This window comes from Alligator mississippiensis, chromosome 9 (genome assembly GCF_030867095.1).
Source record: "Alligator mississippiensis isolate rAllMis1 chromosome 9, rAllMis1, whole genome shotgun sequence".
In the NCBI taxonomy this organism is placed as follows: domain Eukaryota; kingdom Metazoa; phylum Chordata; order Crocodylia; family Alligatoridae; genus Alligator; species Alligator mississippiensis.
Window position 1 is genome coordinate 19,734,543 of NC_081832.1, and position 115,115 is coordinate 19,849,657.

The window sequence follows — 115,115 nt, forward strand, 5'->3', positions numbered from 1 at the left end:
TTAAGCTGGGAATTGATTCAATGTTTGTGTTTACTATGGCTACAAATTTAAATGACCAAAATACTCAACCTTTGCCAGAAAAGGGAAATAGAGCTCATTCAGAAATCTGGAAAGACATCATGGCGATAGTTGCCAAATTAAGGAGTCCAATACATATCAAACATGTATCTGCTCATCAGAAAGATACACCTGAAGGACATCAACGAGCAGATCAACAAGCTAGCGTTTCGGGAGCAGAAATAGACCCAGATGATTCAAAAGAAGAGGTAGAGATAATGCAGTGGCATACTGCTCTTGGCCATGTCAGTAGCAAAGCACTATACCAAATAGCTGTAGACAATAATATCTTAGTTACTAGACAACAGATAGAAAAATTAGTATTGAAATGTGAGAAGTGCAGCTAATACAAGTTTATCCCTAGTCATAAACAGCAGCAGTTGGGAGTTTATGACCCACAAAATTTTCAAGCTAACGAAGATGGCAAATAATTCATATTGGGCCTTTAGAAGGTTGCAAAAGATATTGTTATGCCCTTACCGTGGTAGATTTAGGAACAAGGAAAATTGCAATAGTTCTCCAGAATAAGTTGACTACAGCCGCTCCAAAGATGGCTATCCAAACAGTATGTGGATATTGGGGAAACCCTAAAGAAATCCAGTCAGACAATGGTTCAGCATTCACTTCCAATAAAATGCAAACTTGGGTAATAGAGCAACGCCCAAAAGTACAATGGAAATTTCATATCCCCTATCATCGTCAATCAGCTGGAGTAACTGAACGAACCAATGGAATAATTAAAGCTCAAATTAAATTACTAAATCAAGGAAAATTTACTAATTGGCAAATTTGAGTACCCCAAATAATGCAGTCAATAAATAACCGAGGGGGCATGCCAAAACAAAACTTAAAGCAATCAAATGGCCAGAATGGAAAACAGGTGACCTTGTCCTAGTTAAATGCTCTAATAATCCAGAACCTAAACCTGCTACAGTTCAGGTCCTATTGAATCCAAGTATGGTTATTGCTTATTGACAGCAAGCAGCTTCACGCATCAGCAGGAATTCAAGTTTTCACATTAAAACCAGCTCATATTACTAAACAAGAAAGACATTTGTTCTTAATACCAAACAGCAGTTGGCTTGATCCAATAGACAACTGTAATATTACGTTTCAACGAATTAAACGCCTCTATTCGTAATAATTATACTCAATTGCACACATTACCTCTATTTGCGGTATTACCAATCGGACCCACGCAACCTATATACCAAATTACCAAATGTTATCCAGCTACTATTGATCCACCATGGAAAATTACTTTAACCATTCATTGTTATAAAACTCATAACAAACGTTCTCTAGAGCAAGAATTCCAGTCACAGCAAGATATACTAAATACAAAATTATTACGTGCCATTGTAACTCATACAGATAATTTAGGAAATTTAGTGTCTCGACACGTGAAAGTTTCTTTACATCATTTAAATCTAACTCATGCTACTACAAAAGCCTTATCTGATTTTCTTTTAACTCATAAATGTACAGAAGTCCTTATAAATTCTACCATTAGGGAGCGTTTGTTAGCTCATGTATTTAGTGAAACAAAACTACCAGAGTTAGAATTCTGCAGTCCGCCATTAGGGCAGATAGAAGAATCAAAATCTGTAATCACCACACGATGCGCACTTCCTACAACGATAATGTGTAAAAAGCTTGTACCTACCTTAATGACTAACCCAGTATCTGTAGTATGCTTAAATAAAACTAGCGAGCAGTGTGAAAACGATGATAGATTAAATTTTCAGAGCTGTGTAAGGAAGTCAGTATGGTTCTTAAATAAGGCATTAGTAATTCAGGAAGTTATTCCATGTCAAATAGAATTTACAAACAAAACTACCTATGGTATTTGTCAGTTTCATGATCAGACAATTGTTTGTGAACAAAATAAGTGTGTACGGATCAATGGCGGACATTTGTTAAATTCTTCAGGAACATATTTATATGTTTCAGGACGTGAAACACATTATACAATCCACCTCAATGATTATGAAAATTTTCCTTTACAAATGGTGTTACAGCAATTAGATTGCTTATTAACTCAAATGGGCCATACTATGAGACAAATGAAAATGATTCACAATCAGCTTTAAATTTGGATTGATGATGGCCGTATTTTGAAATGTTAGATCAATTCTGTGCGAATCCATCAAAAAATCGTTATACTCCTGCATGGCAACAAGCTGTCGTAGACATTGCCGACTGGTTTTATCCATTATTTAATGCTACTCATAATGCTATTGTTACTAACTTAGATAATTCTGCAAAGATCACCGGAGGAGTTGCACATCTTCTGTGGATGGCAGGAGATTGGCTTTGGATTTTGTTGATCGGAGGAGCTTGCATTGGACTTGGAATTGGACTTTATCTTTTTCTGAGAGGAATTTATCCCTATTGTCAAGGATATCATTGAGTCTCTGTAAAGTCAACCACCGTTATCAAGCTACGATGAATATTCACGATCAGTCTCATCTCTGTAGAACCATTTACAAAGTATTAAGCAACTCCACCATGTGCCTTTTGTTATTATTGCTAGTTATTTTAACTTTTCTTATTATTCAGCTTCAAGGCCTATTGCATCAATATTTGATTCCTAAATGGACTTCAATTATTCATCAATGATTTTATGGAACTAGTGTATTATTAGTTTGGGCTTCTTGTTGTTGTTTTAAACCAGTGTTATGGAAGTATTATTATTGCATATTTTTTATGTGGTATTGCCTAGAATTTATATTTTATTGTAGTTGCATATGTAAAACTACTAATCTTTCTCATTTGATTTTTCATCATATCTTAGTTATAGGATTTATGTTAATCTATGAAATAGATGGTGCTTGGAAACAGTCGCTATGCCTAATGCTACCAGAATTAGCAACACCATTGCATCTGTGCCAACAGCAGTTATGGGCTCTAAAGTGTAAATTCACCTTAGTCATCCTGACCATTTTAGGAATATTATTCCTAATCGGATGGAATTTTCCTCCGAACCCCCTCATATTCATAATGTGGAGGTTTAAACTTGTTTGGTGTCTGTGGGACGTTCAAAAGTTATTTTGGCAAATTTATTCGCAAAAAGAAAAGGATGTGATACCCATATCTACAGTTTTGCTGACAGTACAGAAACAAAGTACAAAGTTGACAAAAGAGAAGCCCAAGTGTTCTGACTGCACGGCTGCTACTGAGCCGCCAAAACAGGGAAACATGTGGTTTCACAACATTGTCAAAGCAATGAAACACCTGTGCTGGCAAACCACGAAAAAACAACTCAGCAACGTTGAGGCCTCAGAGTCAGGCTGCACTCTGGGAGTTTTTTCTCCAAATCAGCTCCTTGAGAGGGTCAGAGGTGAAAAGGGCATCTCACCACAATGCGGTACAAAAGAAAGTTGGGAGCACACCACACTAACCACAAAATGTTCTAGCGTTTAGCCAATCACAGTAAAGGTTAATCCAAATTTGGTCCTAAATTCCGCTTAGATGCGAATAAATTTGAGCCAAAATTTGAGCAAGGTGTGCAGATCTTCGGGTTCTCATAGAAGCGTACTGCTGGGGGAACAGCTCATTTAGAAGCTTTGCGGGTAGTGCATGACCAACAGCTTAGCTCATCTGCTCCAGGCATCATCTTTAAGGGTGTCTTTAGAAATTGCGCATAAGAAGTAACAAGGCTTGAGCATGCTGTATTGGATTTTGTGAGTATACTCTGTTTATTCCTTTCCTGTTAAATAAACAAAAGCTTGCTTCAAAGATCTGCGTGTCTATCTTAAAATAAGTTATACCACTCGACCCATTATGGGTACGACAAAGGACCACATTCTTAAGAGGAGGACACCTGTAATGTGTTTGCTGAAGTGTTGGGGCACCTGCTGTGCCCAGAAGCTGCTGCATGTATATTTACAAAACGGGTAACTACAGGCAAGTCAAGTACCCATTTCACACTCTAAATTATTCATTCTGTGCACACCACCATTTTGCACACGATTCTAAGTTGTTCATTCCAGACCTGCACTTCCCTGCTGGTATCCGATTCCTACAGCCAGATGGGTATTCCAGCCAGAACATCCCTGACACCCTTGGAAACTTACACCAGTTTCACAGTTTGTAGCACATCTTTAAAAAGACACGGAGCAATTGCTATTTCTTCTCCCGTCTGAATAGAGATAAATTACCCTACATTAGACACCATCAGAAAGCTCAGGAGCAAGTTACCTCCGAGATCATCTTTTCAGTGGCAGACTTAGAAAAGCCACATAAAGCATTAAGGCCAGCTTTCTCATTAAAACAGTCCAATTAAGAACATGTTTTTACTACCCAAGGCATCCAACAATAGTAAATCTATTGTTTCTTCATTAGACATTCCAATATTAGCTAGAAAAAAAATGAATCCTGGGGTTTTACATATAAATAGAATGACATATTGGTGCACTAAGAGCTAACTGTCTAAATTAGACTAGCTTCATGCTGCTTTAGCGTATTAACCACTGACACTGAAGGCAAACCTCAAACGATGTCATTCCATTGCATCCAAGTAGTTGCATTCCATTTGCCAAAAGATAAATATGAGTACAAGTCTCCTCTTAATGTTTGCAACTGTTAGCAACCTTCATAGTCACTCCTTGTTTAAAACTGACAAAAAAAACTCACGTGGCTGTGGCTTGACATTAACTAACTGTTTATGGGAGAACAGGCCTAACTCTGCTGCAGGGGTTACTGGGGTCTCATCGAAGTAGGACGGAGGGAATTTTTCCCCAAGCAAAATGGAAGAAAATAAATGTGTACAGCCTAATAAAAGGATGAAACATTCCTGCTCTGTGATATCTAAGCTACAGTTGCCAACACTGTCCCAGGAAATTTGATATGTCCCTTTCCCTGGAACTTGGGATGATTATGCACCCCTTTCCCCATAAAAGTCAAAGGCCTTGCAGGCAGGTCACATGGTATGGGCAGTTGTGTCAGAAAGGATACCAGGAAATGTGGCTGGAAGGGACTAGGCTAATGGGGAGGAGTGACAGGGTACAGGAATGATTAAATATGCTAAAAAGAGCTGCCTTCACCTGAACAAAACTGACTGACTTGTCCTTCATTACACCAACATCCTCTATCTTATCAGTGTTGCAAAGGAGATAATTGTACGGGCAGAGTCCAGAGTGCCAAGGAATCCGTCTGAGAATAACCTCAAAGACCCAAGATTATTCCCTGATCATTTTCCTTCTTGTAGTAATAATATATGCTCATCTCTATTGCCTGAAAGGATATCTTATAATACTCTGTCCCAACTTCTCCAAAGGACACAGTGATCAGCTAGGGCCCTGTGACATGGGACATGCAATTTCAGGTATAGGCTCCATTTCACAAAATGTTATCTTGAATTTAGTTTAAAGCAGAGAACACAACCTCTCATAGGCAAGCCTGGTTTGCTTCTTGTGTACAACAGAGGCCTCCACTCCAGGTTCTCTGCTCCTTTTTCCTGATAAAATCATGGTACCTGCCAAAAAACCTACTCATGACAATATACACACACCTTACCACCACAGTTCATCTTACTGAAGTAGAAGAGAAATATTTCTGGTTTGGGGTGAGCAGAGCAGTACAATTCTTTATCTTTATGCCGATATCTCCAATATAGTCTTTTAGGCCATAAGGAGTTCGAGCGATGGAGAAATTAGAGAGGAGGAAAGAAAGGAAACAATATTGTTCTCAAATAGCTACCAGCCAAAGAGGAAGATGAATAAGAATTATATGTTCCATTGCAGATGGTTAGCTGAATTTCAGACTAATGCAAATAAAATGCTACGCAGAGCTCAATACAGTCAGGAACTTAGACAATCCTATTTTTGCAGATTTTGAGGCCTAAACTGGACCCATCGGACACACACAAGCAAACAGGTAATTGAGTGTAGAGGCTTCTTGGTGCAGCAAATGTGCTTTCAGGGTTGTATGCAAATATTAAGTAGATGCAGCTTAAAACATTTTTTAATATTTTGCCTGTTTATTCTTGACTTCTGTGTTCAGTTCCCCAGAGATAACGCTCTCCTGATAGGTACTCTTCTTCCAGCTCCTTTCATCTAGGTGAGAGTTTACTTCTCAAGCCCCACTGATCTAGACTATTTCCCAAGCCACAGATTTCTCAGAGCCTGGTGCCCAGTTAACACATACAACTCTGAAAAAGTGTCAGCATCTCATCCCATCAGCAAATTTCAAACTTAAGTGCTGCATCTCGCTGTGTGATGGCTTTTGCTTAAGGAAGGGAGTGAACTCCCTCTTGTTCAACAACAATAGGTATTTGAGCCCTGTGCTGACAGCTACCATATTGCCACCAGTTATCTCCACACAGAGGGCTGGGGAAAAAAAACAAAAAACAGTCTCCATCCTGTTCTGATGCGCAACAGTTAAAAGAATGATTTAGGATTCCTGTATTTGGAGATAAGTAGTTTAGGCCCACAAATTGAGCTTACTACATTGTCTCACATAGGTGTAAAGTGTCATAATACCTAGAGAGACTAGAACTATTCTGTTTCCTCTTCCAAAGCCTGGCAGTTCTGGAAACCCAAATACAACAGAATTTTAGTAATGCAGAAGACTGGGAAAACAAACAAATAGCATCAATAGAGAAGGTGAGAATAATAAGATCTGTTCACTTTTAACAAACTGTCTCAGTAATGCAAGTGATTTTTATCCCAGTATTGCTTCTTTTAGTATTTTACTGCAGGACTAAAATTATGCTGTCAGGGACTACCAGCAGAATGTTAATGGGTTTCCATCAGCAAATCTGCTCAAAAACTAATGGCACCATGCTGCACCTGATTTAAGTTACCAGAGCAGGATAGAGATGGCTTTACAGCTTTTGACTGCAGGTGAACATACTGGAGGCACCACTCAGTGAGCACCAGCTGTGTGCTCAACTCCACATTTGTACAAACAAATCCACACTTACGACAATGGCCCATTTTCCATTTGCAAAACTCTATTCATCTGCACAAATGCAAAGGACCAATTGCACTTTTTGTTTTGTTTTGTTTTGTTTTGGGGGGGGGGGGGGGGGGGGGGGGAGGTGGTACATTTATCACATCCAGAGGTAAAAGTCGGGACCAATCTGCCACATTCAGGAAGCTTACTGGCTCTCAGCAGGAGACTTGTAAATAGGATTTGAAAATCATATAATTTCTTCCATCAAAAGTATTGTCCCTCTCAATAAGCAAGAGCAGGGTAGTTCTTTTTACTTGCACATGGTAAACTATTCCATTTATCCCCTGTGGGCCTCATTCCACCTGCCTTCCCCCTTTGACTGTAAAGGAAGTTACTGGCAGGGTAAAGTACTGTTCAAAAGGCTGGCAGAGTCAGGTCTTCTGTAACTACACTGAGTTCTCCCCGTGCCAGGGTGGAAAGTAATAGATTCAGCCAGCCTACCCACTTTTTGTCTCCACTGGTTTGAGAAGTGGATGAGATTAAGAAATCCTACAGCATCCATGGACTTTCTCTTCCATTTCCTCCATGGGAGCTTTGAATTTCAAGAGGGGTGGATCACCACTGGACACTGTGTAATAAACAGAAGTCCCACTGGAGCTGTAGGGAGAAGTCCTGGATCCGATCAGGTGTGATTTGGTCTCACCCCCATTCTCTACTATCCCTCCTGCACTACTGCCAAAGTGGGTGCTGATGAAGGGGTGGTTGAGCAAGTTAGCTGCAGCCCGCTGCCGCTTCAGTTCAGAGAGCGTTTGATGGCTGTGCTCCTTGTAGGCATCCCAGATCTGCTGAGAGTCAGGGAGGCCTGGACTGCCATAGGACAGTACTTGGCTTGTGTTACTGTCTGGAGATGTGTGCATTTTCCAAATGTCCCCATTGGAGAAGTACTGGTAAGTGCTGGCAGATGCCCTGAGTCCGTTCTGAAGAGGGCTTTCAGAGTCACATTGTGTGCTTTTGTTTGCTAACTCAGGAAGGAGGGTGGACTTCTCTAGCGCCAAATTCTGTAATGAGAAAACATTCATTAAAAACAGGAGCAGCTCTCTCTCCAGGATAGCAGAGTCGGCATCTTGTGCAACCTCCTCAGGCAGGATGATCCCCTTTAACCAAATCCTGAAGGCAAACAGCAACTCTGGTAAAAGGTTGACATCACTCCCCACCCCACCCAACATCCCCTTTGATTTCATCTAACATGTGAACTTCAAAGTCCACTTGAGTCAGTTAAATCTTAACATGGAAGAAAAGTCAGACACTTGTTTTCCTTTAAAACCCAAGTCATTATATGCAAAGATTCCATTATTGCAACATGCCCACAGCCAAATTAAATAAATACATACAACGAGGGAAGGTATGATAAAGGTTCTCCTAGAAACACAAAGTCTGCTCTTCTCCACCCACTGTATAATACCAATGATTATTACCCATTGAAAGTAGACAAAACATACATTTAGTAGTAGAAAATTAATTATTGCGATTGCCTGACCCTCTAGTCCTTCAACTTCACTGGCAGCACTCCTAATTTATACCAGTATAACTGCAATCAGAATCTTGCCCTTTGAGACTAGGTTCTTATACAATGTCCTATACATCACCATAGTGCTGAAGATCACCCATTAACATGCCACATCTACACAGCCAGGGCTCGAATTATGGGGGAGCTCGGGGGGTCTGAGCTCCCCCCATAAGAGACAAGAGCTCACCCGGCCCACCCCATGTCTCAGGTGGCAGCAGCAGCTCCTTCTGGCTGCCACCACCACAACCCCCTCCGCCCAACAAGAGTCGGGATGTAATTCAAACCCTGCACATAGCTCCTTTGACAACTCTGCTGGGAGACTTTTGCTATGACTTCTTTGAAGCAACTTCATGTAATGAAGCTTGGGGTCCCTTACTGGATCCGTGTTCTCTTGGTCAGATCGAGTCTCCCCAATTTCTCCATAGTGGCCTGAACTCCTCTGCTCTTCTGCTGCCCCCATTTGCTGCCAGACAATGGCTTCTTTCTCACATTCCTTCCTGTAAAGGTTTGTTCGGTCTGAAAGACTTGCTCTCCTCACCACCTTCCTGAAAGACAGGTATAAGAAAGAGCAGAAGTGTTAGCAAGATGGGCAGCTGAATCTTCCACTATAGTTTCTCTTACGTGGTCTTTGCACTTTTACATTTTCCAACAGAGCATCAAAAAGTGCAAGACAAATGTGCAGTAAGCTTTTCAAAGTCCACATGAAATAAGAAGCCACTACCCTTGCATTACTGATCAGCAACAAGAACAAATAAAAGGTAGTGGAAGTTTTCAAAGTAGGAACTGCCACTGAGTCTGCATCTGTAGCAATGAAAAGACAAGGTTAGGTTGAAAAAAGATTGCATATAGGCTATTTCCTCTAGCTTTCTCTACTTGTTTGGATTTCAGAAAAGGCTCTATCTTACCACAGGTTTGGGATAGCAAGAGGTTCATTCAAGTCTGGAGTGTGGTAAGATTGGTCAATGGGGAAGGGGAGAGTTGTATACAATGGCTTGCGAGCTGCTGCTTTAATTTTTTCAAGCAGGAAAACATATTCTTAGTAGACTTTGTGTTCAGTTATAAGCAGCACAAGAGTGTCTTGGCTCTGCTTTGTGCTACTCGTTACTACAAATCCACCTCTTCCCACACCTTCACTAAAGCTGAAGTGAGTGCATATCATGAAGCACCAATTGATAATGGCAAAAATATATATTAAAGGGTGGTGAACCTCCATCACTTGATACCTCAATTCCCCATGTTATGGTCCAGACTAATATAGTCTGTTTTTCCAGACACTACGCTGCCTGGTGGTGAAAGAAGCTCCATTTCAACAAAGAAAAAGCTTCCTGACTTCTGCCACTCAAAGAACCCACTAAAAGTTAGAGCTGAAAACCTGGTCTCATGTGTACTAAGTTTAAAGCATTCTGTTTTCAGCAACAGTACTTTTAAATCTGGACTGTGGTAAGCTTTGTGAAGAAAAAAGTTTCATACGCACCCACGGCTTCCAGTGCTGGAGGTCCTCCTACTCAAGGAGGACTTGTGCCTCAGCTGGGATTTCATGATCACATCATGCTTGTGTTTCAGCTCCAGCAGCAAGACTTTAAATTCCTCTTCTTCACACAGGTCTAAGACACACACAAACCAAGCTGTGAACTGGGCTGTTCTATAGTAGTACACTCAGCTACAATGGCATGAGCAAACTAGAGGGAGCATATATGATAACCTGAGACCTTTGAAATGTCAGGTCAGGTTCACTTGATACCATAATTTATAGTAGATGGTACTACCTGTGACTCACAGATTTCATAGACATTAGGGCTGGAAGGGACCTCGGAAGATCATCGAGTCCAGCCCCCTGCCCCAGGGGCAGGCAGTCAGCTGGGGTCACAAGATCCCAGCAAGATAAACATCCAATTTTCTCTTGAAGGCATTCAGAGTAGGTGCCTGAATCACCTCCAATGGCAGGCTATTCCAAACCTTCGGGGCTCAGACAGTAAAGAAATTATTCCTTATGTCCAGCCTGAAACGGTCTTGCAGGAGTTTAGGACCATTTGACCTTGTCATCCCTTGGGGCGCTCTGGTGAACAAAGGTTCCCCCAGATCGTGGTGAGCACCCCTGATAAACTTATAGGTGGCCATCAGATAGCCCCTGAGCCTGTGCTTTTCCAGGCTGAAGAGTCCCATAGCTCTCAGCCTTTCATCGTAAGGTCTGTTTTTCTGACCTCTGATCATGCACATGGCTCTCCTCCCGACTGTCTCAAGCTTCTCCATATCCTTTTTGAATTGTGGGGCCCAAAACTGGACACAGTACTCCAGCTGTGGCCTCACCAAGGCCGAGTACAAGGGGAGAATGACATCCCGGGATTTGCTTGAGAAGCATCTATGGATGCAAGCCAGCATTTTGCTCGCTTTACTAGGCGCAGCATCACATTGAAGGCTCATGTTCATGTTTTGGTCAATCATGACCCCCAAGTCCCTTTCATCTGTAGTGCTAGCCAGCGTAGCACTGCCAAGCCTATAGGGATGCTGCAGGTTTTTCTTCCCAAGGTGGAGAAACTTGCATTTTTCGGTGTTAAACACCATCAGGTTCTCATCCGCTCAACTCAATGCAGGGCAGCGGTTAAATAACCTGACAAACTGTACAGTGCCAATGGCTTCAGGCAGAAGAGTGCCTTAGAGGGGGAGGAAATGCTGCCAAAAGGTTGCGGAACTGAGGTCCATCCCATGATAGGGTAGACTGGGCTCTTTAACCCTGGTTATCAACCAGTCTAGGAGTGAAGCCTCAATAAATGGACAAATGGATAATCTCTGTTCCTGGAGCTCCCACAGCCAAGTTGTTCCAAACATAGTGGCACCTGCCTTTGCTTTGGATTAAGCAAGCATGTCTGAGAGGAGGACACTGTTGTATGTCCAGCTCAGTGTCTCCATATATATTGCCCAGGCTTTTGCATGCTGGAGAGATCATTCAAGCTTCACTTTATCTGTCAAGCAAGGATTCAATATGGGATGCAGCAGTTGTGAGTTATAAGTCCAGTACGTTTGATGAAGAGAGGGATGCTATGTGTTGCTTAGAGATATGAAGGCAATTAACATCAAGCCAAATGACTGAGAGAAGATTTATAAGAACTGCACACCACATTTAGGAGTGTTTGATATGAACTTCATGTGTGATAAGTGCAGAAGGGACTGTCACTCAAGAAAAAATTGAGCTCTACAGCCACACTTGCAGATGTTCAGCAAGCTGATGCCCCACTTGGCACAATTCTATTGTCTCGCAAGACAGACATGCCTACTATTACTAGACCTTTGGAAAGCCACATCTTCTTGGTATTTAGATCCATTGCATTCTGGGATAAAATGAGGAACAATGTAAGCAAAACAGAGTGAGGTCTCAATCTCTGAAGTAGTTAGGTGTAGCAGCAAGGTTTAAGACATCTAAAAAAAGGACTGGTATGTTGAAGCCTGGTGTGAATCACAGGGACAGTCTTTATGCCAGGGAAGAAGCCTTTAAGAAGTTCTGTATTTAACTGATTACAGTTCCTGGGGATAAAGTTCTTAAAACCCAAAAAAGGAAAAAGAATGGACAGAACCTAGACAGGTCCTGGGAGAAAGAAAATCAAGGATGCTTTTCTTTCTCTATAGAGAGACTCTGCAGAGGTTATCTAAGCCACATACCTCTCCTGCCTTTATCTACACAATGTCATAACAATGAGCAAGTCAACCACACAGATACAGGCAGAAAACTGTTATCTTGAGCTCCACTATGCTTGTCATTAGACTTCTCTACTTCATCTTTTTCTGCTAAACACCAATCTAGCTTCACAACTAAGCACAGAACATGAAGGTTAAAAAAAAAAAGACAGACTCCATTAGAGCTTTTTTAGAGCTGCACCCAGATGGTGTGAACGTGTGCTGTCCCATCTTTGGGTATCTGAACTCAAATAAAGAGAGACTAGACTGTCAGTGGGCAGAGCTATAGGGAGGACTGGATATGGCAATGTGAACAGGTGGGTATGAGAGATAAGTCGGTACTTGAGAAGCTCCTTTTCTCTTGAAGAACAAAGGTAACATTTCTGAAAGCATTGAAGTGAAACAGATACTTAAATGCTCTAAGAACCATTTAAAGACAACATAACTGTGACTCTTAAGTTACTTGAAAAAAGTAAGACCTCCATGCTTTTGAAAATTCTACCCCAAAACTGCAACTGGCTAAGAGGGAAAAGGGTTCATGGTTTTCCTGTGCTGTCTGGAGGTGTCTCACTGATTCTTCTGTAATTAGAAATATCAAAGCAACGGGGGAAATCAAGAGACAGAGTTCCAACTCACCAATTGGCATCTCATCCAAGGATGTCCTGGCACTCAGACTAGCTCCATGGGATACTAGCAATTCCGCCATCTGCATCTAGGGCAAGGGAAATGAAGGAATATTAATGGTACTGGTTTAGAGTATTGCCATTTGCCAGTGATCTAAACGGCAAAGCAAGTTTGGAAGCAGCTAGGTCTACTGTCTATTGAAACTAGGGTCTCAGTTGTGGCCCTCTTGGGGCAGGGATGAAAAGCAGAAGCTAGAGAAGGAAGGGGGAGTGATGTGGAGAGCAGCAGCAGGACTGGAGCCCAAGGGTTGCAACTTAATCCCTTGTGGACTGTATGCAGCTTGTGGGCCACCAGGTGCACCGCCCTGATCCCAGTCCAGGGATAGCAAACCCAAATGGAGTAATGCTCCATTGTGTGTGCTCACTGTGCCCATAACACATACAAGCTTTGTAGACAAAGAGAGCAGGTATTCTCCAACTGAAGCACTTAAGCTGACGTTCGAGAAGGTCAGCATCTGACCTGACAGATTGACCTGATCTAGTCACACAAGATAGACTTGCACCAAAATGTTTACCTGTCCCCAGAAAGCAGCAGCATGGAGGGGTTCCCAGCCATCCCAGTCTTTGACGTCCAGCCTTGCTCCCTGGTCAAGAAGGACTTCAGCGGCATGCAGGTAACCATTGGCTGCTGCTATATGCAGCTAGGAAACAGGGAACAGAAAGTATGAGCCTGTGTCTAAGGACTGTGAACATCCTTCTACACCAAGTGACTCAAGAGATTCCACTTCAGTGCCTGAGTTTAGACTGAGAACGAAAACAGAAGCACTGGTTTCATCGACCACTGAGGTCTACGATAAGGCACTGTAGTTGACTCTGAGAGGAGTTGGGATGGATGCTGGATAATCAAGTTGTTGGTCAGTTTCTGCCCCTGGGTTTTTTGGATGATCTACATTCACAACCTCAAACCAGGAAATCGTGTGCATGCATTTCATTTTGGAGGTGTTGGTTGTAGCTGTGTTGGTCTAAGAATATAGGCAGACAAGGTTATTTGGGTAAATGTGATATCTTTTATTAGATCAACTGCATTTTCAGACCTGCATTTTGCATATTGGATTAAGCTTCTATTTGATCCCAGAGAGTAGACAAAGACTAGCAGACTCTCCCTATGCCTGAAAAAGGGTGTTTTTGCCCCAAAGCTTGTAAAGAACAATTTGTCCAATTATTCGGTTGGTTTAATAAAATATATTTCTTTTTTATGGAGACATAAATGTAAATCTGCTCTTACTAGTACACTAGGTACCAAAACTGTATGTGCAGAGGAGTAAAAAGATAGTATTTTGTTCTTTCACTTTGAAAGGTTCAAGATTTCACTATTCACAAGCAGGCAGCATCACCAAAATGCAGCCAAGTCTGGAGTATCACAGCCAGGGGATGTTATACACTTTACAGTAGGACTTTGAAATAAGTACTATGGAATTGATCTTAGACCAAACCAAGTTTTCAGCCTCACCTTAGTTGGGCCCTTCATATCTACGGGTAATTTTGCATATGTTACTTGCTATCACAATTTAAGTCACACGAAACATTACAAATCCTTGACTTTTTTTTCTCTTTTTTTAAATAAAAGGACCTGAATTACCTCCAGCTTTTGACATCTGAGGGCACCAGCTGTATCTGCGTGTCCTTGGAATGGGACGTTAGTGACTGAATCCTTCCTACTCTCTAGGGGATCTTTTCTCAATACTGTTTGTTGCTACATCCTTGATCAAAAGCCCACTTTCTGATCCAGGAACCGTCCTGCAGTTTTGTCATGAAAGTTGGTAACAATTCCTTTTCTGCAGAGCCAGTTCCATTTCAGTGGTGTTTTAAAGGGAAGAGAACATTTTTTTGGACACTTCATATTGGAGAAGGAATATGGACCATAACACACACACTAAATATATGAGCTGTCTCCTCGTAAGAATTCTTGGTGTTCTCTTGTAATCCAAACACTGTCAGACTAGGGAGGCTTCACGTGTGACTTACTTTTTTGATATCTTTTCACCACATGAGTTATTTTCATCCTTAAAACTCACTGCTTTTCTAGAAGAAATAAGAGCAGGCCGGCAACTCTGAACTCTCACAAAAACAACTCATTTTTCTCTTGTAGTTAGAGACTAGAACCTTGTGGTTGGTATGTAATAAAATGTAGTAGTATTTCAAAGTGTCTGGCCGTTAATACCTTTTCTATCCAGAAGTCTCACTCAGGAGCAGGCCCCATTCGCTTAAGTGCTGTTTTAATACACAGAAAGACCATACAGGGAGCTCACAGTCTAAAAGAATAGTAACAGACCAAAGGGAGAGTGAAATGGATATTTTCTAGGCCTGTGCGAAGTGGCTAGTATTCGCTTTGGATTCAGATTCAGCCGATTCAGGGGAGAGTGATTCAATTTGGTGATTCGAATCACTGTCCCGAATCGATTAAAAAGTGCTGACTCACCGGGTGCTGCCAGGTGGGGGGGCGATCCCCGCTGCCCCACACTGTGTGGGGGGCTCTGCCATGAAGCGCCCCTCCCCCCCCATGCTTGCCCCACCCACCCCAGCTCTGGCCCTTTAAGGAGAAAAAAACCCCTGGCCTCACTAGTTCCTGTCCAGCGAGGGGTGATCCCCGCTGTCCCCCACGGCCCTGCACCATGTGGGGGGCTCTGCCACGAGCCCCCTAAAGCCGCTGCAGGAGCTGGTGAGTGCCAGGGTTTAGTGCTGGTTTTTTCCTTAAAGGGCCGGAGTGAGGGCCGGTGGGGCAGTCGTGGGGTGGGGTGGAGGAGTAAGGGGGCTCGTGCAAAGTTCCCCATGCAGCGTGGGGCAGTGGGGCACAGCGGGGACGGCCCCCCCCCGCCCAGCAGCACTGGTGAGTGGGGCTTTTTTTTAAAGCACCAGGAGCTGGGATGGGTGGGGCAGCCATGGGGGGGCAGGCAGGGGATGGGGCCTGGCAGGGGTCACCCCATGGTCCCCTCCCCCTCCTTCAGCCACCTCTCCCCTGCCCCCTACTTACCAGCTCCGAGTCCGGCTCCAGCTCCCTTTTGCAGCCAGCGGGGACTGCCCGAATCAAAGCTCTCCAAATCTTTTCTGAAGATTCAGAGAGCTTCGAATTGATTCGGACCTTTTTATTGGTCCCCTGATTCCATTTGCATTTGGAGATCTGGCCCCCGAATCAAGCCAAATCTCCTCCAAATTGAATCAGCACTCAAAGCTTCACACAGCCCTATTATCTTCCATGTTTCAGTAGTGTACCTGTGATGGTCCAGGAATTATATGAGAGATTAAGGATTTCTTTGGGTGATATCTGATTATATTTGATGACTAGGTGGTCACCTGATGAAGGATAGCTAGCATTCAAAAGTTGTCCAACTTTAAGCCAGCCATGCAGTTGGTCCAATAAAATACCATCCCAAAAATCCTTGCCTCTCATAAAAGGGATACACATTAATAGCTTTTTCTACACACATACATACACAAACTAAATAACAGCAGTCCTATCCTATCTCCTCCTCACAGCATCAACTGTTCTTTTCTCATATTTTGCAGCAGTGAGTCATACTTTCATGAGGCCAGCAGGGGGTTGCACATCAATAGGAAATGGCTAGACTGTCATTCCTTACTTTTAGGAACAACAGCTTAAAAGGTTAACACACACTTGATCCCCATTCAAGAAGCTGTCAGAATCAAATAATTCTAATCGAGCTGACTTGTCACCCCAATACTTATATCTCTATAAGCAAGAGCTGGGTACTAAAGGAAAAGTCCAAGGAAATGTTCAAAGAATCGACCATTAAGAAGGGAAATCTAGGAATGACCTGAAAATGTAAGCTGTGAGAAAGACTGCAGTCTCCTAAATTTTACTTGGGAATCCTGCCTGCTCAAACACTAACTAGGGTTTTGGGAAGTGTTCTGGACTTTCATGTAGGCAATGCTTTAGAGTGAGACTTCACTGCACTGGTAGGGTTTGGTCACTTGTACAACAACACTGGGTAGCCTGGATATAAAAACTTTCTAGATATCTGTAGGCTCAAATATTGAGCTTCTAAGATCACACTCAAAGATCATATAAACTAAAGATGTTATATGTATTGCTAATACTAGTAAAATCCAGCTGTGAAGAAAGTTTAAGTGATAAAAACCTGAAAAGCTCACTTTGGACAACAAAAAAAAGAAGGGGGTCAGATCATTCAACCTTTTAAAAGCCTCTACCTCTCAAAACAAGGCTTGGCCTTGTGCCATCCCTCCATTCAGAGGTGAATTTTACCCCGTGTAAATAATTTTGAGACCACAGTGGAAATGTCTCAATTTTCTCAGTGTATCAAAAAAGATTATGATGCAAGGGTAGCAAGAGATCTTAAGATGGAAACTCTCCAGAATGCCTATCAAAATATTGAACAGCCTAAGGGTATGATCATCTTCTCATGAAACACATAAGGGATTTTATGCTCTCTTCCAATGGAAGCCAGATCTGAACTCCAGGATAAGTAGACTTAGAAGTATTAAATTGTTTTTTTCAGCCTACCAACATATTTTTTCCAAGTTCCTTCTCCTGCAGAAGGCTAGAAGAGTTCCATCATTCTATAACTGTCCATTATGAGATTTCTTGCATTTCTTGCACCTGGTATCAGCTGCTCTCAGACAGTATGCTGTCTGAACTACGCATGCAAATGATCTGATAGGAATTTCCATAATTAATGTTCCCATATACTTTATCATTAACTACAAAAAGACACAAAAGCAAGCTATGAGTCAAGACACATGAAATGGGCTTGTTAGTTGAAGAGGATAAGCCAGGAAACCAGAAACACGAATCTTGTACCTCCTCACACAGCACTTGCCTTTGAGATTTTAAAAGGCCATACACCACAGGCAACCTCAACACCAGTTGGGCCAAAGGGACAGCTTAGAGTGGATAGTGTAGCAATTCTGCTCACCAATGTAGCACCTTGATCATCTGTCCTGTTCAGGTCATCTCCATCTGCAATCATATCATGAATGTCGCAGATCATGACCTGCTCTGGAGCAGCCCGCATCTCATTGATTTTTTCCTGTGTGATGCCTGCAGTTAATAGGGGAAAGGGAAATGTTAATTTTCCTTGACTGACTTGGAAATAACCGCAATAATTGTATTAGGATTTCTGGTGCTGATCCGATCAATGTGCTGGATGGACACTGGATGGACCACATAAGCATTATGTGTACCTTCCCCACCCAGTACTGATGTGCTATCACTTCTAGGATACTGAAAGGCAACCGGGTTGGCAGTACACTAGTGTAGACATGAGGCATTTTGGCCAAGGTCACAAGAATGACAGCACAGACAGACATTACCAGTTTGGAGCAGAAGTGGAAATGCAGAGAGAGGGGAGGGAATGTCAGGGCTGGGCCACCACAACATAGACATGTCTCTCAGAGTATGTCTATTTGACACAATGAGGCACAATGCACAGTAAAGCTTAATACCGCTAGGGGATAGGTAGGTGGATATCAAGTCTTTTACCCTGGACACTACTGAAGATTAAGCAAAACAATCTTTTTTCTCCAGAGACATACCAAGAGCTGAAGAACAAGACAGGAGTCAATACTTTACTAGCATACTTTCACTACATTAAGTGTACCCATTCTTCCTTACCCTGGTAGGCCATGCAGGTCTCAATGACATCAAGGGTTGGCTCATCTTCACAAAGGTCATATGGCATGTTTCCATCTGCATTTACTGCCAGGAAGTCTGCCCCACTGCAAGGGCAAAGTCAACAATAAGGAAGTGACACAAAAATACACAGAGACAGGAAGGGAAACTCAGATGCTCCCATACGTCAGGCAATATCCAACAGGATATGGAAGCTGGGACAAATCCCCTGAGGACCCCACTGGGGTTTTAATACTAACTTATGATGTTTGAATGACACCAAGGTTTTTGTGGGACTAGACAGAGATGAAGATACATAAGGCTATACACCTGAGACTTATGGAAGATTGGTATTTGAACATCTCAGTCTAGAAGCCAATGTATTCATAGGACACCACACCTCCTACATGGGATATGGGGCAAGTTATCTGGGTTGTGCAGGGACCCAGCAGCCTCTCCTGCTATGTTCACATTTCTTCCTCTCAGGATTTCTAAAGGTAAACAGGTTGACTGCTCAGTGGTGTCCAAAACTACACATACAAGAAGCTGCTGCAATATAAATGCCAAACAACTAAAGAATGCTTATTAGCTAGGTGCTCTGGATAGCACTCACTGAAAACATTTTGAATGCTGGAAGGGTTATGGGGGATGTCTGTAGTATGAGGGAAAAGACTCCTAGTTCAATAAGGAACACATGCTTGCTATCAAATTCGTGTCTGAGGAAATTTTACCTATTGTCCATTAGTTTGTTCATTTGTTTTGACTACTGTCTGCTACTGTTTCCTAGTACGACAGATTTCCCAGTACTTTCTGAATTGAGTACAGTCTAGTTATATAATTGATATTCTACCACCGCTAAGCTTGGATCTCCCTCGGCAGTTAGTCTTCAAGGAGGGCAGACAACTTTCACATTCCACGTATATTCACTCTAGGTTTTTTTCCGCTCAGATCAAACAGAGCAAATAGTATTTTTAAAGTATTATAGACTCAGTTTAACGTCTAAGAAAGCAGGGAACGCAACATCCTTTATAAGCTAGTGTCCACATGTTCCATGTTCTGTTAATGAAACTCTTGGATGGCATTGTTTAAAACAAGCCCTTTGACCTGCAAGACTTCTTGTAGAAGACTATAATGGTCAGAGCAACTCCACAAAACCTACAGTTAGCAGCTTGTTTTCTTAACCTGACACATGGTATGATGCTACTGTAAGGCTGGTTTACTGGGCTGGTCAGCACAGGCCAACCTGAACCCATTTGAAGAGCAGATGCACTCTCAGCTCTCCAGTTTGATTGTTTGCTTTTTATCCCTCAAGCTATATCCTCTTCTATATCCAGCTCCGAGCCAGGAGTGTAGCACATCCCTACATTTAGTTCCTCCATTTTCATTCCCCTTCCCTAAACTTTCAGATTCATACCAATTTGCTGCTCTCTCCTAGCCCTTGAGACTACTCATAGCTGAAAGGGAACATTATAGCCAAAGGGAACTGCCAAAAGCTCAAAACAAGGGATGAGCTTGTAAGGGGCTGTTTTTCAAGGACATAGACACACTATCTTAATTATCGGCAGAATTCACTGCCTAAGAAACAAGAGTCAGAATTTCCCAGTCTCCCACTGATAGCGCAGTATTCCAGGATGTAGAGAAAAAGAAGCAGCTAGAGGGAATATATTGATATGCAGGGATTCTCTTCAGTCTGCTAGAGAGTCTCTTCTGACACAACAAGCTTATAGCTTCATATTGCAGACATGGCCATGCAGGCTACAGGCTCATTTTCAAACTGAGAACATGAGCGACTTAAGCTTTTGGGCCATGGTTGAAGCAACTGGGACGTCAAGCATGAGCATATCGTGTAGCACAGCTGGGATCAAGCATGCTATGCTCTTACCTGCGCTTGCTAGGAAGTAGCAATCAGTTAGACAAGGAGTGTTAAAAACTTACCCATATGCCAACCCCCATGTTCTTAGTAGTATTTGTGCAACACAAATACCTTGCATGGTTTCTATTAGTGTGTGCCCAACTTAAGCTAGAGGACTGAAGCAGTGCTTAGGGCCTTTTAAGAGAGTTCCATGCTCAGGTCATGCTTTTCCTGGCCACTTCTTTTCCTGCATCTCTGCTGCTTAGAAAAGAGGGGCTTGAAGGGGAGCATTTACAAAATATTTACAAAATATCAAATGGCACAGAGAAAGTGAACAGGGATTTCTTATTTATTCTCAAAATATTGGCCGCAGAGGACATAAAATGAAAATAGCATGAAGAAATGTTTTTCACAGCATGTTATCAACTTGTAGAACTCCTTGCTACAACATTTTGTGGCAGCTGATAGTGTAACCCAGTTCAAAAGGAGATTGCATAATTTCTTGGAGGAAAAGGTCCATCAGCAGATTGTAAATACGGTAGGTGGGAATTTCTGAAGCAGAAATTAATACACCTCTGATGCTGGAAGCTCCAACAGTAGAGAAGCAGGGAGCACAAAATTCTGGCCATGCCCTGTTTACCCTCACCTCATGATGCAATTTATGTTCTGTGTGAAACAAGATACAGGTTTCCCTCGATTTATGCTGTACGTGCATTCCTGGAAAACGGTGCATAAACTGAATTTGCATAAAGCAAACTCACTTTACAATGTAACAAATAGGTTCCCATGACCCTGAGGGACAGAGGAAGGGAGTGTGCTGGGACTAGGGAAGGGGTAGGGGGAGGATGCTGCTCCTGGGGCTGCGCAAGACAGCAAAGCGGAGGGAAAAGAGCAACACTCACCCCAGCCCCAGCTGCAGTGGCCCCAGGAGCAGCCAGTGCCAGCTGCCTGCAGCTGCTGGGCTGCACCGTGCTCCGCCTGTCCCCATTCACCTCTGCTCCCAGGCTGCGCCATGCCCTGGTGCAGGCAGCTGGTGTCAGCTGCTCCTGGGGCTGCTACAGCTGGGGCTGGGGTGAGTGCTGCACCCTGCGCTGCCCAGGGCTGCCCATGCTGGAGTGGCCCTGGGAGCAACCGACACCAGCTGCCTGCACCGTGGCATGGCGCAGCCCAGAAGCTGGGGTTTGCCAAAGTGCAGGGGGACAGGCAGAGCATGGTACAGCCCAGCAACTGCAGGCAGGTGGTGCCAGCCTCTCCTGGGGCCACTGCAGCCAGGGCTAGGGTGAATGGGGCCAAGGCCCTTTCTCCTCCCCCTGCAGACTTACCTGCTTGGGCAGGGTTGGCATCTAGGCTGATCGCATAACAGCAAATTTACCTTACATATAACAAATTATGGGTCTAAATATGCTCATCGCATAGGAGTGAATTCGCATAGAAAGAACCTGCATAAATTGAGGGAAATCTGTACTGGGATAGATGGGCCTATGGTCTAATCTACTAAATGGCATGCTTGCATGTCTATAGTAAGCAGAAGCCTGGAAGAATAGAGGTGAACTACATCTCCTGCCAGAGAAAAGTCACAAGTGACAGATATATAAATCCACAGAGACTTAAACCAAATTGGTACCTGCCCTCTTCCAAGCTAACTCAAGTAAGTCATCCGGTATTTTAATGTTTTCTCTCTTATGTCTCTTTTTTTTTTGTCCTCTTTTCAACCGCAACATCATTTCTTAGCAAATGAATCATCCACGTGTGGCACTGGCCTGGGAAACAGACACTACTAGTCAGATGCTGCAAGGCACTCAGGGTCTCAATTCCTACTGACATCAGTAGAAGTTGTGGGCATTAAGTACCTCTGAGAAAGCAATCAGCACCTGGCAGATTCTGGCCCACAGAGAGAGAGATATAAAGGAAGCAGGGGCACCTACTGCTGAATTAGAATCTTCACCAAGTTGATGTGACCACACGTAGATGCCGCGTGCAATGGTGTCCACAGCTCATTGTCCTTTGCGTTGACGTTGGCCCCGTGATTGAGAAGAATCTTAACTACATCTTCATAGTTGTCTATGCAGCACTAATAGGGAATATAAGCAGATAGATATATTTTTACTTAGAGCCTGTTGGTCTTTAGTTATTTCCACTGCACCAAGAATTGTGCATGGGAAATATACCTGGCTTCACTTTCCTCGATTCCCTCACCTGCAGGAGCCAATACATGAGTGTTACTCACTTTCCTCCTCGGAGAAAATTCCCTTTAACTCAGATAGCACACAATCCACTCACTCCTTGGAGCCTAGAATGGGAAAACTCTTGAAAGTGTATGGGATCCAGAAGACTAAGGGAACCAAGATCCATTTCTACAGCAGAAAAGTCTCTGTGGATATCAAGCTGCTGGCCACAATTTTCTGCACCAACTAGAGGTTTGATTTTTCAATATTTTCACTTTTTGAAAATCTGTTCCCTTTAAAGTGTTTCAAAGTGGGCACCGCAAAAAAAAAATCACCTGTCCTTTTAGAAAAGTCTTGGTCACAATATTTTAGATTTTCCTCCTCACTTCTGGTGGTCCAATTGCTGCAGAAGACTGTTTTAGTCTTTTTAAAGATTTGTGGCAATTTACTGCAGTACTTAGAACTTTATTATTATTATTATTATTATTATTCCTGTTTCTTAATTTTCAACATTGTCTACAGAAGCCTGTATTTATCTTCTAAAGAACAATGGATTTTTCTCCTCAACAAGCTTTGGTCACTTGTCGAAAGAAAGGAGTAGGGAGAGGGTGCTTTTCAATTCTTGCCTTCCTCTCCATTGTGACCTTAATCTCAAGTATGTGACTCTCCCATATGCACCTGGTTCAGTGTCCTGAGCTGATGCCAGAAAGACCCAAGATGACCTTATTTGGAGAACAGCGCATTTTCTCTTTCAACTGCCCCATGCTTACAAGCTCATGCTCCCATAAGAAAGATGTGCTAACACCATAGTCATATATACATATAGCATCTGGGAATCAATTGCAGTGAAGCCCTTGTTCTTGCCTTGGCTCCCAAATGCATCTTTACACTATCTCAGGGGTCGGCAACATTTTTGGCCGGAGTGCCAAAATCACCCCAACCTCCACCCATGCCTCTATGTGGTGTGTCAGAGATGGAGGAGCCGCATGGGGCTGGATCTTCATTAGTGGCGGTAGCTGTATACATGCCTCTGGGTGGACAGCAGGGGAGGGGCCAGGGGTTGCGTTGTCCCAGCCCCTTCCCTGTCACGTGCTGTGAGCTGCGCATGCAGCTGCTGCTACCACAGAGCTAGTGCCAGGGCTCCAGAGCCCAGCACAGCTGTTTGCAGCCTCCTGGCTGCCTTCCAAAGTCGACCCAGGCTCTGGGCAGCTGTAGCAGGCAGCTAGAAGACTGCAAACAGTTGTGCCAGGCTCTGCAGCCCAAAGCACCGGCTCTGTGGTAGTGGCAGCTGCACACATGCCTTTGAGCAGACAGTGGGGGAAAAGCCAGGGTTGAGCTGCCCCAGGCCCCTTCCTGGCCATGCACCCAGAGGTGCGTGCACAGATGCTGCAGCCACAGAACTGGTGCTGGGGCTGCGGAGCCCCATGCAGTTGTTTGCAGCCTCTCAGCTGCAGCCTGCCTGGGCTCTGGGCAGCTGCTGGCAAAAGCTGCCCAGAGAATAGGTCATCTATGGCCTGCCAAGGAAAATGGCCTCATGTGTCATGCTCTGGCACATGTGCTGGGGGTTGCCGATCCCTGCACTGTCTGATGGTTTTGTGGGCTAAGTAGATTTTTTTGCCATGGCTTGAAAATAATGAAACCACCACTGTCAGGGACTGAAAATCTTTCCTTTTCTCTGCTGAACAATGTCCCTCTGGAGAGAAAAAAAGCTTTTCTTGTTTTTGGAGCTGATTTGTACTTTAAAGCAAAAATCCACCCAGCACCAAAAGAGAGAGAGCCACTTACAGAAAAATCCAAGTTCCAGAGACTATGGGAGCATTTGCAACATGGACTAGGGAGAAACAAGTTAGGCAATCCTATCTGCCCTCAGAATGAACTCAACAACCCCAAGACAGTTTGTCATCCACTCTATCTATGACAAAGAAGCCTGCCAGCTGACACATCTAGTCACTGCAATTCCTGTGAACTGGTAGCAGCTTAGCTCTTCTTGCATTTTTGCACTGGAGGACCTAAATTTAACAGCTGAGAAGGGAATTAGGACCTATAAAAGATGGATTTAAGCCCTCAAGAGTCTTTGGTCCAAGGTGCCACAGGAAAGGACCCTGCTCCGTTATTATTGCTAATAAATCACAGCCACAAAAGAGCTGAGTAGCCCTAAATGCCCATAAAACCTACCACATTTGTACTGAATTTTAGCGAAAATCAGTTTGAAATCACTTTTTAAACCGCTTTAGTTCTGTAACTGCAGTTCTCTTGTATGGGCACCTGTAGATTACTATGAGTACTATAAATCAGTTTGCAAGCACCCACAATTGGGAGTTGCAGCAGTTTGCCTAATAGTTAATGCACTGACTTAACTAAAACCCTTTTAAAACTGATGTGCAAGTCTGTCTTCTGGGGAAAGTCAAATCAACCAATCCTGCGCTTGTGGAGAATTGGTGGGTAGAAGAAATCCTGCTTTTTCTTGTTTAAAATTTGGGACTAATTGCTAAGTCTTGAGTGGGTCCTACCATAGCTGAAGGTAGCTTGATGTATAGGGAGAAGGGTTCCAATCTTAGGTGAGTCCCTAAAGATGAGAGGTTCCTGCTATACAGAAGATTCCGTGTGTTTTTATTAAAAAAACAGAAAAAAAGCAAAATACAAGTAGAAAAAACATTTCTTGCCTCTAAGAAGTGCCCTCCCAGATACCTCTATACAGACATGCTAACACCCTGGTGATCAAGCATCATGGAGGTGGCTAAACATTTTATAAGCAGCTGAGAACAGTGAGGGTTTCCCAAGGCCTCACCTGATGCAGTGCAGTTAATCCATCTTCATTGCACAGGTCTGGGTTGATATCATTCTTCAGTAAGTAACATACTGCAAGCAAAAAAGACAGGAAAAAAGGAGTGTTCAATCAACTGTCCTAAACATACTGTAGTAGGACTGGAGTGATCGATAATGTCCACTGAAAATATTGCCCACTCTCAAAAAGAGCCAACAGAATCTTGGTCGCAATAAAGGAGTTCATTGGTACTGACAACCTAGCGGTGCAAGTTGTCACTACATTGCTCACTGGCAGCTTGAATCTTCATGACAACTGTGGGGTTAGAACACTGAGCCACCTCCTCCAAAAGCTCCTGGCACTTGAGCTAACAGATGGTCCATCCAGTATTTATGATAATGTGTCATCTTTATTTTATCCAACAGAGGGCAGCGATACATTATTTTTCACAGATATGCCAAAAGAAGGCCCCGCCCTACGTGCAACTGCGATTTGCATGTGTCTGCATTGTAGCAGTCTGCATTCTATTTTGATTCCAGCATATCTGAGCACAGCCTCCAAACAGATTTCTCTGTGTGCGTCATACACCTGAACCAATTTTTTCCAAAAGAACCAAATGATTTTAAGTGCCAACTTAACACTGCAAAAGGGCCTAATTTTTCTCAGTAAATCTGAGCATCCACCCTGTGAGAAACAGGCCTTCTTAATGTGTCGCTGACTCAAACAAGACCAGAGGCCCCAACATTCATAATCATTTTGGTCATTCATATACAGTAGTTTGGTTATTTCACCTGAACTACTTTGTCTCAAGGGCATCCCAAGTCTTAAGAGGACTGGGGAATTTATTAGGATCCCTCCCCCCTGTGCCGGTTTCATCAGTTTTTTGTTTGAGGAAAGCTTCTGACAGGTTTGCAAAACACCTATGCTGTGTTAAGGACAAGAACTAGGAATCAAATCCAGACATGGTATAAGGTAACAGCTAGAGACATATGCCATGGTATACAAGGGTGCCTTTAAATACTCACTAACCAAAAAGCAAGGACTGGGATTGCTTCACAAATCCATCACTTACATGAAGACTTCTGTCTTAGGCCTGCTCAATGTGGTTTATTTTTGATCCCCTCATCTTCCAGAGTTTCTGCAGGCTAATGTTCTTCCCATCTCAGATGTCACTGAGCTAGAAAAGGCACAAGCCACAGGTTCTATAATCACTTCCTCCCTGGGGATAATGTAGTGCCTGCTACTTGAATCCCATCTCATTTGCAGTCAGGGGATGTAACCATTAAGAGAAATCAGAGCTATAAACTGAAGAACATTAATGAGGCTAAGGGGGTGGAAAAAAATCTTTAGAGCCTACGCTACTGGCTATTCCCAAAGCTTCAGCACAAGCAGGAGGATGCCAGATTTTCCACAAGTCACTTTCCCCCCCTTTATTATAGAGAAACAGACCTTGTAATGTACACAGAGAAAGAACAGAACTCCTGTGGTCTGCCCCCAGAGAACACAGTAAGGCTCAGGATTAGCATGTAGAACTGAGCTGGATGAAAACATTTTATATGAAAACCCTCTAGTCACTGGAAAAAAAATGTTATTTTATCCAAATTTCAAAAGATGGCACAGACTGAGGTACAAAATACAGGCATTTTGTTAAAAAATAGTAGAAAACTATTCCAAAAAAACCCTTAAATGAGAAGTTTCAGTAATGTGTTTTGAAATGAATTAAAAAATTTCTATTACAAATTCATATGAAAGTGACTGAAACAAAAAAAAAGTATTTTTCATTTAAACAAAACAAGATGTTTCAATTGAAACAAACCTGGTTTTGCAAAGAAATTCAACATGTTGGCTTTTTGTCCTGATTTAGGTAAAAAAAAAAAAAAAATTATCCTCGGTATCAAAAAATTTTGCAAGACAAAAAACCCATTTCGGACCAGCTCTAGTTCAGACGCTGCTATACAGTTAATATAACTGTTCAGATGGCCATGAAACTGCAAGAAGTTCCAATCCTCATTTGTGAAATGGAAAATAAGTGTGAGAGCTGAAGGTTTCTACTAAAGTCACCGAGCCTGGGAACACCAGCACAATATGCTTCGAGCCTGCAAAACGTATTGAACATTAACAATGTCCTGTGATCTGTCAAAGCCTTTGTTATATGCAGGACCTTAGCTCAGGTACCCAGGAGAACAAACCCAGAAGGGTCATGGAGTCCAGTCCTCTGTGACTGCAGGCCACCACAAAACATGGATTTGTTGAGAAGTGTCCCCCAAAACTCCATTCTGGCTCCTCACCCATCACAGCCACAAAGCAGCTCATAACAAACTTTGTATCTTCATTACAAAAATCCAGATGCCTCAGAAATTACAGTATATCTTGCAACCCAGTTATGTTTTACCAACCCAACAAGTCTAAACTGCATGCCGACTAGGACTTCCTATTCTGGTGGCAGTCTAGAGTTTTTGTAGGGCTGGCCACTTCCCCAAGCAGGAATAGTACTCACTGCACTCTTGACTCAGCTGTTTTCGTAGCCAGCAGTTTGACAGGCAGACAGTTAAGTGATTTGCTCACAACCTCAGCAGGAGATGGTTTAAGAGGAGACTTTGGAGCTCATTCTAATGCCTGTGCTGTAGACGTGAGGCTACCCTATTTTCCAATACAAGCAATCATTATGTAACTCATCCACTGCAACAACCCCGCAAGGAAACATGAATGAGATTTTTGCTGATTCCTCTTTGTGTTTAAACAATGCAAGACTTCTTTACTTTGCTACAAACACTTTTTGGCAACTCACTGGGACAAAGTGCCATCTGGTCTGGCAGTCAGAGCAGCTAGTAGACTGATTTTGTTCTCTCCTCAGTTTTCCTATTTGCTCCAATCTTGGCTGTCTCTCTAACCCAGCGCCTCTGTTTCCCAGTTTGAACGAGGGACAATGATCCTTCCTGACCTCACAGGCCTGCTGGGAGATTAATTAATATTTGTAAAGTGCTTTGAGAGCCTGACACCATTGAATTCTCAATGTAGAAAACTGCCGAGAGGAAAACATTTGCAGTATACAGTTTCTAGGTGCTACAAAGTCCAGGAACCATGTTACATATTTTGGAGCACCAGCATCTTGCCTGTTAATTATTTACACAAGCAAAAATAAATGTTCTTCTCAGATACAGTTCTTGAAATGAAAACAACAATAACAAACCCATACAGCATTAAAAATCCACCACCCATTAGATTAAGTTTAGATTTTTTCAGCTTCAATATTGAATCCAGGCAGCTTCTGCTTGCACTCAGTGTGCGTACTTCCCCCAAGCCCTCCTGCAACACTGAGGGACCCATAATAAAACCTGCTGAACCCCAGCCAATGTCTGATTTAATGACTATGCCACTGCTACTATTGTTGGCTAACCCCATCTTCCTGCTCTTCTAATAGAATCTGACAGATAGCTGTGTCACTCACCAGTGGATCTGGTTTTTTTGTTATTTACTTTGGATGCAATGCCATTAGGAGGCTTAATTCAATCTGGTTCGTTTAAGAGCCATTGTGTACTAATGACATGTAGCGCCATAATTATGTTTTCCCTGCATAAAGTGATTCGGGCAAATAGTCACTGGCAGATTAACCTTACAAGTTCTGTCCCTCTGTGGGGGGAGGAGCAGGAGCATTGATCTCAGCTTGTTAAGGAATACCAGGATCTATGCTGAAGAGTCCATATGGCCACTGTTTGCTTGGGCAGAGTTCCTAAGGTACTTAAAGGGTTCAGGATTATTAGCACTGAACTGACACAACGCTCCGCTAATGCAATGTGAGATGAACTTTACAACCAGGCACATATTCTTTCTCTTCCCTTCACAGGCCCAATGAAGTTTTTGTCACTCATGCTCATGAACACGAAACAGATGGTACCAGCTTTTGCGTCATGTTCCTTACCGGCACAGCCCTGCCATTCACCTCATCCCTAATAGGAAATGCACTTTATGAGGGTGACAAGAGTTGTCATAAAAATGCAGGAACCATTCTGCTCACTCAGCAGGACAGCCCTAAACTACTACCCTTCAATTAGTGAGTTGTCACACCTGGGGTTAGTCTTGGAAATACCCTTCCGTGTTTTGTCATTCCATAGTTAACTTAGATAAGGTCAGTATGGGGGGATGAGTTTCAGAAGAAGCCTTCAATCCCCAGGTGTACCATGGACTATGATTTTTAGAAGTGCTTAGTGCTCACAAACTGCCTCTAGCCAATTTGAGGTTTGTAAACCAGGCTGTCTTTGAACCCCATTTTAAAGCAGCCATCTTGCTGAAATTTGAACTGTTCAACCCCTTCAATTAAAATTAGGCCTTTAATCTAAGCTTCAGTCTCTCAGTTGTAAAACAGGGATGGTATTTCCCTTCCTCACAAAAGAAAAGCTATATTCATTGTTTTCAAGGTGCTCAGATACTAGAACACTATAAACTATAGGAATGCCTGGAAAGAGCCCTGAAAAACAGACTGGTATAAATGCCTTTAGAGTGTAGATGCAACTATCTATTTAGGGCATAACTGAAAATGAGCTTGGTGATGTGTGCCCTGGTTCCCTGGGATAGCTGCGGGTTCTGAAATCCCATCAGCTGTCCCAGGGAACCAGGGCACACATCACCAAGCTCATTTTCAGTTATGCCCTGACTAGATAGCTATATCTAGACTCTAAAGACATTTATACACATACATTTGTCTGTTCCAGCACACAAGAGATCCAGCACATTGGAGCAAACTCAATTAAATCGAGCAGCTCTTTTGAGTCTGCTCTGCACGTGAACTGACGTGCCTGGCACTGTGTTGCATGCATTTGTATAAATGGCAAAATGTGCATCAGCGTGCAGAAAATGGCAGCGGCGTGCTTTTGAATTAAAACACCTTCAATGTCTTTTAGTTCAAAAGCACACCACTGCCATTTTCTCAGCACTGATGTGCATTTCGCCATTTATATAAATACATGCACCACAGCATTGGGTGCTTTTAAAAGCGCCTGACACTGTGGCACAAGCATGTGTACAAATGCCCCAAGGCTAGGGACACAAGTTACACATAAACCCAGAAACTGGTTTAAACCTGTGACAGAACAGAAGTTCATTGTACATAAACCAGTTTCAAAATGGTTGAAATAGGTTTAAGATGAACCTGGTTGAATGCAGTATCAGACTTAACTGATTTGGGTAAAACCAGTTTATGGAATTTCTGTCCCAGATCCCTTCCTGGTTCAAGTTAAATCACAGTCCGCCAGCATGCTTTCCAGGTCTGGGCTGGGCTGTCTGCTCTAGTACAGAAAGGTTGGGGGTGGAGAGGCACAGACTGCCCCCCCCACCCCCAGCAAAGCTTAGCTGGGGTCTGGATCCAGGGAGGGGGGTTAAACTTCCCTTTCCCTGAGTACAGAGCTGCCCTGCCCTGCCAAAAACTTACTGCTGGCTGTGATTGTAGACTACAAATCCCAGAAGCACCTGGAAGCAGGAAAAGGAAGTGATGAGCAACCCTGCAGAATCCTCCTGCTCTGATTCTGGACTGAAAATCCCAGAGACTTTGGGGGCAGCAGGAAGAGGAAGTGAACACAAACAGCCCATGCTGGCTACGTTCCAGAGTTGTGCTCTAGCACCCCCCCCCCTTGTACCCTGAGCCACTCCAGACATGCGGCTGCATTTCCTGAATCAAAAGTGAATGTCTGTCTAGTTGTTTCTCAGTTTAATCTCTGCATTTTAGATTAACCTGCAAAGACTGAATTGATTCAGCCTCGGGCTTTTTGACCGTCTGTACTTAGCCTAAGAGTTGAAGGCTAAGGTTCACTTTCATTCAACTCCCTGCTCCCTTCTTTCTGTGCTGCTTTGCCCCCAGGGAGTTCCCCATAGCCCTGAAGATCCTCTCAGCCTCAGGATCCTGTAACAGAGTCTGTCAAGGAGGACTCATTCAGCCTCCCTCACCAACTGTCATGATTTTGAGCTTTGAAGTCTATATGCAAAGGAGTATTTTGCAGATGGGGAAATGGAGGTAATGAAAGAAATGATTTGTAGCATCACAAGAGATCTACGGTGGGGCTGGGAATACAAACCTGACTCCCAGTACCCTTCCTAAGCACAGAACTATCCTTCCTCACTGAAGAAAGCAAGGCATGCCTTCCCCAGGGACTTCACAGCACTTGGCCAGTGGTTTTCAGATGACATGTGTGCTGCCCACCCATTCAGTAACTGTCTTCTTGGACAAAAAAGGGACCAACCAAGATGTAGACACCTGTCAGCCAGGAACTGAGCTGAGACCACCCAACTCATTTCACTTAGGCCACAGAACAGCAATCTGACAGTCATAGCTTTCATTTACTCTTTGCTGGCTGCTTATCGTTCATTGCTTGTTCTGCCCATTGAAGTTTTTCTCTTTTTCTCCTTGTCGCAGAGCACTGAGGTGCCCTGCTCCTAGAGGGCAGAAACTGCTAGAGAAAAAGCCCTAGCAGTGTCTAAGGAGCACAGCTGCGGATTGCCAGGGCAACGGGAGGGAGCAAATGACCCACACCTGCCAGCGGTCAGCTGCCTGTAGGAGGCAGAGCCTGGCTTTTATAAAGCCCAGAAGCAGAGGCCTGAGGCAGTTCCCTGCCAGCAACCAGAGGGGCAGGGGCAGGGGCAGGGGCAGGGGCAGGGGCAGGGGCTCGGGCTCGGGCTCGGGCTCGGGCTCGGGCTCGGGCTCCTGGAGTTAGGATGCAAGGAGAAGCCTAAAAGCAAGTACAGCTTGACCAGAGTTGAGCAATGTTGTTATGGCCAGAGGGCATGTGTTTGAGTTATAGCCAGGAGGCTCGAGTTTGTGTTGTTATGTATTACACCGGTGGTTTGGGTGAGGCTATAAGGGGTTTAGCAAGCCCCAGAGAAGGGGGCACTCTTGGGAAGCCCTAGTACGGGCGCAGCGAGCCCCAGAAGGGGGGTCGCCCTACTGAGAAGCCCAAGTTGGGCATGGCGAGCCCCAGAAGGGGGGGGTTGCACTTCTGAGAAGCCCCAGGGTGGGCATGATGAGCCCCAGAAAGGGGGCAACATTATTAGAAAAGCCCAAGTTGGGCACAGCGAGCCCCGGAAAGGGGAGCGCCTTATTGAGAAGCCCAGTGCGGGCGTGACGAGCCCCAGGAAGGGGGCAACTTTGAGAAGCCCAGGTGTGGGCACGACAAGCCCCAGAGAGGGGGCACTATTGAGAAGGCCCCGAGAGAGGGCGACAGCGCAGAGAAGGCCCGGAGTGGGCGAGGAGAGCCCCAGGAGGGGGCGGCAGTGTACGTAGAAAGAGAGAGGTAGAGACAGACCAACGTCGATTCCATCTGTGAGGCTTGGGGTGTGGTATCAGGGGTGGTTGGAGCCATGCATAGCCCATAAGGCTAGGGTGCCTCAAAGCACCCATTTGCAGGACAAGACCCACGAGGAGTCCAGGAAATCATGGGGTCTGAATAAACATAGAGACGTGTCAGAGGGCGTAAGGCAGCCTCCCAACCAATTCAAACCATCAAAGACGTGGCAGGTGAGAAATAGAGGGTGCCCTTGGGCCAACTTGACATGGAGAGGGGGCCTTAAGGAGATCACGGCCCTCCTACAGGACCCCGCCGTGACATTCCTCTAGAGCAAAATGATCTTATTTCTACTGTATGCAGGGCCCATGTCTTGCCTCTGACCCCATTCAGCCAGTAGCAAAGAAAGCAGGTTACTGCATGCTCTGTTGCCTGCCTACGGAGCAGCTGTTTTGCAGGAGGTACACTAGGGATTTCTGCTTTTCTGCCGAATACAGAGACAGCCTGAAATAGTATCATGCGGTAACATGCTGGCCACTAACAGTGATCAGAGCTGCAGGGAGCCCAATTAAAGGTGAACCAGAAAACATTAATAATGGGAGCCTGAACTAGTAAATCCCAGCTGGGGTCACAGAAGAAGGGCCAATAGCTTTGAGACACATTATCACTATGCTGTGGGACCTCTTTCACTAGTGGGAAAGTGAGTAGGACCACCCTTGCCAGTTCCCCAAGACCTTTGAGCCTCCTAAGCCTTGCTACTTCCACGAGGTGAGTGGGAGCATGTCCTGTCGTCTGATGAAAGAATTAGGATGTGTACAAAAAAAGTGTATTTCCAATGCTCTGAGCAGGTTATTCTCCATGTTACGAAACATTGAGCCTCTTAATTGGAATGTATTACAGGGAATCAGCAAATCCTAGAGTACCAAAAGACAGTGGTTTGCTGCGGTGCTACTAAAAAGTGGATCTTCACTTAGTTCCAAAGGGGTCAGGGTACAGTGTAGGATATTTGTGCAGAAGGGACATGGGCCTGACCCAATACATAATATTTAATAATTGGAACAAAAAAAAATGATTATATCAAAACAAAATGTTTCAAATCAACTTAAAATTATTTCTTTTCTCCCCAGTTGTGGTTAAGGGGAAACATTTTGGTTTGTTTCATAAAGGAAGAAATACTGAAATCTGAAAACTCCCCCTAAACAAAAATAGCAATGACAAAATCTGGTTCCTTGAACAGCTCAAACTAGCTGGTATTTCCCTCCAGTGTCTGCAAGCCAGATGCTGGAGCACCGTACTTGCAGAGGTTTCTCAAGCAGAAACTACATCTTCATAGATAGAAAGTCTTATTTCCAATTCTATAGTATCTGTCAACTACAGAATTAACTGATACTGAAAATAATATTAAAAATAATAAACTACCAAAAGAGCGTAGCAGAAGGAACCACTATTTCATGACCAACCAGCACTGACAAATTTAAAAAAGACTACAACTTGGTAACTATTGTGTGTGCCACTAAACAATGTATAATATCCATGCATCTTCCCAGGTTTTCATATAACTGTTTTTTAATAAGTTAATTCATAATAAAATTTCCAGCTAGCTGCTTTGTCTCAAGGGAACAGAACATTGTCCTGCACAGTATAATGGAAAGGACACAGATACTACTGTGATGAAGGCTATAAGTACATGGAGAAAGAGAAACTGAATTCATCACTGACTTAAGAGCACACACATCAACTGCTGAAACTTCCCTAGCCTGACGAAGGGTTTTTGAACCTGAAAGCTTGCTTAATAACTATTCTCCAACTATTTGGGTTGGTCTAATAAAAGATAGATATCAAATTCACCCAAGGAACCTTGTCTGTCACTGACTTAAACGGAGTTGAAGCATCAAAGAACTGACCTCTATGGCTTGGGACAGACATTACACATAAACCGGTTTAAGTGATCAGAAGCTGATTTAAACCTATAACAGAACAGATGTTCAGTGCACATAAACTAGTTTGAGAATGGCTGAACCAGTTTCAAATAAACCTGGTTGAATGTAGTATCAAACTTAACAGATTTGGCTCAAACCGGTTTATGCAATGTCTGCCCCAGACCCCTTGCTGGTTTAAATTAGATCAGACTCCCCCAGCATCCCAGCATGCTCTCTGGGCTGGGCGGGGCTCTCTGCTCCACAGCAGGGCTGGCCCTCCCCTCTGCTCCCTGGCTGGACCTCTACAGCATTCCCAGGGGTCTGCCTGGCTTCTGCTCTCCCCCCCCCCACTACGCTCTGCTAAGCAGGCATTCCCCCCTAACCGACACCTCTCAGTATTAGCTAGCAGACCACATGCTGGCACATGGGACAAAGTAAAAATCAACAGATAGTTGGTAATGTTCCTCTGTTTTCTTAATGGGATGATAAACACTGAATTAGAGATGATAAACATTCCCTGCTGGTCTGTTGAGGAGTGGGGCAGGGTCACGCCCCACCTCAGCTCAGCTTTGTACAAGGGAAGGGAGGGCTGCTCTAGCATCCCCTGGCTTCTAGCCTGAGCCACTGGAGGAATGTGCCTGCACATCTGGGATGTCTGTACAGTTTAGCCTAGCCAGGTTAGATTAGCCTGCAAAGACTGAATCAGTTCAGGCTCAGGCTTTTTGAATGTCTGTCCCTAGCCTATGGGCAAGTTTTGAGAGTGTTCACTTGCCAGCAACTCACTTCCTGCACTTATGTTTAGGTTCTTAAGAGTTCAGTGCCCAGCATGCTACACTCTTTTAAAAATATCTGGCCCTACTTATTTGTAAGGATAGGGCTCAGATCCACTGATAGCCTTCATGTATCAAGCAAAAATGTAAGAAATAAAAGCACACTTTCAAAATGAACACTAACTGATGCAATATCATTATAACAATAAGAGCTGGGTGAACACACTGTTGTGAGTAATTCACTGTGAGTTATGTTCACTGAATCATAATTCAAATGTACTATTTCTATTATTCTACCTGTTCTAGCTATAATTAAACTTCTCCCACACTGAGAAGGCTTTATACATTGCATTCTCTCTGTATATTTAATCATTCAAATCTACACCATGCAGAATAAAAGAGCTCTCTTGACAGCCATGACAATACCTCTCTTAAAGTGAGCAAGTTCTAAACAGTCGTCATCTCCATATCATTCAATCTTGGCAGCTACATAAAATACAAGCTTACTGAACACCATCAACAACCCACCTCTTGATGTATCCAACTTCCTCCAGACACATCCCAGCCTTACCCATTTCCCCAACTCCTATGAGACAGAGAGAAGAGGTAGAAAAGCAACATGTACACCACTAAACAATGGCAAAGAATATGTTTTTTTCTGCAAAACATTCACTCACACTTCAAGAGGCTTTGTCAAGATTACAGAGTAGTTCCATGACTGTCATCATCTCAAGCCAGATCTACTGTAGAAAAAGTTTGTCTCTAGTTATTCTGTCCAGCCCTCCAAGTACAGTTGCAAGTTGATACCAACAAACAAGTGCTTTTGTTCGCATAGCTTTTATCAGTTCCTTAGACTGTGCTGACAAACACACTTGCCTGTATTGTTCTCATTATAAAGGTCGATCCTGCATTTGCATTCAGTCTACGGTCCAGGGTCAGTTTTAAGAAAATTGACCCCCAAATATTTTGAGATTCTATGCTAATATGTATCATATTTCTGCAAGGTTCAACTGAAAATCAATGTTATAGTTTCTTTTATAGGTCAACCCTACATGTAAACTGAATGCAATTTTTATGACAGCTTTTGAAGAAAAAGTTTGACTTATAATTAGGACACTACAACATATACTGGTAGTAACTCGGATTATACAAAAACTTCAACCATGAGAAAAATAAGAGTGTCACCAAAAATAAATAGCTAAATAAATAAATACATAAATAAAAATCATAGCCCTACCTGACATTGATATATTGACAAAAATTTCAAGGACAGGCCTAGTGCCAGACCTGGATCCTACAGAAACATATGCGCCAAGTTAACTTTAAACAGATGAAGTGTCAGTTTAAGGAGGCATATTTTAGCATATGTCTGAAAACATGGAGTAAGGAGTTGCAGAATCTGCATTGTTAAAATATAAGTTTTAAAAATCAGATTTGTTTTATACCCTTTGCAATTGATTCTCTAATTTGGACAATGAAATTTAGACTAGTCAGTTTTTTTCTCTCCCTGGCTTTCTTGCCTTTTCAAAAAGCTGTCCTTGTGTTTAGGTTTCCAGCAATGCAGGGGAAGGGTTTTATTTTTATAACTGGTTTCACTGAATAAATACAACAGAAATGTATCCATAGTTTGCCAAGATAAAGCTGAATCCACATATGGAGCATTTTGCTGCTTTAGCATCTTATATTCCAATAGTGTTATTGTTCTTAAATAAATAAAGCCCTCCTAGTGTTAACATGAGTCAAGAGTGCATTGATTGTGTTCTCCCTACCCACCTATTACCACTGATCTCCTCTCCCCTCCCCTCCCCAGCTGTTGATAATTTTGCCACACAAAGCCTTTTGCAAGAAAAGGAAACAGACAACTTCAAACATTCAGTGTAATAAACTGACTTTAAAGAAGAAGTCGCCCAGCATATCTGCTGAACTAGGACCTAAAATACTCCACCAAAAGATTTGTTGCCTTGTCCTCTCACAAAAGTTTAAGGCCTGAGACTCCTTCCAACTAAGCTTATATATATATATATATATATATATATATATATATATTCATGCTGTTTCTCTGCTAATATACCATACCTTATGGGAAGTCTGGACAAGGATCAATCCAACAGAGACCCATCTGTTTTAAGCTCTACCCACCTGGAGAATATTTCATGCTGTGGAATGAAACCACAATTTTTATGATTTTGAAATACAATGCCACCCCATTTCCACATCTGCTCTTGCCCTAGAGAATCACCAACCTGGCAGTCTCACTGCTGAATGATCTGGGAAATACTGGGTCAAATCTGGCTAATCAGCCTGAAACAGATAATGCGTGCGTTTTTTAAAACTGTCATTAGGTTCCAGAGTCAACGGCACATGGCTATACTTACAGGGCAGTTCACTTCTCTCATACCTACTGTTTAGGTCAGTGGTTTTCAAGCTTTTATGACTCGAGGTATCCCTTGGAAAATGTCAGCTCTTGGTTTCCACTCATTTTTTTTACTACAGAAAAAAATAGAGCCATTCTTGTGTTGCAAAGAACACATAAAGACCACAATGGGTCGGAATATTTTTGCCACTGTGGATACCTCTTTGTACTCTCTGTGCACATCCAGACAAGCACGATCAGGTGGTATGTTGCGCTGCGTACACATTTGCAACACCACTGACCACACGTGTTCTCTGCACTGCAAGTGCATGCTGCCCGTGCACGTGCTGCTCTGTATTTTTGTTCCTGTGGGTTTTTCTGACCCCTGGATATCCACGGGTAAGAAAAGAATAGAAAAGAATTTTTGAATCTAGAAAGCGCAAGGGAAAAATGAACCTGCTTGCTAAGCTGTCATGAGCCAAACTATATTGACCCCAGCAGAAATAGTTACGTGAACTGGCAGTCAAAAAAGATTGTGAAATAATCTATCCCCTATCTTCAGCAATTCATTTTAAGTTATTTCTTAATTTCTTTCCCTGTCCTAGGATTGTTAGAGACCCTCGTTCCTAGGTTTGCCTCCATTCCTGTCTTCTCTAGAGCCCCAAGAGATGCTTGAGTTGCTCTGAGCTACAGTCTATGCCAGGGGTCAGCAACCCCCGGCACGCGTGCCGAGCATGGTATGCGAGGCCATTTTCCTCAGCACACACTGGGGTAGAGGAAAATGGCTACCCAAAGCCGGGGCCAGCTGCAGCCGGGAGGCTACAAACAGCTGCTGCCTCCCCACCCCGGGCCCCAACGGGCATACTGCCAGCACCTACTGCCTTCCTGCACCCTAAGGCTGGGAGACAGCTGGGGCCGGGGTGGAAGGGCGGCAGCTGTTTGTAGCCTCCCGGCTGCAGCCAGCCCCGGCCCTGGGTTGCTGCTGATAGTCACGGAGCCCAGGCTGCTCCCAAGGAAGCCCTGCTGCAAGCAGCCCAGGCTCCATGGCTATCAGCAGCTACCCAGAACCTGGCCCAACTGCAAATATCTGCTGCTTCTCCGCCCTGGCCCCGGCCCCAACTGCCTCCCAGACCCGGCTCCCCGCTGTGCTGCCCTTGCCACTTCTGCAGAGCAGCCTCTGGAACCCGGTGCGGCAGGACACAGCGGGGGGCGCAGAAAGCTGCCTGCTCCGAGCTCCCCACTGCCCCGCCACACTTACCCTGCAGGCGGGGCAGCAGCGAGGGGCACAACCCTGCGCTGCTGCCCATGCTGCTCCCGTACATACAGGGGAAGTGTGGCAGGGCAGCTGCTGACAGCCACAGAGCCCAGGCTGGGGGGCAGGGGCTTTGGGTGGTGGGCAAGGGGCACAAGCAGGGTATCCTGCCATGTACCCCCTGCCCTCATATTTTTTTTCTGGCATGCCAGCACTCTGGCACCTTCCAAGGTAGGCATTGTGGGGGGTATTATGAACCTTGTTCTAGGCAATGCACAGAAATAACAATGAGTGAGAATATGGAAGCCCTGGCTCCCACCTAAACCGCTACTAGGAGGTTTGGCTTTACCTTTGGTTTGTATTCTCATTCCTTCCTTCTCATGTCCTTGTTGTGACAAGGTATTTAGCAGAATTCACAGGATTCGTTGGAATATGACAGGCACACTCCAGTGGCACTTCTGTTATGGCCTCAAATTTGGGATCTCTGGGCTGTCAACCATGCACCTTAGCACCTGTGCCACCATAGCCCCTTTCCATGAAAAAAATAGAGTCATACTTAAGCAGTTATCTCATTTTTAGGCAGCCATATGTAGTACAGCCTATTTATAACCTTCACTATTTGTATTTGGAAGGTTTCCTCACTTTCAATATGGACTTGAAATGAACCCAAGTTCCAGGCATTTAAGGGTGCAACTGTAACCCTGCAAACTCGGGCTCATATGAAAGGACCCTACATCCTTCCCAGCATGTTTCATTATTCTCCCAATACAGCCTTAATGTAGGCAAAGGGATGAAATGATCCAGAAATATCCAGCCAGGTTGTGTCTCAGGTCCACAATGGAAACCAGAATGTTTTTTTCATGAAAAGCGCACATACAGACCTTGAAAATCCAGGCCAGGCTATTAATATAGCCAGGCAACTAGGGAATATGTCAAGAGGCATCTGTATTATTGGATGTATATGAAACACCCATCATTCAAAGAGAACTTCAATGTGCAGGCTGTATGACAGCAGGGGACATTCAAACAGTTAAGAAACCACCACCAAAAGGAACAATAACATCACCTGTTCAGTGGGTTTGGTTTCTACCTTGCTTAAGATGCTGAAAAGGAAATGTCTGTGAAATAGGAAGTCTGTTCAAGAGTCTGTGTTTTAATTTCCTTTCAAAAACAAATATTGGTAAAAAGAAAACTTTCATGTGAGTTTATAAGAAGCCTGAAACTTAGCAGATGAATAGCATTCTAAATTTGGCAACCATTCTGTTTCCATGATATGCAATTATTCAGTAGTGAATTTTAAGTGATTCAGAGGTTTGAATAAGCATCCAGAATACTCTGAATTTCAAAAGCATCTTTCATTCAAGGAAAAGTTCCATTGCCATCAGCAAAGTAAGCCTCAGAACATCTCCTGGGATGTTAATCAGTATTATCCTCATTTCAAAATGTGGAATCTCAGCTGAGTTAGACTGAAGCTCCAGTTTCTTTTTCCAAGGTTATAAAGCCTGTGGCAGAGTTGGAAAGGGAAACCAGGGTCCCAAATCTATCTTGGATTCTAGGTACTAAGTGACACTTCACCCCAGAAGTTTAGGCACTTAGACCAGCTCCTTTAGTCTGAAAAGCACAGAGGCCAGATCCTGTGATCTCTCCAATGTCTTGGTTCTATCCAAGCTAGGAAGATCACAGGATCAGCCTCTCCTTGTGATTTGACTTCTGGGCTGACCAAATCAGGCAGTACAGTGTGCATGTAGGAACCCTTTAAGGAAGCACACAGATCTTGTTGAACAGTACTGGCTACCCCCATAAGCAAGGGTCAACCTAGTGGACACAGTGCTGGGAGATGGGTTCGAATTCAGGTCTTGGGAGGATTCCATCCTGAACCATCTTTTCCATTCCCAGGGATGCCTTCCCTTTTCTACCCAGTTTTCTACAGCATCCAGTTGCATGTTGCACATTAATAGGGAAGTGGGTGAGGGGAGCTTGGGGAGGAGAGACGTTGGACACCAGGTCAAGGACAGAAAATAACTGGCAGAATGCCAGAGTAGAGATGTGGAGTCCCAAGGCAGAAGTGTGGGGCCACATTCAGGTTTAGGTACAGAAACCAGGTTTCATTTTGTAGATCATGGGTTGGCAACCTACAGCCCATGGACCATATCCTGCCTGTGGACTTGAGGCTTTGGTGGCATTCAGCAGCAGGGCAGGGCTTTGGCTGCAGGAACCCTCTCCATGCTGCCACAGGGATAAGCAGCAGCAGCAGGGTCCTGGCACCCGCCCACCACTCACCTCTGGCTTGGCGTGGGTGATTCCAGCCTGCAGCTTGAAAAGGTTGCTTTTGCCTGTAGTAGACAGGAAGGAGCAAATGTTTTGTCAGGATGGGGCAGGCAGTGTTGTCTCTATTCGAGTCCGAAGAGTTACCCTGTTACTGAATCCAGAAGGTCTGGGACAGAGGTAAGTCCCTGAAACTCCACTCTGAAAGCTGCACACACAGGCTTTCCTGGACTAGGTCAGCAAGGCAGCATAGAATTAGTCTTTTCTACTTGGTCTTTGTCACAAGGCCAAACCTCAGTGCAAGCAAATTTTTGCAGGTTATAGTCCCATGTTTCCCCAAAGCTGCAAATGAGTTTTCCTTTGATTAGAACTTGCTAAGTCAGAAATGTGAATTTGTCTTCTCCTTATCTCCAGAGGACTTGACAGAAAGTCTGCTTTCCAGACCGAACACTTTCCATACGCCTGGAATTCAAAGAAAAACTCTGTGAATCTGAGAAAGAAACTGGAACTGGAATCATTTCCAGTCTTGCTGCCCGCAACATGACTTTTCCACACCGACTGACTCCAATAAACAACACAGTGGTAAAGATAGCTGCTAAGGACCTACCAGACAACTGTGCAAAGTTAAACAGTTGAAGGGAAACGGTCAATTAGTGTAACTTTGCTTACAGGTCAGGTTTTCTGACCTCTTTTTGCTGAGTGCGCAGTAACCAGTAACACAGTTAAACGGACAAGCACACCACCAAAACAAGAAAACTATTCTTCCAAAACTATTGTTTCACCAACCTACACACTCCTTAACTGAAGTCACAGAGTGTTTCACCTGCAGGCTCAGGGCCACTAATGTTGGTGAAAAGTAAAAGAATAAGCTAGAGGAATGTTTGCTTCTATTCCAAAGCCAAAAGGAAAGGCACTCTTTTGTGAAACAAAAAGAGTCAATGCAAAGTCAGGGAAATTAATGCAAATTTGCCAGTTTTCTAAGGGGTGTTAAATGCTGCATGAAGAATAAGCTCATGCATTAAAAATAGGATTCTGGCAGAAGCCAGCTCTCACACAAACCCAGTAATTCTGCAGCAGCTCAGACTCTTCAGAAGTGCAAGAAAAAAAGACAGGCCTGATGACACGTTAGGAAAAGATCCTTAATGAAGGTTTCTAGATGAAAATCAAACACCCCCTAGTTCTTCCCATCGTAAAAGAAAAACTAGACAACTTCAACTGCCTGTGGGCTGAGTCAGGCCCAAAGACCTTGTTTACGTAGTCAACAGAATGGACAAGTAACCCAACCACAGCTCTTCTCTCTCTGGGACAAGCCATCTCTAATTAGTTGATCTTGTCCTTGAAATTAAAGCCCACTTATACTGGCATGCAAGGAAAAACCCAAGATCTCAGAAACTGAGGACACATGCTTAATTTACTTCAGGTTTTTCTAATTTAATCCTCCATACTGAATACGTTTCTGAAATCCCCAGTCTTGTTTCCCCAGAGGCTGCATAAAAAGGAAAGACTTTCCAAATGAGGTCACATCATTAAAAGAAAAAAACAACAGGAATGTGGACAGATGTCACATTTCTACTGCCCCACATCCTGATCATTAAAGTGCTCTGGATACAGGGTAATTTAGTTTAATGCTTGTTTCACCTGACTAAAAGTACTGAAAGTCTGACAGCTCCCTGAAAATGAGGCTCTCACAATGTGTATGTACATGCCCCACTACCTGCAAACTCAACTAGCAGGAAGTAAGGGTCCCAAATTAATTAGGATGTCACAGTTATTTATCTATTCATTCATATGTAATACAGCAACCAAATGACAGAACAAGCTATAAACAACGGCACTAAGAAACAAGGCTAGCATGACAGTTTTAGATTTGATATTCATTGCAAGGTATTGTCAGTAGTCTGGTGAAGATCTTCAATGCAACCATTAAAAAGATAAATAGGACATTCTCCTATCATGTGTACTATAGTTTGGATTTTGCCACACTCACACTTGGGGGTCTTTAATAAAATTCTATTTATGTAGTAGCTACATCATTAGCAGGGATCCGTGGGGTTTTCTTGCCTTTCCTGGAAGCATGGAACATAGTCCCCTCTCTAGGATCATCCAAGTACATTTTAACTTGTATTCTACCTTGATGGTACCCTTGTCTCTCTTGCTTTCTCCCTGTGCCACACCATTGGGGTTTTTTTAGTGAATGTTTTGTGATACTGTTGTGCATTAAAGGACTGCATCCTTTTGTGGATGTCTTTGGACAAGTGATAAACTTTCAAGCAGAAGGGACGGTATATGATAAGCCAGTCCAGTTATATTTACTTCGTTTAGCACGAACCCTGTTTAGTGTTCTCCAGCTCCACCTTGGTAAAGCAAAGCAAAGAGGTTTAGATGTGGGGTCCATGAGAAGAAGTGTATTAATTATGTCAGTTGTGTTCCATTGCTGGATTTATTTTTCCTTGATGTCAAAGTTTTTGTCATTCGGCTCTTTTCCCACACTCCAAAATGGCCTTCTTGACTTAAGCCTTGACTTCGGGGGGGTCATTGAGTTCCTCAAAAATTGGTAGTGAATTAAATGTAAGCAGTTTTTTGTAGACTCTAAAAGTAGCTTGTTTACGCTGAAGATCAGGATGAGGGATATGAGATAGAACTGACATCCAAAGGACAGGAGTGGCTCTGCAAGTACCTATTATGAGTCTCATTGTTTTATTCAGCTGAGAGTCAATCAGGCTGGTATGGGGAGGGATGATGGCAACCTTCTTGTAGCCCCCCTGTTAAGTGTATTATAAATTAATACATGAAAAAATGCCATCAACACGGAGTCTAAAAATCTGTTTAGACCTCCCGGACACTTGTAGTTACTGAATGATGAGAAGGATGAAGAAAATCGTTAACTTCAGCAGCACTATAGAGAATAACCATGCCACATCTGCTAAGGTGGGGGGCATAGGCAATATAAGTGAAAAGTGACTCTGTGGCCCCAGCATCCACAGAACACCTCATCTGGCAAACTCATCTTTACGATTCCACAGTGTTCAGGCTGTCACAGTTCATGCTTGTGATGCAACTATGAAGCTTGTGATGCAGTGTTCGTGAGTTCACGTTTATCATCACATGATGAAATGTGTATCAGTTTGACACATCTTTGGGGCTTTTTGCCCCACAAAAATATGAAAACACAACATCCCTTCCACAAACAATATCATGTGCTGAGGCAACATCCTCATACATCAATATAAAAACAGACAGACATCTCTCACCAATGTGCGCCATGCAATAAAAATGAAATTGCATCTCAGGCTGGTCTCCGACCACTCCAGGTGGTATCCTAACTGGCAGAATAAAGAATTATTCTTATTCTCGCTAGCCCAATGAGTATTTACTGCAAAGAGCAACAGCTTCAACAGGACAGACTGGATAAAGCCTTTCCAAAATACCCTAGCCAGTGGTTTAGGACATGCTCCTAAGAGGTGGCCAATTTCTGTGCAGCTCCCAGCTCAGAGAGGATCTGAACCCAGTTTTCCCCATATCCCTTTGGCTTATAGGCGTAAGAGGAGTGGCACAACCACTTCCTCCATTTTTTGAACCTTGTCCTTTGTTTTCCTTTCTGAAATAGTGGAAAAAAAGTTCCCATTTATCAAAGCACTGGCCTTTCCCAAGTACTGAGCATAGAAATGAAGCTTGCTTCCAAATAATTAAATAAAAAGCCATTCAAGTTCTATACAAGCTTAAGGATGGGCCAACTCTCTTACCACAGTGGGCTGTTTGGAAGGACTCCACTGATTTCCCTAGTAAAAACACTACTGCTAATTAGAACACTTGGTTCTGTCCCATATGTTTATTTGAAAGTTACTTTGTATACTACAGGCAAGGACCTTTTTGCATGCATTTGTACAAGGTGCAGAACACCCGTGCCATGGTCTGTGACTGGCTATGCTTAGGTTTGAGGCAATACAAAGAAAATGTAACATCTTTTACATTTTAGTTGCCGGTTCTTGTGTGTTCATTGTGCTCCTAATATCTGAATGTCAACAAATAAGAGCGAAGATTGAATAACCGACCTTTTTGACAGCCTGACAGTCAGCTCCAGATGGAAAGAATTGGACAATAAAGTTACCACAAGATGGACATGGAGATACAGGAACAGCCAGGCCTGTGTTTTGCATTGCTTCTAAGCAATCCCACGGTGCAATATTTTGCTTTCAAAATTTATAGTAGCGACAACAAAACACTTTAGTAGCTAAGCCCATCTTAATAAGTTCATTAAAGTAATTAATGCTTAAGTAGCTGCTTATACTGCTCTACTGACAGGAGAGCTAATTACATGCAACAGAGGTGGATCCCACCGCCGTTCCAGAGGAAACATGAGTCAGTTTTAATTAGGAAGTCAGGGCTCAAGGATTTGTATTCAGCACTGAAACAATTTCAGTGCTACCACACTGCCCATACTCCAGTGGTGCTCTGTTCCTGCTCTCTGAGGGGGCAAAGTGTGTGGTACTGATCAAGCCTGCTAGTAGCTAGATCCATTCAAGATTAATAGTAATAACATGCCCCACACAGGGCCCAATTAACAGCCAACATAAATCTTCCAAATGATTTCTGGGGAGTGTAACTGAGTGCTTTATTCAAAACTCCTTGAACAGGCAAAGTCATCAAAGTCAATGAGTTTTGCCAAGTAAGTAACATTCAGAGGAATTCTACTTCCCACATTCAAAATTGAAGTATTCATTTATCTTCATAGGGTCCTAGAGTTAGCTAAGGATCACCCCTCATGGTGCTGATTAAGAAACTGATACACAGGGGCCAAAGTCCTAGTTTTGCATACTCAAGCAGGTGCATATCTTTCCCCAGACACTCAGTCCTAAAAAAGAGATTTAGAGGAGGTGGCTTTTTAAACTAAGCAGCATGAAAAAGGACAGTGGAAATCATCTGCAGCTTGGTGGGCTATATCTGTTTGGAGGGCCTTAACCCCTGTGTAAATTGTTTGCAGATGGGAGGTGCCCAGTAAGCCCATGCTTCAGCGCTTTGCTAGTCAAGTGCTGAAGAAAGGAGGGGGGAAGTTTTCCTATCTCCCCTACTGTCCTCCCATGATGCAACATTATTTAACTTCTTGGTTTTCTTATCCCTTCTTTTGAAGTATTGGTTATTGGATATTAGTTTAATTGTGCTGGTGGCTATAAGTGGTACTGTAAAGTGTCCCAGGTATATGCTGGTGGGCCTTGCCCTCACACTCAGGGACAAATGAACTGCCAGATTTGGGATCAGGAAAGAATTCTCCCCACAGCTCAGATTAAGAGGGATCAGTGAGGTTTTCTTGCCTTTCCTGGCAGCGTGGACCATAGTCCCCTCTCTAGGATCATCCAAGTACATTTTTATTTTTACTTATATTCTACTTTGGTGGTACTCTTGTCTCTCCTGCTTTCTTGCTGTGCCACACCACTGGGGATTTTTTAGTGACTGTTTTGTGGCACTGTTGTGTGTTAAAGGACTGTATACTTTTGTGGATGTATTTGGACAAGCAATAACTTTCAAGCAGAAGGGACGGTATATGATAAGCCAGGGAGTCCCTGACAGGCTTTTTACATTTACTGAACCATCCACACGGATTAAAAATATGTACATGCTTAGTGCTGGTAGGATTAGGGTCCATATGAAACTTATTCCAGACAGTGGCCAGAATCAACACTGGGTAAGAATATGGATGCCCTGGCTCCCACCCCTGGGCTCAAACTGCTTCTAGGTGGTTTGGCTTCTCCTTTGGTTTGCATGAAAAAACCAGGAGTCAGACTTCTTAAACAGATGTCTCATTTCTAGGCAGCCATGTGTAGCAGATCCTTGTAGTGGCTTGTTCCTCCTTTAGCTTGGCCCAGGAGCTACCCTTCTCCCTTTCCTACTTCAAACTAAGCAAAGTAACAAAGTATCAACACAATTCCCCCCACCTCCCACAGGGGCTTCATGCAGTGCTGTACTGTTGCTTTTCTTCTCAGCTTGCCTCCTCCCCAGTGTCATCTCTCTGGAAGCTTTTAAATTCCTCCAGGACCAGCCAATCGTCCCCGTCAGCTGGCCCAGCGCTCCTAGGCAGGCAGGCTGTTACCCTCCAACTCCTTGCCACTGGGCTCCAGCCCCTGAGCCATGCACCTCGTTACAAGCCTCTTTATGACCTTCAGTACTTGCATTTGGAAGAATGCTTCCTCTCTTTCACATTGCCTTGGAAATTAACTCGAGTTCCAGGTACTTAAGTGACATACAAAAAACTAGAACGCTTGGTTCCAAAATGATACCTTTTATTAGACCAACTGGGAAATGGCAAAAAAATTGTCCTTTTCTGTACTTAAGGTAAACCCTGCACTTAGCCCGATGTGAAGGGACCCTACATCCTGTGCATCTCATTATTCCCCTAACAGCCTTAACATGGGGAATGGGATGAAGTAATCCAGAAATATCCAGTCATGTTGCATCTCAGGTCCACAGCTGAAACCAGAATCTTTTTTTCATGAAAACCCCACATACAAACCATGAAAATCCAGGCCAGGCTATTTATATAGGGTTCTGCATTCTCCAAACCTCCCCCTCTCCCTGTCCCCAGATGACTTAACTGGGCATTCTTATAGCAATCTGCTTGACTTCACATGCCTATCTGGACCAGACTCATTTTTCTGGCCTAGCAGAGGTAAGCATGAAGTTATTACCACAATAAAGGGTGAAGTTATGCACAAGAACCACACATAATTCCAGTGAAGTCAATGGTATCATAAGAGGCTTGTGTGACAGCCTCTAAGCCTCATCATCACATCATCCTCTATTAAATTCAAGGGTACATGATACTAAACCCACCTCCTGCCTTGCCTCTTCTACCTATATGCAGTCTGCTGCAGCCCCATGTATCAGAAGGCCTGTTCCCAAATATTAAAAAAAGAGGACATCCCTTTGACATCCTTAATCTACAAAGGTCAGTTCAGAACAACATCCAGGGCTGTTGACAAACTTTACCTTTGTCTCACTATATATACCACTTCAGTGCAATAAAAATTGTGTCCAGATTTTTACACCGTTATTCCATTACAAAAGGTGATCTGCCCAAAAGCTGTAGTTTCAAGCAGCAATTTCTTTGTCATGTGAACATTTTCAGCATCAAATTTAATGTGTTTACAAGTCTTTCAAGCCCCCAGTATCACACCGTGCTCTACTCTCCCTCTCTCCCATCCAAGTGCAACTGATTTCCTGATAGCCTACAGTGGCACTCTTAAAAAAAAGTGCTAGTGATACAGCAAAAAGTCCCATTACTACTGCCAGACTCCTGGAAAGAGCCGAGGCAGAAGCTCAGTTCTGCCACTCCTGGGTGGGGTGACAGGAAGCTCTCGCTCTCTTTGAGGGGCAGGCTGTCAATAATTGGGCTTTCTTGGGGCTGGGGGGACCCAAGGAGCAGTCCCCTACTACCTGCTGACACACTTCTGTGTTGACTTTGTCTAAGTACGGCTAGGGAGCTGTGCATGTAAGCACACCCCATAGCACTCCATCTGTAGTGCTACAAAGTGCTGAGACACTTTGTAGCTCTACAAAGATAAGGTTGGTCAACAACCCAGATGTGCTGTACTCCTACAAAAAATACAGGACCATTGAGGAAGTTAAGGAAGAGATCCTATATTCATTAATTTTTCAGTAAATAATGCCCAGAGAGAGACAGAGATAAATGTACAAACACACTTAGGTAAGGTTCATTTAGTGCCACCACCACTGCAGGCCAAAAGCAGTAAATCATTGCAACCATTACTTACCTGACAGTAGTTACATATAGAAGCAGAGAAGCTGAAGCAATGGAATGCACGTTCCCCCATCATCCCCAGGGCCTGATTATAAGCCTCTACACACCGGGGAAATCCCAACAGATCCGATCCTCAGATTACAGCAGTTTAAATTCAAGAGCAGCTGCACTGACTTGAATAGAGTTACCTGGTAAAAGACCATAACTAGGTGCATGCAGCTAACCTGGGACTTAACCCTCTGACTCCGATGTCTCCTCTGTTCTAAAAGGCAAGTGCCACCTCTGTAGCATGTAATCAAGAGTCCCGTCAGCAGAGCAGTATAAACACCAACAAGAGAAAGAAATTCTCAGGCAGACTGTAAAAGGTGTTGAGATTTTTTTTTTTTAATAACTACTAGTCTTAAATTTCTAGCTGCTATGTGTGTTATTAACATTTTATAAGGATTTGATCCCTTCACCAGTTTTACAGCCAGCATTGACTACACCCTTGAGTTAAAAAAGGTCTTCAAAACTTCTTGGTGGTTGACTCCCTTCCAGGCGTTGTTTCTGCTACCTATGTCCCCACACACCTTTTCAAATACTCCCATCAGGAACAAAAGAGAAGATGAAGCACATTTCCCAGGTTTTACCAAGCCTCCAGAGAGGGCAGTTAAAATTAGTCTGATAGATTAACTGGCCCTGTGACTAGATCAACTTCATCTTTGTTAATGTCCCGTGTCAGGCAACGAGCCTCATTCACAACTGACACTTTCTTTTCCCAGGAAAAATGTTTTTTGATGAAAAACACTGATGACCCACATTTTACTTTTCACAGGAGAAAAATGAAATCAATTTGAAGTCAGGAAATTACTAGTGTACTACACATCTCTTTGTATGATGCCCCTTCTAGTTCATCTTTCTTCCCTTTCAGCCACTCAGCGTGGTACAGTCACATGTAAAAGAAACAAGCAGCACAATACAATAGATTTTAGACACTACATAAAAAAACTGTGGCAAAGGGAAAATAATTTAAAAACTGTTTGCTTAATGAGTGTTCCAACTATTTAACAATAATGAACAATCTAACAGGAAGCTGGCATCTTGCTATCATTCTCTGAGTCATGGGAAGTGCACTTTGACAGCCAAATCTTTAAGAAAGGCAAAAGTTCTGTTAGTTTCCAGAAATACCACTATCCAGCCCGGCAATAAACTTTGCAGCCCAGATTTTCAGGACTGCATTATTCAACAGAATGCCTATTATATGTGATTGAACAAAGCACATGCAGAAATGATAGTCAATTAGTATTTTGCACATATGGAATGGCAGAAACTGTTAATACATTTTGTGGCCAATCATTCTGGAGAAAAAAAAAATGCAGAAAATTTTAAAAGTCAAAGGTGGCACATATTTGAATAAGAACTGCTTTATTTTTCCAGCTCTATCATAGACTAAAGATGCTCTGGTCCCTCTGATTTGAAGGAGTGAGGTCCTCCTAGCGTTCAGAATTAGAGAGAGTAAAACTGGCAAAACAGGCCATCTTAAGAGCAGGATCGATTTAACCTATGTTTTCTAAATGCAGGTCTCATTCACAATAAGGTACGAGACAGTTAATTAATGTAATTTAATTTTAAAGAAAGAACTAATATCTTGTGGGGATTGTCTTCTAGATTTCAAATCCATTGTAAACTTAAATCCACTATCACTTTTAAAAGACTCCAATCAAAATTTAAACAAAACACTAGAAGATACTCTCAATGAGTAATATTTACTAATTTATACAGACACTTTACACCAGGGTGGGCAAAATGCAGCCCGGGGGCCAGATACGGCCCTCCAGGCCATTCTATCCGGCCCGTGGGGCCCCTAAAAATTTAGAAAATGAATATTTATCTGCCCCTGGCTGCCTATCATGCGGCCCTCAATGGCTTGCCAAAACTCAGTAAGCGACCCTCCGCCCAAAATAATTGCCCACCCCTGCTCTACACTCACTGTGCTGCAGAGTTAAGACAGCTCAAGAGCTGGGTTGATATCATGGAGGTGAGCCATCACTGAAGAGATTGAAACAAGTCTAACTGGTCTTTTTGATTTGCTCCTTAAAGCTGAAAAGATCAAAAGAAAATCAAGTAGATTAGGAGAGCAAGAAAGATTGGGCCAGACTGACTGGTATGCACCAGCTACCACTCTAGTAATGAAAAGCACTCAAGACCCCAGGTTTAGGGCTGCTCGGCTTTACCAAAAATGGCAGAAAGCAGCCAGAGAGTACAGGTGAATCTGTTCCACGTTCACAGTCTGGAGTCCTTTAAATTAGGGCACCCCACCCCCATGGACAGCTCACTTCTGAGGTGAAGTACTCTCCAGAAATAGGCCAGTTATAAAAGGAGACTAAAAAAACTTAATTAAATAAACTAGACTAAGTGATATTCAGTGCATTTCAGCTTTATTATTTTTTCTTTTAAATTTTATTGGGCAGGCTTTTTTTTTTTGTACTGAACAGACAGGCTTGAGTTGTAAATTCAGACCCAGGCTTTCTGTACAGCCTATTTTAGACTGACCTATGCAGTTGACACTTGACCCTTGATTTGAGTTGTAGCTTCCCTCAAAAGCAGACACCCTCCTGCCTTCTCCAGAGATCTGTATCCTCTCTTTGGTGGGGCAGGCCCAAAAGGTACTGCATTTGCTCCCATTATCTTGGGACACCTCTCCCTCTCCATCCCCACAGACTCCTCCAAGGCTCTTCATCTGCATCAGGATGCTGGTAGCTTTGAAGTCTTCTAGAACTGTGAAATAACTGCTTGGCTGTATACAGATAGCTCCACGTCTTCCAGGCCACCCACTCAAAAAGGTCTTTGGAAGGTTTAAAGTTTCACTGTCACAAGATTTAAAGGGAATGGTCACTTCCATTTTCCAAGAACCACCAGACCCATCCTTGAAAGGGTCTTCCAGAGACTACCTTTGCTGGACAAAAATGGGCTAAAAAGGCCCACCTACTCAGCTGCAGAATAAGTTTCAGACCCACACTCACCCTTCTATAGTATGTTACATACCCTCAAAATGCTTCACAATCTTGAATCCTAACACTACTTGCATTTGTCTGACTTCCAAAAGTCCCCACTGTAGCAATAAGGAAATGACCAGTGTTGCATGAAGAACTGCAGGTGTGAGCCACAATGTGAATAAACCCTCTTTAAAGAGTTCAAAGTCATTTCACTTGGGCCATAGAGCAGGATTCAAATCCAGGTCTCAAAGTGCAACTCTACTGCATCACATGATGCCTAGGCTTTGACACACTAATCTTACAAAGGATCCACTGTTTCCAGTACACAGATGGAGGTAACATGGTCAGGGCAGTTGAGAACAATTGCATCCTTCAGTAAAACCTGTTGCTAGCAAGACTAGCTCATTGTTATGCACAACTGCCAATACCACTTACCGGGGCTAATTTTAGTTAAATTTTAGTTAAATGCTACTGCTTAATACAGGAAGAGCACACACCAACTGTTGAAGCTTCCTTAGCCTGACAAAGGGTTTTTGAACCCGAAAGTTTGCTTAATAGCTATTCTCCAACCATTTGCGTTGGTCTAATAAAAGATATCAAATTCACCCAAGGAACCTTGTCTGCCTATGTCCTTAGACCAACACGGCTACAACTCAAACCCCTACTGCTTAATACAGGCTTCTATGGATGCCTGGACACCTACTCCATTGGTCAATCTTTAACTACTACTTGAAAACCCTCTCCTGATCCCACCTTGCAGTGCAGCTCTGGAGCTGATCATTAACACAACAGCAATCTGGAGAAAGCATACTTAGCAGCATGGGAGGAACAGGTTGGAAGCTGGCAGGTCAGCCAGACCTGCTGCCTTCAGAAGCCCCAGCACACCCCTCCTTTTCCAAATGCCATGTTAATAATTCACTCCAAGGGTCTGACCAGAATGTACAGTGCTTTCATTGAGAATAGACTAGCATTATTCATCGAGTAAGAGGGTTTCATGAGTGACCTCCCTGCTCCTACTTCTACCAACTGCACTGGTCTCAAGAGTGTGTCTCCTTAGCAGAGGGCTGATATACCATATGATTAGGGCCATACCAGATTCATGGCAGAAGTGGGCTGTGCTGTTGCTCCTTTAATTTTGCAGGTTCTCCTGCGCACCTCTCTGCTGCTGATTGGTGGAGGGGCCCTGCTTAATGGCAAGGAAGCAAAAACTGGTTTTAAACATGGCACCGTTTTTGCCTTTGGCAGCCCTGCTGCTTGCTGCTGACCAGTAGGGAGGCAAAAATGGTACCATGTTTAAAACCATGATTTTTACTTCCCTGACAATCAGAAGCAAGCTACAAGCAGGGCCCTTCCACCAACCAGCGGCCTGGGGTGGGGGGGGAACCCAGGGAAACCTGCAAGATTAAAGGAGCTGCAGCACAGCCCACTTCCACCCTGAATTCAGTAGAGCCCTACACAGATCCCACTAACTGGAGCTTGAGGCCCAGGCAGTGAAGCAGGGAAATTAAATTCTGATGGATTTAGTTTGTTCCTGTCATCAAAATTGCCTGCATGTACCTCTCATTGGTGATATATATAGTATCCTGATGTCAGTGATGAGCACACTAGATACCACAGGAGCTACTGTAACAATTCATTCAGCAGTTACCTAATTCAATATCCTGCCTGACTAACCAGTACTAGAGGTTTCAGAGGAAAGCATACAAAAATTTGTAGGAATTATGGATTGGACAGACTGCCTGCCTATGTCTAGTTGGACCAAACTGGGAAACGTTAGTTCTTGAACTTCTTCACCTTTCATAGCCTGTTGCTCTGCAAGATCTAACAAAATGTTGTTACACAAATGGAGGAAGGAATGGTTATAGGGACAGCTGCATCCCTTTAAATCCACCCTCACAGAGATAAGCCTCAAGCTGTCACCCCTTTTGTGGTACAATCATGCGACTGCCACTTAGACTGTCATTTAACAGTAATTAGCACAAAAGGCCTGAGTTATACTCACTGCTTGTGGTTCTGCTCCTCAGGGACAGAGCAATAGTACCCTGTAATGTCAGAACCATTTCATAAGGAAGTGTCAGGAATTCTGGACAGGAGCCTAGCATAAGAAAATTTTAGACTAAAGCAGTCTAGACATAGGCCTAGCTACCTGGAGCTCACCACTCCCACGCGCAAGTGTTAGCCCTGTGGCCCAGCTTCTTCAGACCTCTTCTGCAAAACCTTTTGTGCCAACCTCTTCCCTCAGTAAGTCACTGAAACTGATTTTACTTTCTTTCCAGAGAGAGACTTTAACTATTTTTATGTCCTTTTGCTCTTAGGCTTCCTGCACTACTTAGTGCACCCTTATCAACAGTCCACTGTTGCTTTCTTAATGCCTCCTGATGTGTGACCCTGGAACCATTTTATCTAGCCACTGATTCATTTTCAAGCTTGCTTTTCTTAGTGGCTTCTTTTGACTTAGCACCATATAGACAAAAAAAAACAACCCTTCCTTTTACCAACTAGCATGCTATATACAGCACATAGCAATTATGCATTTTAATATTATAAAAGCCTAAGTCTGTCCATCTCTCTGTCTGTAATGCTTTATTCGCGCTCTAACTGGCTTCCAGAAACAGCCAATCAGAGTGCTCCAAGTGTGGGGGAGTGCTGCCATGATTCCGAAGCCACGCCAAGGACCAGATTCGGCTCCCCCACCCCAGTCCCTGCAAGAGGCAGAACAGCAGCAGCATGGAGCATTAGGTAGCAGTACTCCACCCTAGCCCCCTCCCCTCCCCACCCCACCTCACCCCACCCCCTACCCCCCGTCATTCTTGACAGGCAACTGGCTAGTATTTTCATATGCATAAATACAGAGCAGCCCCATGTCCTCCACAAAACAGACTTCCATAATGTTTTGCTTCAAAGCCAAAGTGGGCTTCTCTGTTGAGTGGAAACAAATCCATTCCAACATAATCTCACTTTGAAGCAAAAGGCAAGCAAACAATTTTTAGATTCTTAACAAAAAGGTGACATATTCATAATACAGAACAGTAAATGATCAGTGTGAAGGAAAATCCATTCTTCCACTCTCAGGCCACAACAAATCTGAAAGCAGGACTATTTTTCTTTTTCTTTTGGCCAGTTCCTTTAACTTATCTTTTGTTATCAAACTGCAGCTTCTCAGTAACACCTTCTTTACCCAAAGAATGAAGCCGTGAACAGAACCATTATTAAGATTATAAAGAGGATGTCAAGGAGAGGGAGAGTTTCCACTCTCCAGTGTGTGCGCGCATAGAACAGATTTAACAAAAGATGACAAAAAGCCACGGTTATGTAGGTTGTCACTGAACTGCCATGAATATGCTACATCAGGGAAAGAGCCTTAATCTAATGGCTCCAAAAGCAGTTACTGACCACTTGAGCTATAGAGAAAATTTATTAGGCCTCATATTGCTATGCCATACAGTCAAGGCATTTTGAATCCATTCATTTTACACACTCCCTTCATTTAATGCATCAGACAGAGAGAACTTTGGTCTACATGTTTTCCAATGTTGCAGAGAAGAAGGCATGAAGACTGGGTCACCTCTGCATCCTTGGGTAAGAGCACTGAGAACATCTGACTAGTCCTGAAGAACCAAAGGGACTTGCTGCCTTAGTTGTGACGTGATTGACTAGCATTTTTCTTTGGAAAACACACAGTAACTCTAGTGGTTTTCTATCCCTAAAGTACAGCATGCTATAAATCCTGAAGCATTCTCTAGATGCTCCAGACATGGCATTTCAGAAATGCTAGACATTGTGTGGCAGATTTAGGAATTCTTCCGGCAGAACAAACCATCTAATGAGGACCCTGCTTGAAAAACAATGCTACAGCAAAATAGAGTTTTTGCAAACTCAAATAAGGTTTTTCTTTACTTAACTGTTAACAAAAGTCTCCTGTCTCTTTCCTGTCCTATGACTACAAAGATCAGAGTCACTTCCTGTGTAGAAGGAAGAAGGGTGCAGGCTTCACTCTACTGAAATTAATTTCCAAAACAAGACAACTGCAGCCAAGTGAGAATTAATCCCTCCTCAGGTGAAGGGTCAGACTCTCTTATAGAGGCTGAGAACACAACATCCAGCAGCCACTCCTGAGGGCTCTGGAATTCCAGTGCTGGATTTCTTATTGCAAGGGACAAAGAGTGCTCTTGGGAGACTTTTCATTAATGTTCAATGCAAACGAATAGAAGGCTTTCAGTCTAAGTAACTCTTTACTCTTTTAGGCTAGCGACAGACATTCAAAAAGCCTGAATCGATTCAATCTTTGCAGGTTAGTCTAACCTGACTAGGCTGAACTGGTTTGAAACTGGACTGACATTCTCTCTGGACTGAAGAAATTCAGGCATATGCTTGCACTGGCTCAGGCTAGAAGCTGGGGGCACTAGAGCAGCCCTCTCTCCCTTCCCTTCTGCAGAGAGCTGAGCTGAGGCGGGTGTGGCCAGGCCCGGGCAAGCCTCTCTCATTAGGGATGTCTACCTGCACGGTCCCAGGCTTTTACCTGCTGGATGCTCAAGGGGCAGGAGTGTTGCCAGCCCCCAGCCCTGGGATAGCACTCTGAGGCAAGGGGAGGTATGTAATGCATGCATCTGTTGACTGTACGGAGCTTTTCAGTCTCCCTCCCTGCTTTGTCATACTGTCTGCAGCAAACCAAGAAGCAAGCAAGCCAGCTGTAAGGGGGGGGCGGGGGCGGCTGATAACAATCTTTACCACCCAGTTAGCAAAACAATAGCCTCTCTCCACATTATTTCACATTTCTTAAACAGCTTACTGACTGGCCTGTTGATTAGCTCCAAAAGCCCTAAACTGTAACTGTTCTGTCTGCCTATCCCAGTGAAATTGGAGAGACACACACACAGACACCTCTCGGCATTAGCTAGCATACCACATGCTGGCTACGGTCAGTGCTGTGGGAGAGAGGAGGAAGGGATCTCTGCTTAAGCAGCGAGTGGGGTGGCAGGGGCAGACAGGGAAGCCAGTAGATCCTGCAGTGCCTGCAAGCCTGTGCCGAGCTCCAGCCAGGGAGCAGAGGGGAGGGGCCAACCCTGCTGTGGAACAGAGAGCCCCACCCAGCCCAGAGAGCATGCTGGGATGCTGGGGGATTCTGATTCAACTGAAACAAAGAAGGGATCTGGGACAGACCTTGCATAAACAAGTTTGAGCCAAATCCATTAAGTCTGATACTACATTCAACCATGTTTATCTCAAACTGGTTTCAGCCATTCTCAAACTGGTTTATGTGCACTGAACATCTGTTCTGTTATAGGTTTAAAACAGTTTCTGATCACTTAAACTGGTTTGTGTGTAAGGTCTGTCCCTAGCCATAGGGGCAAATGCTCAGAAATCCCATGCACAGATCTTCCACTGAAGTCAATGGGAGTGGCAGGTGTTCAGCACCAAATAACGTTTGTTTATTTATTTATTTGATTTATATGCCACTCTTCCTAAGAAAGTCTAAGGGAAGCTTAGAAGAAGAAAACAGAACAACTTAAAATAAAAGAGAACAAACTAGAGAACAAAACAACTTAAAAGGCAACTACAGTATCAACATAAAACAGACCCCCCCATACTGTTTCACAGCTTAGCTTGGCACCAATTTGAATTTGCACCAATAAGAATAAATCTGCATATTTCAAGAAAACTGCAAAACCCAGAGAGCAATAAGACTGCATCCTGCTGAGCCAGCCAACCACTGCTCCTTTCCTGCTTCCTTACCCCACTGCATTATTACAAAGGCTACAAAAGAGCAGCCGATAATTCCTACTGCTCTAGCTGTAACCCAGGCTGCCAATCTCACTTTGTATTAAGAAACTGCTTCGCAAAAGTCACCTCTTAATTAGAAAACAATTTCCAGAATGCAAGGGAACATGCAATTTTTCATGTTCTCCTTCACCAATATAACTTGAAGCACCACCCTCATTATACAAATATAATTATTGAATAAGCTGAAAATTTCCATATGCCACAAAATGATGCAGCGTAATCAGGAGACAGTGAATTCAACCTTGATTCCACAAATAGGAAGACTGCTTACCTGAATTTGCTGTGCACACCCTGTCCCATAATCTGAATTCTTTTAAAGTGCTGCAAGACTTAATACAAAAAGAGTAGATTCTGGCCTAAAATATTCCCACAGAGCCTGTCCAGTAAGCCATCTACATGATGATCCTGCCACAGACTGTTACAGGGGCATCATGGTTGTTGTCAAGTCACCACCATGCCCAAAGACCATTTCACAACTGCATGCATAAGGGAAGTTCTCCATGTGCAAGCCAGTATGAAACTGGACAGGGATTCTGTTTACCATGCTCTTTAGCACTTTAATTTACACTGCACATCAGTGTAGAATCCAAGAAATTAGACTGTTAGGATCTTTTTCCATTTTGGCCACCCACAGTCAGCTATGAACCCAAGATATGTTATTTCTTTCTGACATCACTCAGAAGGGAGGCTAGAATTTAGTGTACTGAAGGAATTTACTGTAAGATTTCAAACCTATGTCAATACCTTGACAGTGTCTATTTAAAAGTTTTCAATTCAGTTGCCTGATAGTTACAAGAATGTCACAGACTGTGGATTCCACTGGGACTGTCCTCCTTTGGTGGAGCTCTGCCCCATTCCTAACAAGGCCTATTTCAGGCTACCCAACCAAATTTAATTAAAAAGAAGAGCCCCACTTAGCTCCAGAGGAGTTTTCTTGAGGTCTGACAGTGTGCTAATTAAACAGAAACACACAAAATGAAAAAAAAAAAATCAGGTCTGAGAAGTTCTAAGAAGTCACAGAAAGGACTCAGAACTCATAAGTAGGTTAAAACTACTACAAGTGCTTGACTGAAATTTCATGCCCTTCTACCTTCAGAGAAGATATTTTTTCCTATATTCCATATTTTCTATATTTCTATATTTCCTTCCAGCTCCCCACACTGAGAATTAGTTGAGATGTTTTTGGTGGACTCCTTGGGATGAAGACCTTGTCTTTATGTTTGTCTGTACACCAGTGACCCACCACCTCATGCATGCTCAGAACCCCCTGTCTTTCTCATAGAAATGGGCAGCCTACTACAGATGAAAAAAGCAAAGAGATTTAATATATCAAGGCTTTATGTCTCAACCAGCACTGAAATTTTAATATTTGGATTTCCAATTCAAACCTGAGAATTTTGCTTCACACACATTTTTTACTGTGTTCTTCAGAGCAGTAAGCAGCTTAAGGATATTAAATTTTTCTACAAAAGGAAGCACTACCTTTTCACATAGCTCTAATTTATAAACACAATTAGGATAAAGCAATAATATGGTGAAGTTAATGGTTTCTCTATTTCAAGAATCCTTAGTTACTGGCAGAGTTAAGGTAAAACATGCCGGAGTATCAGCCAGCAAGAAGAGAGTGGTGGGACACTTTTCAACTTCATTTTAATGTCAGCCAGTATTTGGCTTGATCCCATCTCCTCTCCCTCCAGATTAATGCTGAGGGAATGAGTCTTCCTTACTAAAGAATGCATCCTCTCATCAGCTACACATCAAGGAGCATTAGTAGATCTCCAAGAACATCCAACCTCTTGCAGTAATTCAGATCTTTATTCGTTTAGGCTAGCGACAGACATTTAAAAAAGCCTGAGCCTGAATATATTCAATCCCTGCAGGTTAGTCTAACCTGCCTAAGCTAAACTGGTTTGTAACCATTCAGGCATCCCCTCTGGACTGAGGAAATGCTGGCACATGCTTGCAGTGGCTCAGGCTAGAACCCAGGGGGCGTTACAGCAGCCCTCCCTTCCCTTCCACAGGGCTGAGCTGAGGTGGGGCATGGCCAGGCCCCTGGCAGGGTGCTCTGAATAGGGAGGGGTCCTCCCCCAGCCAGCAGGGATTTACACAGCATTTATTTACAGAACATTTATCAGCCCATCACCAAAAAAATACCTCTCTCATTAGTTCAAGCTCTTCTTAAACAATTTTTTCCAGGGAAGGAATGGAGGGACATTACCACCTATCTGTTGATTAGCAATAAAAAGCCCCAAGTGGACACTGTCCTGTCTGCCTTACACAGACAACTCTGAACATTAGCTAGCATACCAGATACTGGCTACATCTGTGCTGTGGGAGAAAGGAGGGAGGGATCCCTACCTGAGCAGCGAGGGGGGGGGGGTTAGGCAAGGGGAAGCCAGGCAGTCCCTGCTGTGCCTGCAAGTCTCCACCCAAGCTGCAGCCAGGGAGCAGAGGGGCGGGGCCAAGCCTGCTAGGCTGGAGCAGAGAGCATGCCAGGATGCTGGGGGACTCTAGTTTAATGTAAACCAGAAAGGGGTCTAGGACAGACATTGCATAAACCAGTTTGACCCAAATCAGTTAAGTCTGTACATTCAACCAGGTTTATCTCAAACTGGTTTCAGCCATTTTCAAGCTGCTTTATGTGAAGTGATTTTATGTTCTGTTACAGGTTTAAACCAGTTTCTGATCATTTAAAACGATTTATGTTTAATGTCTGTCTCTAGCCTTAGGCTCAAAATGTAGACAATCTTGTGCCTCGGGTAAGGTGGAGGGAGAAGATCAATACGTAAATAGCTCACTGGGGGGAGGGGTGGAAACTGAGGAAGGAAAAAGATTAAGTTTAAAATAAACAACACTAGGGATGCTGTAAAATGTGGAGTACAACACAGGCCGAGTGTAAGGGGCTTGAACCATTTCCCATACAACCAGTGTTCAGAACAGAATGCAGTTTGCACTAGGTTTGGGAATCGGTGGAGGACAGATTCAAGGACAAGCAGTTGCAGCTCTCATTGACCTCAATGGAAGCTGCATCTGCTTACTGCAGGATGCATCTGATCCATGGTTAATTAAGGGCACTAGTGCAGTTTTTCATTTGGGCTACAGATTACAAAGGCAGCAGAAGGCTGTGTTAATGGCAGTTTGTGCGCTGGACTGTTTAGTCACCCAAGGGTGATAGGAGGAGCAAAGTTTGGGACATTTCTAATGGTCCTCCCAGAACCTGATTTTTTGCCAAGACATTCATAAGAGGCGATAAGGTTTCCTGAAGACCTGGCTGAGCTCCAGAGCAGAAAGCAAGCAGCAGAGAAACAGCAGGCAAAGTAGCTCTACAATAGGTTATCAGGAGTTACCTCAACAGCTGCCATAGCAACTGCTATTAAATAAAGAATTAGAGCATTCTTCATAGAAGTGGCAAAACCACAGCCAACAGGAGTCTGGTTGAGAAACAAAATAAAGGAGGGAGAAAAACAAACATAAGCAAGTGGGTGGGGACACAAAGAAATGTACCAGGACAAGTACCAATTAATTACACAAACATGCAATGCAGTACCTTCCCATGTTATGGAGATGTCTATAAATAAGACACCCAACTACAGGCTAGTTAGCAGGCACTGTCAGCAAGGTGGAAATCTATACAGATTGAACCTGGGCCAGGTTAGTCCTGAATCCAGAAGAACAGGAATTAAATACAGGAAGAATAGGTTACGCCTGCTTTTAGCATTCTCCCGAAGCAGAAGAGACAGAAAGTAAAGCCTGCAGCCATGTTAAACTGTACCACGTGGCTAATTTTCTCCTGCCCCTGAATTGTCTTCAAGCACAATATTACCATCAAGCACTTTAAGGAACGGTAGACATCAGGAGAGCTTCCTCTTCAAAACAAAATTACCAATACCCACGTACAAATAAAACCGAGCAACCTGAATGAAACTGGCTTAAACTAACAGCATTTAGCTTCACTCATATAAGCCAAAAGGCATAAGAGTTGTACCAGAACACAGTGTCATGGTATAATTTAATACTGGTACAACTGTTCTCTTTCACACATCTTGGGTAAGTTATTTAACCTTGATACTTCAGTTTCCCCATCTGCAAAGCGGGGATAATAGAGTTCCCACAAAAGAGGGATGAGGTTTAATATGTTTTTAGATAAATTACTATATGTTCTATTTATTTTACCAAGTATTATTGGTTAAATTTTAGAATTCCTGACATTTGACAAATTATGGTCTCAGGTTAATAAAGCATAAACAAGAATCCCTATGACTGGCTTGATGTCAGTTATCACTGTCTGTCTCCAACTGGGTACGTGTGTTGTTTACTTCCACCTGCTGGCCAACAGCAACCCTACCTGATGGCTTAGGAGAGCATTACCACCCATTCTCAGTTTCCAGAACTGTAGCAAGTACAGGCTGAATTAAAAAAAGTTAACAAGGAGTTAGTAGTTTGTGATATGCACAAACTCCTACATCCACCTACTTGAATTAAAGCAACATCAATAAACTCCCTAGAGCTGACAAAAGCCAAGACATTCCTAGCTAAGACATCTATTGTACCCTCAGCTTGTCCTGCTGTGACTTGGCAATGAGATGTTTGCAGAGCAGATGGTGACCTTACATATCCTACCTGCTGTACTTCACAGGCCCAGCAATGAGAGTTTCAGCCTTAACTCTCAGTTGACTAGATTTCATCTTAGTTTAGTGCAACTGTGGCAAAACACTCCTCCAACTCCTCTCAAACCAAAAGACCTAGAACACCACAAACCTCAATAGGTTGCTCTTGCCACTTGCTCTTCATACCATGTGCAAGGCACTTCCTCTGAGGTAAATGCATGTTTGAAACAATAATTTCTACACTCCTCATGAAATATTGTCTGTAGCAAATTTCATTAAGTAGTGCACTGGGCAATGGCAACCTCATGCTGGCATCCTATTTGATCCCTGGACTAGTAAGACCAACACACTATTTATGACAGTATCAAAACCAGACCTGGGTAATTAATCAGTGGGATTATGCATGCTAATGAGGACTACTTAAACTAAGTCTATGTGGACTACAAGCATGTAGTACATACGATAAACAGTAACTGCAGCTAATGGAGATTAAGAACTGTTCACAACCAGACAACTCAGCCGTTTTAAGATGCCCTTTAAAAACCATGAGTATAAAAGACTGAACCTGCTAAGGCATGTCAGGTTCTTAGAAGTGCAACAAGGTAGACAAAAGGGTCTGACCCACTTCCCCAAACACATTTTCTTACACTTTTGGAACAGCTTAGTCAATTTTAGCTACTTTTGGCAGGACACAAAATTCAGGAGATGGCAAGAGCCACTGGCCAATCTCTGATGGTTTCAAAATGCTTTATATCCGAATGGACTTGCTTTGATAAAAGGGACAAAATTTGAACACTGCGCTTATGGTCTACTATCAAAGAGCTTTAGAAAATCCATAGAAAATACCCATCAAAAGCAATCATTTTCAATTTTGCCTTTCAATAGTACATTGAAAATGCCATTACTACACACAAGGATCCTCTGCTAAAACTGTTCGTACACCCAATGCAATTAATGGAGGTTTGTCATGGCTTCAGTAAGAGCAGTACCTGATATGAAGAGCAAGTCCTATTGAAGTTTATGATGTTCTAGGTGCAGACTGTCTTGAAGGGTTTCTGGCTTGACAGAAGCTAGAGGAATGTTTTGCTACAGTTGCACTAAGTAACGTGAAATATAGCTTGGAAAAGTCAAAAAGTGAGACTGCGGGTAGCCAGTCTCGTAGTTTCACACTACAGGGTGAGAAACCATGTTGGGCCAAAATACGTCCACAATATTAACTGAGAATTTAAAATGGAAAAGTCAGTGGGCGCATCTACACATGCAATTAGCACAGCACAAAAAACTCCAGTGCTTAAAGCATAAACTACCATGAACTGCTCGACTGTACAGTAAGAATTTCAAGGAGAGCAAATAGGGAAATTTTCAACAAGATGCTGTGCTTGTAAAAGGAAGATTTATCAAAACTAAAGCTTTTTGTGAGAATGGGTCAGTTTGAGAGATTTCCTAGAACAAGATATTTTGAAACTTAAATCATGGTTTTAAAAACAAACAAACAAACAAACAAACAAACAAAAAGCCACATTAAAAAAATTAAGCTGTAAACAACAAAAAAGTATCCGTTGACTCAATTCAAATTATGAATAATTTGGGCTCAAGAAAAATGCAGGGTGACTAGTCATCTCAATCTGGGATGGGGGAAAATTTTTTGAACCTTCAAAACTTTGTGAGACAGGGTGGGGGGAGGAAGTTTCCTACTCAGCTGTAGTTTCAAAAAGTTAAGGAAGTTCTAGCTACTTCTGCCACAGAGGGCCAGACCCACATGGTCAAATCACTTATGTTCTCGTTGCGTAGCTGTTCTTTACCAGCAGCCACCCTTGCTGGAGTCAGATCCAAAGATTATATGCAAAAACAGGCTAAATGTGTACACATGTATGAGCAAGGGACAGAAAAGCCATACAGAACACTTGATTTACCATTGCCAGGAGAGCTCATACATTGACATTTCCCTGGAGGGAGGAAAAATGGATTTTGTTTCCAGAGCCACAGAGCGTAGAAGCCAAGAAAGTCATTTGTTATTGAACAGAAGCCTCACATTTAGGGTTTTATTCATTTACCAAGCATATAAAATGTATCCCCAGTCTGCTGAGCACAACTGTTCCCTCCCCAATGATCTTCAGACCTTCAGCAAGTCAGGAGGAAGGGCACAGAATCCAGGAGAAAGATCCCCCATAAAGATAAATGCATCTGTGCCTACAACACCTTCAAAATTCAACAGCACACAGGAACTCCTGTGGAAAAAGCTTCAGGAGCCTAGCGACTGTGGGTGCGAGATTAAGGTACCTCATAAAAGTTCTTCAGTAACAAGGAAACAAATCACATCAGCTGGAAAAGGTTAGAGGAAGCAATTTATAGGCACTAATTAGGGCCTCTTTTTAAAATGTGTTTGTAACTGGCAAGGTTGGCTTTATTGTAAAATGGTGCAAAGGAAAGAAAATGATATGAGCTGTTTTGCAAGACTGCACATCCTGACCATAAGATTCTGCTGTGCTCATTATCGCTGCAAGCTTATGGAAGTTTTTAAGGGTCATCACAAAGAGAAACTCCAGTGATATAGCTGTGGATTTAGATAGCAGGCAAATATAAGTGTTCACATAGATGAATACAGAGCCCTACCTTACAACGTTACCCAGGTAAATCTTCCTTTTAACATGCACATTTGCATCAAGATTCTCTAGACTGAACCCACGTGTATAATGAACATATATAAAACTAAAGGGCACTTAGGGGAAAAACCACACAAGTCAGCTTTATTTGACTAATATTGTGCTATTCCAGAAACTGTGGAGGGTTTCAGTGGATGCTGGCTCCATTACTATCACTGCAAGTGTTCAAAAACCATATATTACCCATCCACCCACCCACCCAGGAACTTGAGGGCATCACTTGCCTTCTGGCTTGCAAACCTTCAGTGTTCTTGTTTTAAAACTCATCTCCAAAAGAGAAGGCCAGAAAGTCTCATGAAAAACCCCAAATCCAACTTTCACTTACAAATAACTCAGGGGAGGGGAAAAGGGACAGAGGAAGACTTTGGGAACAGGGATCAGAGGCTTCAAGAGAAAACACCAAATAACAAACCATGGTCAAATCAGAAGAGCTGGCAATACTGGGCTTCCCTCACTTCCCAGCAAGCACTCTAGTTGTATAATGTAGAGTACCCCTCGGGGAATGCAGGTCTCACTTGAAGACATGAAGAAACGGAGACATTTAAAGCTGTTGGAAGGTAAATTCTTTTTTAAAAGGCTTTGATTATTTTACCTCGTCAGCCAACCAATTTACTTAAAAGGAACACAACCTACCTTATAATGGCTTTGAAAATCTCTAGCTTTGCTGTGTTTGCAAGGGGGAATTGTAAGTGTGAACAGGGACCAATTCTATATTACCCACTCCTTGTAAGAAAAAGAAAAAAAAAAAACCCTGGGGAGTTCCAGGCAGAGACTGGACACGTGCTTCTACAGGCATAGACATCTCAGACTTCTTTCAAATGTCAAAATGTCCAAGCTGGGGCTTCCCATTTGATTGTCAATTTTTTTATGCTATTTTTGTAGTTCTGTGTTCTAGAAAGATACTGGAATGGATGACCCTGGAAACTAAAGTCCTCCATACACAGAACAGAAAATTACCCCTTGATCTGGGAGGGCTGCCTCTAAGAGCAAAAGGGGAAATCAGGGTCCCCAGCCAATTAAATTTTTTTTTGTATTCAGATGTTAGAATAAAATAACTTTTATACAAGCATCACAGTTTACTGTAATAACCAAAACTTTGGTATCATATAAGCTGCAAAGGTTTTACTTGACACTCCAGTTGTTGTAACCTCTTCAAAAGTTTCTCAATGGATAAATAACCTTTCCTGAAAACTGATATGTCGGTTTTCCAGTGCCCCTAAGCACCAGTATGGCCCACTGTTTTATTTCCTCTTCTTTTTTCACCATCCTCAGCTACTTTTCTCTATACTGATGGGATAAGGACTCTCTTCTGAGCAACTGTCATGGAATCATGAGAGCAAGCCTGCATGGGCGAAGTTGTCAAGGACTTGTCTACACATGGAAATTAACTGGCAAAGCTATAGCAGAGTATCCCACTACAGCTATATCAGGATACTCTCCTGCTTGGACACTTCATTTTGCAAAGTGACTATACTCCAGCAAAATTATTCCACATCAGCATAGCTGAAATAGAAGATCTTATTCTGCTAAATGTATGCTTGTGTACTTCATCATCTAAGACAGTGGTCTCCAAACTTTTTATGGTGAAGATCACTTTTTAGTAGTAAAGGGCACCTCAGGATCTACTGCTGCACCCAGTGGTGGGAACCCCCTCCCCCCCATGCACCCCTAGACAACCCGATCTTCCCAGACCCGGCTGAGCCGGGCTGCCCCCACATGAGTCCCTGCTGCTGAGCTGAGCCACACCTGCATGTGGCCAGCTGCAGCAGGACTTGAGGAACAGCAGCAGCTTCCTCTTCCCCTGTAGAGATGGGGAGGGAGCCCCCCGCACTTCTGGAGGAGCCCCCCAGGCTCCAATTGGGCTGGACTGGGGCTCCACTTACCTTCTCCTGCTCCTGGCTGGGCTCCATGGTCAGTTGCTCATTGCAGGGGCCTTGATCTGGCCCCTGCCCCTTCCCTCCCCCACAGATTGACCTGCTGGGGCTGGGGGCAGTGGATGTGAGCATGCACATGTGCCCAGCTGTCCCCTCAGCCCAGGATCAACCCAAAGAGGCTCCGGGATCTACCTGTCAATCGGGATCCCCGGATTGGTGACCGCTGATCTAAGAGGATGATGAATTCTAACAGGATGATTTTTTCCAAGACATCTACCCACCTCTTCCTATGCTGCAGTGATGTTTCAAGAAAACAGAAAACTGGTTAGGACCATCATGAGCTGTCCACTTGAGCAACCACTTTTCCCTTCTACTGAAGCAACGTTCCCCGTCTTGCAAGCCAGCATGGCTATATCTAGGATTTACTACAAGAAGTATGGCACACTGCCTCTCAGATGATGGCGAGGGTTCGGCATATTGGGAGCCCCCAGGTCAGGAGGAGACACTGCTGGGTGAGGCAGGGAGCAACCACAGAAAGGGGAGGCATCTGCCCTTTGCCATGACTGTCCCCAAGTTGATCCAGGCATGGGAACAATCCTAGAGCCATTCCTCTCATCTGACAAGTAGATGGGTATCTGCGGAGAGCAACTACGCAGGGTGCTGGGCTCAGCTGGGGACAGCAGCATTGGCTGGGTTCCACCTTGCTGCATCTACATCCTTGCTGGCCAGGAGCAGATGCTATAAAAATGAACCCCCCAACCCCCCATCACTGCTGATGTGCCCAGCTGAGCCCAACATCCCATGCAGCTACTCCCTGCAGTCCTCAGGGCAGGAGCAGCTCTCGGCCTCCCCCATGCCTGCATCAGCCAGGGACGGTGGAGGCAGCGTGCAGGTTCCTCTTTCAAGCCAGTGGGGACCACAGTGGGGGACAGCAGGGAGCAGGTGCAGGAGGATGAAATCTGTCCATCATCATTACTGTCGCCTGCTAGCCTGGCACCCTGCAAAGTCAGTCTCAATCGCTGGAGTGGGGCAGGGGCAGCTGTATGGTTGGAGTGGGGCGTCCCCCATGATTGTGTAAGCTGGGAACAGTGGAGGCTGTGAGCAGGTCTGCACATCCTGTGCCTGTTCCCTTCCCCCCTGCACCCCTCATAAGCCCAAGGGCTCCAGCTGCCAGGAAAGGCTGTGTAAAGTACCAGGCTCTACTAGAGACAGCAGTGGTTATACTCCCCTTCTACATCACTGCATCTTCCTGTATCCACCCCTGCAAGCTAGTAATACTATAAAGACAAATATAAATACAAAATATAAAAATACAGACATAAAGCCAAAATTCCCACCAATTCATCCCTTCCATTTCCCATCCATGATCATATTAGCATTTATTCCGTGCTGGTCAAGAGTCTTTTATATGTTAAAATATTATATATGTTATATGTCAAAATGTGACTATGCCCTTTCATGATATTTTTATGATTGACAGAGAAAGTTGGGGAGGAGAGAAGAGGGTGGATAAATGTACCATTAGAAAACAAATTCCTGAAACAAATTCCCCCAAAGTCTTGTCGCCCCTACTGTGCTCAAGTGTCTGGGATATATACTGTGAACTCTCAGGCCTGAACTCAAAAAGCAGGATGCCGAATTTTAAATCTGTGCTTTGCTGCTAAATGATTTAGTAAAACAGCTATTTGAAATTAAGAACTTTAAGCACCAAATAAAAGTAATTTCCTTTCAGTCAGAATGTACTCTCTTGTGGTAACATAATCCTGTAAGTTTTCTAGTCATCTACTGAGGAGTTAGACAAGGTCTTAATTTCAAATGTAGGAATCTAGTTAAAGTATTTAAACTATTTAGGTCTTCTTCAGTCACAAGAGAGAGACACAGTCCCTGTCGTTTGGGAGATGATTCTAAGTCCAGCAATTCTAACTAGCACATGCATCGACGGATGCAGGATCGTGGAGAGAGACGCCAGCAAGCTCTTTGAGCTCACGGGAATGTTGGCACAGGTCCTGCTGGAGCTCTGCATATGCCTCAAGGTCTGAGCTCACCAGCTGATCACCATGGGCTCTGGCCTGAGCATCCACTTTCACGGGGCTCCAGAACCCAAGGCACTGCCACTGTTTGCCCTCCCTTCCTCTTCCCCTCTAGCTGAATTCATCATCAGGAAAGAGGGGATTAAGGACTGCACTTACATGCCGGTGAGCTCAAACAGCTCCACAGCTGAAGAGGAGTGCAACTACACCACTAAACTCCCCTGGATCCGTCTGTGGATATAGGATCCAAGTCAAAGCCACCAAACCACAAAATATGGCTGAGTTATATACTTATCATTAACATTTCTCTGAAAGTGTTCTTGTGTTCACCTTCCACTGCACAAAGCGGGTTAGCTTTGACCTTTTGACCGGAGTGATTTGTAATGTATGCCATCCTGCCAGGATCTTTCCCATCCCAAAAATCACTCAAAAGCAGCTTTCAAAAAGCAGGGGAAAGTGTACATGTATGGGGGAAGGGGAAAGAGAAGGAGCATTCATGTTCTCTAGAATGCATCTCTGCAGTTTAAAAATGCTGGCCAGAAGGCTGCAAGAACTTAGCGTGGTGACATTTCTGTTATGTCATCAGTAGGAAGGAAAATCTTCAGACAATGGGCTGAAGGAAGGGTTAACCTACATGGAAAGTAAGCAAGCAACAAAGGGAAACAGTGTGGGGCAGTAAAAAATATTTATTTCCCCAAACAGCCAATGACATCAGTTTTGATTATCTGTGAAGTTTGCAACCAAGCCTGAAACCCTTTAAAAAGGAGAGTTGTGGGAGGCCTATGCAGACAAAATCTACAAGGCAACTACATTAGCCTGATTAGGTCTGTGGTCTTAAATGCAGATCATAAGCTGTTTGAGGGCAGTCTTTGGTTTATGCTGGTAACAGTGTCTAGCAGTGAGATTCTGGCTTGTACTCATTGCTGCAACATTAATGTTTGCAACAGGAAAGAGAGGCTGAGTAGTCTTTTGTGTTCTCACCTACTTCTTTTTCAGTCACTCATATTTTACAAATAAAAGTCTCTTGGACTGACACTCTATTTATGACAAAAGAGCAAACTCCATGCTGCTGATTTAAGTTATACCAGTGAAAAAATAAGAAACAGATGCTCGAGAAGGGAACAACCTGTTAAGCCAGCCAGCCTGTGCCTGGGACATATGCAGAAATGTTCCCGAAAGGATATCATGTGATTTTTCATCCAGTCTAGCTGCATCCTACAAGGATACCACCTACCACTTCCATTGGGAGGTTATTCCACCACCTAATACATCATCCTATCAGGAAAATCAGCCTGGTATTCAGCTTAGTTTTCCTCTTCCTTAATTTCATCTTCTTATTCTTAGTAATTTCCCCTTTATTACACTTTACAAATGTGGATGGTGCAAACACTAGGGAAAGAAAGGCATTAAAACTGTATATTCTCCAGCCTAGTCACCTCTGAGCCAAACTGTAGACCTAAATTCTTTAATTTCCCTCAAATTAACTCCTCAGCCTAATGTTCTTTTTTATTTATCTTCCCTTCAAGTAATTCCCCACATAAGAACTGCAGAGGCAGTTACAGTAGCTGAAAACTGGTGCAGGGCACTTGGCATGGAGCAGGCTCTGCCTGTCATATACTAGTAAAACTCTTCTCTACAAGGAGACTTCTCAGCCCAACAGCTCCAGTTAGATTCTCCCTACCCCTTTTCTCAATGACCAGGCAACAGTAAGGGGCCAGAACAGGGCCAAAACCTGGCCAAGGTATTTTTAGGCTTGAAAAATTAATTTAGTACATCCCCATAATATTAAAATCATTGAGGCATCTGAAATATTCAGCTAAATGGGGAAGCAATTGCTATTCTGATGTGACGGGCTAGCTGGCAGTGACCTAGCCCAGGGGTTTTGAAAGGGCAAAGGATGATTACAGGACTTGGGATTCCCTTTCCTCACCAATCAGGCCCCAGAGATTCACCCCTCATGTCGCCTGATTGGCCCCTTGAGTCACCTGGAGGGGGATAAAAGGGGCAGCACGACTGACTCAGGGGAGACCAGCAAGGGACTAGGAGGAAGGAGCTTCAAAGAGTTGGCAAGAGCTGAGCCAGTGGGGCAGAAGCAGTTCCCCAGAACAGCCTGACAGAGCAGGACCTGCAGGCAGCAGCGGGACCCTTAGCAGCACGGCGTGTGGCCAGCAGGAGAGGCTTCCTACTGGGCTCCAGGATCCCCTACGAGAGGCTGTGGCCAGCAGGAGAGGCTTCTTACTGGGCTCCAGGATCCCCTACGAGAGGCTGTGGCCAGCAGGAGGATCTGAGCAGTGACCTGAGGGGTTCCCAGCTCAGCTTTCAGCTCCTACAATCAGAGACCAGGCAGCCTGACATGAGGCCGGGGCTCCAGGAAGGTCAAGACCCCTAGCAGTTTGACACAGGCCCAGCACTGGTGGCTGCGTGGCAGTGTTCCTGCCTACTGCATTGGAGATCTGAGTTCAAGTCCCAGGTTTGGTGACTTGGGGTGAGTGAACTAACAAGGAGAAATTCTTCTTGCAGTAGAAAGAAGCCATTGTGTTTTTCCCCCTTTCTCCCCCAAGGTACCTAGGCCCTATATTTCTTTGTCCTTTTGACATTTTGTGTCTTTTTATATTTCCCCAACCAGTATCGTTTGCTCTGCTGTTTGTGTTTTACATTTCGTTAACCCCGTCTTTTGCCAATGATTGTAAGTGTCTAACCTTTGTTGAATCCTGTCCCCTTGGGGCACTGTGGTGTCCACTATACCCCCTGATTATGCCTGTTATGTTCCCAGTATTGTTCCTTCATTAAAAGGTATATGGTTAAGTCCCCAGTGGTGGTCTGGCTCTGCTCTATAGGGGGAGGAGAGTCCCTACACCTCCCACAGTGCTTGTGCACCTGCTTTGATCCCTTCAATTGGCGAGGGGGTACCTTTTGGAGTACTACACGGGTTACACTGAGAACAGAAACCCTCTCTTGCCCCAACCCTTATCTTCAGTTAGCCAAAAGGGTCTCTAGAGCAGGGTTTAATGTTTCTAGCCAATACTGGAATGGACTTTTCCACTTCTGTTGGTTTCATGTGTATTAAACAGGGACACAAGTGGCAAATAAGAGGAACATCCTCCTTAGTGGCCTCAGCTAAATGGAACAGGCCCCTGTCATTACACTGCAGAGATCGACTTTCCCACTAAAGTAGGAGAGGAAATTCAGATCTTGAATAGCAAGCTTACTTCTTGCATCCAACATAGCCCAACATCTATGCCTGTGAGCAATAAGAAAATCACTTTCTATAGCACCAGGGCCAGAGGGTGTTTCTACCTGTGCTCTGGGTGGTGGTGGGGGGGACACCTTTAATTAAAATCAGTTCCAATAGCTGCTCTATTTAAAAAGCCTGGAGTGCCTTGTGCATCAGCATCCCTGAGCTTCAAAAATGGCAGTAGAGGTGCTTTATCTACAGCTCATCGAACGAGCTTTAGATAAAGCATCCCCGTCACCATTTTGAAGTGTGGGGACACTGATACACAAGACACAGAAGACTGCTGGAGTCCAGTAACTGCCACGCTCCAGCAGACTCGATTAATCAAGTCTGCTCCGACGTGCTGGAATTACAGTACGTCGCAGTAGCCTCCCTGCTCATGTACGGGCACCCAGAGTGATTATCTGGCATCCAAAGAAGGTTGTTCCTTCAGTGAAAATAATGGCTTGGTGCAGCTGGGAAGGAAACATTAGAAGACCAGGCTCTGGTCTAATCTCCAATGTACCACATAGCTGACCTACTTCACTGTATGTGCACAATTGGGAATTTTTCAGGTATAGGGCCAACGCTTTGGTGCGTGCGTGTGTGTGCGGGAGCGTGCACATGCACCCACCACCCACTCACCCATCCTGCCCGGCCCAGCTCTTGGGAGCGTTGGGGGGTGGGAGGGACGGAGCATGTACACATGAGCAACACGCTGTCCTGCCTGGCCCTGCCCCCTAGCACGCCCCCTACCCTTGTCCCTCAAGTTATTTCACTCAAATGATTATGGTCACCTTAAGAATGAGCCACTTTGTTCTATATGTAAAATATGCACTGGCGAGGCATTAAGTAATATACAAGGGAACCTTAGAGACACAACAATGGGAGGATCTTTGAAGGGTAGTCCAGACTGCCCTCCCCCACCATCCTTTGAAGAGAAGCCAAAGGAAATAACCTCAGCCTTAGGAAGTGCAATGCAAGTCCAAGGACTCTGCAACTATCATCATGATATTACCCTTATGGGGGAATGCCTTAATAATGAGGCAGGATGTAGCCACACCTATCAAGTAGCAATCTGCAAGAGAAGAAAGGGCTCTCAACGTGCAGTAGAGGACAGAATTCACAAAATAAATCTTCATCAAAAGAACTGCAGTGAAAAACTGTCCAAGGTTCCAGGCATTGTCCCTTCTCTGTCAAAACCCAGATAAATCTTTTCATAGCCTCTACAATCTGGAAAGACTGCACTCCCTTCAGCCACCATAGGGGTTGATACAAGTTCCTTTTGCTCTTCAGGCACTTCTGCACACTAGGTTTTGCATTTTAGTTCTAGTTTTCAGTGCAATTAGGTAACAACATTGTTCAAAACAATCATTTTGACCAAGAACTACACAGTGGAGCTGGTTGAGAGTAAATTGTATGTGAAGTGATAAGTGATTTGATTCTCTTGTATCTGACTCAGTGAACAAACCATTTCCAGGAAAAGTGAAAAGGCAAAAAACTCAGAGTAACCCAGGAGTGTCCTAAAGATGATCTCATTCTGGATGCTTGCCATGGGATCAAATTCATGTTGCAAGGTCTCAGGCTGTTAGCAGATATGGACAGTATTGGTGGGAAACACAGGAAGACTAATTAAATCAACATAGTTTGTGGAAAAGTGTAAATACAAGAATGTTCCTCGAGTTTTGCAAGCATCAGGAAGGAGTGGAGTGGTTTAGTGGTTATGATGGGACTGGAATACAGCACAACTGGGTACTGTTTCCAGCTCTGCTATGGATTTCCTTAGTAATCTTGAGGAGAGCATCTTCACTGTTCTGCACATCAGCTCTCCACCTGTGAAGTACATGTCATGCCGGTTTTGTGAATATGGTTGTACCTGAGGGCTTGCAATGGTCATTTTGAGAAATGCCTTTAGTAAATGACTGCCTGTGAATGGAGACAACTGGATTAGATGTCATAGGAGGCCCCTTCCAGTCCCCCATTCCCACATGGGGAAACATTCATTTAGAGCTGGTTAGATTTTTTTTTATTTTTTTTTTAAACAAAACACATTTTTCCTTAAAAAAATATTAACTGGTTGAATCTGAAACATGGATGGGGCTCCAATAATGAAAACCTGCCTTGCTATGCTCCAGCTCACTTAGTAGGTATGGGGATCCCCAGTTTGGGGGTCATGTCACAGAGCTGGGAAGAGACCCTGCTTTAGTCAGGACTCTGCTCCTGGTTCTGTAGAACGGAGTCTGAAAAGTCTGAGGATCTTGGGTTAAATTATGGCACTCAGGCTCCAAAGCTTCTAGGTTCCCCATCATTCTGCTCTGGATAATGGGGCAGTAGAAATCAAGAAGCTTTGGCAGAGCCAACAGCATCTGATCAAGTGAGCTTCAGCTCCCAAAAGCTGGTGGCATCTATCTACCTACCTACCTACTTTGGTTAATTTGTAAGGTGCAAACCTACCCTGCCACCTTCTTGAATTTAGACTAACATAGCTAACCGTCTCTGAGCCAACAGATCCAGAGCTGGAACTCAATTTTGGTTTCAGTAATTCAGAGGGAGGAGGGGGAAGGGGGAATCATCTTGATTGCAAAATAAAACGTTTGTATTTTCCATTTCCAACTTTTCATCCCAGAATTTCCTTTCTGTGGGAAATTCTGAAAAATTTTGTTCCAGTTTTCAATCAGCTCCAATACCATCAAACCTTGCAGAGGTGTTAAAATGCTTGATGCATTGTGGATAAAGCACTTTTAAATCCTTCCATAAAAGTAAACAGTTATACATGGTAGTCATTATATATGACAGTCATAGGTCATCTCTCTACCTATGCTTCTACATATAAAGGAGTGAGAAGACAGGGCAGTAAAAGGGATAAGGTTTCCCCTGACGCTCCCCCTTCTCATCCTGTAACTGAGCCACTATTTTTGCATCAGTGTTTAATAGTACCCACACCAGTGCTCACACCACCTCAGCCTAATGATGATGTCTGGATGTCTGACATGCCCAACTCACTGCAGAAAAGCACCCGAGGGCAGCACTTCCCGGACAGACACTACTGGAGGCGATCATGCACACCATTTAGAAGTACACCGAGTTCATGAGTCGTTAAACCATAAGGAGTCTGTTAGGCCTTACCTTCCTCCACATCATTTCTCAGTGAAGCCTCCAGCAGAGCGACACTGGCCTCAAAAGATACCTTCTTGCGGTTGACCGTGCTCCTTTTCTTCTCATGCTTCCGCTTCTTGTGCTGCATTTCTTTTTCATACTGGGCCCACTTCTTCAGCTGCTGAGCCCTGCGTTTCTGAGCTGCCCGCAGCCTCTCCAGTGTGGGCACCTTATCCAGCAGCTGCAGTTCTGTCAGGAGGTCCACGTGGGTGTCCATTGCCTCTGCCAGGAGAGGGGGAGCACAAGCTCAGGACGTCCCTGCTGGAGCAATGTCCCACAGCGACAATCTTCGTATCAGATGCCTGTCATTATAACAGCATTCTTTGGCAGGGCTGTAAACAGTGCATCCTAGTATCTGAGAAGCACATACTGGAAACCCTGGAACAAGAAGGAAAGATCACTGAAGACAGATTCTTACAGTCCCCTTTAGACAATCTACCATTCCCCACCCACTGGAAAGCTTTCCCTAAACAGTTATCATCTCAAAGACGTTTTTATTTAGCTGCCAGTACCCATGGCTTCTCATTACAAATCCCAGTCATGAGAATTACACAATTGTCAAACCCCAGCTGGAAAGGACCTAATGAAACCTGCCTTATCAAGTGGCAGCTTGAGCTAACATGAATGGTATACTGGAATACAAAGGAATTCTATGAGGCCATAACTCATTTATGGGAACCTTTCTGCGCTCTACTACACAAAGGTCTTCCTCCGAACTGAACACTGCTCAGGTTCTCTGCCTCACTCTCTCTTACAAGGCACCAAGTAAGAGTTTTGCAAAGACTGCTTTAGCAGTTGTCTCAAGGCAGCATCACTATACCAAACAGTTCCAGACTGGTTCCCTCCAGTCTAACAAAGCTGTTGCTGGCATAGTATTTTTGATCAAGTTCTGACCATTGTGCTAGACAACGTACCAGCACAGAGAGGGCTTGTCTATCCTGCATAAGTCACATGTTTATGGGAGAACAAGTCCCAAGCAAATCCACTGACACACTCCAAAGCTGAAAGTTTGCTTGCAAGGTAGCTCTGGACTTGTTGTCGGTACCCATTGTTGAGGTCTGAGCCTGAGCGCTCTCCAGTAGGTCTGAGAGCAGGGACCAGGGATGAGACTCACAGGCAAATTTTCACTGTGGAGCATGTCAGTAAACTCACATGGGCAGGGCATATTCAACCCTGTCTTTTACATGATCCTTAATCAGACCCAGGATAGACAAGCCAAAGAGTCCCTTCTCTGAAGAGTTGAATCCTAAGTAGTAAGAGAAAAGGCAGAAAAAATGAGCAGATGCAAAGAGCACATCAGTAGCCAATGTAAGAACAGAACCAACCTCTGAGTCCCAGTCCTATGATCAAAACGTTCTCTCAAGCGTAAAATTAAGACAGATGCTAGAAACTGGAGACCTCCAAAAGTTACTCAGTTCACTCCCTAAAGCAGAGGTGGGCAAAATGCAGCCTGCAGGCCGCACGCGGCCTGCCAGGCCATTCTATCCACCCCACAGGGCCCCTAAAAAATTTAGAAAAGTAATATTTAATAGCCCCTGGCTGCCTGTCATGCAACCCTCCATGGCTTGCCAAAACTCAGTCAGCGGCCCTCCACCTGAAATAATTGCCCGCCCCTGCCCTAAAGCCTATTTAGGATTATTATACCCCCTGCAGTGGTCTTTCCGCCAGAGGGGAAGAGTCTTAGGAGCCATCTATTAAAATGGACATTACTGGTATCACAGGGTGTCATCTCCAGGGGTGGCCATGAAGCCCCCAGAGGCCAAAAACAAATAATTTCTTGCACTCTGCTCTATGGGCAGTCAGCCCTTCTTTGCTCTTTTCTCCCTTCTTTTTCCGTCACAGTGTGATCCCTTAGCCTTCCCCCTCCATGGGATGACCCACAAGGCAGTGGGAGCTGAGGTTTTCAGATGCCCCATACTTGGCTTTCCCTGCAGTGGCAACACATGGCATTTCATGGAGGCTGTCCTGACACACAGCCCCACTACACTGACCAGTCCCAGTAAGGTGCAGTTTCAGGCCTTACCCAGGACCAATTGCTAGGCCATCCTGCTCTAACTATCCTGGCCCCTCTTGGGCTCCCCCTGATGTCGCATGCCCCTCCTGGGCTGTGGACTTCCAGCCCCATTCCTTGCCCCTCTTGGGCAACAGACCTCCAGGCCCTCTTGGCCCTGGCTCTCTCTCCTGACCCCCTTCCTCTCTGGCTGTCGTCCTCTTTAACCTTCAGCCTACCCTAGACCCTGGCCCTGTGAGATCTCTGGGCTCCCCTGGCCCTGCCAGTGTCTGGCACTGGTCTCTTCTGGACTTCTGGTCTATCCTAGGCCCTGTCTCTGCCTGGGCCAGCGAGATGCTGTGGGTCAGTCCTTCAGCTGTCAGCTCTCTCATCCACAGGTCTACCTTCTCAGGGCCCTCTATCAGGTCTCAGGCACTCAACCCCACTCTCTGGGCTCACCTGGACCCCTCAATAGGTCCCCTACCCACAGCCCCACTCTCTGGGCTCCAGACCCACACTGGTCCCGAGGAACCTCCTCCACCCCTATAACTCTGAGTCTGATGACTCCTTAATTAGCCCTGGCCCCAACTGCAGGCTGCCTGACCTATTCAAATGGCAAGCACCCTAAATGTCCTGCCACAACTGGTACTTTCCTACCTAGACTGTCACTTCTAAAAACAATGTGCCCTATGCTCTCCTCAGCTAACTCATCTTGCAGTTTTTAAATACTGCTTTTTCTGTATATGCAGCAACTAGTACAATGAGGTCACATGTCCCCCAACAGGTATTCTATGTGGAATTACAATGCTAGGAACAACTTAAGCTGCATAACTTAATTTGCTGGAAAACTTCACGAGAAAGGATATTCAACCTCTAGCCACGTGCTGCCGAAAGAGAGACCACAATCCAAAGATGGCACACTCCACTAGAAAGGAGAGGAAATTGGGATAAAGGTAGTGCCCCATGCAAACTGCATCAGGGATGAGCTCACACCAACTAAAGAGTACTGCTGCATAGCAAACAGGCTAGCCAACTTCCACTGCAAATTCAAAAGTCTTATAAAAAAATTAAGCCAAGTTACAAGCAAATCTATTTGAGATCTCCGTTAAGAGGGCTCTATACAAAAGTCATCCTCACAACTTCATTTTGCTTAAGTCTCTTCTGGGCAAGTCCAACCATGACAGATAGTTTGGAGATCTTTATACAACATTTGCAAATACCTGAAAAATATAGAGGGTTGAATCAAATATTGATGTTTATAGGAAAATTTCTTAAATAGTCTCCCACACACCTTAAGGGCAAAGTAAACTCAACATCCCTGGTAAGCTTTTTAGAGACAGAGAATATTTGTAGAAGAGAGGCAGCCAGAAGCAGGTGTATATGTCTAATAAATGTCCTGAAATGATTTAACACGGAAAAGCACAAAAAGATCTCTTCAAGATGCTTCTGCAGTACAAGTGTCAAATGGCTGCTGGTTTCCATGAAGTTTATATAAGGAGGGATGCTATTAGGTATCCTAATAGTATTCATCTACTCCCTTTCTGGCATCTACTCCCCTTCGCTTTCCTGTAAATCCTTCTGCAGTCTTTTGACACCGGATTCACCACTTTCTGTAAATACCTCTGCAGATTCAAAGCAAGACACTCCACTTTCTCAGTATGTTACTCAATTTGAAGAAAAAAAAAATCAAATCAAGATAGAGAGCACAGGCTGGCCCTGGGCCATTCCAGGGGCACAACCAGATACAGAGGGGCCAGCACAAAACCTGAACTGTAGTTTTGGTGGAATATCTGAGTCCTATTTTGAGGTTTCAACAAAAGTGAAACACAAAAGCAGAGTCTCAAATTGGGTGGGAAACTGCTTTCCCATCTCATAAAAACGCTGAGACTTTGAAAATTCTCCCACTTCACAGCAAAACAAATCTAAGACATGCCCCAGACCAGCCAAATGGCTTAGTACTTAAGGCTTTCATCTAAAATGCAAGACGTGGGGTCAAATGGCTCATGTACAGACTAAGAAGTGAGTGACAGTCCAGGTGTCCTAATCACTAAGGTACAGGCTCCTTCTTCCCTGGTTTCAATCATAAATTCCTTCCTGGACCCGTGAAAATTTTGCTGACTGAAATTTTAATTAAATGGCCAGGTGCTCATGAAAAACCTGGGTTTGATGATTTACCATTTTCAACAAAGCCATTTCACTGGAAAGTCCCTTACCAGCTTCAGCCAAGTCACCGCTGTACAGTGTGACTTTTACCCTTTTGTGCGCACTACTTTGAAGATATCTATTCTGGCAATCGTTTTTCCAGTCAATTCTGAAAACTTGAAGCCCCAAGTTAACACTGTGGATGGTTGGAGACAAGCAGCAGGAAATGCTTCTCTCATCATTTCCTCCTCCCCCAACAAACAGAAGTCACTTTTTACCACTGTATACTGAACATCAACACTTCTATAAAAACCGAAGCGACATCAAGGGCCTATTTCTGAAGGTCTATTAATTTAAAATACAATCCTTCAAGGAAGCATCACTGAATTCAGTGAGTTTGTATACCCAGACAAAGTTCCTCCCATGAATAAACTTGTCAAATCAGACTGTAGTAATGTAGCAGAGCATGAACATTAGAAGGGATGAGAGGATGCAAAGGTGGACATGACACTTATACGGCCATTGGTGACATTTTACCTGCTCTGATAGGCTTTGTTCTCTGGTAGTTTTTAAATCCCAAAACAGCAAAGAAGTAATAGACATGCCAAAGCAGAAATGCCAACAGAAGAAAAAAAGGAAGAAAATGAGAAAAGGCCGTGAAGACTAGACAGTGGCCACTGTTAAAAACACTGACTGACTTGTTCTCTAGAACAAGGTATTGTAGCTTTCTTAAAAGTATTAGAAGGTGGGGGCAGAAGTCTACCTACAAGGGAACAGAAACTTCTCCCTGACTTTGGGGCAACTCATTAGCAGGTCACACATTCACAAAGCCCCAAAGAACTTGGTTTCACCACTCAAACTGCTCATCTGCAAATAACCTCATTGTTTTCCACTGTGTTAAAAACAAACTAACAAAAAACCCCACATGTCAACTTTGCTTTGCAGAAACTGGTCAGTCTAATTATAGCACAGCAAAATGAGGCCTAAATATTCATTTACCTGTAATGCAACACAAGAGCCGACTGTGTGAATGTCCGTGGTTTGCAAAAACTGCATCTCAGTTTCTCTCTCTCTCAAAAAAAAAAGTCTTGTTTCCTGTCTCTAACTCAGCTTTGTTTCCATGAGTTCAGCACTTCTTTTTCTTAAGAGGTGAAAAGCACATCCTGCAAGCTGTGAGAAACCACAGCAGCATGGTAGAAAGAATAATGATCATTTTTCAGGTGCCAACCAGAAGAAAGAACAATAGCACTCAAGTGACAACTGCTTTCATGATGCTGCATCAAAAAAAAAAAAAAAATCCAGCTTTTCTAACAGAACCCAAAAGGTAGGTAAACTGTTCTTGCATTACAGAAGGAACTCCTGCGACATCTTCAGATTTTAACTTGGGTGGCAAACCTCCCCCAAACCTTTCTTCTGTTGGTTTGTGCTTAGCAAAGGATTTGGTCTTATATGCAAATCTCTTACTATTTTAGATGTTTGATTTTGAGAAGCTAGTATCCAAAGTCCCTTGCAAAGCAGCAAATGAGGTGTTCTGAACAACCTCTCACCTTCTTCTTCTACCCGCAATAGTCTGAACTCCTTTAAAGAAAGCCTTCATGCTCCTCCAGTACCAGACACTGTGCCACAGTGTACCCTACTGTGAGGGTTAAGAAGCTTTGAGTTCAAATTCTACTGAAGAGAAGTTTTGCAACCAAGTAATGCTGACAAAGTGGCTGTCATGCGGCACAAGGTGATGGAAGGGAAAGTGCCTCAGCAGCACGGAGAGGGACAAAGTCATTAGGTTGGGAAGGTCAGAGATCTCTTCTATCTAGCTCTGCTGGGAGCTAGAGGCTACACAGCATTTTGCAAAGGGAGTTTCCATAACGTTAGTGCCCTGCCCACTGCTCCCTCCAGTCAAGCAAACTCTAAATCATTTCTTGAGCAGCTTGCGAGCAACTGCCAAGCACAGAAGGGCTATAAGGTTTGCTAGGACAAATCACTGCAATGCCAAGGTCTAGCAAGCTGGTTTTTGAAGCAAACTATGATACATCAAGGAGGACAGGTGCTATGACACCAAAGCCTCTCCTGCTTGATGCTGGGAACCAGGACAATAACCCTGTTCTAAATCAGGAGCTCGCTATCAACACATGTAATAGCGCTCATCACAGCAAGCACTCTTAGTAGCAGGGAATGCAATTCAAACTGTGCCTTTTTTTCCTCATTAAAGTTTCACTTCACTAAGTTGCACTGCTTTTGTACCCAGACAGACATTTTGCTTAACATTCCCTAGTGAAAGCAGGGAACATGACAACTCTTACTGCCTCACCACACAACCTACAATGAACTCATGTATTCCTAATAGCTAGGCCCATCAGGCCTTTCAAACAAAAGAGTGGATCCGATACATGCAGAGGCTGCTGCTACAGAGAGAGGGAGCCCGAGACGTAGCCCTGTAATACACCCCAAGCTGCCATGCAAATGAGGGTCTGCTCTTGTTCCTGACAATCGCTCGCTTGCTCAGCATTGTTTCAGAAGATCAATAAGTTAGAATACAATTTCTGTGACAGTTCCAGGGCAGGAAGAGCACAGAGGCTAAGTACAGACAGTCAAAAAGCCAGAGGCGGAATCAATTCAATCTAGATTGGACCATTATCAAGCAGAATACACATTCGCTCATGGGTTGGCCAAGGCACGCAGATGCCTTCACTGGCCAAAGGGGGTACATCCACACACCTCCCAACCGTGTGGTTGCAAACACCCCAGCCCCACTCCCAGATGACAGGCAGCCGGCTGGCAAGGAAATAAGGAGAGTGGGAGAGGGGGAAATGGACCCCCTGCTCCAGCTGGGGTCTGCACAGCAAAGGGGAAGCCTCCAGGGAAAGGGCTTTCTCCCCAACAGCAGGCTCTGAATGCCTCAGCCCCACCCCCCTTGCCAGCCCCTGCACCTGTCAGCCATGGGGGAGAAATGGACCTCTGCCCCAGCCCCCCCAGCTGGGGTCTGCACAGTGGGTTGGGGAAAAGCCCCCTAGGTGGGGGCTTTACCCCCCCAAACACAACTCTGCTGGGATGCAAATAACTCAGCCTTGCCCTCTCATCAGTCCTCTGCCTGTTAGCCACACAGGGGACTGGGGGGGGGGGGGGGGAAGGGAAATGGGACCCTTGCCCCAGCCCCCAGCTGGGGTATGCACAGGGAGTAGCGGGGAAAGCCACCTAGGTGGCGGGCTCCCCTGCCATGCAGCTCTGCTTTGCCCCAGGCCCACCATGGCGTGGTTGGTGGGTGGGATTGAGCCCCACTCTGGCCCTTCAGCCAGGTCTGCACAGTGGGAGGGGAGTCCCCAAGGCTGGTGAGGAAGCAGAGCTGGGCATTCACAACAGCAGAGCTGCGATGCATGGGAAAAAGCCTCTGCCTGGGAAGCTTCCCCCCCAACCCTCGTGCAGATCCTGGCTGGAGGAATTGGGCAGGGGTGCATTCCCCACTACCCACCTCCCCGAAGCTGACAGCCTGGGGCCTGGTGGAGAGGAGGAGGAGACATTCACAACTTGTCAGGGCCACGCTGTGGGGGACCTCAGGGGTTTCCCCCTCCCCCCCCCCCAAATCGCTGTGCAGACCCCGGGCCAGGGGGAGGCAGGGCCAGAACAGGGGTCCATTCCTCCCACCCAGCCACTGTGCCTCAGAGACAGAGTGTGCAAGGGGATGGGACTGGGGCAGAAGGGCCATGCTGGGGCTGGCGGGGGAAGCTCCCATTTCTGGGGGCTTTCCCCAGCCTCATGCTGTGTTGGGGGGAACTAGAGTCGAGGCAGGGGTCTGTTCCTTCACTTTGCCCATGCCCTTAGTGCTGTTGGTGGGACTGGGGAGGCTGCCTCAGCTCTGTGACAACTGGGGGCAAGGCCACCCAGCTGGACTGGAGCAAGCAAGCTGGGGTGGTGACTAGTCTACCCAACCTGCAAAGGTGGGTTAGTGTCGTACCCGTAACGGGTTGAGTGGTATAAACTTATTTTTAAATAGACACGCAGATCTTTGAAGCAAGCCTTTGTTTATTTAACAGGAAAGGAATAAACAGAGTATACTCACAAAATCCAATACAGCATGCTCAAGCCATGTTACTTCTTATGCGCAATTTCTAAAGACACCTTTAAAAATGATGCCTGGAGCAGATCAGCTAAGCCATCGGTCGTGTACTACCCACAAAGCTTCTAAATGATCTGTTCCCCCAATGGTACACTTCTATGAGAACCCCAAGATCTGCACACCTTGCTCACATTTTGGCTCAAATTTATTCGCATCTAAGCGGAATTTAGCACCAAATTTGGATTAACCTTTTTTGTGATTAGCTAAACGCTAGAACATTTTGTGATTAATACGGTGAGCTGCCAACTTTATTTTGTACCGCATTGTGGTGAGATATCTTTTTCACCTCTGACCTTCTCAAGAAGCTGTTTTCTGACCCTCTCAAGAAGTTGATATGGAAGAAAGAAGAAAACAAAAAAACCCCCAAAACTCCCAGAGTGCAGCTTGACTCTAAGAGGCCTCAACGTTGCTGAGTTGTTTCTTCATGGTTTGCCAGTACAGGTGTTTCATTGCTTTGACAATGTTGTGAAACCACATGTTTCCCTGTTTCGGCGGCTCAGTAGCAACCGTGCAGTCAGAACACTTGGGCCTCTCTTTTGTCAACTTTGTACTTTGTTTCTGTACTGTCAGCAAAACCGTAGATATGGATATCACAGTTAGCAGGGCCTGCAATGCATCCTGGGATGTAGGGGGACCTAATGCAGAGGTAAGGCAATGTTTTTTTGCCAAAATCCACAATGTCTACCTTGGCAGGTGCCAGAGTGCCGGCATGCCAGAAAAACAAAATGAGGGCAGGTGGGGGGGAGACACATGGCAGGACACACTGCATATTAATATATTTAATAATCATAAATGTTGCCTTTGTTGTTCTGAATTCCTTTTTTGTTGAGCATGTTGCAATGAGAGAGAGAGAAAAAAAAAAGAGACAAATAAGAGAGAGGGGGGAGAGAAAGAAAAAGGAGAGCAGACAGAACCCAGCACACGCACACAGAGAACCACGTACACAAATGCAGAGAACCAGAACACACCCAGAACAGACACATGCACACAAAACATCCGCAACCAGACATGTGTGCGCACACAGATGCACACAACCAAACAGAGGCAGATAAAACACACAGAACCAGATGCTAGGCTCAGAGCAGAAGCAAGCAGGCTCAGCTGCTGCCAGCCACGAAGCCCGGGCTGCTCCCAGCAGGCAGCTAGGTGGCTCCAAGCCCTGCTGCAAGCAGACTAGACTCCATGGTTGGCAGCAGCTACCCAGAGCCTGGGCTGGTTGCAGCCAGGAGGCTGCACACATCTGCTCCAGCATCAACTCCATACCAGCGGGTACATGCGTGCCTTGGAGCGGACGGTGGGGGTACGGCCTGAGGCAGTACAGCCATCCCGCTATCCGCTTGAGGTCCACATGCAGTCGCTGCCAGCATGGAGCTGATGCCAGGGGTGTGAAGCCTGGTGCAGCTGTTGGCAGCCTGCTTGCTGCCTGCTGCAGCTGCCCAGAGCCCAGGCTGGCTACAAACAGCTGTGCCAGGCTCCAGAGCCCAGTCATCAGCTCTGTGCCAGCAGAGGGGGAGAGGCCAGGGTTGCACTGCCTCAGGCCCCACTCCCCCATCCGCTCCAAGGTGCACGTGCATCTGCAGCTATGGACCTAATGCTGGAGCCCAGAGCAGATGTTTGCAGCCTCCTGGCTGCAACCAGCCCAGGCTCTGGGTAGCTGCTGCCAATCACGGAGCCCGGTCTGCTAGCGGCAGGGCTTGCAGCTGCCCAGCTACCTGCTGGGAGCAGCTCAGGCTTCATGGCTGGCAGCAGCTGCCTAGAGCCCAGGCTGGCAATGGCGTACCGAGCAAAACGGCCTCGCATGCCCTGCTCGACACACGTGGCAGGGGTTGCTGACCCCTTACCTAACGTGTTAAGGGATCTGGGACAGAAGAAGTTCAATGGACCAGTTTAACCTAAATCAGTTGAGTCCGATACTACATCCATCTAGGTCTATCTGATTTCCAGGTCTATCTGGTTTCGGCCACTTTCATCTGATCTACGTGCACTGAACTTCTGTGCTGTTACAGATTTAAACTAGTTTCCGATAACTTTATACCAGTTTATATTTAATGCCTGTCCCTAGCCACAGTGTCTCGTAAGCTGCAAGCCTCTGAGATAATTGAAAAAAATTCAGTAGTTCCTAACCATCCTACATAGGGACTGTTATTACTTATTTTTCAATTGAAACATTTGCTTTTCTGACATCACATGCGATACCTGCTAGATTGCACCTTTGCTCTTATTTTAATCCCTACATTGCAACTTCTATGCAGTGAATGACCACTTATTGTCTGCTCTAGGTCACGAACCAGTAGCAGTGCTGTGGGAGGAAGTCTGTATTACACCCACTGCAAATCAGTGAAGTAAACAAAGATCTGGCATAGGTATAGTGTTACAATTTCAGGGCACCGTACAAGTAACTAACTCACCTCATGGGGGCCAAGAGGAAAAGTATGACCCTTCATTTTGTAGTTGGGCTAGTGGAAATATGAGAGGGGTGAAGTGACATGTCTGAAAGCAGACAGCAAGTTCATGAAAAAGTCATTAAGCAGTACTGAGTCTCTATAGATCCTCCTCATTATCATAAACTCATCCTTACAGTTATTCCAGCAGATATTTCCAAGAGCAACTTCTTGTGTCAGGTTGAATGATACATGAGCTATACCATGTTAGCCACAGGTAGAAGTAAATTAAGTCACTCTAATTCTCAGCAACACCTGTTTTCCATAAACTACAACATCTTAGACGCATACAGTACCTTTCATACTCGGGGATCTTAGAACAGCTATATACACAGACAGCTACTGAGGTTAGCCACCTTTGCAGGAGAAAGTGGGGAAGAAGATAAGCAGGCAAGCATGATAAAACTGGAGAGAGAAGTTCATTTTCATTAGGTACCCTGGATAAAACACGTCTCTTACAGAACAGGTCTTGGAAGATTTAGGACCCATAACATGAAGAACAGAGGATCTTAAGTCCCCTGGTGAAGGTACTTCATTGAGACCCAGGGCTTCTGAATTTGATTCCTGGCTCTACCACAGGCTTCCAGTGTGACTTCGGCCAAGTCATTTAGTCAGCAACTCAGTTTCCTCACACAACTTCATCAAGCTACATCTTAATCTCTGCATTTTATATTGTGAATTTTTGGGTGGGAGGCTGCATCAGTAGAGGACTCAATTTTCAATCCAGTTGGTTCCCTTAGCTCAATGGAAGCCTTAATATTGTATTTAACTAAACATATCCCTGGAGACTCCAGACCAGTAAGTCAGAGCAAGCCTTTTGGCTCAGCTGTTTTCTCCCTGGGGTCCTATAGAAGGTTGTGTCCTCTGAATAACTTATGCCTAGCGCTGGGGGTGAAATGTTAAACAAAGGAATTTGGTGTCAAACACAGTGTGTCAAAACTGTTTTACAGCTGATGCTGTTAATAGAAAATTCTAAACGTTCCAGCTCCCCTGCCCCCACCCAACTCTTCTCCTCTTAACAATACCAGCAGTAGCTGGAGGAAGCTCCTTAATATTTTAACCTCACATTTCCTGTAACAGTCAACACAATACACCATAAAGGCCTTTTTTTATACCTGTATTTGAACTTTTCAACTTGGACCTACTTTCTCCACTTTCATAAAGGACTTTTGCACCACGTTTTCTTCCTCCAGATGAGCTTGTGTATTTGTAAAAAAACCCTGCTCTTTCCAGTGGCACTTAATGACAAGCAAAAATCTGGTACCAGTCATCATCCAGCTGCATTAGCTCCACGTCAATGATTCCTTTCCTCATGGTAGCCTTTGGGGACTAATCCTGTGTTCCTCACACAGGAGAGATCTCCCACGGTGATCAACGGGGAGCATTGTGGGCTAAAGGACTACAAGATGGAGCCCTTGCGGGTTCTCATCTATGTGGATACTGAGGCCAGGAGAGACCATTAGATATTGTCTGACCTCCTGGATAACAACAACAACGTTTTTAGCATTGTAGTTCCCATCAGCTTCCAATAAGATTTGTAGTGCCAATTTTCAGAAGCCCAAATCTCACTGAAAGTCAGGAAGTGCTACAGCATTTAAAAAGGGAAAAAAAACAAACAAAAAAAAAAAACCCAACACAGCCCACACACTGTACACTCAGCTAACCAAAGTCTTGCTTTCTGGTATTTGTCACCTACTGGGAAAAATAGGGCAAGTAATGTTACTCTTCTAGAAGTAAGCTACAGTACCCACTTTCCATAGTGCATTGTTAGATGTTAACAATTTCTTTTTTTCGGGGGGGAAGGGAAGCAGTAATAGCCACTTATTTTAGAATTAGATTTTGTAATGGGTTTGTATATAAAGAAATATGCATCTCACATGAGATAAGAGTTAAAATCCTTTTCTCTCTTGATCATCTCCTTATTTGCATGTTCAGTGCAGATTGTGTCAATGTCTCTTTCAGGGATTACATTTTAAGCATCAGCTATATGCCTTAAAGGGGTCTGGCAATTGCAGAAATTACTCCCAATACATCATAGCCATCAGCTAGAACTGAAAAACTAAGCCACCCACCTCAGACTGACCAAGGGCACTACACCATTAGCGGACAAACACAGAAACAAGTATCATCTGATGCAGAAAACGGACATTTTTTTTGAAGTTGAAATCCCAACTTTAATAGTAATTTGGGTTGAGTCTAGGGGCTGAGTATTTGATTTAATCCTAAACAGATTATCTACCTAAATGACTAACTCCCTTTCTATCCAGCTCAGAAGAAACAGCTCAGAAGCTCTATTTACTGATCTGTAAAACTGTACTGATAACAGCTAAGTTGCATTATAGATACATTGCTTTTCTAGATTAAAATTATATATTTTGCTTTTAAACTGTACTTAAAAGACTAATATTGATAACTAACACCTATGTGGCAAAATTATAGACACTTATTAAATATCTAACAATTATACAGATGTGGGGAGAAGCAGGCACGCTAGAAGGGAGGAATAGGCTGCAATTGGACCTAGACAGGTTACAGGAGTGGGCAGATGAGAACAGGATGGGTTTCAACACTGACAAGTGCAAGGTGCTGCACCTGGGGAGAAGAACCAGCAGCATACCTACAGGCTGGGGAACTCCCTTTTCATCGGTGCAGAGGCAGAAAAGGATCTTGGAGTCATTATTGATGCCAAAATGAACATGGGCCGACAGTGTGGGGATGCGGTCAGGAAGGCATCCACACCACAGGTGCATCTCAAGCAGGTCCAAGGAGGTGATCCTCCCCCTCTATGCAACACTGGTCAGGCCACAGTTGGAATAGTGCATCCAGTTCTGGGCACCGCACTTCAGGAGGGATGTGGACAACATCAAGAGGGTCCAGCCAGAGGAGGGCCACTCTCATAATCAGGGGTCAGCAGGGCAGGCCCTATGAGGAGAGGCTAAGGGACCTGAACCTGTTCAGCCTCCACAAGAAAAGGCTGATGGGGGATCTAGTGGCCATTTATAAACTAGTCAGAGGGGACCAGCAGGCATTGGGGGAGTCCCTGTTCCCCCGAGCACTACCAGGAGTGACAAGAAATAACGGTCAAGCTGGCAGAGGGTAGATTCAGTAGATTCAGACTAGATATCAGTGTCAGGGCAGCTAGGATCTGGAACCAACTTCCAAGAGAAGTGGTGCTGGCTCCTACCCTGGGGGTCTTTAAGAGGAGGCTGGATGAACACCTCACTGGGGTTGTTTGATCCCAGTTCTCTTTCCTGCCATGGCAGGGGGTCAGACTTGATGATCTGCTCAGGTCCCTTCCAACCATGAAACTGTGAGATAAACACCCCAAAGATAACATATACCCTGGGAAAGGATAGCATTTGAAGGGCAGAAATAGATGCATCCATTGTCAGAAGACTGATACCACCTATATTCCCATGTTACTCCAGTAGAGTGTCAGCTAACAAAGTTTATCTCCAGCCTCAGCCAGATAGCAGGACTCCACCTCAGAGTTTACTTAGAAGTGGAAAGATCATTGCTAGATCGCTGTGCAAATTGGTACTGAATTCTAATTCCCACCTCCCAGTACAGGAGGGCATCCTCTGGGTTAAGCCAATGCCAGAATGATACACTAAAGGGAGGAACATACAGCAGTTCCAATTATGTGGAACAAAAATTAATTGAGGGCATAAGTCTCCAATTCAGCTCTCTATTTACATTTTCACATCAAATTATATCTGAGTGTGAGCTGCTGTGTGGACACCTGCAGAAAAAACAGTCCAGCCCATCTGTGACAATGGCATTATTTCCTTTTGTTTTTTCCTAGTAAAGCACTGGTTTTCATCAACATTGCAATGGCCTCACCTTTGTTGTGTGCTAAAGCCAGGACCCCTTCCCATTTTCAAAAACAAGTGTTTGAAAACAATGTGGTTTTGCAAAAAGGAACTTTTCCAAAACAGACTAGAGAACAGGCAGTCCCTTCTCAACCTCTGATGAAGCAAGCAGCTGCTTATGAAAGCTTATGCACCTCTAACTGACTTAGTCTATAAAATGCAAATCTTCCCTGCCTTCCATGGAACAGGAAAACATGGAGATGAGAGATAAATGACACCAGTATGCTCAAAACAAGGGGGCTGCAGGAGTCCATTCCTTTCTTTTAAATATAAACCAGTATGTGTGTGGAAAAAAGTCTTTCCAAAGGAAGCCGTCAAAAGCCCCTTGTTTGAAAGACATGGAGTACAGTAACTAGAATGCATAAAGGCAATAATCCTGTTTTGGCAGGGGCACAAGTAATGGATTTTCCTTTCCAACTCCAGTCGTACCTCATGCCGTGCCTATCCCAGTAGGCATTACCAGCATAACTTTGGCCAACATACAGCTGTGACATTGTTATGGTAGGTGAAAGTATGCATAGTAAGAAGGCACTACCCTTGCTAGCACTGTAGGTCTGCACCACAAGAGGCTGGTTGACAAGAGATGCAGTGCATTGTGGATAGACATACCAGTGTCGTTCCCTCCCCCCGCGCCAACCCATTCAACAGAGTGCTTTATGGGAGGTTTTTACAGCATAGGACTCCAGCACTCCACTTGGGGAAATGCAGACATTAAGGTCAATTTCCTACAATTTCTTTTTTTAAACTCTCATTTCACATCAAAACAAACATGGACTCTTTTTTTTTTTTGTAATGACAGGGTGGAGAATTCTCTGTAGGCAGCACTTCATTGACTATGACAGCAGCTGGCAGTGCTGTGATAATGATGAGGCTACTGAGAGGAAGGAATGGATGATGTATAGTGCGCAAAAATTGCAGGTTGCTGCAGGCATTAGCCGGCCAGCTGTACAGAGTGGAGCAGCACGTCTGGGCCCAGAAGTGAACACTGACGGGTAGAATCAGATCATGGTGCAGATCTGGGACAACCAGCAATAGCAGCAGAAGTCCACACTCTTGGAGTCATGCCCCAAGCTTGCCGCTGGCCATTCAGCACAGGGAAACCAAAATAAGTGCTGCTTTAGCAGCGGAAAAGCAGGTGGTAGTCACAGCCTAGAAATTTGCACTCTCAGACTGCTATCAGGAACTAGCAAACAAAATCCATGATGGGGCAGTTGCCATCCAGGTGTGCAAGGTTGTTAAATCTATCCTGCTGCACCAGATCAGGACTCTGGACATAGTACAGGGAAAAGGGATATGAAAAAAATGGACTTCTCAAACTGTGGGGAAGTTTATCGATGTGACCTGTATATCCAAATGCTGCTCCACCCACCTTCTGACCTCTGAGTGCATAAAGAAAAAGGGGTGCTTTTGCTATAGTTATACAGACACTGGTGGATGTTTCACTGATGTCAATATTGACTAAAGAGAAAAAGCATATGATCCTCATATCATTAGAGATATAACACTTTTTTTCAAGATGCAAGTAGAGACACTGGACTGGCATCCTCACCTTTGAGAGGTTCTAAGGCAGAATGATTCTAGGGGAGGCAGGCTATCCTCTCCTTTACTAGTTTCAAACCATATATTAAGCACATGGATTGAAGCAAGAAATAACATAAAAACCATCTAAAAAGGTTCAGAATCACTACTGAATAAGTGTTTGGCAGTTAGAAAGGATGCGGATGACGCATCATGACTAGGCTGGATCTTAAGGAGGCAAATGTTCCTGTTACTACTACGTGCTGTTATACAGAATATGTATGAAGTAAAGGGCAAGGCATTACCAGCAGGGTGGAGGAGTGAAGTGGAAAGACTGCTGATTTTGAAGAGCCAGATACAAGAGCCTGCTGAGGAGCTGTATAGATAAAGGAGGCTTTGAAAGATCACTTTAAAGCATGAGCCAGAGTGTTCCAGCATGCTGCTTTTGAGGACTATTTTGTGTCATCGATGTGGATAGGAATTTGACATGATTTGTAAATGCCTGCTATGAATTTAGTAGGAGGAGTATGAGGCCCAGTCACAAGAGGTGAGAAGAGGTGTTAAGCCCAGCAACCAACTCATGACTTGTTTTTAGAAAATAAAAATAAAATTTAATGGTGACAAACAAATTAAAACCTGTGATGCTTACAAACCTTTTGAATGTTAATAAGCCTTAAGAACATTAAAAAAAACAGTGAAGTGCAAGGCACTTGCTGATGGATCCTCTATTTATCACCAATCCATGTTTGTACTTATGACAGTTCTTCTGAGGTTCTTCAGGCTATGCTGATGTTTTGCTGGTGAAGTGGGTAAACAGTTTTATGATCATCACTAAACTATCCTAGCAACAGAGTGACTCCTGGGGTGGGAGCTTTTGTGGTTCTTGGTCCATAAGTCTACAACACCTAGGTTTTCTGCATAAGGGCTGTATGGAGCCATGGTACATTACCCTCACAGAGCTCTGCCTTGCCTCAGGCAGGAGGTTTTTCCCAATCCCTATATTCCTGGTTATCAGCCTTAGAAGATTATAAAAGCTCTGAAAACATGCTCTCTCCCTTGTCTATGTCCCATTTCTCCTGACCACAATGCATCTTTCAGCAGTTGTGGAGGGGCACCTTCCAGGATGCCCTGGCTAAGGATGCTGATAAACAAGACAGAGATACTGTTGCTCTTGCAGTTTAACCAGTAACTTCAGGACTGTTCTGCAATTCCAGGGATGCTAAATTAAATGGGGGACCTGTCGTCTTAGTGGGGTTTAAGAAGGACAGCGCAGCAGATTTTGCCAACGAGCAATGGAGGTCATCGTGACCACTCCAGAAAGCACTTCTCAGTGTAGTTTTGGCATTGGTTCCATCTTGCTGTCCAAAGCAATGACATCAAAGCTCACCAGAGCAGGGTAGGAAGTTGTCTCACTGTGGGTAAAGAAACAAGGCAGCCCTCCCTTGAAATGTCTAGGAAGGGTTCAAGGAACATCATGTGGATATAAATTTGTCATGATTTGTAAATGCCGTAACAGAAAGTTATGTTGAGCTTGTTCCAGAGAGAAAAAGGGACATGTATGTACAGATCAAAGGCAACTGTGCAAGGGAAAAATGTTGCTCCTTCTGTCACCAGTACTTGCTTCTGCTCCTACCCACGCACAGCAGGAGTGGCGCTTGTCTCAGGCAACCAGGCTTAGCCCACAGCTTTGCCTTTTGCAGCATTTACATCATGTGTTTACTTTACAAATTAACAAAATGAATGGGATATACTGAGGGGCTTCTGCCTTCCAGGGTACTTCATTTTCATGCTCATGTAAAGGGCATCCATGTTTCCCATTAGAAACATTTAGTCAGAATAAGATAACTCGTATTTTACTAGCAAAAAAAAGACTTTTTTAAAATAAACCTGAATGGTTTAAAAGTTACTTCCACTTTTCCAACTATGGCTCTCCACAGGTTCTGCATCTCCTTCCCCATTGTTCCTTCATTGTTGTCGACACTGCTGAGGTTCCCACCTCAGAGCTGTGCAGCATGTCTGCTACTACCAACCACTGCAGAAGCAGGCAATTGCCAGATTGAGTGCTGGCCTCCCTCATCCTCGGATGTGCCTGCTGTTCCTTTGCCCTCACCCAGCTTTTCATCCACATCACAACCTAGCTCTTGCATATAGTCTGCACACAAGAGGCATAACAGAGTAGCCACCCTAGGCAGTGGTAGCTGCTGACAGCAGTGGCATCTTTTATTTTTGCCCCCTTGCCTGCTTGGGCACCAGGAGCTGCTGCCCCTGTCACCCTCCCACTTCAGTTATGCTACTACTGAAGAGACTACTTGTTTCTTTTCTAATCCACATAGAAGGTTTAGGGGGAGTTCCCTTATTTTTATAGACCAATAGCTGTCTGTTTGCAGATTTGTGCTAAACACAGAAGGAAGCATTTCTAGATGTCCAGGTGGTGAGCTAGCAGTCACTGCTGTGGGAACAGGGGTCTTCCGGGATTGTGTTGGGGAGGGATGTCAGCCCGTGAAATGCAGCATTCTGCTAGCACATCTATGTCAGTTGAGGACTTGTCATCCAGGGAAGGTGGTTTTATTATGGTGATAGAGAAGCAGGGTTGATGGGGAGAAGTCAATTTAGGTACAAACAGAATTAAGCCTGAGCTGACAAAGGGCAGTTTATATCAGCATAATGTTGCCATGCAGATGAGGCCTCAGGGACTGCACAAGGTTGAAACAGTCTTCCTGCATCTGTTTGCTATTCAAGCACTTTCTCCTTAATGGGTGCCCAATGTAGGTTAAAGGAGTACATTTCAACATGCTCCGGTCACTAAACAAAACTTATCTGGCAGCAGTTAAAAGCTCCTCCAGTTTCACAGACACAGGCTGAATTCCCACCCACGACCACAACGAGAGGCAAGTTCTGAAAAAGTCTCTGCCTATTTCCTCTCCCCATGCTAAGATGTCACCATTGGAAGCAACTGAGCAGCTCTAGGATTCAGTCAGCAACTGCAATACTCATTTCTTCACTTAGCCTAAAACCTAAATCCCGCACAGGACAGTTAAGGCAACTACTAGGATTAATAGATACTTCATGTTAAACTTGGAGCCAAATGCATCACCAGTATAACTACTGATGGAAGTGATCTACCTTTGGAGAGTTATTCCTGGCTTAGTTAAAGTAAGCAGAATTTGGGCTCCTATGGTGCTACCAATACTTGTGATGCTATTATTTGGATATATTGTGGAGGAATGTCTGTGATCCACAGGAGCCACAGCAAAACTTTGCCTGAGGTATCTACATTTTTCCTACCGACCCCTAGAGGCTGCTGTGCAGTAGGGGGCACCTGTAACACCTGCCTGCTGCGTCAAAGGAATAAGCGTGCTGAGCAGGACAGTGCTTTGAAATAGCTACAAATAGCAGATCAGAGCTCACCCCAGCTGGTGCCACGGCACTTTCCACACAATGCTCTGCAGACACACTCAAGGGGGATAAACTAAAGCTAGGATACCAGGGCAGAACCTTAACCTGCAGGGTAGATATAGGCAAAGGTGCCAAGTACACGGGGCCCACGGGCCCTGGTTCCCCTTGGGAAGATGGCTATCACTTGAAATGTGGAAAATTTTCCACATGTCCATCATCTTAGCCCCGCTCCCACCCTCCCTCCCCCCAGCAAAAATAAGAGTCGGTGCCTATAGATATAGGACCCTATCTAGGGAAGGCATCAGTGAACAATCCACAGGAGAGGTCTCTGGGCAATGTAAAGGGAGAGAGTGGGAAGTGGAAATTAATGCCTGTCTATGTGTATGCACTTATCGTTGTATTTTCAACCCTGTAATAAGTTACACAATGGAGAAAGCAGAGGAGTTGAAAAGCCATGATTCATTCAGGCTAAAAAACCATGAGTCAGATCCCCAGATGAGATGTTAAAATATATAAATGTAATTTTAATTCTCAGGCTTGGCAGGTTCTGCTTCACTGTATAACAGCCTAGTATTTTTGCACAGATCAGGTAATGTCGTGCAAGTATTTCTGCCTCTCCTCTCCCCTCCCTCAGCAAGAAAGGACAGAGTATGGTAGAAGAGGAGTTAATTAGCCTGCTGCCACAAATAATTTACACCTGCCATCCATATGCAGCTCAGGTTATCAATTAGCAACATCTCAGTCAGCTACACCTGATGCTCCAGCTAATTTAGCATTTGAACCCAATCTTTGGAAAGAGGGAATTCTGCAATACAGCCCAGCAAAACAATGTTGGCTCCGTCTTTATTAAGCTGTCTAGGCAAAAGGAGAATTCAATAACCACTGAGAAAGACTCATTTGTTTGTATGCTTCCAAACTACTATAAAGTCAGGCAGATAATGGGCTGATGTTGACTGCTATCATTTAAACAACAAAATTCAATCTATGCAACTGGATCACATGAGCTAAAAGCGCAGTACTATTAGCCAAGGATTTCTTCAGTATTTTCCCTAGGTAATAAACTCAAAACAAGAAACACAGACAATTTCCACAGGAGACAAACTACATTCTTGTACCCAAGAGAGCAGCCTACCATGTTATCTGGAGTACGTTGCCTACCCATCCAATATCTTGGAGCTTGTTTACATGGGGAAATAATGAAGGATGCAAATTTAAGGTACTACAGATGTCTGAATTAACACCTGCCAGACACTTATTCCACAGCATTCCTTTTTTCAGTTTAGCTTACTGCATGGCCAAAATAGGGTTAGGTTAAATAAGGAAAAAAAACTTAAGTGTCCAAATGAAGAACCATTCTTGAATAGCTACTACTTTCCACTTGTGGACAAACCCTTACCCACAATTCTCTTGTCATAAAACAAGGCGACTGACCCTTGCCAAACTGATTGAAGATGCATGAGACAAACTGCTATATAAGAAATTAAACTTAAAATTTGAACTTCATAGAAAAGCAGAAGCCACCTTAAGAAAACAACTTTTTTTGCTATTGGAAGTTCATCAGATACCTTGTTATTTATCAAACTCTTAGTTTCATTAATCCACAGCCTATCAAGTTGTTCTAAGCGTGAATAGAAAAATAATAGCCATTCACTGTACTTCCTGTTTTTCCTCCCATCTGTTGGAAGTACGGAAGTCTACACTGTTGTAACACCAACCCACCTTTCCCAGTGCATTTAAAACAATTCCCATGAGAATGAATTCAGCTTGACTGTTCTGAAAAATACAAATTTAGTTTTTCCCAGTTTGAGACCTCAACTAATGATATCCAAGTAAGAACAATGCAACAGAGATAACAGTTCAATAAAAATGCAAACAGGAGAAAGCCAGAATCCAAAGGTCCCGGTTTTATTTTTGGCTTTCACTATCTGATCCCGATACCATGGACAGTCATTGCCACTCTATCTATTCCCCTTCTGTAGAATGAGAGAATGCTTAGTTGACTCTATAAAATGATTTGAAAAGAGCTAGACCATTTATTTAATTTCTGGTGTGAGAACAGAATTTCTGGAGTTTTTTCCTATTTCTGCCACTAGCTGTGGCAAATCATTTCAGCCATATCACAGTTTGCCTACATGTGAAGTGATCCATTTGCTTTATAAGGCTCTTTGCAGATGACACCAAGCTGGGGGGAGCAGTAGATATGCTAGAGGATAGGAGTATGCTAGTAGTAGATATGCTAGAGGATAGGAGTATGATTTAGACATTTTGGAGTAACTTAGACAAATCGGAGGATTGGGACAAAAGAAATCTCATAGGGTACATCCATACACACGTTTGCAGCAGTTCAAACAGAGGCGGTGCATATTTGAGCCGGGGCTTTTTGCCTCAGCGCACGTCCTCTGACACGCACTTTGTTGTGGAACAAACTGTGCCACTTGGGGGAAAGTCACCCTGCCTGGCTCCTCCCAGATCTGCAGCCAGGGGGAGCTAGAGCCCGGGGCCAGCACCTGTACATCCCCAGCAGTATAAAAAGCTGCCCTGGCAAGTAGCTCAGGGCTACTAGCTCTCAAGAGCTTCCGGGGCCCAGCCAACCGGTACCTGGGGACACTACCCCTTGTGCCAGCTGGACTCCTGAAGCAGCCCTGAGAGTTCCCTGCACCCTCTACCCACTGCAGCAGTCTGGCAGCGGAGGACGATGCCTGGCTGTGACCTGCTGCGCACCTGCCAGACCCAGATGGGGACGGCACAGCCAGTAGAGGCATCTGCCCTTCTGGCCCAACTGCCAGTGGGCTGTGGCTGCAGGCAACCCTTTGTGCAGCACTACTGCTATGTGTGCCCCTGCCCGGCTATCACCTGGAAGATGTTCCCAATATGGTGGCCTGCTTTGAACTGTCAAAGCATGTCCTCCTAGCCCCAATGGGCCAGGAGGTCAGCCACCTTCAGCTGGGTCCAAGATGCCAGCTCTGAGCAGGCAGGGTCCTGCCACTGGCCTCCCTAGCAGGAATGCTAATGTTCCCTATTGGAAAACTGAAAAATCCCTGATAAAAAAAATCCCAAAGTCACTCTGTAAAGTACCCCAAAATCCATGTTCCTCCACAATTAAAACAAAAGATGACTATATAGAGAGAGTGAGAGACAGAGAGAGAGTGATCAGTTGGGCAATGTTTTATTGTTATACCTACAGTGTTAAACAATCTGGATGCCTAGCAGTGTCTATCATAATAATAAAATGAATTCTAAATACCTATATGTTTTGCTGCCCCCCCACAGGGGCTACAGCCCCCCTAACAGGGGCCAAATGGCCCCACAGGGGCTACCACCCCCCTGCAGAGCCCTCGTGCCTCGCCCGGCCCCATCGCCTGCTTGCACCCCCAGGCCCCTGGTGACTGCCCCCCCAACCCCAGGCTCCAGCACTTTAAAAAAGAAAAGAAAAAAAAAAGAGCCTCTACTCACTGTAGAAGGGGGAGGGAGGGGGGGGAGCAGCTCTGGGGCAGTTAGAACTGCCAGTAAGTGCCAGGAGGGTGGAGGTTGGTTTGGTTTTATTTTTTTAATTGTGGGGATGCTGGGGTTTCCCCCCGCCATGGTCCCCTCTCCCAGCCCCATCCCTGACCCCTTACTTACTGGCACTGGAGCCCTGCTGCTGGCAGGCAGGGTAGTTCAGCCTCAGGGCGAGGGCCAACCACAGAGACGCTCTGGCAGTCATCCTCTGGTTGCATCAGTGCACGGTCCGTTGGTTTTTTTTTTTTGACCCCTGGATCCAGGGATCTAATTATGCCCCCACACTGCAAACTTGTGGGGGTGAGGGGGGGGGCAGGGGGCTTTTCCCGTTCCCGCGCGTGCCTCTTGCAGCATCTCAAAGGGGTTTGAGATGTTGCAAGAGGCACGTGCTGGCTCGTCTGGACACGCCCATGAGGTTCAACAAGGACAAGTGCAAAGTCCTGCACTTAGGATGGAACAATCCCATGTACCAGTACACGCTGGGGGCTGACTGGCTGGGCAGCAGCTTTGCAGAAAAGGACCTGGGGGCTGGGGGTTACAGTGAACAATAAACTAAATATGAGCCAACAGTGTTCTTCTTGCCAAGAAAGCTAATGGCATACTGGGCTGCATTGGGATGAGTGTTGCCAGTAGGTCAAGGGAAGTTATTATTCTTCTCTATTCAACACTGGTGAGGCCACATCTGGAGTACTGTGTTCAGTTTTAGGCTCCCCACTACAGAAAGGATGTGGAGATATTAGAGAGAGTCCAGCGGATGGCAACAAAAATGGTGAGGGGGCTGGGGTACATGACTTATGAGGAAAGACTAAGGAAACTAGGCTTATTTGGTCTAGCAAAGAAGAGAGGGGACTTAATAGCAGCCTTCAGCTCCCTGAAGGGTGGTTCCAAAGAGGATGGAGCTGGACTGTTCTTAATGGTGGCAAAAAAAGATTAGACGACTGTGGTGTCAATGCCTACACAGTCAGATGGGTCACAAATTGACTGGAGGGCCACATCCAGAGAATGGTGGTCGACGGGTCTTATTCGACCTGGAAGGATGTGGGCAGTGGGGTTCCCCAGGGCTTGGTCCTCGGGCCTTGGTCCTCGGTCCTCGCATAGAGTGGGGACACTGGTCAGGCTGCAGTTGGAGTACTGTGTCCAGCTCTGGGCGCCGCACTTCAGGAGGGATGTGGACAGCATGGAGAGGGTCCAGAGGAGGGCCACCCACATGATCAGGGGTCAGCGGGGCAGGCCCTACAAGGAGAGGCTACAGGACCTGAACCTGTTCAGCCTCCACAAGAGAAGGCTGAGAGGGGATCTGGTGGCTGCCTATAAACTTGCCAAGGGGGACCAGCAGGCAATGGGCAAGTCCCTGCTCCCCCGAGCACTACTGGGAGAAACAAGGAATAACAGCCACAAGTTGATCAAGGGTAGGTTCAGGCTAGCCATCAGGAGGCACTACTTCATAGTCAGGGCGGCTAGGATCTGGAACGAACTTCCAAGGGAAGTGGTGCTCACTTCAACCTTGGGGGTCTTCAAAAGGAGGCTAGATAATCACCTAGCTGAGGTTGTTTGACCCCAGTACTCTTTCCTGACATGGCAGGGGGTCAGACTTGATGATCTGCTCAGGTCCCTTCTGACCTTACCAACTATGAAACTATGACAGAACAAAAAGCAAGTCTCAAGCTGCAGCAAGGGAAGTTTGGGTTATATCCATTTGGATCATTCTGTCACTAGTGAGAAGAGAAGAAGGTCATCTTTGCTACCAGCAGGTGCCACCAGTGGGTATACTTGGTGTTGGCTATTAAATATTTAGGACCAATCCCTCCAAGGGTTGTGAAAATGTAAGAAGAATTAACATTCATATTATTCATTTATATAGTAGAGAGCTTGAAAAACATGAAGTACCCAACTATGAATATCCCTATTTTATGTGGGGAACAGATGGCATGATTTATATTTAAAAACTCTCTCTCCCCTCCCAAATACAGGCCCCAGACATGCTGACCTCATACTTTCACTGTGAATGCTTGTTCCATGTATATGCACTACAAGTGCACTATGATCTGTGTGTGCATGTGCTAACAGATTAAAACTGGAGAGATGATATTCAAATAAACATGATGAGCTCACCTGGATACCCAGAAGACTTGTTTCTTTTTAAGGCTTATTAAGCATACAGCCTAGAAGTAGTTCAGAAGTGTCACTTTAAAGAAATATGTTAAGAAAAAAAATGTTGGACAGCAAAAACTGACAGTCGACAAATGAAAATGCCGCAGAAGGGAGGAACACTTCATTGAGCAACACAGCTGGTGTAGATAAGTAACTGTGCACACAGCAATGGATCTGTCTATATGAATGAGTGAGCGAACACATGGAAAGGAGATGGAGAGACAAGCATACTAATAGAATAAGACAGACTTCTAGCAAGATTGCAATAAGCCTCTTTAAACTCCCCTAAAGGGTAAGCCAGCTGGCAAGCCAGACCCAGGAGGTAGTGTAACTTGACTAACAGCTTTGCAAAAGGTGAACAGCTGACCCATTCACACATTCCTTTAGCTCTTTTTGAGGGATGAGAGTTAGACTGGTACTGTCCAATGGCTCTAGGCAAGCACATACTTACAGGAAACAATTGTTGCTCTTCCTGGCACAGAATTAGAGAGGATGGGGAGGGAAATCAGCTAACCCATTTTCAGCTAGAGAACAAAGAAACTGAGGTCAGACTGACCATTACCATCTTTGCAAGTCAATTTACTGCTACCTTTATAATGTTACGTATATCAGACTAAGCAATGGCTCAGAAATGGACCCCTTTACTGTTAGAACTGGAGTCCAGCAAGAACGCCAGATTGCATCAATAACCATTTCCATCTATATCACGGATATTCCACGTCTCATTGCTGACATATTCCCATCTGGAATCAGCATCCAGTGTAACACAGATAAGAATCTCTTTAACATCAACCAGTTACTTTCCATATCCAAAATAACCAACACCTCCACTATTAATCTTTAATACACTAATGATCGTGTTATATGTGTCTACTCAACTGAAGAGCTCCAAGTCACTCTTGACTGCTTCTCTGAATCATGCAAAATGTTTGGACTCACTGTCAACTTCACAAATACCAAAATACCTTACCAACCCATCCTAAACCAGCCAGCTGCTCCTCCCTCTATTACAATTAGTGGACAATCTTTGAAGAATGATGAACTTTTTCCCCACCTGGGTAGTCACCTTTCCCAAAAAGTAAATGATGATATTCAACATATTCAAAGTAGATGATGATATTCAACACCAAATGAAACCTACCAGTACCACACCTTTAGATGTCTCCATGTCTTGAATGATCATAATATCAGAACTCAAACCAAAACATGTTGTCTACCAGGTTGTTATCATCCCTAGCCTGTTGTATGGGAGTGATCCTGATGGCAACATGTCAGAAACACCTGAAAGCTTTTGCAACGTTACAATCAGTGATCTCTTTAGAAAATCCTTCGTATCGATTGGAAGACAGAAGAATGAACATCAGTGCTCTGGCTCAGGCAAACACCACCAGCTTTAAAGCCCTGCTTATAAAGGCCACCAGCTCCATTGGATAGGACATGTCATAAGGATGCTTGACAACTGGTTCCCAATACAGGTCCTATACTTGCAGCTCACTGATGGTCACCACCCTAGAGATGGGCAAAAGAAAAGATTCAAGGATACCTTGCAGGCCAATCTGAAGACGAAATATTAACGTTGATACCTGGGAAACCCAAGTACTGGATCATTCTCCAATGGCGCCATGACGACAAGGCATTGATCACTTCAAGCAAATTTGCCTCACTATGAAGGCAGATAGATGAGAAGGACAACAGGAAAGAGCTTTGACTCAGCATCACCAGGATCTTCTCCTGCCTCGTGGAACTATTTGTCATGCCTACAGTCAAACATGTGGATCTAAGATCAGAATCGTCAGTCATCTACAGACATGCTGATGACTTCCCTATTTACTAGAAGACTGTCATCATTGTATTAAGGGAATACCACCAGTGACAGCTCCTACCAGGCAGCCACAAACTTAGTCCAACAATTTTAGTCATTCAAGTAGCACATTTCATACAGTCGGCAAATTAACATTCTTGGGGTGCAGATTTACAATGAGCAATATGCATTCAGATTCTGAAGTCAAGGGGACTCTGAAAAAATAGTGGTGTTGCTACATGTTGCTCACTAAAGGATTAGGACCTTTGTTAGCAAAAGCATCAATGGCAGGCATTACCAGTTTGGGACTGGCATTAGGGCTCATCTAATATATGTAGCCCAAAAGGATCCATTATGATCATCCAGGCTGACCAGCTGCATAAAACTCAAGCCACAGGATTTCATTGAATTAATTTGTTGCAGGGGATCTTATCCCTCAGGGATTCTGCACTGTACAAAGAATCTGAGAATCAAAGGGAAGCTTGATGACAGTGACCACGAACTGATCACTTTCTCTGTCCAATGCACGGTGGGCAAATCCCTCAGTAAAACAGAAATCCTCAACTGTGGGAAGGCTGACTTTGACAAACTCAGGAGACTGGTCAGTGAGGCATTAAGAGACCATGGCCCCTTAGAAAGAGGAGTCCACGAGGAATGGTGATTCCTTAAGAACGCAATCCTTGAAACACAAGAAAAGTCCATCCCGTCCTGCAGGAAATGCAGTCGGCGGGCAGGGAAGCCCTTTTGGCTAAGCAGGGAACTTTTGGACCTCCTGAAACTTAAAAGAAAAGCCTACACCAGATGGAAAGCAGGAATCACCACCAAGGAGGACTATTCAGCACTAGCCCATACCTGTAGAGAAAGGTCTAGAAAAGCCAAGGCAGAAACCAGACTCAGGGTAGCCACCAGAATCAAGGATAACAAAAAGTCCTTCTTCAGATATGTGGGAAGTCGGAGAAAGAACAAAGGCCACATCAGACCCCTGTGAGATCAAATGAGGCAGCTGACACCTGACACCTAAGAAAAAGCCAATCTCCTAAATGATTACTTTGTGTCAGTTTTCCACTGTTCAAGGGGGTCACACTGTCAGATAGGACGCAAAACATCCAGGGCCCACAACTGACACAGATCAAGTGAGGGACCACCTCGAGAGGCTAGACATCCATAAGTCTGTGGGCTCAGACGGAATGCACCTGAGAGTCTTGAAGGACCTGGCGGACATCATAGTATGCCCTATGGCAAAGATATTTGAGAATTCGTGGCGCTCGGGTGGGGTACCAGAAGACTGGAAAAGTACAAACGTGGCCCCAAGCTTCAAGGAGGGAAGGAGCGAAGATCCAGGGAATTATAGGCCAATCAGTCTGACATCCATCCCTGCAAAGATCTTGGAGAAAATCATCAAGGGATCCATCACCAGCAGGCTAATGCAAGGCAACCTTCTGAATGCCAGCCAACATGGCTTTTTTGCTGGAAGGTTGTGCCTGACCAACCTCGTCTAGTTCTATGACCAGGTGACGCATTGCCTGGACAAGGGAGGTGAGGTTGATGTCATATATCTGGATTTCAAAAAAGCCTTTGACTTGGTCAAGGCCACAGTTCCCCAACTTAACCATGGGGACATCATGGAAGACCATCTCACAGTCCAATGGCTGGGGAACTGGCTCTGGGGTCAGATTCAAAGAGTACTAGTTGATGGGAGCAAATCAGCGTGGTGCAAGATGACTAGTGAAGTCCCTCAGGGCTCAGTACTTGGGCCAGTACTCTTCAACATCTTCACTAATGATCTGGATTTGGGCGTCAGATGTGGACTGGCAAAGTTTGCAAGCGACACTAAACTATGGGGGAAGGCGGTCACGCTGGGGATACAGGCTGACCTGAACACACTTGCAAGCTGGGTGGATCAAAACCTGATGGCATTCGAAGTAGAGAAGTGTGGGTTGCTCCACCTTGGAAGAAAAAAACAGCATCATACTTATAGGCTCAGCAGTGTTACGTTTGCCAGCACCACAACTGAATGAGACTTGTGGGGTCCTGATTGACCACAAGATGAACATGAGCCACCAGTGCAATGCCATGGCTGACAAAGCAAATCAAACACTGGCATGCATCCACTAGTGCATCTCAAGCAAAATCAGGGATGTCAGCCTCCTGCTTTACTCGGCCTTAGTAAGGCCACAGCTGGAATACTGAATCCAGTTTTGGGCCCCCACTTCCGGAGGGACGTGGATAAGCTTGAGAGAGCCCAAAGGAGAGCCACCTGTATGATCAAAGGCCAGGAGAGCAAGTCTTACAAGGAGAAGCTGAGGGACATGGGACTCTTCAGCCTGGCAAAGAGAAGGCTCAGGGGTGACTTGATGGCAGCCTATAAGTATATAAGGGAGGTGCATCAGGATCTGGGAGAACAGCTGTTCATGAGGGCTTCCCAAGGAATAACAAGGTCTAACGGTCACAAAGTCCGAGAAGGCCGGTTTAGACTGGACGTCAGGAAAAACTTCTTTACAGTCCAAGTGTCCAGGGTCTGGAACAGACTCCCCCCCAGAGGTGATGCAAGCACCTACTCTGGATTCATTCAAAAGGCATTTGGATGTTTATCTTGCTGGGATCATTTGACTCCAGCAGACTTCCTGCCTATGGCAGGGGGGCTGGACTCGATCTCACAAGGTCCCTTCCAGCCCCTGATGTCTATGAAGTTTATAATTTTGTAGGGGAGACAAGGGGGCTACCTTATACACCAAAGACAAACAGCTTTAATTCTCTCTAAAGAGATGGGGGAACAAGAGATGGAGGACAAAACACTGTGAAACCTGATGGGGAAAATGAGGTCAAAGAGATTTGAAAAGGGCTGCAAATAAAGAGACAAGTTAAATACAGCAGTTTGCAAGAGGAAATCTACAAAAGATCAACAGGATGATAGGATTAGTGGGAATGATTAATGGAGAGAATTTACTATATCCAGACTATAGACAAGATGACAAAGTATGGTTATGATGAATATCCATAAGCGCTTTTAAAACAGTGATAAAAGAGGAGTTATTACCTAAAGCAGTTAGGGGATTTTAAACCAAGAATAATTATCATAAGTTTGTGTTTGATATTAAACAATAATTTCTTCCTGAACAGTTAGGCCAATTAGCCAGTGATATAATTTGCTAAGCAAGGTCATTGAATCATCCATTCAGTTGTTCCAAATGAGACTAGATGAACTACTGGTCAGGTTTTGCCCTCCAGTGGAATGAACAATTCCAACGTGGTTAATAGAAGCGGTACATAGTTATGTGATGCAGAATTTGGCTCCTGGGGGTTTAACACAGAGGACAGTCCTTTACTGGTACAGAGGAGACTGATTAGGCCTGTTCTAGCCACAGAAACCATGATTCTGAGAGGTCTCCCATTCATTCCAGAGAACTGTTTAACTCAAGTCTGATTTAGACAGGTAGAACCATGAGAAGAATCAGGTCCAACAGATTTATGCTAGTTGAAATGACTTTACAACTAAATTCCACAGTAACCTTGAAGAGAGCAGATAATTTTTGCTGGGGTAAGATGTGGAAATCAGTATGATCTGGAAAACGAGTGCTCTAGAAACTGTTGAAACACCACCTACATTTTCACACATGTATACCACGATAACGGGAGACATTCTTTGTTCTGCAAAAACCTTATAATTTTCTTATTTTTGTTAACTGGAACATCAAAGACTGAGTAATCACAATTCCAGTAAATACTGGTTGATGTCTTGTTTCTATTGCAAGAAATATGCCCACAGGCAACAGGCATTTTATAAATTATTAAACTAAGGAAAAATAAAATATGACTCTATTTTCCAATAGAACTACTGCAGAGATGATACAGTGAGGCACCAAGAAGAAGCTGGTACAACTAGTACCAAGGAAAAAAAAAATCTATACGGGCTAATTTTTCAATAGAGAAAGATTCAACAACAAGACCTTGTTAGAGACAAATTGTCTGTACAGGCACTCTTAAAAGGCATAAAGATACTACTGTTCTCCTTGCCTAAGTTTTATCACATGCATCAGACATGCTTAAAGTCCAACATTTAATTTTACATGCTCTAAGAAATATTCATTTTCCCTTCTCTCCAATCAGAAGGAAAAATGCTTAGAGATTGGGCCTTGATACAAAACTCAATGAAGCAATAGGATCCCTTCAAAAAGCTTCAATGACTTGGTGAGTCCCTCAATGTAGAGACTAAACAAGAAAGGGGAAAGCGTTATCAAAAAGTATTATTATATATATATATATATATATATATATATATATATATATATATATATATATATATATATATATAGCCTTTAGTATATTACCTCATGGTCTTCACCAGGAACACTATCCAAGTATGAATCCAGCACCCTCTCCCCCCACTCCCATTTAAAAATCACTTCCAAAATTATAAACAGGCAATTAACTCTGAGTAGTAGTAAGACTAATTAGCTCTTCCAGATTTTGTCTTTGCAACTCAAAAAACACTTAACATTAAATATGTTAAGATGCAAGACCCCATGCTTTACAGATGGGGAAAACAACACACAGAAGTTAGGACAGACAATCCAGTTGCTCTAGGGTGACAGACCTTTTTTATGCTGTTGTTATTTGGGGGGTTTTGTGTTTGTTTTGGGGGGGGTTGGGGGTGGAGTTTATACAAATAGCTGGGGTGGATAGATCTGAAACACTGGAGATTTTGTTACAAATGTGTTTACTCTATACATTAATTCCATAGTACTTTGCATCAAATCAGTTTCGCTATTAATCTTACGTCTGGTTTGACACTCCATCCTTCTTGTACAGGTTTCTCACAGCAGAGAAAGGAAATGTTTAAAAAATGTAAAAGTGACTGTATTCATAAAAACTTACAGTTAGGTTAAGTTGACAATATGACTTAATGTGACTGAACTGTACTGAGGAGCCTTGGGGCACAGACAGCACCTGAAATACCAACCGGTAATTTATGACTAGATTTGAAGTTGACAGTGGCCCTTTAAAAGACTTTCTCTGGTTCACACAGGGAGACTGCAGCAGCGCTGGCATCTTCCCTGAAACTGCATCTTGTACTTGAACCATTAGTCCATTACTAAATGTAATAAAAACATTATGTCACTGTGTCTGAATTACGCAAAATGAAGAAAACTTCCCAACAAAGGAAACAAAACCCACACATAAGCGGGTGCAACAAAGAGAGGACTTGAATTATCTGGCTTTCATGCAATTATCCATTATGGAAATTAGATGAAGTGTTTTCAATCACTGAAGCCAATCTGGAAATGGAGTAAACTACCCTAGAGAGGTAATTATGTCCTCATCATTAGATGTGTCCAAGGTAAGTTCAGATAAATGTTTAGTGGAATTAACATAGAATCTTATTCTACTTGAGACAGAGGGCTGGCTTCATTATTTCAGTGGTTCTTGCCAGCTTTGTCTAGGACTGCACAAAGCTGGATTCCCTGAAATACCACACAGTGATTGCGATCAAAACTAGATAACAGATGAGCCCCCTAGGTCCCGACTCGTAGGTTTGCTCTCTTTTCAGCAGATCACCCATGGAAGCAAGTTTGGTGATCTTATGTCATCTACCCATGAAGCCACCACAAAGCTAGATGGCCCTAGAACTGGCATGCAAGGGAATGCCGTAGGTCAAGGCAGAGAGGCACCAACAGAGCCACAGAGAGGCCTGGGCCTACAATTAGAAGGGTACTGCAAATCAAGAGCAAGCTGCATGGTCCTGCCGTGTCCCACACTGCAAGGAAGTGCAAATTAGAAGTCAGGTCTGAGGTGCAATGGCAGAGCTACAGACATGAGAAGGAATGGAATAGCAGGCTATACCGTAGGTCAGAGGGCAATACAGAGGGATCAGGATTGGACTACTGTGGGTCAGAATAAAGGCCATGCAGGACACCAGTACTGGAATAGCAGGTGTTGGAAGTCAAGAGCGAGATGCACTGGCAAAGCCAAAAGGGAGGAGAGAGAGGCTGCAATTACCTGTGGCTTTTAGTTCCAGCCATTGCACTGCTAGGACCTTGCTTTTCCTAGCACCAAACATCACCTTCAAGAAGGGTTTAAGAAAATAAAAGCCTCTCGGCAACCTAGCCAGGACAGTACATCACACAGCAGAGATCTACAAATGCGGCTCCATCCCTTACGTACCAACCATAGCTGAAATCTCCCTGTGGTGCCAGCCGCATCTTCCCCCCAGAAATCACCCCCATAGAGCCAGAACATCCCCGCTGCCTCCACGAGGAGTTCACAAAGTCAGGAGAGAACGGCACAAGTCCCGGGGGCCAGGGCAAGTAGCCTGCAGGGGGGACATGGGAGGGATGCCCGGCCCAGGACCCCATAGCGGCAGGGTGAGAAGTTACTGAATGCCAGGGAATGGCAATACAGTAGTTGGAAAGGAAGGGCGGCGCGGGGACGAGGGTTTCCCCAGCTCCTGCCCGGTCCCCTTCTTTCGGCCCTGGCCAGGTCTGCCCTGTCTGGACGCACCTGACCTTTTTGGAAAGTGCTCCGAGGGAGCCGCACGCACATCTCGCGTCCCCCCCGGCAGAGCTGCAGCTGCTCCGTCACTCACTGAAGGCAACTCACCCGCAGCAGCAGAGACCCAGCCCCGAAAGCCTGCGGCAGCCGCCGCCGCCCAGGCCGGGGGCAGCGGAGCCGAGCCGAGCCGGGCCGGGGGCTTCCCCGCGCAGAGCTCCCCGCCGCGGCCAGCCCGGGGGCGGCCGGTCCCTCGGCTCCGCGCCCGGCGGCTGCACAAGGGGCAGGAGCCGGCGGGGATGGAAGAGCCGCTGGGTCTGCGCTCCGTCCCGCCCCGCCCGGCTCCGCCCCGAGGGTGGGACCAGGGGAGGGAGCAGGGAGTCCGCCGGGCGGGGGAGGCTCGGCTCGGCTCCCTCCCTCCGAGGGAAGGGGCGTCCGGGTGGACGGGGCGTGGGGCAGCGCGAGCCGGTGCCTCCGTTCCCAAAACAGGTGCTGGGCAGGAGCAGAGCGCGCTGAGCGGAGCTGCTCGGATCCATCTGTTTAAAAGAAATGAGAGAGCAAGGAAAAGTGGAGGCAGCCAACCGAGGGACCGGGAATTGCTGGGTGCAGAAGGGCTGCCCGACCTGAAATCCCAAGCTGGGCTGACTTTGAAGCCCCCTCCCCTAAATTACTGAGAAGCTCATTTGGAGAAGCACCAGCACTGCTTTCCAGCCAGCTCCTGCTCTGGCAAGGCTCCAGAGAGGGATCTAAGGCAGGCCTTTCACCAACTCAAAGCCCCTGGTTGCCTTATGTTCAGAGATGCCCAGGATAGGGGCTACAGTAGGGCAGAAAAGGAGGCGAGTCCAGCAGTGCCCAGCGCCTGCATTTTTGGATGATGCTCTTTTGAAACATTTCAGCGACCTGGTTCCAGGAGGAAGCTTGCTGGCTTCTTTAGGACTCATCCATGAGAAAGGGCTGTTGCATTTACCAGTTTTGACAAGGCAGATGCAACTCGGAACAGAAATGTACCGAGGGAGATAGAGCTATATTCTTTATACAGCCAAAAAACGGGGAGTACTGTCTGATGTTGTCTACTACCCACCTGCTTTTGAAAGGCACAAAAAAAAAAATAAAAAAAAAATAGCAAAAATGGAAAGGAAATGGTGACTAAAGAGTCTGAGGGGGAAAATATGGAAATAACATCTCTAGATTTTTAGACTCTCTTCAGCTTATTTCAGCCATGTCCCCCATAAGATGAGATTTTCTTGTACTGCCCAGCTCACTTGATATAAATTAGCATAGCACTCATTTAAAATGAGCTACTGATTTATACTGCCAGTGTTGTGACCCTCTAACTTTCTGCAGTCTGAACCTTTCACAGAAAAAAAAACCATTTAACCTCTGAGCTTGACTGCCGATAAGTGACACGGTTTGGAGAAAAGCTGGAGAAACGAGTGCGATGGAAGGGGCTGGGGAGGCTAAACCAAACCAAAATATTGTTCTTGAATCAAAGGGCATTGTGTGTATGAGTGTCTATGAAACAACGAGTTCCTTTGAAAAGCAGATTGCATTGTCTAAGATTTTTAAAAAAGGTCTTAAGTTCAAGTTTTGGGTTTGGTAGAAGGTTCCAATTATATCCAAGTCTTCCTAAAAACAGCCTACTGTGGATCCAGATAAGATTTGCTTTTAATTCAGACTGAGCAGAAGACATGGAATGCTGCTGGTTTTACTGAAGTTTGAAGTTGTTCTAGTTACAGGAGGATATCCGGATTAGAAGCTATCTGCATTTTTAGCAGATAAAATAGCCTGATAGCAAGTTCCTGTTTGCCACGGAATAAAATGACTCTAGGAGTGGAGGAGGGGTTCTATCCCTTAGTTAAGAAAAATGTTAACACAAAATCCTAGGTAAACTAATGCAGTAGAATATTCATCTTCAGCTGCCAAATCACTGTGTTAATAGATCACAGCAACATCCCTTACAAAGTGAATGTCATGCCCATTTTATGGCTAGGTAAACAAAGGCAGAAATAAAGCTATTTTCTCACTTTTCTAAGCTGTCTGTAGCAGAGATGGGAATCAAAACCCAGAATGCTGTCTTTTAATCTGCTTTAACTCACTTCTGGAATAATAAAAAGTTATTCATACACTTAAGTTTCTATTTTCACTATTGATAAGTTAAATGTATATTTAGTCACTTACTCTGTACGCTATTTACAAATGCTGTACTAACAAAGGCTTGATTTTAATCTAAGAGGTCCATATCTCATTGATTATAGGAATCTACCCTGTGTACACAGAAGGCCTCCAGCTTTCAAGGGTTTAATACCGAATGTACTTGGTGTTCTCAGTGAACTCCATTGGCAGTGAGGGTGCCCACAACAGAAGGACTTGGTTACCAAGGCAAAAGAAGCAATGTAAATACCTGGGGTAGATTAAGAGCCTAAGGGTTCACAGACATTAGGGCTGGAAAGGACCTCGGGGGATCATCGAGTCCAGCCCTCTGCCCCAGGGGCAGGAAATCAACTGGAGTCAAAGGATCCCAGCAAGATAAACGTCCAAATGTCTCTTAAAGGAGCCCAGAGCAGGTGCTTGAACCTCTGGTGGCAGTCTGTTCCAGGCCTTGGGGGCTTGGACAGTAAAGAAGTTCTTCCTTATGTCCAGCCTGAAATGGTCTTGGAGGAGTTTGTGACCGCTGGACCTTGTCATCCCTTGTCCCTTCCCCTAAATGGGAAACATTTCCCTGGACCACCCTGCAGATCTTAGTCGACAGTATTCTTTTCCAGAAAGAAGGGAGGTAATCCCAACATGGATCAAAGTAGGCAAGAGGGTTCAAAGCCCCCATGGCTCACCAAAAGCATCCGGGAATGTCTCCTAGCTAAAAAAGAGGCGTACACCCAATGGAAGGGATGGCCCATCACCAGGGAGGACTATACCTCGGTTGCTCGGGGCTGCAGGGGGGCAGTCAGGAAGGCCAAGGCGGAGATGGAACTGGGACTAGCTACCCAGATCAAGGACAACAAGGAGTCCTTTTTTAAATACATAGGGGGTAAAAAAAAAAGGTACTGGGTAACGTGGGGCCTCTGCAAGACATGCTAGGAAATCTGGTCATTGCACCAGATGACAAAGCTAACGTATTTAACAATTTCTTTGCCTCCATTTTTCTCAGCAGGGACCAGGTCACCCCCCACTGGGACCCCCTCAGGCCCCGGGGGAGGTGCACCCAGGCCTAGGGTCAGTGAGGACCTAGTCAGGGAACTTCTGGAGGGACTGGACGTATTTAAATCAGCTGGTCCTGACGATCTCCACCCCAGAGCGCTGAGGGAATTAGCAGAGGTCATTGCGGGACCCCTAGCACAGCTTTACGAGCGCTTGTGGTGCTCTGGTGTGGTGCCAGAGGACTGGAAAAGGGCCAATGTGGTTCCCATTTTCAAAAAAGGGAGGAAGGAGGACCCAGGAAACTATAGGCCAGTCAGTCTTACCTTGATCCTGGGTAAGCTTTTTGAGAAAATTATCCTGGAGCATGTCCACAAGGGGCCAGAAAGGGAGATTATGCTTAGGGGTAACCAACATGGGTTCATTAGAGACAGGTCCTGTCAGACCAACCTGGTGGCCTTCTATGACCAGGTCACAAAATCCTTAGATGCAGGGGTAGCAGTGGATGTAGTCTTTCTGGATTTCAGGAAGGCCTTTGACACTGTCTCTCACCCCATTCTCATTAAAAAACTAGGTGACTGTGGCATCAACACCTACACAGTCAAATGGGTCACGAACTGGCTGGAGGGCCGCACCCAGAGAGTGGTGGTGGATAGGTCTTTTTTGACCTGAAAGGATGTGGGCAGTGGGGTCCCCCAGGACTCGGTCCTTGGGCCTGCACTGTTCAACATCTTCATCAGCGACTTGGATGAGGGGGTAAAAATCACCTTGTTCAAATTCGCAGATAACACTAAAATGTGGGGAGAAGTGGGCACACTAGAAGGGAGGAATAGGCTGCAATTGGACCTAGACAGGTTACAGGGGTGGGCAGATGAGAACAGGATGGGTTTCAACATTGACAAGTGCAAGGTGCTGCACCTGGGGAGAAGAACCAGCAGCATGCCTACATCCTGGGGTACTCCCTTCTTGTCAGTGCAGAGACAGAAAAGGATCTTGGAGTCATTATTGATGCCAAAATGAACATGGGCCGACAGTGTGGGGATGCGGTCAGGAAGGCATCCACACCTTGTCATGCATCCAGAGACGCATCTCAAGCAGGCCCAAGGAGGTGATCCTCCCCCTCTATGCGGCACTGATCAGGCCGCAGTTGGAGTACTGCATCCAGTTCTGGGCACTGCACTTCCAGAGGGATGTGGACAACATGGAGACAGTCCAGAGGAGGGCCACCTGGATGATCAGGGGTCAGCAGGGCAGGCCCTACGAGGAGAGGCTACAGGACCTGAACCTGTTCAGCCTCCACAAGAGAAGGCTGAGGGGGGGATCTGGTGGCCGTTTGCAAACTAGTCAGAAGGGACCAGCAGGCATTGGGGGAGTCCCTGTTCCCCCAAGCAATACCAGGAGTGACAAGAAATAATGGTCACAAGCTGGCAGAGGGTAGATTCAGGCTAGATATCAGGAGGTGCTACTTCACAGTCAGGGCGGCTAGGATCTGGAACCAACTTCCAAGAGAAGTGGTGCTGGCTCCTACCCTGGGGGTCTTTAAGAGGAGGCTGGATGAACACCTCACCGGGGTTGTTTGACCCCAGTACTCTTTCCTGCTATGGCAAGGGGTTGGACTAGATGATCTGCTCAGGTCCCTTCTGACCCTACCAGCTATGAAACTATGAAATAGGAAAATAACAGGAGCTTACGTGGTCTGCATCTGCACACAGATGCTGCCTCAACCCCTCCCAGACTGCCTTGTTAGTTAGTCTTTTGCCTCTCTGAGAAGAGGAAAAAAAATCCAGCCAAATAGTCCTCCAGTCTGCCCTTGGCTTAACAGTCCTTTTGGCAATGTCTTACTTAGGTTTTTTTTAGTACAGGGAAATGCTTTTTCTCCAGAATTTGTGTCCTGGGGTTTGGGTCCCCAAACAAGGTATCTGGAGGCCAGGCAATAATCCTTGGCCTGCACCTCACATCAGTGCCATGCAGCTTTCAGAATTTCATGTCTTCCTAGGTTCCTCCGTATTGTCTCCCGAGAGACCTAAACTATAGCCCCTCCCAGGGAGTGGTCTCCACCTAGCCTGTCACACACTAGGCCAGGCCTAGCCCCTCCTTGGACAGCTATAGACATTCCCACAAATTTCCTGCTCACTCAAGCAATACTGCTGAGCCACAAGCAGCAACTTTTATAGTTTTGCTATCACATGACCCACAATCACAAGACCCCTTCCCAGTCAGGGAGCAACTGGAACACAGATGTACTAGCTAAGGCCTGACTTTCCCATGACTGTCAGAAGCTGCTCCCTCCAAAAAATGAGAGTGAAACATTTCAATACAAGTGAAACGTTTTAACCCAAGAGGTTACTTAATATTTGAACTATGCCTTTTGTCTTTAAACAGGAAAGTTCTCAACTTACAAAGGTCAGTGGTATTTGTGGGTAATGAATATGGAACCTCCCACATTATGTAACAGGAAAATTGTCATGGGGCAGGGAATGTAAGTGCATATTTAAGGTAGGAGTTTTTACCTATTGACTGTCCCAAGAGTTAGTTCTACTCAGAACTAACAACATTTCCTCTGCAGCTTGAGAGAACTAGGCTTCCAGAGCAGTCAATCCAATTGTTTAAAGGGATCTTCCATCCAGGAGACCCTGGTTTACCAAGGAGACTTGTTCAAGAGGCAGTCAGACTGTAAAAGCATGAAAGAGGAGTCCTGCTCCATTGTAGTCTGCACTGTTCTGTTCTTTGTGTTATTTCCTTGCTAATAGAGTATCTATGACTTCCTGGTGCATGGGCAAGCCTCCAGCAGTGCACCAAGCCATCTTGTTCAAAATTGTTTTTGTTTTGGTTTTGCGATGAGAACTATTTGCTAAGGCCTGGAAGAGAAGATGGAGAGGAAAATAAGTCTGTTCAATTTCTTCCAAAATTGGGAGAGAATTAAGAAGTGTGAAGCACTTGCCGATTAGAAGTGTCACGGCTATTGGACAGAGATGGAGATTGTCCAGAAAAATCTGTATTGCCAGATGCTTTGCACAGGGAAGGCACAGAGGAAAGGAGTTTGGTGCTTTTATATAAATACTATAGGATGGAATTGATGAGTATATTAAGGTTGTTGGTCTAGTTAGAAGAGGAATATAGCACAGTTGCCTTTGTTGAATGAGAAAGAGCAATTAGTAACCCTAATGTTGAATATCTTACCTCCTAAGCAGGAGACAATGAGAGCAGGGTGACTCAAACTGATGCAAGAGAACTGGAGGTGTAGAATAGAAAGGGAGAAAGTAGGTTTGGAAATCATCCACATAGAGGTATCAGTAGAACATATGTCTTAAAGATTAAGAGAGAGGGACAGTTCTGAGGGCACTGACAGATGTGACAGTCTGTCACATGATTGGCCACTAAAAGTGATCTTCAGCTGTGCACTGACCAAAGTGCACAGCAGCAGAGCACTTTAAAAATCCTGTGACAATCTGAATC

General features: G+C 44.6%; 1 protein-coding gene across 1 annotated transcript; it reads right to left on the reverse strand.

Moving 5' to 3' along the window:
* Positions 1-6,994: 6,994 nt before the first annotated feature.
* On the reverse strand, positions 6,995-108,791 carry PPP1R16B (protein phosphatase 1 regulatory subunit 16B). The gene is made up of 11 exons (XM_006258022.4): positions 108,639-108,791; positions 75,095-75,502; positions 25,269-25,339; positions 22,241-22,386; positions 18,467-18,570; positions 17,769-17,893; positions 13,392-13,517; positions 12,830-12,905; positions 9,999-10,128; positions 8,901-9,069; positions 6,995-8,015 (listed from the first exon to the last, which is right to left on the reverse strand). The coding sequence occupies exons 2-11, from the start codon at positions 75,339-75,341 to the stop codon at positions 7,497-7,499; spliced, it is 1,713 nt and encodes a 570-aa protein (XP_006258084.2). The 5' UTR covers positions 75,342-75,502; positions 108,639-108,791; the 3' UTR covers positions 6,995-7,496.
* Positions 108,792-115,115: the final 6,324 nt, after the last annotated feature.

Bases quoted from the DNA above. Each gene is read 5' to 3' on its own strand.
- PPP1R16B (XM_006258022.4), bottom strand. From the start codon at position 75,341: ATGGACACCCACGTGGACCTCCTGACAGAACTGCAGCTGCTGGATAAG. The intron at 18,571-22,240 runs GTAGGTGCCCCT...TTGCCCTTGCAG, and splicing joins GTGAAGATTCTAATTCAGCA to TGGGGCAGACTTCCTGGCAG. The intron at 17,894-18,466 runs GTAAGGAAGAAT...TATTAACTGCAG, and splicing joins GACCTGCATGGCCTACCAGG to GCATCACACAGGAAAAAATC.